The 144,179-nt window shown below is 37.9% G+C and overlaps 1 protein-coding gene, 1 long non-coding RNA gene and 1 pseudogene across 6 annotated transcripts; 1 reads left to right on the top strand and 2 right to left on the bottom strand.

Annotated features, from left to right (window-relative positions):
• Positions 1–22,227: 22,227 nt before the first annotated feature.
• Positions 22,228–22,734, bottom strand: ZCCHC13 (zinc finger CCHC-type containing 13). The gene is given in 3 exon segments (XM_029241521.1): positions 22,228–22,280; positions 22,283–22,328; positions 22,330–22,734. Coding segments are annotated over 3 exon segments (504 nt in total).
• A 5,558-nt stretch (positions 22,735–28,292) lies between these two features.
• Positions 28,293–89,491, top strand: LOC114906198. Of its 5 annotated transcripts, none has more exons than XR_003796396.1 (11): positions 28,293–28,476; positions 38,386–38,526; positions 38,960–39,115; positions 39,552–39,654; positions 66,203–66,297; positions 66,948–67,067; positions 76,925–77,071; positions 79,929–80,057; positions 87,154–87,289; positions 88,237–88,301; positions 88,864–89,491. It is a non-coding gene; the product is annotated as an uncharacterized LOC114906198 (long non-coding RNA). The 5 variants fall into 5 exon arrangements; XR_003796398.1 differs by having other exon boundaries at positions 88,237–88,948; positions 89,233–89,491; XR_003796395.1 differs by having other exon boundaries at positions 76,976–77,071; positions 88,237–89,491.
• Positions 89,492–141,680: 52,189 nt separating this feature from the next.
• Positions 141,681–142,939, bottom strand: LOC114905824 (annotated as a pseudogene).
• Between the last annotated feature and the right edge of the window lie 1,240 nt (positions 142,940–144,179).

The following is a 144,179-nucleotide window of genomic DNA, read 5'->3' as shown; positions in this document are numbered from 1 at the left end:
CCAAACTTTAGTCAGTCTCCTCTGAGCACTCTTCTCAACTAGGTCTCGAACTTTGGACTTCTGTGTCCATCTTTGCATTGCCCTGTTTTAGCAGAAATCCTGCTAAAATGAATTAGCAAGGATCCCCACACTCAATATATGATCATCCTTGATATCTGATTAAATTCTTCATCCCTCACCCTTGGTATCTGTTCACCCAGGCCTGCCTTCAGCAAGAATCCTGTCAAGTCAGAATCCCCCCCCCCCCCGATGTTTCCTCTTAGTAATTTCCTGCCCACTGACTCCCACCCTGCTCCTTGGCAAAAATCCCTACTTGTCCTTGCTGTATTCAGAGTTGAACCCAATCTCTCCCTCCAGCTGCAAACCCCCTTTGCAGTAGTCCCTTGAGTAAAGTCTTCATTACTATTCCTTAACAAGTGTCAGAATAATTTTTCTTTGACAGTAATGTGAAAGACAAAATGCACTGGACATTAAGAAGATGCTTTTATTCATGCTATTGCAATAGGGAGAATGTTAATTTCTGTGGGAGAATGTTTCGGAGAAATGGAAGGGGGCCTAAATTTACAGAGGCAGATAAACAAGGGAGCCATGAGGAAAGGTGAACATCAAATTTTATCTAACTTATGAAGAAGAGTGGAGGGGAATATAGGAGGGCAGGGGTGCCCTTTGTAGTTAGCCATTTCTCAGAACACAAAAAGGTGAGGGGATTTCTCAACCATCTCTGCTCTTCCAAAGCACAAGGCTCAAATATAGTTAAACACTGTTACTAGCTTTCTCCTATCATCTTGATTTAGGAAAATAACTTTCAGGCTGCATTATTGTCTGGAGTTTTTGAGATGATACTATAGAGTACACACATGCTAGCATATTCATAAACATGTTTCTGGAAGAATACACAAGAAACTGTTATTAGTTCCTTTACATTTGAGGAGGAAAACTGGGGAGCACGATGATGAAGGTAAACATTTCTTTTTATACTCTTCTATTTTGTGTGAATTTTCTGGCCTTATGTATACATTCATTGTATTATTAAAAATACTATCATTGGGAGTTTCTCTGGACAGTGAATCATAGGTTTTTTGTTTCTTCTTTATATGTTTCTGCTTTTCAAACCTAATAATCCTTCTTTTTTTTTGCTGTACGCGGGCCTCTCACTGTTGTGGCCTCTCCTGTTGCGGGGCACAGGCTCCGGACGCGCAGGCTCAGCGGCCATGGCTCACAGGCCTAGATGCTCCGCGGCATGTGGTATCTTCCCGGACCGGGGCACAAACCCGAGTCCCCTGCATCGGCAGGCGGACTCTCAACCACTGCGCCACCAGGGAAGCCCAAAACCTAATAATCTTTTAAAGAGTGATATGGGGAAATTTTTACTGCAAGCTTGGTTATTAAAAGCAGCCCCAAGGGGGAAAGAGACTGCCTGGAGAAATTATTTGGATTGTCCTAGGGACTGGTCCCTGGATGTGTTTTTTCCTATTGCCTAAGTGAAAAGGCAAAAAATTAATAAGGTGTGAACGTTCTCAATCTATTCTCTCTCCCCCAAGGAAGTAAAGAGATGCAGTCTTTCCAGTTTAGCAGCCCCAACCAGGAGACCAATTCCCTACCTGGTGAGTTCTTGGACTTTTTGTGATGCAGAAATGGAAAATGAACTGAGGAAAACAATATCTCAAAGGTGAGCTAAGAAAAGGAAGTATGTAAAGAGAGGAAGCTAAACTCATCTACATAATAAAGAAACAAAAGATATTGGGGTGAAAGAGAGGGGAAAAAGAGTATTTGAAGGCATTTTTGCAGATGAGAGGCTCCAAAGATATTAGGGTGGGAGGTGTAAGAAAATTGAAAGATAAGAGAGGATATAAAAAGTATTGCTAAAAGCAGATGAGAAAAATGCAGCCCCTTAAAAAGCATGAAGGTAGTGGAATGGATATTTTTCTTGTTACAAAGAAAAATATTTTATTATAAAATTTTGGAAAATATGAATACGGGTAAGTAAAATTTTAACATGAAAAGCTTAAAACCAAACAAAGAGATAATGGCTGTTAATGCATGGGTGTATGTCTTTCCAAGAGTTTTATAATCTACTCTTTCTATATAGAGTATATTTTCAAAAAAAAAAGTATTGCTGGTGTAAATTGGATTCTATGTCATATTCTGAAAGGGACATAAGATAAAAATGGAAAAATGTATGTATATCTATACCTATGTATCAATATGTACCTAAGACAAATTAATGTGTCAAGTATTTAGCTCAAAAGATAAAAGAACAGAGTAAAAAAATTTTAAAAAAGGAAAACATTTTTTGATTATTTAAGCTGTTCTGAACATATGTCTTTGAATATAACTCCTTGCAGTAATTGGACCATATGGGTCCAGTATTCGTATTGGTTACATTTTGGGGGCTTTTCCATGATAATGGAACTATGAAGTCATGTTCAACTCTATCCAAATCTAAACATGCCCTAGGCCTGAGCCAAGAAATGTCCATTTCTGGCATCCAGATTGTTAGAAAAATCATGCAAAGACATTTAGATAAACTCAGCATAAGCAGTAATGGTGTTTGAAATATTCTCTCAAGTGGAGAGGGATATGAGAGAGAGCTGAATTCTTTCCTTTAGAGTTACTGGGTGAAGTGACCTTCAAGAGGCAGTGCTTCAAGTGGAAATTTGGAACTGTGCTTGCTGAACAGTTTCTAAATAAGATCCCAAAGGAGGTGGGCCACATTGGGCTGTGTGCACACATGTGTTGTCTAACACAATATATTTTACCTTTCGTCTATATTTTGTAAAGCTTGTAAGTTTTCTTGTAAATGTAAATGGTAATGTAATGTAAATACAAAACATTTAAGTTTTCTGTAGAAAAGTTGCAGTAAAAGTACAGGGAGGGCTTTCCTGGTGGCGCAGTGGTTGAGAGTCCGCCTGCCGATGCAGGGGACACGGGTTCGTGCCCCGGTCCGGGAGGATCCCACATGCTGCGGAGCGGCTAGGCCCGTGAGCCATGGCTGCTGAGCCTGCACGTCCAGAGCCTGTGCTCCGAAACGGGAGAGGCCACAACAGTGAGAGGCCCGCATACCGCAAAAAAAAAAAAAGAAAAAGTACGGGGAAATCCTGTATATCTTATCCCATTATTATTGTTGTAGTTGTTATTACTTTATTATTATTACCAAACCATTTGAGAATAAATTATAGATGTCATGGCTGTTGCTTCTTAAATATTTAATTATGATGCAAATTTTTTAAAGAAAGTTAAATTGCTTCTAGAGACGTAAGTCACATATACAAAGCAGTTTAGTAGAGGTAGGAAGACCCTGGCACGCACCAGATCTGCAGGCGGCTCAGGATTTTGCTAATGTGATCAAGTGGGTCCCAGAGGAGGAAGACTGAACTATGGAATAAATATGCTAAGGAAATGTTAGATAAATGGAATGTTTAGATTTCTTTGTTTCCCTTTCCATGAATGGTCTCTGTTTCCTCCAAAGTACTTCCTCTGTTCGTTGATTTTGGTCTCTGTCTTTCATATTATTCATATTTGTATTTCCTCAAATGCATGGTGATCCTTGGTTGTCTATTTGTATTTTAAGATTTGAGTACTAGAAAGCTGAAAGCTCTGTGCCTGTGAGTGGGACTTAAAGATTAATTTACTCCATAGGGTGTTCTGATTGCTCCATTTCTTTGGACAGCTCCCCATATCAGTATCTTTTAGTCTTTTCTGTTGGGGTGTTCAGATTCCCCACAAAAGAGTCTTCCAATCTTTCCCCTGTAGTAAGTCTAAATGGCAGTAATCTCAGAGAGCAGGATGAGGTGGCTGTCAATATTAAGTATGTAAATTTTCATTTAAATGAATTATATTGTTTTAAGTATAGTACTCTTCACTTCAACTGTGCCAGTGTTCCCTGGTCCAGAAATTGTATTAGTCTCTCCAGGGAATGAACCTCCAATTTTTAGTCAAAGAGGAAGAAAGGCAGTTGACTGGTTGTGCTCAGTGTGGTGGGGTCCAGGGATCTAACTGATACAATTTAGGCAATCAACCCTTCAGCTGTTCTCACCATCTTCATTCCCACTTTTAGAAGTACTCAATGCTGCCAGTTCCTTACCGTTTGTGGGGTTTCTCAGGGTGAATTGGATTACTTTTCAGTTTTCTCCATGCTTGAGATTCAGCTTTCTCCTGTGTGCAAAGTCAGTTTCATTGTTTCCTTCCTCCAAAATTAAATTGCTGTTGTCTCCCTTCCTCTAGGTCCTAGAAGATTTATACCTTCATAATATCCCATCAATGTCATTTTTGTGAGTTTTCTGGAGTATTCAGTCCACAATCTTTAACTGAAATCCTCAGATACTATCTATCATTTTTCAATCATTCTATGAATGGCATCTGTCCCCTTCCAAAACATACTAGAATTGGGAGTTTGTGGCATAAGTGCAGATAACTTGGGGTTAAGGTGTAGAAGGGGGTATTTAGGGGAGAACAGGTGTGGCCATTTCTTTAGTGGGCAGCTTAGTCTCCACAGGCTGAACAGGACGTGCTGCATTTACTGGGGACATTTTCAAGCTCATTAGTATTTTGGTTCATTTTGACACCTGCACCTTCAGAGCTATATTTAGTTGCATTCTGTATACTCCATGAACCAATTAGTGCATGAACCAATTAGTGCATTGTTGACACCTGCACCTTCAGAGCTATATTTAGTTGCATTCTGTATACTCCATGAACCAAATCCAGCATGAGGCAGTTTCTAATATGCCCAGTCAGGAAGCTCTTGGAGGAGGGGGTAGGGAAAAGCTGACAAAGAACTGAGTTTAGAAAACTTTGATGTTAGTGATTATTCATCAAACATATGTAAACACAGAGAGAATATCAAGATGAACCCCATTACCTAGCTTTAGCAATTATCAAGTTATGGCCAACCTTCTTTCTTCTATCTCTCTATTCATCCTCCTCATCCCCTCTGCCCCACTCCAATCTTTGGGTTATTTTGAAGCAAATTCAAAAAATTTTATAATTTTATCTGTAAATATTTTGGTATGTATCCATATGTACAGAAAGCAAGGATTCCCCTTTTAAAACATAATCACAATACTATCATCACAAACACACATCTCAAGATCAACAATAAGTGAAATAATTTTAAAAGGTAAGATATGAGCTAGAAGTAAGTTTTGCTCCATCCAGTATCAAATAATATTAGAACAGTATTAAATAATATTACATGATCCTTACCTTTTCAGGAACATTCAACAAGAATTAGTCATTTAAGGGAGCATATTTTTAATGTTTTTATTTAGGGCATTATATTCAAGTCTTCAAGTCCTTATGCATTCTTGATTTAATAACAATGCATAGAAAACTTGGGGAAAGTAGGTTATGAGTGGAATATTATACACTAAACAAATAGCCTAAGGTTGATCAACATACCATTGTTTGTGTTCAGTAAGTAGTAGATTGTCTGGAAGAAAGCCAGGGGTTTTCAGTTTTAGATCTAAGGAGCGAGTGTCATGCATAGCAAAGGAAAATAAGGAGACATCATCTTCTCTAGTAGGATTTTTTTCCAGTTTGAGAATGTACCTCATTTCATCTCTGGGACCCAGCCAACCTTTCAACAATGTGGAAGGGGTTGGCTTCCATCCCCTTGTTACTACTCAGGACAGGCTAGATTATTCTATTGTATCAAATACTTAAGCCCCAATTTTAGTATCTTAGTATAACAAAAGTTTATTTCTTGCTCATGCTCTACCAAAGGAAATGCTCACCAAAGGATTTTGTTCATTATAGACACTCAGTAAACCAGGATGATGAAAGTTTCATCCCTTCATGTGCTTCTGTGATTACCACAGAAATGTGAAAGGGAGGGACAAATTATACACTGGCTCTTGAAGTTTCCTATTGAATGTGACATGCATGTTACTTTTGCCTACATTTCACAGGATAAAGCAAGTCATGTGGCCATGTCTTTCCTCCAAAGGGCAGGGAAGTTCAACCTTGCCTTGTGCCTGAGAAACAGAGAGCAGAAAATATTTGATAAATAGCAATAATGCCTAGCATACTCCCTCATAACACACACAAAAAACTTACAAATTTTATATTGAGGGATACTACTGGGCTGATGTTATTTGTATCCTAAAATGTAAAGTTATAGTTGAGGGGACTCATCTGGTATACAGTAATTTGTGAGTCTTGGTACAACTCATTTGTATCATGGTCATATTAATACCCTTAAATGAGATTCAGGCCTTTCCCTACTATTTCCCTTCATTTTATTTCAGGTGGTTGCTAAATCACTAGAATAGTTACTCAACAGGCATTCCTTCCCTCCATACCTTCTTCTTTGGTAATATAACCCCTATTTTGTACATTTTATCGGTGGCCATAAGCTTCAGGAGAAGTGGGGTCCCTTCTCAGCCATGGGTGTAGTAGTGAGGAGGAATAAATCTTCCTTAGTCTAAACTAATCATGGTAACTCCATTTCCTTGGCCAGTGATTGGCTTAGGAAAGTGCCTTCTGGGTACAATTTCTCTGCCCTTACAAAGACTGAGGAAAAAGACCTTTTTCTACTTTGGGATATTGCCATCTACATGCTGTGCCTATGATGGTAGCAGTCATTATGGGTCATGATGAAAGTCAGTTTTAGAAGACAAACCAACAGAATAAGAATAAAATAGCAGAAACATGGAAATAATTTGGGTCTTTGATAATGTCATAAATCACTCATTTAACCAGTTCTGAAACCATCCTATCTCTGAAGCCCTTGATATGTGAGATAGTAACTTTCCTCATCATGTAAGGCATTTGAGTTGGTCTTCTCCTGTTTTCAGCTGAAAGTATCTTAACTGATACAAAGTGGAGTAGAAATTAATCCATCTCATGCTATAATTTGTTGTCGGTGATGGTGGTGGTACTCACTGGTTGTGGCTAAGGTAACAAGAAAGCTGGAGACACTCAAAGAATTAGAGCCTTTGCATATTTTGAGGAGAAGAAGAGAGAAATGCGTGGTGTGGGGTTTGATGAACAATCAGGAGGGTAAGACTTTTGTTTGAGGTGTCCAGGATTATTAATTACATAAAATAGTTCCCTGGGAAGTTGCTGGTGACAGAGACCTATGAAAGCTGATCTATAAACTCATATAACAGCATTAAATTAAAAATCCTCATTCCTTGAGGGGATGGCCGGATCCTAGTTGGATTCAGCAAATTCAGTTGAGTGTTACTCCTTAGTTTCAGAAAACACCTTAGAAATTCCAAAAAATTATCTTGGACATGAGAACAAATATTGTTGATATTATCCACACCATTATTGAGGGCATTCATTGTCATAGTTGTGATGATTCTCAGTTGAGTACTAACCCAACACCAGGGAAAGATGCCTGCATGGACTTACTTGTAGGAATGTTCTAGAGTGACAGGTATCAGAGGCAGAAAAATTATAAAAATGGTTAGCAAGTTTTAGGGTCAAGGCTGGCTACATAATTTGCAGGGCCCGGTGCAAAAGGAAAATGGGAGGTTCATTGTTCAAAAATTATTAAGAATTTCAGGTGTTAGAGAAAATGGAAAAGTAGGAGGCTTCAAGTGCCTATCACTTCTTGGAATCCCCAAAACGAAAACTGAGCAAAACTGTCTGAATCAACTTTGTCAGAACTCTGGAAAATAGTCAAAGGATTATAGTAACCAACTGAATGATGAATCAGGAAAACGTCCATTTTAACATGATAGGAGAATTTTATAGAGTTTTAACTTAGTCTTGCCCCAAACTCCTCCCAGATGCAGTGGCTGTCTTAATGATGACAGCCTGTGTTCCTGTTGTGGGTACCTGGTTCTGGAAGGAACAGAGCAGACTTTGTTTCTAAGGAATTGTGTTTGTCCCATTTGACCTTTTGGAGGTATTCTGAAGGACTGATGCATGGCATTTGCCTTTATTTCACCTAACTCGGAACACTCTCAGGTTGGAGAAGTGGCTAAATGGAGGTCATTCCTGGAAAATATTGAAAGGTAAATGAACAAGTTGTTGTTATCTGTGGCAAAAGAGTACAGTCACATCAGACAATAGGAATGCTAAAAGCCTGGGAGGAAAAGCTGGGGAGAGAACAACTTTGGGAAATAGGGGCTTTCAAAAGCACCCACATATCATGGGGAAGATGGAAAGTCATACACATGCCCAGGGCTGGTCACATCTCAGAAAAGACCTGAGAAAGCCCTGAGCATTTACTTCCTGCTGAAATTTAGGCTCACTGAAAGGGGGAAGTAAAGAATAAGCCAGAGTTGTAAATGGACTGGCTAAGCATTAAAGGAGGGTCCTAACACAGAAACAATCTGTAAAGACCAGGATAGATTTTTTTCTTTTCTCCTTTTACTTTCTTTCTTTCAACTCCGAGAGTTTAAGGACATCTCTGTCAAATCACTAGCTGACCACAAGCTAACAGAACAGAGACTTCAGAGAGCACACTCAACAAAGAATATACAGGAAGCAGGAAACAAATCCTGAGGAGGGAAGTATTTTGATTTCCAAAGTTACCACATTATAATATTCAAAATATCCAGTATTCAACACCAAAAAAGTTACAAGTCATGGAAAGAAACAATGAAGTAGGTCACATTCACAGGGGGAAAAATAGAAATTAACAGCACTATCACTGAGGAAGTACATACTTTGGACTTACTAGACAAGGATTCTAAATTAATTTATATATGCTCAAGTAGCTAAAGGAAACCATAGACAAAGAACTAGAGAAAGCCAGGGGAATTATGTATCACCAGATAGAGAATATCAATAAAGAGACTGAAATTATAAAAATAAACCAAATAGAGATCTGGAGCTAAAATGTACAATAACTAAAATGAAAAATTCACTAGAAGATTTAAAAGCAGATTTGAGCAGGTGGAAGAAAACTCAGCAAACTTGAAGGTAGGACAACTGAAATTGTAAGTCTGAAAAGCAGAAAGAAAAAAGAATAAACAAAAAATAAATGCAGTCTAAGAGACCAGTGGAACACCATGAAACATAGTAAAATATGTATAATAGGAGTAACAGAAGGAATGGAGAAAGTAAAAGGGGAGAGAGAATATTTGAAGAAAAAATGGCTGTAAACTTGCAAATTAGATGACATCCAAGAATCTCAAAGAAACCCAAATTGGATAAATTCAAAGAGACTCACACTGAGACAAATTATAATCAAACTGTTGAAAGACAAAGACAAAGAGAATACTGAAAACAGCAAAAGAGAAGTGACTCAGCATGTACAAGGGATCCTCAATGAGACTAACAACTGATTTTTCATCAGAAACCATGGAAGCCAGAAGGCAGTGAGAGAACATATTTAAAGTGCTGAAGGAAAAATTGCCCACCAAGGATTCTATATCCAGCAAACTATCCTTCAAAAATGAAAAAGAAAATAGACATTCCTTGATAAACAAAGGCTGAGAGAATTGTCACTAGCACATCTGCACTATGAGAAATGCTAAAGGGAGTCATACAGTCTAAAAAAAAAAAAAGATAGTAACCTAAGACCATACAAAGAGATAAAGAACACTGGTAAAGGTATGATATAAGCAAAAATAAGAGTCAGCATTGTATTTTTGGCTTGAACCTTGTCTTTTTTCCCTATATCCTTTAAAAGACAAATGCATAGGGCAAATTACTTGATTAGACATTCCTCTAAAGAAGATATACTAATGGCCAATAAACAAATGAAAACATATTCAACATCACTAATCATTAGAGAAGAGCAAATCAAAATCACAATAAGATACCACTTCATAACAATTAAGATGGATATTGTTTTATAATAATAAATAAAAACAGAAATGAAAAAGTGTCAGTGAGGAGGTGGAGAAATTGGAATCCTTGTGTATTGCTGGTGGGAATGTAAAGTGGTGCAGGAAAATATAATAGTATGGCAGTTCCTAAGAAAATCGAATATAGAATGACCATATGATCCAGTAGTTCCACTTCTAGGTACAAATCCAAAAAGACTGAAAGCAGAGATTCAGACATTTATACACCAATGTTCATAGCAGCATTATTCACAATAGACAAAAGGTGGAAACAGCTCAAATTTCCATTGACCAATCAATAGATAAACAAAAATGTAGTACGTACATATGATGAAATAATAGTCAGCCTTAAAAAGGAATGAAATTCTTACAGATGGCCAGTAAGCACATGAAAAGATGCTCAACATCACTAATTATTAGAGAAATGCAAATCAAAACTACAATGACATACCACCTCACACCTGTCAGAATGGCCATCATTAAAAAGTCTACAAATAACAAATGCTGGAGAGGGTGTGGAGAAAAGGGAACCCTCCTGCACTGTTGGTGGGAATGTAAATTGATACAGCCACTATAGAAAACAGTATGGAGGTTCCTCAGAAAGCTAAAAATAGAATTACCATATGATCCAGCAATCCCACTCCTGACAATATACCCAGACAAAACTGTAATTCAAAAAGATACATGCACCCCTATGTTCATAGCAGCACTGTTCAAAATAACCAATACATGGAAACAACCTAAATGTCCATCAACAGATGAATGAATAAAGAAGATGTGGTACATATATACAAGGGAATACTACTCAGCCATAAAAAAGAACAAAATAATGCCATTTGAAGCAACTTGGATGCAACTAGAGATTATCATACTAAGTAAGTCAGAAAGAGACAGATACTGTATGATATCACTTATATATGGAATCTAAAATATGGCACAAATGAACATATCTACAAAACAGAAACAGACTCATAGACATAGAAAACTGACTTGTGGTTGCCAAGGGGCAGGGGAAGGGAGAGGGATGGACTGGGAGTTTGGGGTTGGTAGATGCAGACTATTACATTTAGAATGGATAAAGAGCAAGATCTTAATGTATAACACAGGGAACTATATTCACTATCCTGTGATAAACCATAATGGAAAAGAATATTTTAAAAAAGAATGTATAGGACTTCCCTGGTGGCGCAGTAGTTGAGAGTCCGCCTGCTGATGCAGGGGACACAGGTTCGTACCCCGGTCCAGGAAGATCCCACATGCCGTGGAGCGGCTGGGCCCTTGAGCCATGGCCGCTGGGCCTGCGCGTCCGGAGCCTGTGCTCCACAACGGGAGAGGCCACAGCAGTGAGAGGCCCACAGACCGCAACAACAACAACAAAAAGAATGTATGGGGGCTTCCCTGGTGGAGCAGTAGTTAAGAATCCACCTGCCAATGCAGGGGACACAGGTTCGAGCCCTGGTCTGGGAGATCCCACATGCCGCGGAGCAACGAAGGCTGTGAGCCACAACTACTGAGTCCCCATGCTGCAACTACTGAAGCCCACGCGCCTAAAGCCTGTTCTCTGCAACAAGAGAGGCCACTGCAATGAGAAGCCTGCACACCATGATGAAGAGTAGCTTCTGCTCACCGCAACTAGAGAAAGCATGCATACAGCAACGAAGACCCAATGCAGCCAAAAATAACTAAAATAAATAAAATTTAAAAAAGAATGTATGTATGTGTCTGAGTCACTTTTCTGTACAGTAGAGATTTGCACAACATTGTAAATCAACTATACTTCAATAAAAACTTTTCTAAAAAGGAATGAAATTCTGATACACACTGCATGATGGATAAACCTTGACTATATTATGCTAAGTGAAATAATCCAAACACAAAATGACAAATACTGTCTTATTTCACTTATGTGATGTACCTAGAAAAATTAAATTCATAGAGACAGAAAGTAAAATAGTTGTTACCAGGAGCTGAGGAAAGGCGGAATGGGGAGTTATTGTTTAATGGGTAGAGTTTCAGTTTGGGAATATGAAACAAAGTAGGCTTTAAGAAAAAAATTATGAGACAAAACGAGTCATTATATATTGATAAAATAGTCAATTTATTGAGAAGATATAACAATGATAAACATATATACACCAAATAACAAAGCCACCCCCAAAAAACACAAAGCAAAAATTGACAGACTTAAAAGGAGAAATAGACTCTTTTACAAAAATAGTTGGAGAAGTCAATAATTCACTCTTAATAATGGCTAGACCAACTGATAAATTATAAAGATATAGAGGACTTTAACAACACTTTAAACCAACTAGACCTAAAAAAATATACAGAACATTGTTCCCAACAACACCAGAATACACATTCTCCCCAAGTGTACATAGAACATTCTCCAGGATAGACATGTTAGGCCACAAAACAAGTCTTATAAATTTAAAAAGATTGAGATCATTCAAAATATCTTCTCTATCCACAATAGTATGAAACTAGAAATCAATAACAGAAATAAAATTGGAAATTCACAACTATGTGGAAATTAACATCACACTCTTAAACAATCAAGGATTAAAGAAGAAATTAGAAAATACTTTGCTGAATAAAAAAACACAGCAAGGGCTTCCCTGATGGCGCAGTGGTTGAGAGTCCGCCTGCCGATGCAGGGGACGCGGGTTCGTGCCCCGGTCCGGGAAGATCCCACATGCCGTGGAGCGGCTGGGCCCGTGAGCCATGGCCGCTGGGCCTGCGCGTCCAGAGCCTGTGCTCCGCAACGGGAGAGGCCACAGCAGTGAGAGGCCCGTGTACCGCAAAAAAAAAACAAAAACAAAAAAACAGCAAAACTTATGAGATTTAAGTGAAAGTAGTGCTAGGGAAATTTTATAGCTGTGACTGCCTATGTTAAAAAAGAAGAAAGGTCTCAAATTCATTACTTGATTTTAAGGAACTAGAATAAGAATAGAAAACTAAATCCAAAGATAGCAGAAGGAAGGTAATAATAAAGATTAGAGTAGAGATAAATGAAAGAGAATGGAGAAAATCAACAGACATTGAAGTTTGTTTTTTGAAAAAAAATCAATAAAATTGACAAAATATTAGCTAGACTGACTATGAAAAATGAAAGCATACTCAAATTACTAAAACATCAGAAATGAAAGTGGAGGCATTAGTATTGACATTACAGAAATAAAAAGAATTATAAGGGAATACTATGAACAATTGTATGCCAACAAAATAGATAACTTAGATGAGATAGACAAATTCCTAGAAACACACAAACTATAGATACTGACTCAAGAAGCATGGAATATCTGAACAGTCCTATAACAATAAAGAGATAGAATTTGTAATAAAAACCTCCCAACAGAAAAAAGTTCAGGACCAGATGGCTGCACTAGTGAATCCTACCAAACATTTAAAGCAGAATTAACTCCAGTCCTTTTCAAATCCTTCCAAAAATAGAAGAGGAAGGAATATTTTGGAACTCATTCTATGAGGCTAGCATTATCCCAATACCAAAGCCAGACAAAAATATCACAAGAAACAAAAACAACAGATCAACATCCCATACAAATATAGATCCAAAAATCCTCAGCAAAATAACAGCAAACCAATCCAGTAGTGTATTAAAATGATTATACCTATGACCAAGTAGGAAATATCCCAGAAATGCAAGAGTGGTTCAACACACAAAAACAAGTTAATATAATATATATTAAGATAATTAAAGGGGAATAAACCACATGATTATCTCAATTGATGCGTAAAACCATTTGACAAAGTCCAACACCATTTAACGTTAAAAACACTGAGCAAAAATTTCCTCCTAGTTGTTTTTCTTTTTCAGAGATTTTCTGTGTCTTTTTACATGTATATTTTCCCATATGAACTAAGGAATCAGGTTGTCTACTTCAAAAAACAATCAAATAAAGAAACCATGTAGTTATATTTGTTGGGATCCTGTTAAATTTATAAATTAGGGAAAATTGACATCTTTATAAATTATTAGTTTTCTGAAAATTGTTATCATAACATGTTATCATGTTATCATGTTATCATACATACAACATATTTTTAATATGTATAGTTTAAGTAATAATAACAAATCAATATTAACAAATCAATATTAACTCACTACTAGAGATAAAACTAGAATTATTACTTTTATTATTATTATTATTTATTTTTAAGTGTGGTAGTATGCATATAAAATAATATTTACTATCTTAACCATTTTTCCTGGCTTTATTGAGGTATAATGGACAAATAAAATTATATATATTTAAAGTATACAACTTGGTGATTTAATATATACACACATTGTGAAATGATTACCACAATCAAGTTACTAACACATCACCTCACAGTTACCTTTTTTGTGTGTAAGAATGCTTAAGATCTACTCTCTTAGCAAATTCAAGTATACAATGCAATAGTATTAACTATAGTTACCATGCTGTATGTTAGATCCTCAGAACTTACCCATCTTATGATCAAATGTTTGTACACTTTGTCCATCTTCCCCTATCCCCCACCTCCTAGCCCCTGGTAACAGATATTCTACTCTCTATTTCTATTAGCTCAGCTTTTCTTTTCTTTTCTTTAGATTTCACATATGGGTGATACCATCCAGTATTTGTCTTTCTCTATCTGGCTTTTCTCACTTAGCATAATGCCTTCCAGGTTCATCCTTGTTGACCCAAACAGCAGGATTTCCTTCTTTTTCATGGCTGAATAATATTCCATTATATATATAGATATCATAACACTTAGGTTGTTTCCATAAATTGGCTATTGTGAATAATGCTGCAATGGACATGGGGGTGCAGATATCTCTTTAAGATCCTGTTTTTATTTCCCTTGGATATATATCCAGAAGTGGGATTTCTGGATTATATAGTAGTTCTATTTTTAATTTTTTAAGGAAACTCCACAGTGTATCTATAACGGCTGTACCAATTTACATTTCCAACAGTGTACAAGGGTTCCATTCCCTCACCAACACTTGATTTATTTTGTCTTTTTTTTTTTTTTTCTTTTTATGCGGTACGCGGGCCTCTCACTGTTGTGGCCGCTCCCGTTGCGGAGCACAGGCTCCGGACGCGCAGGCTCAGCGGCCATAGCTCACGGGCCCAGCCGCTCCACGGCATGTGGGATCCTCCCAGACAGGGGCATGAACCCGTGTCCCCTGCATCGGCAGGCGGACTCTCAACCACTGTGCCACCAGGAAAGCCCCTCTTTTGTCTTTTTTATATTGGCCATTCTAACAGATGTGAGGTGATATCTCACTGTGGTTTTGATTTGCATTTCTCTGATGATTAGTGATGTTGAGCACCTTTTCATGTACTTGTTAGCCATTTGTATATCTTCTTTGGAAAAATGTCTATTCAAGTCTTTTGCCCATTTTTTAATCAGGTTATTCTTTTTGCTATTGAATTAATTGTATAAGTACCCCTTATCAGATATACAGTTTACAAATATTTTCTCCCATTCTGTAGGTTGCCTTTTCATACTGTGGAATCATACAGTATTTGTCCTTACGTGTCTGGCTTATTTACTGAGCATAATATCTTTAAGGTTCATTCATGTTATAGCATGAGAATTTCCTTCCTTTTTATGGCTGAATAATATTTCATAGCATGTATATGCCACATTTTGTTTATCCATTCATCTGCCAATGGACACTTTGGTTGCTTCTACCTCTTGGCTAATGTGAGTAATCCAGCTATGAATTATATATGCTATGTACAAATATGTCTTCAGGACCCTACTTTCAATTCTTTTAGATATATACACAAAAGTGGAATTGCTGGATCATATGGTAATATTTTTAATTTTTTGAGGAGGTGCCATACGATACTTTTACCTTTATTTTGGCATTGAAAAGTTTTCGTCTTCATCCTAAAAGCCTGGGCAATCACAACCTTTAGAGCACAAAGATTTTTCATCACCAGCATATGCAGAGAACTTTCTTCATCTTAGGCATTCATTGAATTAAAAACTGGGTCATTTCTACCCTTAAATAATACATTATGCTCATCTCTAGTATCAGTGACATTATTATTTCCACAACAGCATACATCATTTACACTGCTCTTCATTACTTCCTGTATAGTTGACCTATTATCTGGTATTGTCTTCCCTCTTCCAGAACGTCTGGTGGCAAAATCTTTCGGTTTTTGTTTGCCTGAAAAGGTCTATTTTTATTTACTATTTCTGTTTTGCCTAATCATTTAATAACTTTTTATTTACCTTTTTATTATGAAAAATTTCACAGAAGAAAGTTGAAAAAAATAGTACAATGTACTCTGTATTTACACCATGTGGATTCAACAAATGTTAACATCTTATCATATTTGATTTAATGTCTGCATCTATGTGTGTGCACATGTGTGCGCACATAAAATCTCTTGAGAATTCACAGAAACAGAAAGTAAAATGGTGGTCACTAGGGACTGAGGGGAGGGGGGAAATGGAAAGTTCTTGTTTAAGGGGTATGGAGTTTCAGTTTTGTTAGATGAAATAGTTCTGAAGATCTGTTGTACAACAAAGTGAATATACTTAACATAACTGAACTATACAGTTAAAATATATCGTTAAAATGGTTAAGATGGTAAATTTTATGTTGTGTTTTTAAAAAAATTTTTATTTATTTTTGGCTGCGTTGGGTCTTTGTTCCTGTGCGCGGGCTTTCTCTAGTTGTGGCGAGTGGGGGCTACACTTCGTTGCAGTGCGTGGGCTTCTCCTTGCAGTGGCTTCTCTTGTGTGGTGCTCGGGCTCTAGGCGCACAGGCTTCAGTAGTTGCAACACACGGGCTCAGTAGTTGCGGCATGCCGGCTCAGTAGCTGTGGCTCGCGGGCTCTAAAGTGCAGGCTCAGTAGTCGTGGCGCACAGGCTTCATTGCTCCGCGGCATGTGGGATCTTCCCGAACCAGGGATCGAACCCGTGTCCCCTGCATTGGCAGGCGGATTCTTAACCACTGCACCACCAGGGAAGTCCCTATGTTGTGTGTTTTTTATTGCAACTTTAAAAAACCCTGAGAAATTTTTTCTATGGATATCTAAGATGCAACATGGTAAATACACGGCTCTATGAATATACAGTCAGGAGCAAAGGTGGGGAAAATGTGTGATACTGGGCCAGTCATCTTAGCAATCACAAAGCTACGTCTTCTAACATAGTTCCAGGTGTTCTAACTTGTACTCTACTATGAACATAGTGACTTGATGCCTTGAGTCATCTGCATTTAAAATGGAACAGTAGTTTAATAGGCTATAATGGAAGGGGATGCTTTAGTTCTGGTTCATTCTCATCCCTGGGGTGCAGCTTTTGGGGTCTGTGCTCTCCTGGCCATGTTTGCCTTCAAAACTTTTCTTCTACCTTCCCTGGCTCCCAGCCTCTTGGAGAAAAGCCTCCATGGTTGGGAGGAAGAAAGAGGCCAGGGCATTTCTCTCTGCTTTTGGCAGCTGCTCTGGCAGTGGCTCCATTTTCTCTGTGGCTCCAACTGGACAGGCCTGCTACAGTTCTAGCTTCCACTAGGTGACCCCTGAGCTCCAGTGACATTGCCTCTTACTTCTGTATCTCCAACCCAGAAAAGATTGTGGCATCTTGCTCTTATTAATCTATGGTATCCCATTTGGATTTCAGATCCTCCATCACCAGTGTGCCAGTTCCCTGCAGTATGTTCCTCCTGTTGTAAATACGTGAAGTGGTTTCTGCCTTCCTGGCAAAACAAATGGGCTATAGTTTACAAGAGTTCTCATCCTCAGTGTGCCCTGAACTCCACTTGTCCCATTTGTCCCCCAACCTCAAAAGGCACAGTCCAGCATCTTAGGTACCTCTTTGCTTTGGCAAATGTAAGCAGAACAGAGGTCAACCTAATTGATAGGTCCACCTCCACTTTTCAGGATTCCTGTCTTTTCCCAGAATTTCATTCCAGCAGTTCCTCACTATCTTGTTAGCTCTGTGATACTTTTACAGTGATGGTGCTTTATATTTTGACCAGCTTTTAAAGTTGTCTATAGTAAGCAGCTTGGTTTGAATTACCTATTCAGCTTTTACTCAATGCAGAAGTATAACTGAGAGTTGGAGCAACAGAAAAACTGATCCTGACAGTTTGAATTTCTGTTTTTAGTCATGCCTGAAGCCTCACCTACCCCTACTTCATTATATGCAACCCTGAATCCCCCTTCTGCTTAAGCCAGGTTTTAGTATTATAGAATTGTATGCCACTTATAACTAAGAAATTTCTAACTTGTACTCTAGTAATTTTATTTAGGATTTTTGTACTAGTATTCATAAATAAGATTAGTCCGCAGAGTTTTTAAAATTTTTCTACTGGCATTTGCTAAAATTTTTTATGCTAGCTTTACAGATATACTAGCTTTATAGAAAATTAGTGTGCTGTCTCTCTTATGCTCTGGAATAGTCAATAATTTGCTGGTAGTTATTTTTTCTTATGAAATAACCCTAAAACCATCTGAGCTATATCATTTTAATAGTGGCAATAATCAACTTAGTAGTAATATTCGCACTATTTGCATAATTTGCCAGTTTTAGTAATGTATATTCATTGATATTAAAGTGCATTAAGAGTAAAATTATAATCACTGTTTTCTTATAATTTTAAAAGCAGTCTGCTACATATAATAGCAGCTTTTGTGTGTTGAAATTTTACCATGTACCAGACGTGCCAAGCATCTGACATATAAAATCTCAAGTAACTCTTAAAATGACCCTTTTAGGTGTTATTTATTTTACAGATAAGAATTAGTCTCACAGGGATTGAGACTTGCCTAAGGTCACAGAGTAGAGCAAGGACTTAATTCAGGTCTGTATAATTCCAAAGTCTACGCTCTTTTACAATTATGATAAACTACCTCTCTGGCTCTGGCTTTTTTTCCCTAAATACCTTTTCACATTCTTAATTTGTATAGTTATGCATTCCTTCCCTTTAAAAAAGTACACGTGCCTCAGGTTTTTCTATTTTAAATATATTTATTTTGTTCAAAGATGCTGATTTTTTTTGTTTATCAATTGTTTTGTCTAATTCACTTGTTTTTTGAACTTTTTGGTTTTAATCTTTTTCTTCATTTCTCTAATTTCTGCAGCTTTGTCTAAGTTTTTAAAAAAATCTTCCTGAATTATAATGTAATAAAATATTTGGCTTCTGAATACTATTTTTTTTTTTTTTTTTTTTTTTTTTTGCGGTACGCAGGCCTCTCACTGTTGTGGCCTCTCCCATTGCGGAGCACAGGCTCCGGACGCGCAGGCTCAGCGGCCATAGCTCACGGGCCCAGCAGCTCCGCAGCATGTGGGATCTTCCCGGACCGGGGCACAAACCCATGTCCCCTGCATCGGCAGGCGGACTCTCAACCACTGCGCCACCAGGGAAGTCCCTGAATACTATTTTTGACTGGAGTCCATAAATTTTGTTTCCATCTTCTAAATTGCTGGCAATTGTAATTGTAATTACCTTTTGGAACCTACAGTTATTTAGTAAGTGATTTATAAATTTTAAAATAGCTAGAGAGTTTAAATTTATTTTTGGTGTTTACTCTTGTTTTAGAAAGTACAATGTGCTCAGAGCTTTTATAATAGGAAGAACTACCTATGTTACACTGTATGTATTATTTGGTAGCCTGATCATTTCTGTGTCGATAAACACTCTGCTATAATATGATTTTTAGTGGCAGCAAAGTATTTTATCTTATACATGTGTCATATTTTAAATTCCCTATGCTTTGAAGATAAATGTTTCTTATGTATCACTGCAATAAATAATGTTGAGGTGAACACTATTTTTACTATATATTTGAGTATATATCCATGATCAGTCTCTTAAATTTCTAGAAGTTTAATTTCTATTTCAAAGGATAAGGACTTTTTAAAGGTTTTTGATCTATAATGCCAAATTGCCTTCCAGAAATGTTATACAAATTTTCTGCTTCCAGTAGTAGTGTATGGGGTTCTCATCTCTCCATATCCTGGCCAACAGGTATAACCATTGAGCCTTTTATTAATACATAATGTCCTTTGACTCTCGTAAACTTTTTTGATTTAAAGTCTATTTTGGCTCATATTAGTATAGCCACCTCTGCTCTCTTTTGGTTACAATTTGCGTGGAATTTTTTTCCCCATCCTTTCACTTTCAATGTATTTGTGTTTTTGGACCTAAAGTGAGTCTCTTATAGACAGTATACAGTTGGATCATGTGTTTTTATCCATTCTTTCAATATCTGTCTTTTCATTGGAGAGTCTAATCCATTTACAATTGAAGTAATTACTGATAAGGAAGGACTTCTGTCATTTGCAATTTGTTTTCTGTATGCCTTATAGCTTTGTCCCTCATTTCCCTGCATTACTGTCTTCTTTTGTGTTTAGTTGATTTTTTTTGTAGTAAAATGTTTAAATTCCTTCCTCATTTTCTTTTAAGTTAAAGAGGGAACTTGTGACTTGTCTGTAGGGAGAAAGTACTACTCACCTCCAGATGAAAGTTTCCACACAGAAATTGGTGCCTATTGCTTCCTGATCTTTTGTTTTATTCCAGAAAGAAGAAAAAGAATTTCCATTGGAAATGTTTCAATTTTTAAATGTTGGCATCTAATTAATGAATGTTGTTAAACAATGTTCAGGTCAAACTAAATATATTGTGGACCTGATTCAGTGAGAGAGCTACCATTTTGTAACTTCTGGCACAGGGTACATGTGAGTCAAAATAAGACTTCCTTTCCTCTAGACTAGAAAAAATGCCTAAAGGGAATGTAAAGAGGACTTCAATGCTGTGTGTGTCCTTAGTAAAGGGACATAGCCTCTTTCCCCCCTCCAACTCTGGGCCAAACTCCTGAGGTCATGGGAAATGAAATGCCAGATGGTTTGGGGGGATTCAAAAGCAGATTCCTGTGGTCCTCCTTTCCTAAATAGAGTTCAGCACTATGATGAGACTCAAGAATTTGTTTGGCTCAGTGTGATATAGGAGTTTCTAGCTGTGTCTTGGCAGACTGGACTGAGATTGCCCTGTTTAGGGGCTGGGAGTGACTGAGTTTATCTTGTTGAGATAGCACAGAGTGACAGAATCAATTTCTAGGAGCCCAAGAGGGTCACAGAAGTTGAAACTCAGCTGAATTGAAAGGGTCTTTCAGATGGGGATGAAGGGTCACACATCAAGTCTTATGGAGGTTCATAAAAGAGTGCGTCTTCAATTATAAAACCAGTTACATTTCTTTTACTGGGTTTGAGTTTATGGATCAAAAACTATACCCTCTACACTGTCTTTTCTGCTATAAATTCTATCACATCCTAGGTTTGATATGTAGTATTGTCATTACTGTTATTTTGTAAATCATTTTTCATTACAACTTCAATTTTTTCTTGACACAACGGTTACCTCTCCCCATCCCAGGTTTTATTTAGAATTTAAATTGCCTTTTCTATTTTACAGAACTTCAATTGTTTTTCAGATCTGATTTTTTTAAATGGGTCGCAGCATATGAAATTGAATGTATTCATATCTGGGAAAACACATTTTTCGGAAATTCCTAAACATAAATATAATTTTCATACCTGTGAAAATGTGTGTTTTTGAAATTACAAAAGCCCCTATCTATGTTTAATCTTAATGTTTTTACCTGTTTTCTTAGATTTTTAAAAATATGTAAGTCCAAACTTTATCACCAATATCTTTATGTCCACAATTTGCTGCTAAGGTTTTTTTGTTTGGTTGTTTTCTCATTGCTCTCTCTCAAAGCTACTTATACACGTTATACATATTTTTCTGTTTTATTTTCATAAACTATACACTCTCTGTAAGACCAGATAGAGATGTCTTTCAATGTTATTTAAGAGGTAATGAGGTCAAATAAATCAAAGCAATCGATATATAATAAAGTTACTTTGGCAAAGTCACAGACATTTCTAGAATCAGCTTTATTTGTGCAATGAATCTCTGAGGAGATGTCGCCTCCTCAGGGTGCCTTGTGTATCTAAGACAGAAACATAGGTCCCCCCCCCACACACATTCTCTATCCTTTTACCTGGTGTTCTTTTTTTTCTCGATAGCAATTTATCTTTATCTGTCACACTATTTTACTTGTTAATAGATTCCAGGCTTGTGTTTGCAAACTTGGTCTGATTTGTTCACAGATATTTCTCCAGCTTTTCTGGCAGTGGCTGGCACACAGTAGCTCTTAATTAAATGTTAAATCAAAATGCCTTCAAAGAATCTAGAAACTGCCTAATGCTCAGGATGTTCAATGACTGGAGTTATCAGTGGTGCAGAAACACATTAATTATAAGACATCTACAAGTGAATAACTTTTTCTGAGATTTTTTTTCCCAGCCCTTTCCTCTTTTACCTTTGTAATTAAAGCTCACTGGCCTAAGAGTAGCCTCAGTCTATCAACCTTTGGTCAGAGAAGAGGTTTCAGAGAAAAGAACACAATTATCACACAGCGAAAGGAGTAGGGGTGGGGAGGAACAAAGGGAAAAGTTAAGCAGTAGCCTCAATGGGGCATTCCCGGCCTGGATGTCCAGGTTCGCCCAGCGGTAGCAGTTGACCTCGCTTCTTTTGCTGCAGTTGATGACAGTTGATGGCCATGTGGCTGGTCTCGCCACAACGGTAGCACTTGACTCGGGCACAGTGTTTCTGAATGTGGCCATATTCGCCACAAGAGTAGCACTTCTGCCCCTCCTGATGGTCACAATCACGGGCCAGATGCCCTGGTCTGCCACAGGTGTAACAGCACTGCTGTCTTTCTCGCTTAGGCTTAACACAGTCTTTGGTGATGTGACCACTTGTCCCACAGTTGTAGCAGATGTCATCGAGAAGGTTACAGTTCTTAGCATGATGACCAGGCTCACTGCAGCGTTAAAAGATGACAGGTAGGGTGGCAGAACTGCACTGAGCACCTCGGCCACCACCTCTAGCTCCGTGCCCTCGAGCTCCTCCTCCTTTAGGGCCAGAGTGTCCACACTTGAAGCATTCCTTACTGTTCATGGCTGCAGTGAGATCTTCAGGTGAGCGGTCCCACTGCTGCCCCGGAAGCCCCAACAAAACTCCCCTTACGGAGGTTTAAACAGAAGTGGCTGTTTTTCTCGAGGGGCCTCAGCGACGTCACACAGGGTTTGCGCACGGCCCCATTCTTGTGTCACAGGCGTTCTAGCAGTCAGCTCCTTCCCGCCTGACTTTCCTGCTGTCCTTGAAGCCCGAAGCCCGTCTCAGGGGCGTTTTCCATTTTTTGTTTGTTTATTTTTGTTTTTGTGTGTTAAATAAACACTTCTTGGGTCGCTAAGTTTGAGTTTGAATTCGTTCTTGTTCAGAAAATGTGCCTTGTAGGATTTCTTATAATTAAGGCTTAGGCCTTCTTTGTGGTCCAGTAGATGACCAGTTTTTATATATGTGCTTTGGACATAGGAAAGATATGTGTTAGATGTATCTAATCCAGTAAATGAAAGAAATTATAACAAATTAGAGTAACCCATTTGGGGGGGGATTAAAAAATAAAATACAAACGTCCATAAAGATATGAGATACATAAGATAGAAAAAAATGTGTAAAATGCTACAGGGAGATTTACTCACAATTTAGCCTGTTTTATTTCAGGAATCTAAGTTTTCAACATAATCACCACCATTTAAGTTGTAAAACAACATAATTGAAGCACTCAGTATAAAGAATATGATGTTCTTTGGAAAATAAATTACAAAATCTTAATTTAAATATTGGACAGGGCTTCCCTGGTGGCGCAGTGGTTGAGAGTCTGCCTGCCAATGCAGGGGACACGGGTTTGTGCCCCAGTCCAGGAAGATCCCACATGCAAAAAAAAAAAAAAGAATAAATATTGGACAGATTTCCTCTCTGTTTTCTCAATTATTTATTATATAACTCTCATAAGGATTTATGGACATGTCCACTTATATAGATATAGAAATATGTATGGAAAACTAGACACCAAAATATCCAACTGTAGCTATTTTGGGGCTATAAGATTGAACAGGACTTTTTTCTCCTTATTTTCCTTCTCTGTATTTTACACTTTTTGAAATGACTTTAGGCTGTGTAATTTAAAAAATCCACAATAAATATTTTTCTTTAAGTTACTAGCTAGCTATATGTTTTGCATATGAATTTTTTTCAGGAAACCAGTACAAATGTATTTGGTAAAACATAGACGTGAGAATAATGAATGTAGCAATTGCCCTTTATTTTCAATATGACTTGATTGGAATGTGCAACTGGTTTCATAAATGCAACCACAAAGAAAACTGTTTTCAAAAATTAATGAAAGTTATAGCCAAAGAGGATGAGCAGTTGCCACATACAGAGTAGTGGAATGAGTTTTATTCCTAAACAATTAAATGATGCAGCATAAATGGTTTCAAATGGCAAAAATTCTCTCTGTGTTTTAAAATTTGATATATGTTTATTAAATTAGCCATATTAACTATCATATTTAAACCCCTGTTTAGATTTATAGTTATATTAAAGTAATTCATGCCCATAGTTTAAAGCATTGATTTTCAAAAAGGTTTAATTGAGACAAGAAGGAAGAAATGCATTTTACATCACAATAGAGGATAGGTGTAAAAAATGCTGGTAGTAACCCATTAAATTAATCTTTCAATTCACTAAATGATTTTTACTCATAGTTTGATTGATAACTATAAACAATACTTATGCTTATGTTATGACTTCTTGATGTTTCAATTTTAGACATTATCTATGCTTTTCCATTTCAGAGAATGAACATTTAGCCCTCTTTTACCTACACCATCTTTTGGTACACTTCATGTGCTTGCATTCCACTCACCCTCCCACCCTTGCACCTTTCTCCTAATATTGATTGGGTCAATAGCCAACATTTACATAATTATAACTATGCAAATGCTACTCATGGCTGAGCCATATTGAATTTTGTCAAATGCTTTTTTTGCATCTCTTGAGTTTGCCTTGTCTTCTTGCATTTGCTAGAACCACCAGTAGATTTTTGAATATAAGTTGTGAAAGTGCACATCCTTGTCTTGTTCCTGATCTTAAGGGGAAAGCTTTCAGTCTCATCATTAAGTATGATGTCAGCTGTGGGCTTTTGGTAGATACCCTTTATCAGGTTGAGGAAGTTCCTTCCTATTCCTAATTTATTAAGCACTTTTTTAAAACATGTAAGTGCATTGGATTTTCTTCTATGGCTATTCTGTGGCTATTCAGATGATCATGTGGTTTTGCCCTTTATTACTATTGGATTTGGTTTGCTAGTACTTTGTTGAGGATTTTTGCAACTACACTGATAAGGAATATTAATCTGTAGAAGTTTTAAAATTTTTATTCTCGTGATATCTCTGTCTGGTTGTCATTTCAAAGTAATACTGACCTCAAAGGATGATTTTGGAGGGTTTCCCATCTATCCTATTTTTTGGAATAATTTGTAAAGAATTTATACTATTTCTCCTTGAAATGTTTGCAAGATTTCACTAGTGAAGCTATTTTAGCCTGGGCTTTTCTTGTGGGAAGTTTTAAAATTACGAATTTAGTCTCTTAACTTGTTATAGGTATATTCAGATTTTCTGTTTCTTCTTGAGGCACTTTGGGCAATTTGTGTCTTTCTGAGAATTTGTTGATTTCATCTAGGTTATTTAATTTATTGGCATACAGTTGTTCATAATATTCCCTTATACTTCTTTTATTTCTGTGAAGTCAATACTGATGAACACTCTTGCATTCCTGATTTTAGAAATTTGATTCTTACCTCTCTTTTTCTTCATCAGTCCAGCTGAAGGGTTTTTTTCAATTTTGCTGATCTTTTCAAAGAACCAACTTTTGGTTTTGTTGACTTTCTCCATTGGTTTTCTATTCTCTATTTCATTTATTTTCACTCTTATTTCCTCAGTTTTATATCCTTGTAATGCTAGCTATTACAGAATTAAGGCCAGTCTTATGTCAGATTTAGTCAATGTACAATTTGGCAAGGCAAAGCTGTATATAAGGGACTGATAGAGTATTCTTGACTATTTTTCATTCCTGTACCCCAACCTCAATTCATGGTGTTCACAGGTTTGAGGAGACCCTCTGTATTTGGATTCTTCACAGGAACAGAACCAACATGATATCTCTATATCTATCTATCTATTGAGAGAGATTATCTATCTATCTATGGATATATGTATATATATCTTTTATATAATATATAAATAAATATTCATTTACTTATTTTAAGGAATTGGTTCACTTCATTATGGAGGCTGGGAAGTCCAAAGTCTGCAGGGTGGGCTAGCAGGCTGAAGACCTAGCGAAGAGCCAGTGTTGTAGTTCAAGTCCAAAGACTGTCCACTGGCAGATTCTCTCTTGCTCAGGGATGGTTAGTCTTTTGTTCTATTCAGACCTTCAACTGATGGATGAGGCCCACCCACATTATGGCAAACAATCTGCTTTACTCAAAGTCCACTGATTTAAATGTTAATCTCATCTAAAAATACCCTCACAGAAATATCCAGAATAATATTTGGCCATGTGTCTGGGCACCATGACCCAGCCAAGCTGGCACATAAAATTAACTATCATATTTTCTAAAGAGGGTCATTCTTCTAAAAAATGTATTGGGTGGGGAATAAAAGGGAATCAGAGCCTCAGAGTGTTATTGTGGAGGTAGTAGAGGTCTCCAGATTTTTTCTTTACCACTCCTGAGGAAATGCAAAGTTCAGACAAATGCATAGGTCCAGGACCCAAAGTATTTTATAGCATTCAAGATTTACAAGCTGTGCCTCTTTCTTGAATTTCTCTTCAGATTGGACATAGTAGATTAGGGAAGTTTTGTCAAAGGGAAGAGAAGTGGAAAGAGCAAGTAACTGCATCTGCAATTATTATTATGTGCTGACCTCAATTTTAGAATACTTTAAAAAATGGAATGTTGTCCATTTGTTAAAATGATAAAGATGATATTTAGGACCATGTCAAAATATTTAAAACAACACTATATTAAAATGTCGATGTTAAAACATTACATATTTAAGCAAAAATTGAAAGAACACAAAGATATGATAATGGACATAAGGTTTCATTTGGGGGTGATGAAAAATTCTAAAATTGTGGTGATGGCCATACAGCTGTGAATATACTAAAATCCATTGCACTGTACACGTTAAGCTGGTGAATTGTATGACATGTGAATTATATCTCAACAGAACTGTTATAACAAAAAAAAGTACACAAAGAAATAAAAGCATTTGTTATAGTGCTGTAGAATTGTGGGCAAAATTCCCTTTTATTATTATTATTATTTGGCCACGCTGTGGCAGCTTGTGGGATCTTAGTTCCCCAACCAGGGACAAAAACCATGCCCCCCGCAGTGGAAGTGCAGAGTCCTAACCACTGGACTGTCAGGGAATTCCCAAAATTCCCTTTTAACTTTTGTGCAATAATAAATGATTCTTTTAATTTAGGAGTGAGGTTTTTTATACTACTATAACTTCAAGCATTTCTATTTTTCTCTTTTTTTCTTTCTGCATATTGCACATTGTTGTATATAACCTTTTTGTGCATATTAGGCAAAAAATAATCTTCCATTATGTCTCCAAATAATGTTAATATGACATTCCTAACAATTAGAGAGGATGATGATGTACACATTTTATGGGTCTCAGAATTTATAGAATTGTGGGTTCTTAGTTTTTGGTATTTCCAAACTGGCTTTCTTAGAAAGCAAGAACCAGCCACCAAAGTAAAACATCATAATGAGAAACAAAATGTTATTTTGTATTCTTTCCTCCTCACATCCGAAAAGGAATCTATTTCAGAGCCTGTTGAATAAATGATGCCACTTCTCTTAAGATTAATTTGTGAATTTCTCACAGGAGACAGGAACAAGGCTTGCATCTAGCACCAAAGTACACTGAACAGTATTTTTAATGTTCAGACAATACCAGGGTTGTGAAGAGAAAGAAAAAGGTGTTGCATACTCCTTCTTCCCCCCAAACTGATGGAACACCCTTTCCCTTTTTGCTCTGTGCATAGGGTCTTTTGGTCCCCTGCCTCTGGGTTTCCTCTGTGGGTTCATCACTAACCAGGCGTTGTTTGCCCAACATTAGCTAGTTGGGCTCAGCTTGAGAGCTTCTTTGGAGAAGATTGTGTGGATACAGTATCTTTTAAACAGCATTTTTTGCCGTATCTTTTACAACTTGCAACATCAGACACACAAGGGGAGGAGTAAGAGGCCCAATAGGGCTGCAGACCAGGCAAGGCCAAGAATACACGGGTAAGGCCACTAAGGATAACAGAGCGAATAAAGGCAGCCAACTGGCAATGAAATGGTGGGCTAAGAACAGAAGAGGGACTGACGAAGGAAGATGGGCTGAGGGAAGGATTGTGGTGAAAACGGGTGTAACCAAGAGGAAGAAAGGTTGAAGAAGCAGGATGGGCCAGGGACCTGGGCGAGGGGGAACACCGGAGGGTCAGCCTCAGGGAAAGCTGGGGCTGGGTGGAGGGGTGGGGAGAAGAGGGCGGGCTCAGCGCATGCGCCTGAAGCACACTGCGGCGATCCTGGAGAGGCGGCGCTGTCTGGGCATCGGCGCTGTCTGGGCATCTGCGCTGCGGCTGGAGGTACGGCTGGTCCTCTGCCTGCTGTCCACTGCCACCTTGGCCTGCTCTTGCCACCCTGGCGCCGCGAACTCTGTGCCGCCTCTCCCTTCACCCTGTCTTGGGACGGCCGGCGCTAAGAATTCATGCTATGACCTTCGATGCAGCCAGGAGGTAAAGGAACGACATAGGGGAAGAACATGGAGGGCGGCGGAGGGAACTCGGCCCAGGGGGATCCTTAATTTGTGTGTTCTCCCGGTTCACGAGAGGAAAAAATGGGGGACAGTACGCGCCTCAGATCTACAAAAGGATGTTGAGCATTTACTTCCCATTGTGAAAGTAATACAGACTTCTTTCCATTAATCAGGGTTGAGGCACCTGGGCGTCGGCATTTTCCATAACGTTCCTTGCTTTAAAATTTTTTGTAGTTCCTCATATGCAGTAGAAGGTGTATTTAAAGGTCGAGGTTGTAGGACTAGGAGATTATGATAGCTTTCTTTGCCTTTGTTCAGTGTGGTGGCTCTTATTACGGAATCCGAGGGTACTCTAAGCCCCTCCCTGAGGGTCGGGACGGATTCTATCTGGATCTGGCATCTGCTCTGCAAGCAATGACGTCTTTCCCGTATTCCACTTCCTAGTTTATCACACCTACCCCCATTAGGGAAGGCTGGTAATGGCTCTCCTTGATTGAGCACTGGGGCACAACTATAGCAAGAAACACATCCATATATCATCAGGCACTTTTATATAAAAAACTGGGGTGGGAGGACAGACGCGGTGCGCACGTGTATTTGAGAATGTGGGGATGCGCGGCGCGGTAGCGTGCAGGTATGCAGTCGTCGTTTGGTAACCGCGGAGGATTGGTTGCAGGACCCCCGCGGATACCAAAATCCGCGGATGCTCAAGTCGCCTATGTAGAACGGCATAGTATAGTCAGTCCTCCGTATCCGCGGAGGGTCCACTGTATTTGAGGTCTGATGTCTGTGGGGGTGTGGTGGGGGGGCGACCATTGGGGAGAGCGGGAGGTACGCACGCGCAAGGCTTGGGGCAGGGGGGTGGGTCGAATGCGTATTTAGGAAAGCAAAGTTGCCGGTAGTTGATAGACGCGGAAGGGAAGAGTGAAGGTGCGCATGCGCATTCGAGACGACTTTGTGACGGCTTTAACGGGAGGAGGGGAGAGGCGCGCATGCGTATTTCAAACGGAATGACGGGGAGGGGAGGTGCGTAGCGTACGTGTAATTAAGATTGCAAAATGGCGAGGGGGGAGGTAAGTTGTCTTTTTGCTTGGCCATCTTGGGCTAGGAGGGCCTGCAGAGGAGCAGATCGACCTTTCTAGTTGGGTGAGGGGGTTTAGCCTGAGTTGGAGTTGTCTTAGGCTGTGGCCAGATCCACCAGATAGTAACCCAGAATCTTAGCCCCTCTCTGGCCTATAGATAATGTGGGTTTAAAAATGCGGAGGCGATGATGACTTTACAAAAGGTTACGGCAGCAGGCTGTGTGTAGGAAATGCGTAAAACGGGAGCACTTGGAGACAAGGCCACATTTGGGCAGTACGCCTCTGGAGGGCTCTGTCGGACTTGCAGATCGTGGGCCGGTGTCCTTGGCTCTGGACACATTCTCTCATTCCATCAGAGTAGCAGAACCCAGCGGTTGCAATATTGTGAGAACCTACTGATGGTCAGAAGCCCTTGGTTTTCTCCCCTTGAGGTTGTAGGGGTGAGGATTTGGCTGTTTCCAAGTGCTTGTTCCACTTTGCTTTAAACCTAGGATTTAGGCAAATGATAATGGTGGTATGAAGGTGACCTCGGTTCACACCCTTTCTTCTAAATTATTTTTTTCTGTAGAACTTTGAGCACGGTTTCGTCTAGGGGGACTATTTTTTTTTTAGGCAGCAGCACTGTCATGGCTCTTAGAGGGCTGTCAGTAAGGATCTACTGTTAATTGCTAAAACTAGTAATTTAGCAGTTAGATATATAGAAGAAAGGGCACAGGATTCAAAATTGAGACAGGTCTTTTCAGTAATCCTAGCTGTGATCTCATACGGTCATTTTCCTTCTTTGGGCCTGTTTCCCTATCTATAATAATAATTATGCTTAAACGTCTTTGGAGCTTAAACTGTGTGCCAAGTACTGGGTCTACATGCTTTTACACATGCCTTAACTAATTTAGTACTCTGGACAGTCTTATGAAATAGCAGTACCGTTATTCATCTTTTACAAATGAGAAATTTGAGGGACACAGGTAAAGTAAATCCAAGACTTTATATCCGTTTGAATGACGGAGACTGGATTTTTATCCAGGTACTGTGGCTTCGGAATCCTATGCTCTTAAACATTATATTTATCCACCAAAATCATGGGGCAAATTTAAAGGACCCTTCTTTTATGGTTTCAAATTTTATTTGTAACTTATCTATGATGTATAAGAAAGGAGACCTGTTTCCTGATTTTTATTCAGTGCATTGTACAGGGTTACATATGTTGAAGACAAAAAGTAAAGAATTGGTTTGGAGCCTAGTGGGGTGGCCATCCTTACCTACCCTTGTCTTCTGTGCTTTTTGTTCTGCAGAGGGTTTAAAATGGCCGACTGCGGCAGGCTGGACACACCCTTCTTGTTTTGCCTGATTTGAGATCTGGTCTGACGCTTTGAGACAACCAGTCATTTACCGCAGTAGAGATTTTTTCCTTACCCATTATTAATATTTTGGTATTAATACCAAGGTTAAATAGTAAAGGAGAGGGTACTGCTTTTCTTTCTTATAATAAAAGAGAATACATGGATTTCTTTTATTATTTGGTTGGGGTAGATTCATTGAAGCGGAATTACTGTGTCAAAGGGTATGAACATTTTTAACACTTAATATGTATTGCCAAGTTTCTTCCTGAAAAGGTTGTACCAATTTTTACCCACACAAGCATTGAGTAGTATTTATTAAAAACATTATTTTAATGGATTAAAAAAACAGTATTTAATTTTGCATTTCTTTGGTTGTAAGTTTGGATTCTGTTTTCCTCTATATGTTTCTTAGCAGTTTTATTTTCTTCCATGTGATGTTAGTTCATGTCTTATACTGATTTATCTGTTGGAGTTTTTAGTTTAGCGTTTACTATTGTTATCTATTTGAATGTGTTTTGTAAATAAAGGCTCTTACTCAGATTTCTGTAATGTTAGAAATATGTACTACAGGTTATTGTTTGCCTTTTAATTTTTGTTTCTAAATTTTTGGTTAGTAGAAATTTGAAATTGTGGTCAAATCACTCTATCTTCTGTTTTGTGATTTTTCTTCCATTAAGTTTGAATAGTTCCCTCAATGTAGAAATTTGGTAAATACCCATTGTAGCTTTATCTGAAGATAACCATCAAGTATGAGGGAAAAAGATCCATAATTTCACCACCCAGAGATAACCAGTGTTAATAAATGTGTTCACTTTTTTTCATTCTTTCTGAATTTTTCTACAGTGATCACATATTTGTACTATTTTATATGGTGTTTTGTGTTTATAATGTGCATTTTTCCATGTTAAACATTTCTGTGATTGTCATTGAATGGTTTCATGATATTTTGTTGTATGGAAGTAGCTTAAGATTTTCAGTATTTTAAATTATGTAATGTCTTTTCATTTAGTTTTTATTGTTTATCTATTTTGAGTTATTTCTTTATAGAACAGAGTTCAGAATTAGCATTATTCATCAAATAGTTTGAACATTGTAAAGACCTGCCAAATAGCATTCCAAACGTTGTCAATTTTTGTACCCAGTCATTTAGGTACATAAAATTTTTTTTACTTACTTTATATGTAAAAGAATGGTATCTTTGATTTATGGTACATTTCTCTGATTATTGCCGAGGCTGGACTCTTAAATGTTAATTGATAGCTCCTATTTCCTTTTATGAACTATTCGACTTGGGTCTGAATGTTATCTATTTGTAAGAGCTCTATATTATGTGTTCTGTGTGAGAATCTATTACCCCTTGTCATTTGTTGCAAATGACAAACCTCATTTGTTGCACATACACTCCTGGTATATGTTTGTTGCCATTGAGTATGAAGAAATGTTTGTGATTCCAAAGAAAACTGCTGCATGGAATACATGTCAAATTCTTGGTAGCCATTTTGAAATAACATTTATTTGTTCTTTAAATAGATAACCATTTCTTTTCATCTAAAAGGAAAGCACTGTTTGCTGTACAGCAGTGATGCTCCCTTGTTATGGGTGTGGGGAGAAGACATGGCAACATTTTGTCCTTAATAAGACATGGCAACCAAGTAGACAAGACACAAAACAGTAGTCCCCCTCCCCCCATCCATTCGGGGACTGGTGTTCTTTTGAATATTTATGAGTGATCTGGGGGAGGATATGGACATAGTGGAATGTTCACATCTGTAGATAACACGGAATTCTTTGGAGATGTAAAATGGTAATAGGAACAAACCACAACACCTGAGAAGACATTGTGCTTGTGGGCTGACAATTGGCAGAATGGAACAGGGTAGATAAGAGCAGTGTAATGACTTTAGGGGAAAATAGTATGTTAAGCATACAAAATAGTGGCCTCAGAGACATTGGGTCCCAAGACAGGGATCTCAGTGTAAGCAGAAACAATTTATTGATGTCATCAGCGCAATTTGCGGTTGCAGAGACAGAAGACCCATTAAAAACTTAGGCCTGGAGCTTCCCTGGTGGCGCAGTGGTTGAGAGTCTGCCTGCCGATGCAGGGGGCGCGGGTTCGTGCCCCGGTCCGGGAAGATCCCACATGCCACGGAGCGGCTGGGCCCGTGAGCCATGGCCACTGAGCCTGCGCGTCCGGAGCCTGTGCTCCACAACGGGAGAGGCCACAACAGTGAGAGGCCCGCGTACAGCAAAAAACAAACAAACAAACAAACAAACAAAACTTAGGCCTTATTAAGAAACAGTATGTGACACACAAAAATTCCATCCTATCTTTGTATAAAATGATCTGAACCAAATGACCAGTTAACACTAGTAATTTCTCCTCAAGGAGTCTCTTACTACCTCTCACTGAATTTTGAGAAGGTGGTGGGAAGAGTGTGTTATCTCTCTGTTTCATTTTTCTTATTTATAATATGGAGGTGATTTAGATTATATATTCTCAAAGGTTTTTTGTGGGGATAAGGTATCTTATTTTGGTTTCCTGAAACTGAGTCTGTTATTTGTGGTTCAAAGGATCTGTTTAATTATATTTATTAGTTAAGCCTTTCTAAATTATTATTCCCACTCCATGAGCTATATACTATCTCTTTTATATTTAGTAACATTCTAATTTTATTTTGTCAGTGAAAGGGGGATTTTTGGATTTAGAGGTGTCAAGTGAGCTGTTACTTGCTTTTTGTTACCCAGTTATGCTGGGTTAATTCAGTTAGTTGTAAGCTCCCATGTTTCAGCATTTTGCTAGTTGCAGATGTTAAACTAGGCTTATGCGTGTGGTGGGGAGGTTGACAGATGTATAATAAGCAAAATGAAACAAAACAAAATGAAACAAAGCAACAACAACAGAACTTGTGTTGTAGAGGAAGTGATTGGGAAGGTCCTTTACTGGAGGTCTGTGCCTATCTTAAGGATGGGAGTCCCGTTTTACGTCATGCCAGTGTCTAGTTCCCAAATCCATTTATGATCAGGAGTTAGGGAGAGCCTGGATATTAGAAATAGCCTGAAAGCATTTAACCTTTGGTTTCTACAATTTGTTCCTCCCCTCTCTTGATGTTACAGCCAGCAGCAGCCTGGAGCAGCACCCCCTGGAAAGAAATTTTACATCGGCCATTATAATACAACCTGATAAGTGTTACAGCACTTATCAGGTTGTATTGTAATTGTCTGTGTATATGCCTGTCTCCCTTCCTATGTTATATCAGTTAGACTGTGAGCTCCTTGAGGGCAGGGACAGTGTCTTCATCTCCAGAGCCCAGCCTGGCACATTAGTAGGCCTCAGTAAATGTTTATTGGATGAATAAATGAATGACTCATCAACAAACATTTATTGTGTGCCTGCTAACGTGATCTCCACAGGCTCTGGACTGTCAACTGTTTTCTTCAAAATGCGTGTGGTCAGAAACTTGCTGTTTCTTTCTAGTTATGTATATATCTTCTCAAGAGTTTCTCATGAGATAATGCTATTTTTGTGTTTGCATTTCAGTCCTTGGTATTTACAGATGTTGCTACTATTGCTACTGCTGACAGTCTCTTCCTTGGTGGAACCTGGGTGAAAGCTGCCAGATCAGGAGCTTCATCCTCACTGTCTAGTGTTTGCTAAATGGTTTCTATTTGTAGACTCATCCACTTTTCACTCCTCCTCAGGTCATCCTCCAAATGGTATTCCCATGTGGGCCCCATATTCTAGATCAGGGGTGGGCAAATACAGCCCACGGGCTGCCTGGTTTTGCAAATAAAGTTCTGTTGGAAAACAGCCATGCTCATTTGTTGATGTGTTGTCTGTGGCCTCTTTGACCTACAACAGCAGAGTTGAGTAGCCACATCAGAGACATGGTGACCCACAAAGGCTGGCCCTAGAAAAAGATTGCCTACCCTTTTTGGAATATCACTCAACAGTCATGGTTTCATTCCCCTCTCCATTCACCGGAGATAACTTTTAGCATCTCAGAAACTCATTTATTTACTTCATTCGTTATTACTTATGACGAGTCTTTTTCCTGTTTTACAGATGGGCCAGCCAGGACACACTTCAAACTAGGAGACTGATTATAAGGCCTCCCCCAGGGTCCTGCAGTCAGTCAGTTATACGGTGTCCTTCAGCATCAAGTTTCGAGCTTCAACCCTAGAAATTAAAATTCCTTTTGTTATATCCTAACTTGAAGCATATGGACATTTCATGCTTTGGTACCTTATGCCTTGCCCCCCTCCTTCCTACACAGCTCTTTGCAATGAAAATATGGGAAATAAGGAATTAATATGAGATAAAGCAGAAAAGTAGGCTGAGGCAAATGTTTAGAGGGTCTGAATGCTAATTTTTAAACTGAGAAATGGGATTTCTGAAACATTCACTTATTCAGACTTATACAGGTAGTAAGCTTGCGCTTCCAAGAGCTTAGGGCCCTTCCCTCAACCCTCTCTAACCCACCGCATGTTGTCTTGGTAACGTGTCTGTGAGTATATTGTCATTCATTTCACTTCATTAAAAAGTTGGAGAGCTCCAAGTCTGATGCAAGAAATGTAGATCTAAAAAAGCAAAAGGGAGAGAATATCAGATAGTCTCATTCTAGGAGTAAAATGGAGGGAAAGGCCTTACAGTGTTATTTTCAAGCCGCTTGCTGGATTTTTCCCAGGACTTTATTATGAAAATTTTCATACAGAAAAATTGAAAGAATTGTACAGTGAAAACCCATATACTCACCCCCTAGATGGTACAATTAACATTTTGCTGTATCTGCTTTATTGCATATTCGTCCATCTTTGTTGGGTGGGTTTTTAAAGTACTTGTGTTGTCATTCATTTTGATTTCATCTGTATCTGACCCATTATGGTACAGAAAAATAATCTCTTTTGATTCTTATCTGTATTTTCCAAGATGGTATGGAAACTGCAGCCTAACTACGTACAAGCAGATCTTCCTGGGAATAAGAGTCCTAGGGAGAGAAGACATTTTGTTTCTGAAAGAAAATGGCTGCAGCTCACTGTTGTTTACTGGAAATAATAGGCGAAGGAAAAATGGAAGTCCAGATCCAGTGTCAGTAAATCCTTCCAATAATATACTGCCCTGCACCTCATTCACTTCACTGGCTTTGGGGGGTGGGGGGCAGCTGGTTTTCTCAGCTGCTTCTGCTTTTTCTTTCCTTTAAGAATTGATGAAGGAGAAACAACAAAGTGATATCGAAGTGCCACTGATGTGATAGTCAGCATTAACACAACTACTTGGAATTTTAGTAAATGGATTTTTAATTTGGACGACTGTCTAATATTCTTTTGGCCCTTTTCTGTTAGCAATAGCCGCAGAGTCAAAGGAAGCACCATGAACTGAAATCTTATTTATCTTTATCATGAATATGATAATGGTACATGTTACCTGTTTGTGTCTATCTCCCTTCATTTAAGTTCAAGGGCAGAGGCCATATCTTACTCATCTTTGTAATTCTCCTAGTAAAAAATGTCTGTATTCATAAAAAATGCAATATTACATTTAACACCTATCACATGGGCAAAGATTAAAAAATGTTATACTAGTGTTGGTGGGATATGTCCAATTTTAGTGTAATCCTTTGTAGGAGCAATTTGGCAATATATATTAGTGGGCAGAATAAATATTGCATTAAAAATGAAAATAGTCTTGTAGATGAGTATATGGCTTGGAAAGATGTACCCAGTATATTAATTGAAAGGCTATGGTTTCATCTAATTTTTGTTAAATAAAAATTCATGTTTGTACACATACATAAAAGTAATTGGAAGCATATACCCCAAGTGTTAAACTTTCTGGGATTTTGTGATTTTTACTTTCTATGTATTCTTAATGTATTTCTGGAATTTTTTTTCACAGCGTGTGTTTATGACTTTGAAAGTTAAGACAAACATTGAAATGGTTTCCATTTTGAAATATGCTGACCTGAACAGAAGTGGAATAAATGGGTTGGTTGAGGGGGCTGGAAACTGGAGCAGTTTAGTTTGGAAAAGAGCTGGGCCGGGTGGGAGTAGGGCATGGTGGAAATAAGATCTCTGTCTTTAGAGAAAGGCACTAGCTTAACTACTAACTGTTCTTGGCTCCTTAGTGCAGGCATTTCACGCATCAGGCTTTACACTTACTGTTTATTTCCCAATTAGACCCTGTACACATTCCTTTCCTACCCATGTCCCTCTGGGCTTTCATAAGCTAAATAATTGCTGGTGGCAGCAGCTGCTTATGGGTGTGCAGATCTTGCTCTAGTAACGGCTGCTTTACTTTATCCAATAAAGAGAAGGCTCAAACCCATCAAGGCTGCCTCCTCACCTCCCCCCCCCCCCGCCCCCAACACATACCACTTGGCATTATGAATCTTCCCCACCTATGGTGGGAGAGCTTTCTCCTGGGTCTCATGATCACTAGTAGATTATAAGACACTATTATATTTCACTGTGGGTGAAACAGTTAAAAATGAGCCCTGAGAAACTGCTCCTTGGGTTTTCCTGGGGTTTGAGGGCTGCCTGCATCTCACTGCAATAGCAGGAAACCTAGTTGCACTAGTTGGTGCTGCCAGTATCTAATGATAATAATTAATAGCCTGGGCTTTGGGCCATCACTGAATTGCTAGATTTCTGGGTTGCTTTTCATGCTAAACAGCTAGGGACTGGGAAACTTAGAGGCAGAAGGCTGCTTCCTTAGGGAAGAAAGGACCATTTGGGGGTCTTTGGCTTGTCCTGTGTGGGTCTTAGGTTTCAGAGCCCCATTCCTCATGGTTGAGTTTTGGAGGTAGGGGACTAGCCGCGGGCCTACCTAGCTCCTTGTGATCCTTTTGGTAACCCACACAGCTGATAAGGGACAAGATATGTTCTATTACTTTTCAGGTATGGGAAAAGTGAGTCCTGGTGGGAGTTGAGATTGTAAATGACAGGCCTTGGTCCAGAGCCCAGGGTTTTGTTACCTTTCCTCATCAGTGTGAACTAAATGCCATATGATGAGTAGATGGAGATTTAGTTCACTTTTAGGGGGGCCTTTTAGTCAGGAGTATGGAATAAAGGGTCATAATTGCCAGGCATAGAAGGGCCCCTAAGATACCAAGTTTACCTCCATTCAAAGATAGGATATTGATTGAGGTCTAAAGAGGGTAGGTAGCTAGGAGGATCAGCATTAGTTCAGATCTGAGTTCTAACACTTTGGTATAGTTACTTGGTGCCTCTGTACCCAAGTTACCTCATTTAAAATGGAGGCAAGAATCCTTATTAAATAATAATTGTTTGCGTTGCAACAGTCTTTGCCAGATAAAGATAATTGTGATGCTAATAATAGTGCTTAGCAAGAGTGTAATCTGAGGTCCATGGTGTGGACTGGATGACTTGACTATGGTAAAGTAAAATTAAAGCTAGATCTCATACCTTGACTGTTACATTTGTTTCTTCTTCCTTCTCCCTATCCTACAGGTGACACCAAACTCGATCAGAAACCATGCCACTGGTGAAGAGGTATATTGAGCCCTGCCTGGCCCAGTGAGGTTACTAGAGAATTGGAAGAGACTCAAATCAGCATCCTGCACATGGTTATCAAACCATTGTGAAGTCTTAGTAAGTGGTCAGTGGCTCTGGTGGGCTTGCCCAGTTAGTGGGAAGGGCCAGGAAAGGTAGTCTTACTAGGCCTTTCCCATTATGATATGAAAAAAGGTCTTAAAATATTCAGAGTACACTAGAGAGTACTGAGCCTAACCTCTTCTTTTCCCATTCTCCCATTTCTGCAGATGATATCTTGCCCAAGATCATAGCTAGTTGGTATAGAAAATGGATTTGAATCCAAGCCCAATACTGTGTCTTCCACCCAGTGCTTCCTCTAGATTCCATCTAAGTCCAAGGAGGCCATGTGAGACAGAAACATTATTATTCCATACTGTGAAAGATTTTTATAATAGCCTCTGAGATTGTGCTCCTCTGATGAAGGAAATGTCCATGGTGTGATTTTTTTTATTATGCATAAAATCACCTGGGATGCTTGTTAAAAATGCAGATTCCTGGGCAGCCTGAAACCTTGTCATTGGGTCAAGAGCAACACTAAGACCTACCTGTCACTTATCCTGAGGCTTCCTGCCCAGTGGGTTCACCAGCAAGCCAGAATGAAGCATCATTGCCCTGGATGTCCTTGTGAAGCCGTTAGGAAGTCTTGGTAAGTTGGTGGTGGTTTCGGTGGGGTTCCCCAGTTGGTGGTAGAGAAGAGATGGTTGTGACGTGGCACTTCCCCCCTTCCTTCAACAGACAGTTATTAGGTGCTTACTAAGTGCCAGAGACTGTTCTAGATATTAACAGAGTCCTGCCATCATGGACTTTTATTCCTATGAGACTAGACAAAAGAATAAATAACCAATAAATAAGTAAATATATATCATAAATGTTATATCAGAAGTTTCTCCATTTTGGTGTGAAAATGGCATTAAAAAATGGTTGGGTTGGACTAAGCAATACTGTGTGTTTTTCTCCCCCCTTCCCATTCTCCCTTTTCATACATTCCACTGTCTATCAGTGCAGTGGAGGCTGACAAGCTGAGTATGGGAAGGTCATAGATAATGAAAGCAATCTTTTTCCTTTTTGTAACCCCTCACTAGGCTGAATTTTGAAGGATATCTTTGAAAAGTGTTTTAGAGAGTCTACCAGATTTTCCATGTGAGTGCATGTGCAGCAGAAGAGGGGGTCTTCTCAGTGATTAAGGTAACACAGTGATTAAGGTAAGTGGGGGGGAGGAAAGACTGACATTGCCTTGACTCCTGTCAGGGAGGCTCTTAGAAATGTCATTTCCAGGGGCCAGTACTTTTAAAGCCTGCAGTTTATTCTGTGATATATCCTTCTCAAAACAATTGGGGTGGATTATATGCTTACCCAGTCTGAGAACACCCCTGCAGAGGGTCACGAGAACTGAAATCGTTCCCAAGTAAACTCGGTGGCATAAGCTGCATGCCATAATGTCAACATGACACTGATTACACTCCCCTTAGGGGAGAGTCTAATCTTTCAAACCAGACTTGTTGAGAGTTTTTCTTTATCAGACTATGGAGCTACATACATCTTGTCAAAAGCCAGCTCATTAGCAGAAGCTTGTTGTTTCAGCAGCCGCCAAGTATATGGCACTTTGGATTAGTAATTTCAGAGGCAGCAGCATCTTCTTGTGCACTCCATTTAAACCAATTGGACCAGCATTCATTTTTGGCTCCTCAGGGATCAGCCCCCTAATAGGCTTTAAGGAATAATGAAATGGTTCATAATTAAACTGGACAGCATCTATAAAATGGCCATTCTTGGGAGATCTCTGCAGAAGCCACCCCTATCTTAAGCTAGTAGCTCCTCCATCCAGAGTTAATACCCGAGGGCCATATCATTCCTTGGTATCTGCCATTTTTTATGGAAGCAATAAAAGTCACCTTTTCTCATAAGGATGGTCTTGAGATGGTGCCTTCATAACATAATGTTCTTGGTATAGTTTCTGGTGTGTTTGGATAATTCCTGCTGGCAGAATTAGGTAGATTAGCCTGCACTGGGAACCTGAATGATAGAAACATGGTCTTTTCCCTACAGAGAAGTCTGGAATAGTCGTTGATACAAAGAGAGTCCCTGCATTCTGTATCCTTCGCCAGAACTTATTTTAAAATGACATTGTTCATGTATAAGGATATGAATGTTAGCATGCAGTTAAAAAAGTCTTCTGTCACTTTCTCTATCTGGGCCAAAGTGGGATGTATAAATTTGGCTTTTGCTGTCTGAATGCCATTTCTTGCCCTAGGACTTCCCTAGCCTTGTTATCCATCCTCCTTTCCTTTTGTGACAGCAGGTCTGTTGTTTTTTCTTTTTCTTTTCTCTTTAGGCTAGTCATCTAGCACCCACATACAACATTTGAAAATTTCCTTTCTAAAGTCATGTAATATTAATAATAGTGCTTATTAGTTATAAGTGGCTTTTATGTTCTAGGTGAGTGCTTTACACCTATTTGCTATCTCATTTTAAATTAACATTACCTCTGGGAAGTAGGATTTGTTCCTCCTTTACAGATAATAAAACTGAGGATCAGAGAAGTGTTCTCACCCATGTAACACAGGGAGCCAGTGGTGGAGTTGTGTGAGTCACACTCCAAATATCTCAGCTACCTTACTTGAAGCACTAGAATGTTTTGAGCACGTTCTTAGTTGTTGGGACTTCCTGACTCCTTGTGGGCTCTTCATCACTGTCGTCTTCTGGGATATAGGGGCACATGTGAGTGGTTCATTCTTGAAGGGAGATACAGATGCACAAGAGAGATGGTGCAAGGGTTGTGTAGGCCCCTCTAACTTTTAGAGATGACCACTTTGGATGGATTAGCATTTATTTCTTTCCCACACCACCATTCACTATTTCTTATTGTCTTCTCACCTTTTATTATTACCCCCATCCTCCAGCATGATGTTTATGTTGTATAGTTTCTATGAGGTTATACTTCCTTTTACACAAACAAAAAGGAATCACAAAAGTCAGAGTTACAACTGAAAATCCCATCGCTTGCAGAATGTTAACTCAGGTGTAGGTGTATCAGGGGTTGGAGCAGCCTGCTGTGTAGATCAGCATGTCCAAGCGCGAATTCCACATAAACATTGCCTTCCCTTAGCAGACAATGCTGATAAAATTATTTTCTGTTCATATCAAGTGGAAAACAACAAGAATACCTAACAATTAATACTTTCATAAATTTTATTGCTGGTAAGGTGACAGTGTCCAGATAGTTAACATAAACTATAGGGCTTGGTAAGCTATGGCCCACATGCCAGCTGCCCGTTTTTGTAAATAAAGTTTTGTTGGAATACAGTCATGCTCATTCACTATTGTCCATGGCTGCTTTTCACACTACAGTAGAGTTGAGTAGTTGCAACGGAGACCATATGATCCACAGAGACTGAAGCATTACCATCTGGCCCTTCACAGAAAGTTTGCAAACTACTGGCATAGGTTAAATGTACTATGACTACAGATATTCCCCTCCCAACCCATTTTCTTTTCTGTGGGGCTTAGATTTACAGCTTATCCTAGAAAGTATGGAATCTTATAGTAGTCAGTTTGCCTCTGAATTTCTTCCCACTCAAATTAAGCTCACCAAGAAAGCACATTCACAAATTTGCTATGTATACAGAAAGAACTATGTTTTATATGCCTCACTGTAGCTATTCGTTTATCCTATATGGTTCCCTTATTTTTTCTTTTTTCTTTTCAGGGATGACTTAAATTTTAGCCATTCTCAAGTATCAATGAAGTACTACTCATGTTTCCTAATTATGAGTTTATCCTAATTTTTCATACATCTTTCCCCTCCCTGTAGCATGAAAGCAGCCATAGACAGTATGGAAACAAGTGGGCAGGACTGTGATCCAATAAAACTTCATTTACAAAAACAGGTGACAGCCCGGATTCAGCCCATGGGCCATAGCATGCTATCCTTGTTCTATACTGTATATACACGAAGACTTTAAAATAAGACTTGAGGTGATACGTTAAAGCAAATATTCAGGGTGATCTTTATTCAAAATACTTGTAATACAATGACAGTAACACAGCTCTACTTGAATTAGCACTGGAAAGTGTCTCATGATCTGTGTATTATGTGCATGACTTAATAGTCACCTAGATATTGGCCTGAGTTCTTGGTAGAGTGATAGAATCCTCATGGGCCACGTTATTATCATCCCTTAGAGGATCTTCTTCCTTGCCACAGGTCTTTTCTTTGGATGGCTTAGAAGTGACTTTGTCTTTATGTCTGTTATTTGTTCTTATTCTTACCTTATCAGCTCTAGTGTTTACCTTCTTCACCAGCATGTCTTCTACCCTATGTAGGTCCAAAAGTGAATCTGATACAGAGGTTACTTTGGATATAATCACTCTCCTAGCAGTCAATGTAGGGGGCTGTGGTTTTGGTAATTTGCTATATCAAACCCTAAATGGCTTTCAGGATTAGGAGGAATTAATCCTTCCATTGACGTCTCAAAATGTGATCTGAACAAAGTAACAGGGATCTCAGTCTAGTAAGTGTTGAACATGGAAGTAAGTCTTTTTATTTGCCCTTTTTGTTGTATTTGTTATATTTAATAGCTTTCCTTATAATGAACCTACCTTGTATTTCCAGAAGAAAATTTCCTAGTTTTCAAGAGTATTGAATTAGGTCTGCTAAATTCGCTATTTTTAAATTTTATTTTCTATTTTATTTTTTTACTACCTTGTTTCTGTGTTCAAAAGTGAATTTTTGGTTGGAGTGACAGTCTTTGTCAGTTGTTGACGTTAGGGTCATTAATGAAACCTTGTTGCCTGAGCTTTTAAATTCAGCAGATCTCAAACTGTCCCATGCCATCTGAAACATGTTTAATAAAAAAAAAAATTAATAATAAAAAATTAAACATCTGTTTTAATTGGCATTATAATATAAAAAATAATTTGTATCTGATATTTGGGCCCTCGTTCAATTGCTGCCCTTCTAAGTTTGTGTAAATAATGCTTAATGTGAACATCCCTGTAAATAAGTTTTTGCACATCTCCATGTTTGTTTCCTAAGGTTGAATTAAATGTACAATTCCATCTAGTGTATGAGAATGCCTGTTTTTTCATATCCTCAGTAATATACTATATTGTGGTTTTAAAAAATCTGCCAGTTGCAAAGGTGAAAAGTGGTCTCCCTTGATGTTTTAATTTATTTGATTCCTAATGAGATGGAACAGTTAAAAATCTTTCTTGGGTCTTATTTTTAAGTTTCTTTTTCACACTGATTTTTGATCTACCATATATGTCACAGATGTTTCCCTCAATTTGACATAGAAGTTCATTTTTTTTTTTTTTTTTTTGTGTTCGCAGGGCTTCCCACTGCTGTGGCCTCTCCCGTTGCGGAGCACAGGCTCTGGATGTGTAGGCTCAGCGGCCATGGCTCACGGGCCCAGCTGGTCCGCGGCATGTGGGATCTTCCCGGACCGGGGCACGAACCCGCGTCCCCTGCCTCGGCAGGCAGACTCTCAACCACTGCGCCACCAGGGAAGCCCAGAAGTTCATTTTTATGTAGCTCAAATATCTTTTTTCTTTATGGTTTATTCTTCCCTTGCATTTCACAGTGAAGATATAGTTTATCTTCACTTTATAGTTTCATATAGTTCATGCTTTATTTATTTACTTTTAAATATAAATCTTTTTCCTTTGGGGATCCTCTCTTTGTGTGGTATATAACTAATTTTTCTGAATGTCCAGCACATTCAGGGTTCAGGGGGTGATAGGGTACTAGTGGGGATCTCAGCAGAAGGAGTTTTAGAATTTTTTCTCCAGTTTTCTGCTTTTATAACATGACTTAAATATTCTGTCTGCCCCTGTTTCTTTTGTGTGGCTTCTCAGTTTTGCTTCCACTGGCCTATTCTGTCCTCTATGATGGGTTGGCAAACTTTTTCTGTAAAGGGCCTGATAGTAAATATTTTAGGCTTTGTGGACCATATGGTTTTTGCCACTGTGGCATGAAAGCAGCCAGAGGCAGTACATAAACAGACAAATGTGGCTGTGTTCCAACAAAACCATATTTATTTAAAAAAAAAAGATGGTGCTGGACTTGGCCTGTGGGCTGTGGTTTGCCAACATCTGCTCTGTGATATTTTGCTTTATAACTTTTGCTCTCATAGTTTCTACTTAGTCATGGTGGACTTCCTCATGTTCATGCCTCTCATCTCCCCTCATAACCTCTTAGAGCACTTTTTCACCTCCAGTCTCTGCTACTGATTACCTGTTTCTGTACATATTTCACAATTCTGAGTTTCTGAGAGCACAGGTGGTAGCCAGACTGGGTGCTTTGTATGTCATTAGTATTATGTTCTGGGATGTAAAAGTGATTTGCTTGGCTGTCTACCTTGCTGCTTCAATATAACCAATTCCATATTTATTACATTCCTTTTCAGGGTCTATTCCTTGCAATCCAAATTTTATTGCAAGAAATGGGCTCATTTGGATCAGTTTAAGAAGTTTACAGAACTTGACTCCACTGTGGCATTATTAATGTGATTCAGTTTATTTCTCTGGTTTTCTGCATGTCATCTTGCTTCTACTTCCAACTGGTTTCCTCATACTCTGTCTTCCTCTACCTCCTAGCTACTGAATACTTATGTTTTTATGTTTTTTTCTCATTCATAACTTGAGCTTGTGCAGCCTCTGAAGGCGTGGCCTCCATTCTACCTCATCTTTCTCTCTGCAAACTATCTTTTTCCACTCTTGTTCTCCATGCTGCCCAGTTGTCATTAAATTGAGACTCTGATTGCCTGTGGGTTAAGTTTCCTGAGACTGTGGAGGTAGCAGTTGTTATTTGGCAGGTCTAGGACATTTCCCCCTATTGATTGCTATGTGGAAATGTTTTTCTTTCCCTTTTTATAATCCCAAAGTACTTTAGACTAACACAACTCATCTATCATAGGTATATCCAGAGTCATTTAATTGCTCTAAAACTAGAAGGCATCCCAGTCATGGGACATCCGAAAGATGCCATAGCTAACCATCTTTGGAAGCGACAGTTTCACAAATGACTACACGACCCTACTTTCTCTATATCCTTGAGTCCTGCTGCTGTTTGGTTTCCTTATCCTCTGTTCTTTATTCTATTGCTAATGGAGTTTTTGCTTATTTTTAGCTTCTGATTTCTGTGCTTACAGTTGATATTACTTAAATCCTTCATGATTCTTACATAGGCTGTGGTATGTTCTTTCATCGCATATCCATTCATTTCAGCTGCAGAGGTTTTGTCCCTCTTTTTCCTCAGTTGTAAGTTGAATCTAATTTTCTTACCTCATCCTTGTTTGGGGACAGCTTTCATGTCACAGCAAGTCATAGGCTGTTGACCGGCTTGTGGATATCTGTCCTTGGATCTGATCCTTACTTCCCCTTGATCTGAATAGCCATGGATTCAGAGGAGGGATTCTTGGTCACAAGAATGCTTTCTTGGCTAGACTTGTTTGCAGTACAGTTTCCTTTAGAAGAATTTTGGGCATGGGTGACACTATGACATGTCTACTTTATTCTCTCTGGTTTAGCTGCCTAACACTGCTTATTTGCAGCATCTAGCAAGTCTCTCAAAGTCTCACCTTCTAAAGTGGGTATAAAATGTAAATTCCATGTCACAAGCTGGTTTGCACAGCATCTTTAAAACAAGGGATTTTCTGGAAGATCATAGCCAATTCCCTAAATTGCATTCCTCTTGAGGGGCTATTCTGCTTCTTACTATTGGTTAGGTACTTCTGATTGCTAGAAACAAATTCACCAGTGAGCTAATGACAGGTTATTGGCTGGTGACTTGTGGGGAAATAATGGTGACTGGGATCACATGAAATGCCAATTATAGGGGGACCTTAATATGGTTATGCCCATTAGGGATGGGATCTGGGTCCAAAGAAGCTTTGGGAAACTCAGCAGCAGGAGTTTGCAGATCTTCATGTTAGGATTGTGCCATTTATGTAACTGAGCTACTCTGTCTTCTTAAGTTTTGTGTCTTATTTCTCCCATTGCCTATTGGCTTACATATTCACTTTGTTTTAGTTTTTTTCTCTGCCTCATATTTTTAGCTTATTCATAGGTTCTGCTTACTTAGGGCTTCACCTTTTTTTCCCCCCACTGAATTGTATACTTTTATTTATTTTTTAAATTGGAGTATAGTTGATTGACAGTGTTCTGAGGGCTTCACCTTTATCATAAGTTTTGCTTGTTTGTGGCCCTCGTGGCCTCACCTCTCTGCATTGTGTTGGCTTGCTGTCTATCCTTTCAGCTTCAGTTCACTTTGCTAACTATGATTCCTACTTTTGATAGCCCAATTCTAATTCCTGAGAATACAAATGTACTAGGCCTGACTTATCCCAGTTTAGTTAGATATTTATATACCAACAGCAGCAGTTTGTGGGTCGTTTTTTTTTTAAGATTTTGTGCAAGTTGATAAAAAATCTACGATCTACAATACTTCTGGGTAGATATGGAATTCTATGAACACATATAATAGCTCTCATACTGTAATTGATGGATGTTTCCTTATGCCTAAGAATACTATTCCTTACTCTGAATATCTCTTAAATCCTAGAACAAAGAGGGTTCAGTCTTTTTTTTCTCGTGTTTCCCTCTCACTTGAAAAATCGTCAACAGCTCTCCGCTCTCACCAGACTCCACTTTAGTCATTCATTACGACGACATCGTAGAAGCCACCCTGGGTGTCTCCCAAAAGATAAAATCCTAACCCCGGGTACCTGAGAACGCGACTTTATTTGGAAATATGTTTGTGGGTCTTTACTTTTGTGTTCTGCAGTTAATATGATTATTATACTTAGTCTCTGTTTCTTTTACTTTGCTTCGTTTCTTCTAGCTTCCAATGCATCCATTAACAACTGGCTTCTCCATCCTTTATTTCAGGGGTTGCAACTGCAGATGCATGCAGGGTCCAGATGGGGTAAATGTGTAAGATGGTTCTGATACTTATTTTCTTATTTATTTCTTGAAACACTGCTTTGTTTTTGTTTTGCTTTTTTGGCTTTTCTTTTGTTGCTCTACTTTTGATACAGACATTGGAAAAGAGAATTCTCTTAAAATAAAATAAAGATTTCAAATGCAATGGTAAAGAGCAGTTGATGCTTCTAAGAGGGAGTGTTTAGGTTTGTGGTCCAGTGGAACATGAACCTTTCATCCAAAGGAGAAGGCTATTACTCCTTGGCTCCTGTTGATTGTTGTCCAGTAAAAATGCTGCCCAACATTGACAGGATTTCCAGCTCTCTGCAAGGAGCCTGAGTTTGAGCTGTTAGCTTAAATTTGTTTAAATGCTGCAGGCCAACACAGTGTGTTTATTTTATTTTTTAAAATATTTATTTATTTGTTTATTTTGGCTGCCCTGGGTGTTAGTTGCGGCACGCGGGATCTTCGTTGCAGCATGTGGGCTTCTTAGTTGCGGCATGCATGTGGGATCTAGTTCCCCAACCAGGGATTGAACCCGGGCCCCCTGCATTGGGAGCACGGAGTCTTACCCACTGGACCACCAGGGAAGTCCCGAACGCAGTGTGTTTATAAATGCTCTTATAACCCCATAGCTTCTGCTTCTTTATATTTTTGACTTGTTTGTAGTGTTACCTTTTTCCCATGTGGTATGAAACATGAGTGTGTAGTACTACCCGTTCAGCTTGGCCTGGGGTTGGCAGTTTTCCTTGGGTAGTGTTTAAAGCTAGGTCGCAGTTTTGAATGGAATGGTATAGATTCGAATAGATTAGGAAAGAACAGATGAAGATAGAATATTTAAAAATGAGAAGATACTAGCCTCCATCTGGCAAAGGGTAAGTACTTTGTGAAATTTTTGTTCCAGCTATATGTTTGTATGTATGTGTATCTTTGTTCTAATGTAATTGTTTCTTACTGTGGATTAAGCAACTTTATAAGGCACCAAGTGAAATAGTGTGAGTAAGCTGGCATCCTGTGGGCTAAATCCCTCCTGTATACAGGTCTCCTTTGGCTCACACAGTGTTTCTTAAAAATCTGGTGATTGCCAGGGGCTTGAGGGGAGGGGGAGAATGAGTTGTTGTTTACTGGGTATAGAGTTTGAATTTTGCAAGATGAAAAATTTCTGGAGATTGGTTGCTCAGCAATATGAATATGATTAATGCTACTGAACTGTGCACTTAAAAATGGTTAAGACGGTTTAAAAAAAAGAACAGGAGTAACCCATTAAACAGAAAGTTTACACAGTCATCAGAATATCCTTGAGTATCTCAAATATAATCAAGTTAAAAAATACTTGCATGACCATCTTTGATAAAACCTTCCATTTCTATATATCAAGCTATGGCCCACGGGGCAAACGTGGCCCACTGCTTATATATATATATATATACACAGCCTATGAGTGGAGAATGGTGTTTACATTTTTTAATGGTTGAAAAAAATCAAAAGGAGAATAATATGTTATAACCTGTGAAAATTATACAAAAATCAGATTTCAGTTTTATTAGAACACAGCCACACATTCATTTATGTATTGTCTATGGCTGCTTTTATGCTACAGTGGCAAAGTAGTTGTGACACAGACCATATGGCCTGCAAAACCTAAAATATTTACTACCTGGCCATTAAAGAAAAACTTGGAAAGTTACTCTATTGCAACAGTTGCCAAATCCCTCACAGCATCATCTTTGATGGCTTTAAATGCCTAATTAACAGCTCTGTCATGGCCTCCTAGTGGCTATTATCATTCTATTCTAATATGTGGGGGGATTCTCACTTCCTTATCCCCTACTGTGACACCCTAACCAAATCGAGCAAACTCACATTCTTGGTGAGCTTCAGTTATGCCTGGAATTCTGTTAGCAATTTCTGGTATTGTAGGTTCTTTTATTTTCAAGAAATGGACCTCTCTTGGGTCAGCCAGGCAATTTGGACCACCCATGGCTATGCATGGCCAGCCTCTAAGGTAGACAAAGGTTTCATAAGAGTCCAAATAAAGAAAATCCAGTATTTGAATAAGACAATTAAAAAATAAAGAAAATGAAATTCAGTTTCCTCTCTGAGGAAAATGGTTTGAGGATTGGAAACGGTTCCAAGATAGATGCAAGCAACAGGGGTTTGTATCATTCATCTAGTATGCTACCTTTAACATTTTTTTTTAAAATAAAAATTCTATATATTTAAGGTATACAACTTGATGATTTGATATACGTAGTGAAATGATTACTATAGTCAACCATCAAACTAATTAACTTTCTTCTCACCTAGTTACCTATTTTTTTGTGATGAGAGTACCTGCAATCTATTCTCTTAGCAAATTTTCAGTATTCACTGTAGTATTATTAACTGACCTTATGCCATATATCACGTCTTCATTCCTCCTTTTCTCTGCTTTTTTGCCTTCCTCATTATCTACTCAAGATTTAGTTTACTTCCTAGTTTTGTTTATATTCTGCTTCCTCATAAATTTTCAGTTATTCATCACTAAACCTTGCTTATTGCTCCAGTGTCCTTGGCTGCATCTCATGCTTCCCAGCGCTGTCATTTAATATTCAGCTCCCTCTGCTATGGGCCTCACTCTTTTTGTATTTCACAAACTTTATTCCTCAATGCAAGGATTTAAATGGCTTAGCTCACCCCCTGCTTGGGTAGTCAGTTTCTGAGTCGTGCAATGACACAGCACTTAGGTAGTGTGTCCCACACCTGGTACATTCAGCTTTGGGTGACAGGACAGGTCATATTCTAAAATTCATTGCTCTCTCAGACTGCCTCATCTCCAGAACTATGAGTGGGACAGTTTACCTTAGATGAGACTGTGAGTGTAGCCACCACTTGATTCAGGTGTGTTTGTATTGCATTTCTACATCTTGACCACTAATCACCTATGCCCCTCATCTCATTTTCTCATTTCTAAAGATGCTTCTGTTTATACTTTTCCAGCTCTTACTTAAGCAGAAATGTTGGAGAGTAACTAAGTCACGTCCAGATGCTATAGTCTGATGTCATGAGGCCACTTTAGAAATTTCCCTGCCAATTTTAGAAGCATCCACCTGTCTGATCTTCTTGGCCACTTCAATTTTCTCTCTTGCGATTCTACCACAAGTTACCTTCATTGGATGTGTGGTCCTGTGACAATAACTTGGCCGCAGTTCCTGTAGGCCCTTAACCTTCTAGCCTGGGTTGTGGTGGGGTGTGTGTCTGTTCTCTGCCCCACCACCAAGTCATAATCAGGTCTAAATATTTTACTTCCTGCCGAAGTTCTGTTTATGTAGCCCAACTCTACATTATTTTCTAAATTACATAAGATTTCTGGTTTCAAGAAATAAGATGCAGGATTAGCTCAAGAAATAGACATTTATCAAACAGATACACATAGTAAGATACACACAGTAAGGAAGATAGTATTTCATAGGAATCTTAAGAGCAGTGTGGTATGGAATTATATCTGTGGTGGCTCTAAGAGCTTAAGCACATGGAGTTTGTAGACCTTTTCCATTGTGCTGTTGACTTGAATTAAATCAGTTATTTGTTCAGCTATTCTCTCCCCCTCTCTACTTTTTTTTTTCTTCCTCATGACTGACTTTGCCACTACTTCAATGAGGCTTTCAGCTTCAGCTTTTACTGGTAATTACCTAGTTTTCATTGTTTCTACTCAAATTCCAAAGAGTGAAAATCTAATTGGCTTAGTTTATCTTTACTTGTGCAGTGCTTTTTCATGCTTAGACATGCTGGCAATATATGGATTGGTCCCGACAATCGTGCTCATTGGAGAGGATGTAGTACTAGATAATGTGAAACAAAAGCTGGTCATTAAGGGCTGTGCTACAGCTGTGACAATAGATAGGGTGGTGATCTTTAGAAGGATGCGGGCGTATATTTGTAGGAACCTGAACACTGGACACATTTAGTCCAGTGGTTCTCAAGCTTGGGAACCTATGGTCTGATCCATGTTATTCCGTGCCTGTTGGAATGGTAACTGAGCACCATGTCTAGCTATAAGAGAGATAAAATCATGCTTTCCAGGGTCAGCACCTCATGGTTATGTTGGAATTTGCACATCATTGTCAGAAGAGAAATAACTGCCAAACCCTGCTCTGCTTATTTTTTTGTTGTTGCTATAATACAACCACTACCAGTAGCCTCAGTGCTTCACCTTAAGTGGCTGTATGTATCAGTCACAAAGGCAATTGTGTAATTAGTGGCTTTGCCACAACATAACCTGGACTTGTAAAAAAACACTTTGCATCCTGGTATCCGGAGGGGATTGTGTATGATTTTCTACCCTACAGTCATACCCTAATGTTTTATATTTCTCCTGGGGGTCTGTTTTCATGCAACTGTATTTCTGATACAAATTTCTATACAAAATTGGCTCTTTTGGTCTCAAGAAATGAAGAATCACTCAGCCTGTCTCATTAATAGGGGTTTATTTTATATAAATACGTTGAACAATGTGGAAAATGGGGCTATAATGGGAATCTAAATATAGAAACAATATTGAGTATGGGAACTGGATTCGAGCAGCTCTGGGCACCTTAACAGCAGGTATTTTTGGTTCATTACTCTTGTGCTACACCACTGACATCACTCAGCCACTGTGCGTTTGCTGTTCCTTCTAGCTCAGTGGCTCTCTATCAGAGCTGTACATTAGAATCAACTGAGGAACTTTAAAAATAAACCAGGGTCAGATATTGTGATTTAATCACCACAGGCATCAGTATTTTTAAAGTTCCTTCATGCTTCTTTTGCTTTTATTTTTTTAATTTTTAAAAAGTTTTTTGGTTGCACTGTATGTGGGATCTTAGTTCCCCGACGAGGGATCGAACCTGTGCCCCCTGCAGTGGAAGTGCAGACTCTTAACCACTGGACTGCCAGGGAAGTCCTCACTGGCTTCCCCAACCTTTATTTCTCTACCTGCCAGCTTCTGCTTACTTGTGATATTCATGGATTGTATTACCTCATAAATTTGCCTTCTCTTGGTCTTAATGAGCTCCCTTAGAGAAGAGCCTATGGCATGACAGCAAAATTAAAGTGTCTATTGCAAGGGTTGGCAAACATTTTCTGTAAAATTCCAGATAGAAAATATATGAGGCTTGTAGGCCACAGAGTCTCTGTTGCAACTATTCACTCAGGGAGTCAACCAGAAACAGTGAATGCAAGATCTGTCTGCAGCCAGACTTGACCCATTGGCTGAAGTTTGCTGACCCCTGGTCTGTTCCTTCCTTGTTCATAGTAAACTTTCTTGTTTATTCTTTCTCAATATCTTCTTAGCTACTGTTCTCCAATTCATCATTAACCTGAATATAAGAATTACTTTGGGGACTTCCCTGGTGGCGCAGTGGTTAAGAATCCGCCTGCCAATGCAGGGGACACAGGTTCAAGGCCTAGTCAGGGAAGATCCCACATACTGCGGAGCAGCTAAGCCCGTGCGCCATAACTACTGAGCCTGCGCTCTAGAGCCCGCGAGCCCCAACTACTGAGTCCGTGTGTTACAACTACTGAAGCCGCGCGCCTAGAGCCCGTGTGCCACAGCAAGAAAAGCCACCGCGATGAGAAGCCCGCACACTGCAACAAAGAGTAGCCCCCGCTCAGCGCAACTAGAGAAAGCCCACATGCAGCAACGAAGACCCAGTGCAGCCAAAAAAAAAATAAATTAATTACAAAATTTAAAAAAATTACTTTGTAAAATTCTACTTCATCTAAAAAAATTCATTTAGGGATATTTATCCTGGTAGCATTTGATTTATAAATTCATTTGGTCAGAATTAACGTGCTTGAAACATTTCTTCTTCTCTACTAGAGACATTTAGTCAAGTCTTTTTATGTCCTAATAATCATAATTTTCATCATGTAGATCCCCCCAGTATTTCTTATGTTACTCCTTAGGTATTTTATGCCATATGTAGCCACAATTTTCTCTTAATTTTAATAACTTTATTTTTCCTAGCTTATTTCAAAATGGAAGTGCTATTTTTCCTGGTTATAAAGAGGTACTTATAATAAGCAATTCAAATAATACAAGGATATAAAGAGTGCAGGCAAGATAAGCTATAATCCCATCATTCATCTAAAACCACTGTTAATGGTGTATAGACTTCAGTGTTGGGCTGTCTTTGTCATTGAGCATTTATTTTATCTAATTATGCCACCTGTTCAGATTCTGTGCTGATTAAGCAATTTCATGATCACAATTTGGCTACAAGAAAAGCATATGGTCCTCATGTGGAAACGAGTATTCTGGTTACATAGATGGGTATGTTTCTTGTAGTAAGTTAAATTGGCATGTTGAAGATTATTTACCTCTCATTATATGTCAGCTATGATGAATGCCCTTGTAATTTATCTTTGCACAGTTGACTCATCATTTCCTTAACAACCATAATTTTTAGTCACAGAAGGTGCAGTGAATTCTCTCAGGGCCCTTAGGCCTGGTTTGTTTCCATGGAAAAGAGCCTGACAAAAGACTGATAGTGTCGACATGTTCCTGGCAGCAGGCATGAGCATAAGTATGCATTTGAAGAAGTATTAGAGAATATGATAAAAATCAGTGGTTACAGTTTGTTAGGAGAAACTCCCTCATTTTCTAATTTACCTAGAGAATTACTTTAGTCAGTTCAGAGATAGCAGCACGTATATGTTTTGTCTTATTCCTGAGGCACAGTTGTTGGAAGTTGGCTACAATGGGCCACCAAAGGATTTTTACACTCCTTGAATACATCCAACTAGAGAGAATTGCATGAAGTATTTGTAATTGAAAAGTGTGCGTGCCTGCTTTTAGTAGCCTGGAACTTGATAAAAATGTCATTAACTAAAGGTAGGATATAAAATATTTTAACTCAGAGTAACAGCTTAATATCTAAAAAGAACTTCTGCATCACTAAGAAGAAAAATGTCTTGCTGGGAACAAGTTTGGGAAACAAATGTACTTTTTTTTCTTTTTGGGGGGAGTAAAGTGCCCTCTCAAAAAAAAAAAAACAAACCTTGCCTAGTTCAGAAAATGCATTGTTCTGCTTAAAAACCAGCTTAACATTTTGTTCTAAGTCAGAAGTAGTTCCTAAGTTGTAAGTTTTATGATAGTTGTAACCTCATTTATTGACAGTTCTAATCCAGTGATTTTAAAAATGTGACAGTAAGGATAATTATAACCAAAACATCTAATCGTTATAATGTAAATATATATTATATTTAATTGTGGTTGTAAAAATGCATTTTGAAACTTCAAGGAAAACAAGGGTGGCCTATATGATTTGGCTACTTAATATCAAAAATGGATGATATGTGGGGGTGTCACTGGATCACAGGACTCAGCATATAGTTTTACTCAGGGCTAACATAGTAAGGATACATAGCCTTTCTAAAGTTAGCATAAAGAAAAAGACACACGTGGAGTCTGGAGGAGTCCCTGTGCAGCTTTCCATCTGCTTTCTCTTTCCCATGAGCAGTCACACAGAGCATCCCCTTGCAATAAAAATATAGCAGCACGTGTGCAATGTTTCTGCCAGGGAAGCCTGTTAAGAGACTCAGCAACCAAGGTTTTTATTGTGGACTGGTCACATAGGCACTTTCTGCTTAGCACATACCAAGACATCAGACTTCCAGAAGGAAAGTAGGTATTCAACATGATCCACATTATTTATATAAGCAATTTAGGCACAGTGAGCCACCCTTATCAGTTAGGGAAAGTTTTCTATCAGTGCAGGGAACTGTTTACCAGTAAAGTTTCCTGATGCCAGCCAAGGGCCAACCTTGCAAGCAGGTCTTTCTGAGGATAGTAGTCTTAGGCCTGCTATGTTAACTCTTTCCTGTGTACATGGGTTGAATGTATAATAATAGATCAAAATTATAGCATTCTATGATTGATCACATTCAGGTACTGCTTAAGGTGATAAGAGTGAGTTCAAATATATGATTTCCGTTCTGTTTGGGGCATGTAAAAAAATTTTGGGAAGCCTTTTAGGTTATGTCAAAGAGTGACTTAAGCTTAACTTGTAAAGTATTTTTAACAAAATCTTTGATATACTGGCTATTTTTTCCTTTTTTCCTCCTTACACTGTTGGAAATAGTTAACTGAGAGAAGTGTGTTAATTTAAAATTTTGGGTGTCATCCCTTCCCCACACATTAATTAGGAAATTCACCTTCAAGGAACCATTCTTTAAGAAAGAAGTCCAAGGGAATATTAAAGTTTTGTTCTATGGTTTCACATGAATTTAATTAAAAAACTGAAAGTTAGTTTAAAGTAACAGGCCTCTCCATTTGAGAAGATTTAAAAGCAGATTGATTGTGCTATCTGGGCATAATTTGATTCAGGTAATACTATTTTTCTCCCTTATCAGGAACTGAAGAAATTGCTGTAACCCCTTTGATGTATTTTCCTGCATCAAAAGTAAAAATATGGAAGTCTATTAAGACACCAAAATGTTCACATTGGTTATCTTTTGAGACAGGTTTACATAAGTAATTATTATTTCTTATGGGGTGTTTTGGTTTGATTTTTTTTCTTAATGAAAATATGCTATGTTGGAAATAATAAAAAGTTGGTAGGTTGACAGTGAGAGATTGATACTGTTATGACACCAGGTCTCTGACACCACCTGGCTTCAATTCATTTCTGATGCTAACTACCCCAAGTTAATACCAGATCCCACAAGTTAAGGGCAACATCTTCCTGAAGACTGCCTTCCCTTTAGTAAATCTTAGGGCAACCTATACTGACCAATCAGCTAAATTCAGGGATTCCTGTGACCACCTTGGGTTTGTTAATTTGCTAGAATAATTTCTAGAACTCCCTGAAAGTGCTATACTTACAATTACAGTTTTATTATAAAGGATACAACTCAGGAGCAGCCAAATGAAAAAGATACATAGGACAAAGTCTAGGAGGACCCTGGATAAGGAGCTTCCATTCTCTCACCCCTTGGACTCAGGATATGTCACCTTCCTGGCACATCAAAGTGTTCACCAACCAGGAAGCTCCTTGAGCTCTGGGTTTCTAGAGTTTTATTGGGGTCTCATCATTGGTCAGTTGGTTAAGTTCAGTCTCCAGCCCCTCTCCTCTCTGAAGGTCTAGAGGATAGGGCTGAAAGTTCCAATCTTCTACTAATATGCTTGGTCTTTCTGGCAACTAAGCCCATCTTGAGTCACCTCGTTAGCATAAATTCAGGTGTGCTCAAAATGAACTTCTTGTAAATAACAAAAGAACACTCCATCACTCACGCATTTTAGAGATCTGTGCTTCCAACAGAGGACAAAGACCAAATTTATATTATACATTTTTATATTTTATCTCTAGTTTTGTAAAGTTTTTTGTTATGAGGAGCGCAAATGATAGATCCAATGAGGGGATGATAATTTGCAAGGTTACAAGGGATCGTGAGCAGTAAGGGAGGTAAGAATTTTACTGGAAACCCACCAAAGGAACAGGTGAGTGGCTGTGCCTCTCTGGCATGGTAACTAGAAGGCCACCAGGAAATGGAGGCATCAGGAGAAACCCTTTATGGGTTTGTTTCTATTTATGGGCCATGTTCTGCTCTTTTTTTTTTTTTGGTGGCTTGTGGGATCTTAGTTCCCCAACTAGGGATCAAACCCAGGCCCTCGGCAGTGAAAGCGTGGAGTCCTGACCACTGGACCACCAGGGATTTCCCCTGTTCTGCATTTCTGCTCTATCATTACCTTACCTCTGATTGTTTTGCTCTTTCTTTTGACCTTTTATATCCTTCTCTACACTTCTGCTTACTCATAGTTTATGCTTTTCCATGAATCCTTAGAGATCCAGTTCTATCTCTCACTTCGTTATGCATATTTAAAACTTGAGTGCGTGTAAATTGTCAGCCTGTCATCCTGACTGGCTCTTTCCTAGGCTAGGTTGGGAATTAACAGTAGTAGACTCAGAAGACTACTACTGCAGAGAAGTTGCACTTAGGAGCCAAGGGAAGAGAGGCTTATTACAATGGAAAGCACTTCTAAAACGACATTAAAATGTTTCTTTTTAAAGAGTGCTTAAAACATTAAGGATATCAGTGCTTTTCCTAATACCAAAAGCAAAATTCTTAATATGGAAGATTGATAAATGTCATGATATAAAATTTAATTGAGTTTAATGTATTAAAAAATGTTTGGATTTACTTTTAGAAAGGAATTCTAAATCTCAAGGCTAAATCAGTATATTTGTTTATGTATTTTTTCTTATTCTGTCAAAATCTTGCAATCCTTAATTAATCATTTTTTTTAAGTGGAAAGGATTTACTTTTTTCTCTCTCCCAATTGTTTGGTTATTCTATTTGTTAGTTAATCCATTCTTTGCTCACTGATTTGTAAACACATCTTTATCTTTCTGTGTCTTCAAACATAGAAGCCATAAAATGATTCATAAGCGCAGCTAACATAATAAAATACTTCATGTCAAAAACACTAAATGAAGTCAAAAGAAAATGAGAAATTGGAAAATACATGCAACATGTATTACTTAGTGCTAATCTCCATTAATGTATAGAAAGATTCTAAATAAAATCAAAAGACCACAGTTTAAAATGAGCAGTGGGCGTGAACAGAGACAGTTCACAGAAAAACAACACTTAAACCTATGAAAGAATGCTCAAGCTCATAAGAGAAATGCAAAACAAAACTACAGAGAAAGTTAATACTTGAGAACTTTGCTGGAAGGACTATGGGAAAACTGGCATTTATAGAATGTTTGTTAGAGTACAAAATAGTATAATACTTATGGAGGGCACTTTGGAGATATTTATCAAAACTATAATTGCCTTTATTCTTTGATCCAGTGATCCTGTGTATCTGCACATGTGAAACAAATTGCATATGTAACATTGCAGACAGTTTTATAATAGTAAAAGGTTGGAAACAACCCAGGAGCCCATGAGTGTGGAATACTAGGTTGCTGTAAAAACACATGAGGAAGCAGTCTCTGCAGTGATATATTGTTAAGTGAAAAAGTGAAATGGACAATGTTCACTTATGTTAAAAAAAATAACAGATTATATAAAAGTGGTTACCTGTAGGTGTTGGGAGAATGGGAAAGGTGTATCCAGGGATTAGAACAAGAATTTTCTATATATAATTTTTTATATAGAGAGGGGGAAGGTAGCAGAATTGATAGGTTTGGAAGGTTCTGGTGACAAGATACACCTTTAATTTTTACTGTAATGTTTTATATATTGTGTATATTTCTAAGGTATATTGTGTTCGCTGATCTGTTGATTTCTTTTACACGCTAGTCTTTAAACTATGTGTTTTTTTTTGTTTTTTAATCTTTTTTTACATCTTTATTGGAGTATAATTGCTTTACAATGGTGTGTTAGTTTCTGCTTTATAACAAAGTGAATCAGCTATACATATACATATGTTCCCATATCTCTTCCCTCTTGCGTCTCCCTCCATCCCACCCTCCCTATCCCACACCTCTAGGTGGTCAGAAAGCACCGAGCTGATCTCCCTGTGCTATGCGGCTGCTTCCCACTAGCTATCTTACGCTTGGAAGTGTATATATGTCCATGCCACTCTCTCTGTCACAGCTTACCCTTCCCCCTCTGTCATACAGAGTGAAGTAAGTCAGAAAGAGAAAGACAAATACCGTATGCTACACATATATATGGAATCTAAGAAAAAAAAAAAGGTCATGAAGAACCTAGGGGCAAGACGGGAATAAAGACACAGACCTACTAGAGAATGGACTTGAGGATAAACTATGTTTTAATAAGAGGTTTTCTTTTTCTAAAAAAAAGCTATGTTCACTCATTTTTCCTCTTGATAAGCTTTTTATTCAACTTGTATACATTAAATGCCTCCTGTACCATGCATGGGTACTGTACATAATTTATACATACAGTAGGTTCTAGGTTTTCTCTGGGAGATCAGTAAGCTAGGGGAAGTATAATAGAGTTAAGTACGAGGTACGTAGGAAGGAAGGTTGCCTAACAGTAGAGGTGATAGGAGGGGAGAGGAGGAGGACTTTGCAACATTGGACTTCAGGGGAATTTTATCACCAAAGCTGTACCCTAAGGCAGAACCCATATTTGGGGCCAAGTAACCAAGCTAACATTGGTAGATCTTGTTCTCTGAAGGACTTTTGGTATTTTTACAGTGGACTTAGCCACCATATATATCAATATATTGCCACCAAGGGGCTTAAATTCCAATTATTAGAGGTTCCAAGGGACCTACTTTTGTCCATTAGGTGTTCTTGCTAAAATTTTTGTAATTCTGGGTCAAGAATCATGTCAGTCATAAATGCAGCCTTTTTCATGATGTCTCTAGATAAATTTTGTCATTTTTTAATTTCACGTTGTTGATCATCACCCATTCCTTTCTCTTGGAATCATGATACCTTGGTACCCTGGCATAATTTACAGTGTTTTTTCACTTTGTGGAAACTTAATCTGTTGGAGTAGTGTTAAGCGTCTGGCTTAAGTTCTGCTTGGGGGGTTCCTTTGACCCAGAATGTTCCCTCTGATGTTAGACCAAATATTGTGATCAAGCCCAAGGGGTCAGTATATCTTATAGTAACTTTAGTGACTGATCTATAATTGGTAGTTTGATACTTTCAGCTCTATTATTTTCTAGTTGAGAGATTACATGATGTCTGTCAGTACCTGGGATTGAATAGTTGGCATATCATATTATACAAGCATTGCACCCTGGGTCTGAAATTACATTGTAATGTAGGGTGTAGACATATCTACTTCCAACAGGTTGTATGAACATCTTTAAAACTAATGAATTTCTACCGAAGTCACGGAACTCAAAGGCATATTGTAGAATTTATAGGAGTCTGCTGAGCATTAACACTTTCAACTCAGGTTAGGTTGAATATCATAAGGTGGCCTGCCGTCTTGCATTGGTGTATTTCCCTATAACCCTTGATTGATTGGCAGCCTAGTGGCGATTTGGTTGTTGCTGCTGATACGTAAGCTCTTTGCTGATATATACAGGGTTTGTGTCTTTGTAGACCAAGCATTTTTATCCTTTTAGAATGCTGTGATTCCATCTCTTAAAACTGCCTGGCACTTAGTAGGTGCTCATTAAATGTTGAATAAACATTGGTATGAATATAATACCAATATGTCTACAATACCATATGTGTCATCCCCTAAATGCAAACAGTGTGTTACATGTCATTTATATTTTTCTGTATCTTGTACACTTGTTCTGAGGTACTTGCACTAGTAATTTTGTATGATTTGAGTAAAGAGAATATGCACATTTAATAACTTGATTCATTAGGTTGCTAGATTGCCCTTTGAAAATGTTCCAGTTTTACTGTCACTCACATATTATAATAGTTTTTTTCAAAAAACAAGGATACATGCAAATAGTAAATAGTTCAGTTTGTACTAAAGTGGATATAGTTAAAAGTTGCCTTTCCACCCCTGGTTTCTAATCCTCAATCTTCCTTCTTCCCAGATATAAGTACTGTTACTAATTTCATGTGTAATTTTTCAGAGATAGTCTCTGTATATATAAGTTGATACTCTTGTTATAAAGTCAGCATATTGTAGAAACAATAGCCTGATAAAAATAGATCTGTGGACCAGTCTCTGACAGTGATATACAGTTGATCCTTGAACAACAGGGGTTTGAACTGCCAGGGCCCACTTAAAAAACGAGTATTCAGTTTTTCAATAAATACGTTCTATACTACACCATCCCGAGTTGGTTGAATCCTTGGATGTGGAACCCCAGGTATGGAGGGCTGACTGTAAAGTTGTGTGCGGAGTTTTGACTGCGTGGGGGGGTCAGCACCCCTAACCCTAGCGGTGTTCAAGGGTCAACTGTATAAGCAAATAACCTAAATATAAACTTGGTGAGAAGGATCCAGAAGCAAATTCATGACTAGTATATAAGCAAGTAGTGTTCATGCCAGCCATGCAAGGATGATTCAATTTTAGGAAATCTGTGAATATAAGTACCACATGGTTAGGCCAGAGGGAAAAAACATCACATGAGCAGCCCTACAGGTTGAACTTTTTAGTATTTTTATAACTTAATCAAAATCATTGTTCCATTTAGATCTTATTTTGATGTCAGTAGTCATATAATGATCTCACATTCTATTTTAAAAGGCTAGCCAATTGCCCAGTACTATTTATTGAAAATTCATCTTTTCCTCACTCATTTAAAATTACATCTTGTCAAATACTAAATTTCATAATTTATTTGGGTCTGCTTCTGGACTCATTGGTGTGTGAGTCCATTAACTGTCTTTTCTGTGACAGTATGGAATTATTTTGATTGTGTAAGATGTTACTATTTGCTGTGCCCACTTGTTGCCTGTCCATACTTAGATTCATTAATTTGACACCATTCCATATACTCTAAATTTCTTGGTTCTACATAATATTTGTATCAATGACTGTTCATCATGGCTCTTGACTTTCCCGCTTTAACAATTTACTAGAGTAGTCTCCATCTGAATTTTTTTCATTATTCTATTTTGTGTCAGTTCTACACAGGGTTTTTGTTTTTCCCAGCTGCTTTTATACTTTTTTTTCCTGCCAGGTGTACCGTAAAGATGTATGGTGTATATATATATACATGGGCTTTATAACAGGAAATTTTACATGTTAAAATTAATATACAGGGTGATTTTAATCAGCATACACATAGCATAATAGAAGAGCTAAAGCAGAAAAAGTACTATAATATTTCATGATCTGTGCTTCCTTGCATGCCTATTTGCTGCACATTGCTTGTGTTCTTGGTTGAGATAGTCTTATCAAAGTAATATTTATGGGATGTTTCATGACTCCCATATTCAGAGTCCTCTGTCTCGCCTTGTGTCTTTGCATGCCTTAAACAGGACCCCTTGTCATACACAAGTCATTCAATTTTATGTTGTAAAAATTATCAATTTTGGCACTTAACATGTGACTCTGGACTATACATCAGAATATTTGGCTGTCAGTTTGAAATTAAAATTTATGCATAATATAATTTATTTAACAGATTACTTTAAAGCCTTTTGTTCCTTTCACAAATAATGGTGAAGTGAAAACATGATCCATATTTCCTTGTGTGAGTATTTTTATATGATTTCTATATGATGGTATCTTTGCAAAAGTTGGAAAAATATGAACAATTTTTATTAAAGTTCTTCTCAGTTGCCCATCTAGAAATGTTTTACTTAACCATTTTTATAGTTGCTTAATTAATTTTCTTCAAAATACAAGGCTGTGGATTGTTTAACCTGTATTTTAGCACAATATCACAAAACAGGTTATCCCCAAATTTTCCTTGCACATCAGGGGCCTCAACAAGGTTGTTATAAACTTGATTCAATTTCCTTTATTGAATTTGTGATAAGTCTAATTTTTAGTACATGGAAAGATCAAAATGTGTGGTGACCTATTGATAGAGTAAAATTTGGGGGGATGTGGATGTCATCATTCTGGTTATTTTTTTTTTAAATAAACTTTTTGTTTTTAGAACAGTTTTTGGTGTACACAAAGTTACAAAGAGTTCTCATATATGCCCCACTCAGGGTCCCCTATATTAACATTTTATGTCAGTTACTATGGTACATTTGTCACATTCCCTCTCTCCTTAACCCCTGGTAACCTCTAAATATAATTTTGGTCTCTGTGAATTTTCCTATTATGGGTACCTCATATAATTGGAACAGTATAATATTTGTCCTTTTGTGTGTGGTTTATTTTACTTAGCATATTTTCAAGGTTTATCAGTGTTGCATGTACCAGCACTTCATTGCTTTTTTTTATGGCCAAATGATATTTCATTGTGTGTGTATGCATATATCACACTTTATTTATGTATTCAGTTTGTTTATATGACACATTTTGTTTTTATACAACATATATTAGTATATATTTGTTTATATATACACTTTGTTTATAAAACACATTTTGTTTATTGTCTAGTGGATAGCCCTGCTCTACAACATGCATGTAATGTTTTTGGTTAATTGTTTCTACATTTTATTAAGCTAATTAAATTGCTCATAGTAAACTGTACAGTAGAGAATTATTTAACTCTTGCAATAAAAATCTTGAAATTGGCTCTGTAGTATTAAGATAAAACTTTGGTCTGCTGAAATTATGAGGCATCTATACTAATATCAGCACAGGCTATCCAAAAATTAACAAAATATTTTCCTATTTTAGTTGAGATACCTTTGGCATCAATGTCTATTTTCCTTGATTAAAATTGAACAGTAATACTAATTGGGTAAATAGTTTTATGTGATTTAAAATATATTTTTCTTTTAGCTATAATTTTTAATATAGGTCAGTATTTTGTGTAGAATTGGTGTCTATTTCCTGAACATTTGCTCTTTACTTTCCTTTTCTCCTTATTCTCTTCATATTTTCTGAGGACGTTTAGTCAATTTCTTTAGGAAGGAATAAGTTCAAATCTATGTATCTATCACTCAGAATCATTTTCTTTCCCCCATTATACAATGTATTAAAAAATTATAAAAGGCATAGGTATTCATTGTAAAAAATTGAAGTAAAAAAGCATAGCACAATTAAAAGAAGAATATTCAGAACCACTCAGATTTTTGGTACATTTCTTTTTAGTATATGTATGTATACTGATAACATTTTTAGATGGCTCTTAAATTAACGAAAACATTTTCCTGTCTTTAAATATGAATACACACTAATCTCATTTGGACCGTGATTTTTTTGGTATAACATCTCCCTCTTTTTTAGACATTAGAATTATTTTAAGTTTTTTTAAAAATAAAATTTGAACATATCAGTACAGTTAACATACTTACAGAAACATCTTTGTGTACGTATCTCCCTGATAATTTCTTATATTATAAACTTGTTAGAGACGCGATTATTTTTTGTTTGTTTTGCACCTCTTGATTAGCTGATGTGAAGACAGTTAAGTGTAAAGTAATTAGACCCACATTCAATAAGCAAATGTTGTCCATACATCCCTACATCCCTTCACACTTAATTTATTGTCTCACCTCTGACAGACATACTCATTCTGTGCCCTGCTGTCATCCACCATCCTTTACCTTCCTCTTTCAGTCCTATGTTATGAGATGCCTCTGTTCCTTTCACTTTCACTAGTTGATAACACTTTTAATGGTTGAAATATTATTTTAACCTTTTAATCTGTTTTCCTAGCACTTTCTACCAAATACAACTATTCCTTCTCATTTAAATACCTCTTAATCATATCTATTTGTTCTATTACAGACAGCAGTCGGTTTTATACAATATCCTTTTTCTTTTATAATAGTCTTTTGATAAAAATAGTTCACATTAACTGAGCACATAGTGTTACACACTGTTCTTTCACTTTTTTTTTTTTTTTTTTGCAGTACGCTGGCCTCTCACTGTTGTGGCCTCTCCCGTTGCGGAGCACAGGCTCCGGACGCGCAGGCTCAGCGGCCATGGCTTACGGGCCTAGCCACTCCACGGCATGTGGTATCTTCCCGGACCGGGGCACGAACCCATGTCCCCTGTATCGGCAGGCGGACTCTCAACCACTGCGCCACCAGGGAAGCCCTACACACTGTTCTATGTGTGCTTTGACTCAGTTTTAATGGTCAGGAAGTAAATTCTAATATTATCCCTTGTTTTTTTCAGCTGCCGTAATTGAGGTCAGCTAAACTCAGTAACCTTGCTCCCGAAATGTCACAGAGCAATTCAAGCAGTTCATCCCCAGAGTCTCTGCTCTGTAGGTTCTCTCTCATTATCTTTTTATCAATGATGCTCTAGTTGGAGGTAAATTGAGGTCCTTTTCAATGTCCAGGGGTAACTGTGCTCCTAGGAAGATCAGGAACTCTTTAAGATTTGCCCTTTTTTTTTAAGTTTAAATGCTGGACCAGCAAAGTAGAGGCAATCATTAGAGTATATAGGATAGGTGTGTTAGGATTAACTGGGGTACCTTTCTAATAGAACACCTGGATATGACCCTTATCTCCACATCTGGTTTTCAAACACACAATTGAACCATACAGAAAAGACCTTTTAATAAAGGCCATTTCCTCCCAAGGTTGGTTCATTTTAGAGATAGCCAAACCTAGAATTGTTCTAATTGCTTCTACTTGATGTAATAATCTCACCATCTCTGGTGTTAGTATCATTTTTATTACATTTCAAAGACAGGTTATCAAACCAAGAGAAGTTCAAAACTCATCCAAGCATGGCCAGACAGTAAATTGTAGACTCCCTTTTTGAACCCATGTCTTATGATGGAAGAGCCTAAGCTCTTAATTGCCCCAGGATACTACAGTGTCATCTTTGGACTTCCTTAATTACCCTTGACCTCTCTGGTATTTCCTCTTGTGATGTCTCCATCCTAACAACCTTTATTATACACATGTTTTCGTAATTTAACCACACTCCATGGAAGAAGCATTTTTTAAAAAATTTTTATTGGAGTATAGTTGATTTACAATGTTGTGTTAGTTTCAGGTGTACAGCAAAGTGAATCAATTATACATATGCATATATCCACTCTTTTTTAGATTCTTTTTCCGTATAGGCCATTACAAGAGTATTGAGTAGAGTTCCCTGTGCTGTACAGTAGGTCCTTATTAGTTCTCTATTTTATATATAGTAGCGTGTATATGTCAATCCCAATCTCCCAATTTATCCCTCCCCCGCCACCCTGGAGAAGCACTTTAGAATGAGACTTGTTCCAAATTACTCAGTTGATTTCCCAAGTAGAGATCTGCCTTTTGGTTCCTTTATCTGGCTACCAGAATAGAGAGATTCCTGGGAGCCAACCTGCTATCAAGTCAACTGTTTTACCCCAGATGTTTCTGTCCAGGTTCAACCTTGGAAATTCAGGCTCCTCAATCTTCAGGTCTTCATCCTCCATTTGACTTTCCATCTCGTCCGCGGAGGATTGCTGAGTTAAGTCAGGTGAGCGATCATTCCATCTCATTATCTTTCATGTTGTTGGGACAAGGGCTGTCTTTCTGTCAGAGGGGGAAAGTTTTATTCCTTTAAACTACAGAATAATTTATAAACTATAATGCATAGTCCAATTGGTTGGTTTTAAAGAAAATCCATTAAAAACAGAGCTTTGCTGTGCCTAAACTGAATATCTGTCTGTGTTCCTATTGATTATTACCTACCATGGGCCTTGCAGATGTGCTCTTCCCCACATCCTCGGATAAGTAAATTATAATTGGTGTACATATCATGTACATTGTACAGATAATCAGAGTGTGAATTGGAGAGAAAATAATTTTAACAAGATCAGAATGCTTTTTAAGTTACAGTTTGAATTTGAAGGCTCTGCTGTTTGTGGCATTTTACATTCCAAGGAAAGCTTTGAATTGTTTGGGATTCAGTTAACTCACATTTCTCAAAGGAAGAGAAGCATGGCTAACCTTCACACCTGTGAAAATTTCCCCATATTTGCTTGGGAACAGATGACCCGTATGCACTTATATATTTGTCTAAGGGATACATGTGGTTTCTCAGCAGTTAAACCTTCAATTCAACTGAAGTGCAGTTAGCCTTCCCCAACAGGGCGGTCTTTCTCAATAAGTTTTCTTTTTTAATAGGAAAGAAAACGGCCGTGCACAGAGGGAGAATTGATCACCGTCTGTTCTTCAAAGACACTTCTGTGGCAGTTGTTGGGGCTACTAGTGCTCACTGCCCTGACAGAGACCTGCTTCGACAGGGTAGGAGGAGGGTGGGCTTTGGGTGTCAGACCTGCATCTCCACTGTTAACTACAGCCCTTTTGAAAGTCAGGCTTTACTCCTTTTCCAGGGACTCCTTTGGGATTGAGAAGCTTTCTTTCTATTTATTGGCCTTCAGCCTTGACTTGGCCTTGAAGTTTCTGAATTTCTAGCTCACAAGTTTTTTCAGGTTGAAGTTAAATATACTTAATTCACATACGTGTGAGTCACTTCAGTTGTAATGTGCGCAAGTCCTTAGACCAGGCACAGTTTCTTACCTGGCCACATGGCCCTAGTGAGAATAGCATCCCTGTGTCAGGGCTGAAACAGCGAAGCAAAGTGACTGATAGACCCAGATTGCTGGAGCCCAGATTCAGAAGCAACTAACATTTATTGGGTAATTCCTGTGTGTTAGACACTGTTCATGTATTAAATCATTTAATACAGTAACCCTTTCCTTTAGGTTCTGTGAGTAGTCTTATCCAGATTTTACAGATGGGGTAATTACAGCTTACACAGTCTAGATGACCTGTCAAGGGTCACACAGCAAGTCATTTGCAAAGCAGGGATTTGTACCCAGGTGATCATACTGCAGGGTCTACACTCTTAGCCCCTACATCAAGGCCCCTCATCGATTGCTGTTTCACTCTCCTTCCCCTGGCATGTGCAGTTATTCCTTCTTGCCCCCTTTCATTTATCTGAGTCTAATACTTTCTCTTTTTTTTTTTTTAAATCATACTTCTCACCTCCACCTTCTCCAACCCTTCATATTCAGAGTTTAACCACCTGGCTGGGAAAGCTGGCAGGCTTATACAATAAATAAATCCTCATAAAATTCTCAGCAAAGCAGATGGGGGTGAGTGTGGGGTCATTTATCCTTCTTTTGGAATATAAATGGGGTATGGGGTGTAGGGATCATGGTCTCTTGGCATCATTGTCTCCTGGGAGCTCGGGAGCATCAGTGGTTCAGCTAGAGTGGTGTGCTGGCTTTTTGGGGTCCATGTTGAGCCAGACAAGTGAGGGGCTTTGTGGAGTCACTGAAGAATGAGTTATGTGCCCCTTGGTGCCTCTTGGTGTCTTTCATTTGTCTCATTTTAAGACTTCTCCTTTTACCTTTAAAATGGTGGTTGTGTGTGGTGGGCTTACTTGTTGAAGGCTTCTGTTTTTAGACTCTAGCTTATTCTCTGTGCCTTACCTCCCTGCTTCTGCCTTTGAGGCTTTAACCCCAGGTGACTGAGCTAGTTTGGTAGCAGCTTGATTGTTAAGTAAATGAGTGTTCACAACAGGAGGAATTTTGAACTGACCTACTAAGAGGGTGGGCAGGGCAATTTAGGGAGTCCTTTGTAGGTTTCCCCCCATTAATCGTTAGCCTTGTACCATATCACTAGTGAGCTCTCATTTCACAGTGCCTATGAGTTCGTCTGTCTAGGAGGTCACTTATTTTACCCTGGCCCCTAAGGAATGCCAAATATCAGGAACTGTAATCACTTACACTTAACCCTGCTGTTGGATGCCTAATGTCCCCTCACACCAAACTGTAACACAGCTTGAGGCAGAATCTGGGAAGTGCCTTTAGGTCCAAGGAGCAGGGTGGTAGGATGAAGACTCACTTGGCATTATTAGACTTTGCCATGGTTGACAACCTGCATCAGAAGAATTGGTGCATCTCAGAAGATGTTTGAGATTGAGTTCTTTGGGGCCACTGCTAACACCAGAGCTGTCCTGGGGTGGACAGTGCCGCTCCCGAGCCTCAAGGAAAGGGGTGTGTGGTTAAGAGAGAGAATACAAATCCATATTCTATAGAGTATTAGAGCTGAATAGACTAATTGCCTGATTAGGCCCTATGAGTTTCTGTGTGTGAACACTGAGATCCATGGGTTGGGTGTGGGTGGCTTGTCTGGCCCAGGATAGATTGAAAACTCAAGGAAACTGCATGAGCCCTTCTAGTACTTTTGCTTTTGGTATTTAAGGGATTTTAGAGTCTTGGCTTCCCATCCATTAAGAAACAATTAAGAGGGAAGTAGGGAGTAAGGTGTGGGATAGTCAGCATTTCCTGTCATACAGGTTGATGCTATTCGGAGTTCTGTTTGAGAGTTATTAGGTAAGGGAGATAGGTAGGGGTGAGGGCCTGAGGGCTTGGGGCAAGAAGGGAAGAAGGGAAGGGATGGAAGATCCATCTGGAATCGGTTTCAAAGAAGAAAGACTGCATAGTGCTTTGAAGAAATCAAACATCAGTCCAAGAAGACATGTGATCTCAGCAGCTATCTTCACATCACCCCATCTCCTTGGCAGGGCTCAGCCTAACCTCTGCCCCCTTAATGCCCATCCTGGTTCTGTGTGTTTTGGAGCCCAGCGATTGTTTATGCTCTGGGTAAGCTCAAGCACTGGGAGAGGGACCACTTGTGGCTGTCACTTAGGCCACGAAAGCAGCAGGGAAGGGATGGTTTCCTGTGGAATGGGGATGTGGTGTCAAGCTGATGAGCAGCAGAGGAGGTATTTGGGGCAGCATGGAGGGAAGGATGCATATCCTGTAGGAATCAGGGGACACAGGTTTTTGTCACCTATCAAGTGCCTCAGTCGGGGATGGCTGCAGCTCTATTACACAACCCTATCAAGCAGGCACTGTAGTTATTAGCAGTGACTTTGAAAAAAATTATTCTTTTGCCTCTTCTCTTTTTCACTCCCAAGCTGCTCAATATGTTGAAAATGGAGTCCAGGGACCATCGTCTTTATATAGAAAGTTCCAACTTGAGATGCCTTTATTATTACATCCAAGAATCCTCTCCACTCTTTCCCTGGCTTCTCATCCCTGTGGGATTGATGGGCCAGCCTGTGTCCTACCAGTGTTTCCTGAGTATTTATCACTGTTCAATTTGGGGGTTAATGGGAGAAGGATGGCGGAACTACGATGGATAATCAAGTGTGTTAAGATCTTAAAGATTTTCTGTGGATTTCGACATGACTCAAAGAACCTTCCTGTCCGGTAAGTACAGGATAGTTGAGCAACATACATAACTACAGACATTAGATTGTAGGCCATCTGATTGAGTAATTTGACTTGAAGCACTTCCTAGTTTGCATGTTTTACACTTGAGGATAAGGTTAAGAGAAGTTAACCTATTGAAAAGTTTTAGTTGCTACTGGAACTATGTTCACTTAATACAGGATGCCAGTATTCTTCAAAGATGAGAGTTCCTCTATAGGACAATAGGAAGAACACGCAACATTTGTTCCCCAAGGAATAGTACACCATGGTAGACAAGGTTCTGGGTCCCCTGAGGGGTCTCCAATCATAGTATTGCTGAAATTCCAGCTGTCCTTTGGGATGGGATGTCTTTGGCTTAGCTGTACTTTTTACTGGCTTCTGCTTATCAGGACCAGAAGGCTGTCCAGACAGATGCTGCTATGATGAACTCTTGGTGTTCATCTCAGGAACTCACTGCCCTTACAGCCTTTTAACTAAGTGCAGTAGTTCAGCATGTGCTCTACAGTTAGGAGGTCTTAGATGAGACTCCAAAATAAAAGATTTAAGAAATCCCATACCTTATGTTAGGACCAGAGCACGTGTTCAAGGATGTAGTGAGATGGTTTTTTGTTTATTTTTAACATCTTTATCGGAGTATAATTGCTTTACAATGGTGTGTTAGTTTCTGCTTTATAACGAAGTGAATCAGCTATACATATACGTATGTTCCCATATCTCTTCCCTCTTGCGTCTCCCTCCCTCCCACCCTCCCTATCCCACTTCTCTAGGTGGTCACAAAGCACCAAGCTGATCTTCCCGTGCTATGCGGCTGCTTCCCACTTAGCTATCTATTTTACGTTTGGTAGTGTAAATATGTCCATGCCACTCTTACTGAGATGGTTTTTAACCAGAAGGATGGTTGCAGGTATTGACCTCAAGAATAATCTGGAACAGGTTTGCGATGAAGAGAACAAAGATTACCCCTGCTTTCATCGGGAGGAGGAATGAGCCTGATGCCTTTTGTTTGTGGTATACTTGGCCCATAGAGCTTTGTGATGCCTACATTGATAAAGGCAATCTTTGATCACTGCCAGAATGGCCAGTGCACTTTGCATTTATTACCCTGTATTGAGTTACCCATCCTTTGGATGAGTTGCTTTCTGTGCTTAGTTTCTGAGCTTCCTTTGCACTTCCTGGTTCACATCTCAAACGCATATTAAGAGCAGTCAAGAAAGGAAAGATTTTGTTTATTTCAACCTTTAAAAGTGACATACTGGCAGAGATGGGAATAAAATCAGCTTCTGAATCATCAGTTTCAGATTCCAGCACAAAAAAATTGGCATTTTTAAGTGAAAAGCATATGGTTTTATACATGTGGGAACTACAAACTGGGCATGCTTTCCACAAGAAGGGGGGAATAAATACTTTTTAATGTGTCCTTGGAGTATGGGTGGGACTCATGAATATACTTCCCTGCTTGGCTGTTTTATTGATTTGAAGGAGTCCCATGCAGCGGCACAAAAGATCTCTCATCGTTGGAAGTTAAGGTTAGTTCACCTTTGCTGCTCCCTCTCTACGTTGCACTGGAGCGTGTGAAGTAGAAATGTAGGTCTCCTTATAGTTTGTCCTAGACCCCATCCATACAAAGGCCCTTTTCTAGAACCTCTTAGCATATTGTGAAGTGCCTCGCATCATGCACCCCCAGTACTAAGAAGAAATCAGAATTGCCTAATGACAGCATTGGTCAAAGTGTCCCTGAAAGTGAACTAGGAAGCAAAACTTCAGATGGGAGTTTGCCATCGCTGTCAGCAAATATGCAACAATCTTTTAGGTGGTGAAATTCTTTAATGCCTAGTTAGTAATAGTGCCTATCTTCAACAAACTTGCTATCTGAAAATATTCTAATATAATTTTGTCACCCATAGTGCCCCCCTGCTCTTTGGGAATCATGTTTGCAATACATTCTCCACTCATTGGCTTTAAGGGCAGTTTTCCTGTAAGTGGACAAGAAGCTGTTGTATACTGCTAGCACTTTTTGTCCTAGCCACCTGGGGTTCTGGGACTTTGTGGTCCTCAAATATCCCCTGATGGGCTGGGTTGTATTTTCCCAGATAATCTCTGTTAATACTATTAGTAGACATTACTATTCCTTTCAAGCATTCTACTGCCTAGGACATGTTACTTGAATTTTCATTAAGGTTATTCGGACAATTCCCTACATTGGTAGTGCAGGTGAGCTTTCTTAGTTTTTCAAGAAATGCCTTTAAAATATTTGTTTCTTTGAAAGCATATAAGTGCCTAACTCCTCTTCTAGTTGTCTGTCTCCTAAGTATGCTCCTGTAGATGCTTTGTTGCATTGTAGACAGCCACTGCTGGAGAATTGGCTGTCCTGAGACAGGATAAACGTGTTAGACATGGTGCTACTCTATGTTTCTAGTTTAATTGATTCTTCAGATGGAATGTAACACCCAATTGGCAGCTTAAGCTCAGCAAATCTTCCTATGATATGGTTGTAATGAACTTCCAATTTTGGTTTCTCTATGGACAAATTAGCAAGAACGTCAAATGTAATTGCATGACTTATCCTTTGGAAATCTCTGGTGCAGAGCACTGTGTTCCAAAGTTTAGACTTAGTAAAAATTTTAGTAAAATTTTGCTGCTTATTGAAAAACTCATTGTATCTTAAGGTCCTTTATTTCTAGTAACTGTATATTCATGCTTACGTGTGTGATAAACCAGTCACTGTTTTTTAGGTGCAATATTAATTTACCTGGGCTGCTTCCATCTTTTGCAAACAGGCAATGCAATCAAGTTGTCCAATAAAGTCACAGGTTTGGCATCCGTCTTTGAAATATTGAGCCACTAATTGGAATTTGTAGTGCAATAATGTAGCCATTTGCTATTGGGTCAGTTTTCTATGGGAAGTTTAGTCTTGTCATCACTTTATGGCAGATAATACTGCAAACCTGGATAGCTATACTTTTCCATATTTGTGTCTTTACATTAAGTAGCGTTACTACTGTCATATACCTATAACGTCAGTCACCTACTTTTTATTTGTTGACGCTGCCAGAGGCTTGCAATGGAGTTCCCCAATTGTCCACTCTGCTTTGCCTCTGCAGAGGTGACATTACAAGTCAACGTCTCAGGGTCTCTTCCAGTTGCATTTCGTTAGGATCCCTTGATTCTATACCAATACAATAAGGCTTTTTAAAAAAGAAAGTTTGCTAGGTATCCTTAGGTGCCTATTTACTTTTTTAGGGAGTCAATTTTGTCTGAATATTTGGCAATGTTAAGTAGGATCCCACTGCCAATCATATCTTTCACGAGCCTTGACGAATTTGGTGCTGTGTTTTTGTGTTTTGGACAAAAGACCCATTACCATGGATCTTACGTATATTTCATTTGTCTTTACAGTGTTGTCTTTTATAAGCTATTAGATGAATTTTAAGAAAATTACTCTTAGTAATGCACTTCTTGCGTTGGAAACAAGCAAGTCAATAATAAAGGCATTTGGTGGCGAAACATTTTAAATTAAATTGTATGTCTGCTCTTGATCCTTTATGCTGAACGTTTCATGAACGTATTTGATTTATCACCATTATCATTTGCAAATAATTTTACAATACCACTCTCCAACGCACTGATAGCATGTGATTATCCGGGCATATTTCTAAATGTTAGATTTGGTACTGTCTCAGAGTTAGGTGATGCTCTGTACTAAATTTACCCACACTGCTATTTAACAGGTGACGAGCTTGCATTCTAAGTTTGGTTCTTGACAGGCCAAAAAGTATATGTAGGTAAATTTAGTCGTAAATGTATGCGTCATTCTCTGGGCTCCAATATCCTACAGCCATTGTTTCATTATTAATTCCACTGCCTATTTTTTCACCCGGTACGCGGGCCTCTCACTGTTCTGGCCTCTCCCGTTGCGGAGCACAGGCTCCGGACACGCAGATCCAGCGGCCATAGCTCACGGGCCCAGCCGCTCCGCGGCATGTGGGATCCTCCCGGACGGGGGCACGAACCCGTGTCCTCTGCATCAGCAGGCGGACTCTTAACCACTGTGCCACCAGGGAAGCCTCATTCCACTGCCTGTTAAATCTGCAGTAATAGTGTGGCGTTTTCATAGGTTGTAATGGGTGTTTTCACATTTGTAACTGAACTGTAGAGAAGTTGGAGCTAATTCGAACATGTATCCAATTGGTACATGCATCATTACCCTTTGGGAATTTAGACGGTTTGATGTTCATGTGAATGTAGGAAATTAGTGTCATCAGCAGTGCAGTTTAATACCTCTGCTACATAATCAAATATTGAGATTGGTAGGAATTTGGCGCCATCTTGTGGATACAAGATAACCACTATGTTAGCTTTTATGTTGTACCTCATTTGTCCACAGGGCAGCACCTTTTGTGAAATCACTACAGATCAGAAATGCCTCCCCAATTTTCCAGTAACATTACAATCTGGTTCCTCCATTTTGAGTCACTAATATATTTCAGGGTTGTTGTTGAGTGTCTTTTATTGTTAGACATTTAAATACTTTTAAAGAGTAATAGGGTTTTAAGGCCCAATAATGGTGTTTTTTGGTTGTTAAAGGTATTAATAAGGCTGTTTACTGGTACATTTAGTGTCTTATTCAACCATTTACAGTATACCTCCAAAGTTTGTGCATTTCTGAGAACAATTAGCAATGATTGTGGAAATTTTCCACAGCTTGTATTAGTGGTATTGGTTGCATATTTCCCTTCAGGGATTATTACTCTAAATGTAAATGCTCCAGTGATGGTAAGACAACAATAATGTTGTAAGGTTTTTGAGGACATTGAGATTGTCAACTATTGTAGGTTATATATCACATGTATATCATCTATAGTGTGATTTTCTTGTTTATAGGTCACTTTGATCATGCCATATGTAAAGTAGTAGTCTTGCCAATTACTGTAGATCCTCCATAACATGATAGGAATGAGGTTTTCACTCATAAAAACTCCAAGAAAAGTTCATCCAGATTTTGCATAGTTTAGTGGACAAAGAGGAAACATAACGGAAACTGTGTTACTCAATTTACCCATAATATGATGCCTTTTGGATATGTTAGGTTCATCATTCTCACAGAAATTTGGTCTCTTCAGTCTCTTCCAGAAATGGAAGTTTGTGAATGAAAACTTCATTAACATCACAGTCTAATAGTACTAAAGAGCAAAAAATATTTTAGTGTTGATAAAAGCTGTTTATTTGCTTGTAATATTAACTTTATCTCCACATTCACTGAGGTGTGTGACCTTTTTAAAGTAGGTCAGTGTAATTATTACGTATATAACAGTGGCTGTTTTTCTTTAATTTTAGGTGTCTTGCCTCCAAATTTATGGAGGGTTTTGTGCCCCTTGTCAGGAGATATTTCAAGGTTTGTTGCCACCTTGTGGACACAAAGTTTTTTTCCCCCCAAGACTCTAGTACCGCATTAGTCCACAACGTGTCGCCCTTTTGAGTGATATTGCATTGCTTGCATCACAAGTATGGTTCTGATTGAGAGTACAGTAAACTGATGACTGTGCAGTGAGCCAAAAATATATTTAAGGAATTTCAAGGGTGTTTGTTTCATTTCTTGATTTTGCCCAGTTACAGGCTCTGGCTTATAAAATTTGACGTTGGTGTTTGTGTGCAGTATAGTGTAGTGCTGATGTATAATTGGTTTAATTCGATATTCCTACTTATTAGCTTTGTCCTGGTTTATCACTAGCAATTTAAAAATTTCACTAGCAAATTAAAAACACATGGATGATGTCTTTATATCAGATAACAAGGACCGTGTTTCTCCTAAAACCAGTTGACCTCACTGGAGTACATTACTCCATATATGAAAAAATGCCTGAGGGAGTGTATTGTTAAAGACTTAATGTGCTATTCCGAAATTTCCAAGTGTTGTTATTTGATATACTTTTATTGTACTATTGTTGCAGTAACTTCAGCTGACTTTTGTCAAACATAACGTTGCCCTAGTAAGCACATGCTCTGTGATAATCTGATATGGATACCAAAAAGCATAGTATGTGTTAATGTATTATTGGTTATAATTGTGCTCTGTTTTCCAAATTATTTTAAAAATTATCTAGCATGCATATGTATAATGCAGTGATGAGTGGTGGTTTAATTTTGCTGGTGTTCTCTAGTAACCACTATTGTTTGTTAAACAGTACTTTGAGCTGCGTCTCACTTGGTTTCAAAAATTTTTGCTTTTTTTGTCATGGCAAAACTTGTTTAGGTGGTGTGCTTTAGTATTGTCACCTAGGTTGCTCAGTACGTTATAGTGCTTTACATGGAGAACTTTTCATTGTTTACTTTTAGTTCAGTGTTGCTATTTAGATTGGGGTATTCTAATATTGTTAACCATTTAGCCTTTCTTTGCTCCTCCAGTTGACTGCCTGTAATTTTGTTAATTAGCAAAACGTTAGGTATTAGGATCTGCCAACCATGGACTGAGTGGTTCTGGAGGGCCTGTTACTTGCTGTATTATGAAACCATAGATCCGTGATTTGTTATACTGCCAATGTTAATTTAATCATGTGATCAACAAATGTGTCCCAAAATTTTATCATGGTGAATGGTCATTGTTTCTGTCTGCTGTCGTTACTCGTTGAATAGCATTAATCTAAACCATAGTCACCAAGGTGATTGAAATATATTTGGTAGGTCTTAGGCTTTTTCCACCATTAAGAAAATTTTGTCTTTTTTACTGCCTTGTATTGGTACTGAATTGTCATATTTTCCTATCTGTTACTAAAAATAAATGTCTAGTTGTTGGCTCAGCAATCCCTTTGTATTATAGATGTGGTCCTGCTAAGATTTTTCACCACCTGTGGTCAAATGTACTTTTCTGTTTTGGAGGTTCTTCAGTGACTGTTCTTTACAGTCTTGCCTCTGCTGCTTCTCTGCTAGATCATTATTTAGCCCAGCTGTATTACGGGATCATCTTTTGACTTCATGGTGTCACTGGAAAGCTTACATGTCCTAACGGATGAAAATATTTCAATGGTAAGACTAATCTCTATGTGGTATTTTATTTTATCTCTAATTTTTGCTTATATGTTTATGGGTTATGCCTACACAGATTGGGCAGTTTGATGCTGGCATAATGTTGAAGGACATTTCAGGTTTTGTGTGGACATATTTTCATTTCCTTAGGTATCTACTTAGCATTGCAGTTGCTTTGTAATATGGCAACTCTACATTTAATGTTTTGAGTAATTGACAAACTGCTAAAGTAACTGCAGCATTTTACGTTCTCACCAAGAAATTTATGAGGATGTTAATTTAACTCCATTCTCACTTATTTTCTATCTTTTATAATAGCCATCCCAGTAGATGTTAAGTACAGTTGACTCTTGAACAACACAGGGGGTTGGGGGTGCTCATCCTCCTCACAGTGGAAAATCCACATGTAACTTATAGTCAGCCTTCCATACATGCAGTTCCTCCTATCCGAGGTTCCGCATATGCACAGATTGTGTAGTACTGCAGTTTTTACTATTGAAAAAAAATCCACCTGTAAGTGGACCCACACAGTTCCAGCCCATGTTGTTCAAGGGTCATTTGTTTCTTGTATCTCGTGTTTTTGCCTAGTGTATCTGTGTTGAACAACTTTTCATATGCTGATTGACCATTTGTATTTCTTTGGAGAAATGTCTATTCAAATCCTATGTTCACTGGAATTGAGTTATATATCATTTTATATGTTGTTTAGATTTTCATTCAAAATAAATTCTAATTCTTTTTGTGATTTCTTCTTTGACCCATTGGTTATTTAGGAGTTTGTTGTTTAATATGCACATATTTGTGAATTTCCCAAATTTCATTCTGTTATTTATAATTTCATCATGGGAGAACATACTTTATATGATTTCAATTCTCTTAAGTTTGTTGAGACTTGTTTCATTTCTTAGCATCTAGTCTATTCTGGAGAATGTTCCATGTGCATTTGAGAATAATGTGTATTCTGCAGTTGTGTGGATGTTTTGTAGATGTTTAATAGATCAAGTGGTTATTTATAGAGTTGTTCAGGTCTTCTCTTTTCTTGTAGATCTTCTACCTAGTTGTTCTGTTACTGAAACTTATTGCTGAATTATCTATTTCTTTTTCTGTTTCTACCATTTTCTCCTTATTTTTGGTGCTATGTTGTTAGGTACATATATGTTTATAATTATACTTTCCTGATGGATTGATCCTTTGATTGTAATAAAATATCCTTATTCATGTCTAGTAATAATCTTTTCTTTATTGTGTGTTTTATTATTAGTAGAGCTAACTCCAGCTCTCTTTTGGTTAGTGTTTTTGCCTGGTACGTCTTTTTCTATCCTTTTACTTGTAAACTTTTTGTGTCTTTGAATTTAAACTGTGTCTTGTAGATAAGATATAGGTAGATTATATTTTTTAAATCTGTTTTTCCAAGCTCTGTCTTTTGATTGCATTACTTAAAAATTTTTTTATCTTTAATGTAATTACTGACAAGGTAGGATTGATGTCTGTTTTGCTACTTGTTTTCCATGAGTCTTATGTCTTTTTGTTCCTCTGTTCCTGTATTACTACCTTCTTTTCTTTTTGTTAAATATTATAAGCATTTTCTTGTACCATTTAAATTCCCTTTTTTCTTTTATTATATTTATTGAGTTGTTTTTCTCATGGTTGCTCTGATCTTTCAGTTAACAACTTACCTTAAAAGAATTGATTTCAGATTAATACCAACTTAATTTCAATTGTGTATACAATTTGTTCTGCTATGTCTTTGTTCCCTCTCTTTTCCTTTGTGATGTTATTATTATGTAAATGACATCTGTACATGATGTAAGCATATCAACACAATTTTCTAGTTATTCCTTTATGCTATTGTCTTTAAGTCAGAAATGGGAAGAAAAGTGTTACAAATAAATACAGATTTTTTTTTGTCTGTTTATTTATGGAGTTATCTTATTGGTGCTCTTTATTTTTCATGTGCATGTGAGTTACTGTCTAATGTCTTTTCATTTCTGCCTGAAGGACTTGATTTTGTATCTCTTGTAGATGGCATGTCTGCTAGCACTGAATTATTTTAATTTTTGTTTATCTGGTAATGCTATAATTCTTAATTTATCAAGGATAGTTTTGCTGAACATAGAATTCACAGTTTACATTCTTTTTCCTTCAGCAGTTTGAATATATCACCCACTGTTTTTTGGTCTCCATGGTTTATGATGAGAAGTCAGCTATAACTTACTGAGGAGCCATTGTACGTGATGAGTTGTTTTTCTCTTGCTGCATTCAAGAATCTGAAGTTAGTCATGAGTCTAGATTTGAGTGTCTTTGACTTTATTCTTTTGGGCATACATTGATCTTGCATGTATAGATTAATATTTTTTTCATCAAATTTGGCAAGTTTTAGGCTATTATTTATTCACATATTCTTTCTGTCCCCTATTCCTCTCCTTTGTTTGACTCTCATTTTGTTTGTTATCTTTACTGAAAGTAATTCTTTTTCATTACCTTATAATAAGAGAACATAAGGCTATGTATAGTATTGGCTTTATGATATAGTGTTCCTTTTTTACTTGCTAAATTGGCTTGATTATAATTTACATTTCTTTTTTGACCCAATTGTTATTTACTGTGATGCTTCATGTTGAGGTTTTCTGGTTTGAGCACATATTTCATATATATATGAAGTATATAATATATGTTGAAATATATACATATAATGAAATGTATACATGTATATATGGTTTTATTGCATTGTGATTAGACAATGTGACTGCTGTATGTTCCTACATGTCTAGTTTTAAATAACAACTTTATCTAGTAGGGAAAGACCCTCATTCGTTTTTTAAAAAATTTCTTTATTTTCATATACTTGTTCTTCCAGGAGCCCATTAGAAAGAGCATGTCAAGTTCTCACCACAAATACCATTGGAGTGACAGTTGGAATGGCATTGAATTATAGAATAAGTTTTGGAGAGCTGTCATCTTTATAATTTTCTCATACATGAATGTGGTATGTTTCTCCTTTTATTCAGGTCCTCATTATTGTGTGCTTGTCTTTTCCACTTATTATTTTCAATATTTTTTTCCTAGTTTCTGGAAGAAGTAGGCAGATGTCTTAGGAACTGAGATTCTGGTGGGAAAAGTACAGAAGGTGTCATCTGCATAGACTAGACTCTATTAGTATAAAAGGTCATATAAAATGTATTTTTGAATATGACGTTACCATTTCTTCTACAAGGCCCTAGGAGTCTGTATTATTTATAATGTTCCATATCCCTGTTCTGCATAAGTATAGAGGTAGTTGCTAATATTAGGGGAAATTATGTAGTAAGCCATTTGTTTTTAATACTGTCAGCATCCCTTTGACCCTCCCCTTTCCCTTTTCGAAGTGCTTCTTCCATCCTGCAAGCTTTTGGGGACTCTGCTTATTGTTTATAGCATATGTACCCATTGAAGACCTTCAAACCCTCCAATATAGAGTTAACTGGTTGTGTTTTCACTACAAAAGTTTACAGTTTCGGAGAGGTAAGAGTCCTGTTCCACTTGATGGTTTTGTTTCAATTTTAAGAGCAACTCTCTGAGAGGGAGCTAAAGGAGAACATCCAGGATACAGAGAGATATTTGAACTTAGATCCTATGAGAAGCATTATAGGAATTAGAGCTGTTTAGATTGTGGGAGACAACTCCAAAATGGAGAGCTTGCTGGTCTGAAGTCAGGGATAGTTGGTTTTGTTGTGTAAAGGCAGTTCTAGTTAATGGAGTAACAGATTCAAGAATGTCCAAAGATGAAAATACTCTTGGAAATAATAACCTAGTGGAATTTGAGAATCTCCCTGCATGGAGTGAAAGTTGGATTACATGCACTTTAAGGGCACATTTATAACTGAGATTCTGTCTCAGTTAGGGCAGATGAAACTGATTTTTATTGTGTGCCTACTTCACATGTTCCCATTTAATCATCACAACCCTCTGAGGCATCCCAGAGAGGTAGAATAAGTTTGCTCAGGTAACTAATCTCATTAATGGCAGAGCATACTTCTTTTACCTCTCCCCTCCTATATATCTTAATTTGCAATAGTAATTCCTTACATTTGTATCGCAGTTTATCATTTAGAAGCCTTTCAGAAACATGGTTTTATTTGACCCTTATAAAAATCTGGTGAAGTTGGAAGAACCGATTCCACTTGTCTGTTTTATAGGTGAGGAACATATATTTCTATGGGGTAAAAGGGATCTGAGAGACTATTCAATACAATGTCCATATTTTGCAGTTGAAGAAACAGTACCAGAATTAAAAATCAGGATATTTTGTAGGCATTCTTTGATTTGTGTTGGATGGAGGGGAAGGTGAGACTAGATGATTTCATGAGGTACAGAAGGTTGTATTGTTTTTATCCATCCTATAGTATACACTTGATTGGTGCGAGCTCGCCATATTAGATTAAGTGGCATTTTAACAAACTGATCAAAGGCACTAAAGGTTTAAGGAAGAAACGTAAGGCTTCACGTAGCAGGTTGTGGAAGATATTTGGGGTCATGAGGTTCTACTTGGTGGCCTTCAAAGCATTTAAAGTATTTCCTGCTCCAGGTTCAAGGGTCACCAAGGAATCAGGCCACCGGAAAATGAATTATGTTGTACAATCAGTCTGCTAATGGACAGGAATGAGATGAAGCCTCAACAGTTGTCCACAACTCTGGGAGCCACCATTCACTGTGACATGGGCTCAGAGTGGTGGCTCTTTTGATTATAGCATAGGTTATAGATTTAGAACCTCAAGGATAGAAGGACCTTAAAAAAAAAATCTCATATCTAAAACAGCTTATTTTAATTTGACCCTAATTCAAGTCCTTTTATAATATACCCAACAAATGGTCTTTTTGCCTCCAAGTAAGTGTACTTAGTGATAGGGAACTCCTCCCTGAGTTAACTTATCTCTTCTTTCAAGAGCTCTATGCAATACTGAGCTGAAATATATTTTTCTATAGCTTCAACTCATTCATCATATTTGTATTATGCCTCAGTTCAAGAATATTGCTTTATTGGGCTTCCCTGGTGGCGCAGTGGTTGGGAGTCTGCCTGCCGATGCAGTGGACATGGGTTCGTGCCTCGGTCCGGGAAGATCCCACATGCCGTGGATCGGCTGGGCCCATGAGACATGGCTGCTGAGCCTGCGCGTCCGGAGCCTGTGCTCCGCGACGGGAGAGGCCACGGCAGCGAGAGGCCCGCGTACCGCAAAAAAAAAAAATTAAAAAAAAAGAATATTGCTTTATTGTTCTCTCTCCTGCATCTTCAGCTTCTCTCTGCTGCCTTTTGTGCTGCCAGGCACTGTGCTTGGTGATGGGGATATGGAGATGAATTAGACACAATTCCTGCCCTCAAGGAGTTCTCAGTCTAGTGAGAGAGTTCGACATGTACACAGATACTTACAACAGTATGGTATGCTCTACAATGGAGGTATGTACAAGATACTATGGGGTTCAGAAGAGAAATCATTTGACTGAGTCTGGAGATGCAGAGGTTGGAGGAACTGATGCTTCAGTTGATTCTTTAAAAAAGTAAAGGTTGACTAGGCAGAAAACAGAGGGAAGTACCTTCTAAGCAAAGGTATGGGGATTAGAAATAGAATGATGAATTGGGAAACTACAAGTAGTTCATGAAATTAGACTGGAAATGTGCCATGAAATTTGGATTTCATTTTGAGTGTTTTAAGGAGATGCTTTTGATGGTCACTCTGGTAGTATGGAAGATTTTCAAATCTGGACAGGGAGATCAGTTAGAAGGATACTGTAGTAGTTAAGATGATAAGTGATCTAAGGCTAGAAGGAGTGGGAGTGAAGAAGAGGGGATAACCTCTCAAATAAGGGTTTATACAAAATACAGATGTAATTAGAACATGGGAAAATTTAGGCTTTCAGGCTTCGGCAAGTGTGTATCCCCCATCCCCACCCCGGCCTTCATGAAAGATCCTCACGTGTTCTTTAGATGGGTGAACATCTAAAGTTGTTCCTTCTAGACTAGGGCTTTGCTGCACAGATTTTGCAAGTTTCTTTGGTTTGGGGGGCAGCCACATATGAAATTTTGACTCTTCAGAAGACATCTGAACAGCTGCAGACTTCTCATAGTATTACTAAGTTCCTGGTCCTTCTCATCAATAGCAGGGCTAATCTCACTGTCATATATCTCTCAAAATATTTTTTACCAAAAATGGAGGCTTTTATATTTAAAACCCACTCAGGGAAGAAATGACCTTAGTTATTGTCTCAATTGCTTTATTTTGCTTAGGGATTTTTAAATGTTTATGGTTATATCTCTTGGTAAAAAAATACATTCAATAATTAAAAATCTAAATATATCCAGTGTTTATTTTCTCTTTTCTCAAAGCAATATAAACAGAATATTTGGGAAATTCTCCCCTTAAGGCTCAGAGTGGTGACCCTGGGGATTCAGAGAATGGCTTTCTGTGACTGGAATGATTAATAGGAGATTATGTTTAAGTAGACCGTATGTATTTTCAGTGGACCTTATGTCACTAGCCATCCTGGAGGGCAGTAGGGGGAAGAAGGTTTGGGACAGGAAGCCCTGAGCAGGACAGCAAAGCAGTACAGTGACAGTTTGGGACTTACCAATGTGGTTTTGAGCATGGTTTTTCACCTCTCTGGTACTTCTTATGTAAAATAGAATTAATAATATCTTTTTGCAATGATGAGTGAGGGTGGGAATGTAAGTATTTAATGGGATTATTTCTGTAAACTGCTTGGAACTGGTGTGGAATATGCTAAATGCTTTATGAACTGTAGTTGCTGCAGATAATGATGTTGACCTTGACGAGGATTAAAAGAAGATAGTTAACTAGAGGTACTTATATTTTATATTGTCAATAAGGATGTTGGGGTTTGCAAAAGAAAGTAAAACTAACTGACCTCAAGGTTTTCAATGGCATGCTAGTGTGAAGTCACTTCTCTGCCTTTTTTTTTCCCTCTGCCAAATAGGTTGGGAAAACAGATGACTTTTGTCCATGCCCTGATCACTAATCTATTGCATTTGCTCTTATTTCCAAATATAAAGTTGTTGAAAATTTGTACAGTACCCAAACTGAATAAAAGTATCCTAAAAAATGTAGTAAAATGCTTTGGAATTGGTCAAAACTGGATTTGAAACCTGGCTCAACTACTTAGTAACTGTGTGATCTAAGGCATGTTACTAAACCTCATTGAACCTCAATTTCTTCATCTATTATAATAATTAATTTGCAGGGTTTTCATGAGGATATTGTAAAGTGTATGTTATAAGCACGCTATAAATTGCAGGTATCATTGTTAGTTCTTGGGACATTCACCGCGTGACAGAAACAACAGCAGGCCCTGGTGGCTGGGAGGACTTCATGGATCCAACAGCAACCTGAAGAAATCCTACTCGGATGGATATAATACAACCTGCTAAGTGTCCTAGCACTTATCAGGTTGTATTATCATTGTCCGTGTCTATGGCTCTCGTCTACCAGACTCTAAATTCCTAACGGGCAAGGACAGTGCCTTATTCATCTTTGTATTCGCAGTGCCTAATCCGGTGCACATTGTAGGCCTCATTAAATGTTTGTTGAATGAAAAAATGAATCATCAACAGACATTAATTGGGCGCCTGCTCTGTGATCTCCATGGGCTCAGCTTGTCCCCGCCAGTTGCCTACAACGTCCAAGCTGTCTTCAGTATGCTTTCTCCTGAAGCTTACTCCTATCTTCTAATTCTTTTGCCAAGGACTTTTCTGTGTAGTGCAAAAATAGCAAATATACTTCATCTCAAGTACCATCTCCAATTGATTGATAGTACCTGTCTTGATTATGTTTTATAAAAAGGATTCTGAAGCCAGATCTCAGCTCAGTATGAAAGAGGATTATAACTAATTAGTGATGTTTGCTGGGGGTGGGGGAAGGGGAGTAGCAGCACAAGTGCCACATATATGTCATATTTAATATTGTATTTTCCATGAAATACTCTGTTTCTATGCCTGTATTTTAGTCTTGGCTACTTGCAGATGTTGCATTGTTGCTGCTGCCACTACTACAATTGCTGCCAGTTGCTCCTTGGGTAGGACCAGAGTGGTCATTGATCAGAAACTTCATCCTCACAGTCTGGGTTTGCTCCTGTGGCTGGTATTCACAGTTTTCCCCTTTCAACTATACCTCAGCTATCCCCTTACCTACATTAACAGGTAGGCCTCCAGATTATCTTCACCACTCAACAGGCTCATACTTCCTTTTTCTTATTTAGTGTGATAAATCATTATTGCTTCATGAGAAGGCTTCTTTCTGTTAGAAGATGTGACAACTAGAATACAAGTTAACCAATTCCATCAGGGCCCTACAGTGAGTCATAAAAGCTCCCTTTTAATGTAGGAGAAAATTGAGCATGTTCATAGACTACAGGGCAGGGAAAAGGGAGGCATTGTACATGTGGGAGAGAGATGATAACTTTTGGCTCTTAGAACACAGGTGGAGGGTTAGCCTTAGATGAAAGGAGCTACCTCTTCACTGGGGCATAGTGATAAGAATAAGAGTTAGGAAGAGTACCTGATAAGGGTGTTGAAGATTTGTAATTGGAGAGGTGGATGATAGAGAGGAAGCTGACCAGGGACAGGATTATGGAGACAAGAGTCTAAGGAATATCCAGGCCAAAAGGCTGGATTGGAGAGCTTATGACATATCAAAGTGAACAACTAGTTTGAAACTTGATAATAGACTAAGGAAAATATAAAGTGGTCTTGGGCCATTGTTACAAGTAACATTTGGTTGCCTGGAACTGATCTTGATTGATTGAGGGATGGACAGCTAGCAAGAGAGGAGTTACACAGAAATGGATTTGAGGATCCAGACTGTATATGGAAGGAAGCTCAGAGTCTGTAAAGAAAAAGAGGCCTTAGTGCAATCAAGATGGGTGCTGAGTAGTTGGAAAACTAGAATGATAGGACCTGTATCAGAGGCTGAACTTTGGAATGTTAAAATTTTAAAATTGGAGTGATCAAGATACCTGTGATGGTAGGATGTCAGATGGTTGTTTACCTGGATACTGAAGTGACCCAGGATTATAGCAAAAGCTGGGCTAGGAATGAACACTGTAGGCTAGATAAAATAGGCTTCAGTGACTGAGGAATGATCTGGAGGTTGGCGCATGACAGTTGTGCAGATGCAAGAGAAGAGAGGTTGTAGTGGGATGGTAGTATGAGCCTCAGAAGAGTGGTGGGGATTACTAGAAGATGCAAAAACTGTGGTTTGCCCATTGCACTGAGGTTTTGGCTGGCAGAATGCACATCTAAAATGATCCCCTCCTTTATTAAGTGCTTGTTCTATATCTGACACTTTGCTGTGTGCCATCTGTTTATCCCTTTTGGATCTGTCAACATTTCATGTGTGAAAATGAGCAGTAATCCCAGGCAAGGATAGCTAGGCTGCTGGCCCTTAACACTGGTGGAATCCTGTGGCCATCTCCTAACTCTTTGAAAGAGCAGCACGGCTGGTCATCTGGAAGTATGATAGAAAGATTTGTTTAGGATTAAAATTTTCCCTTGACCTTGATGTAACTTCATTACATGGTACAGGCTTTTGCTGGCTGTGTTCCATAATTTGCTTTGGCTTCTGAGCCTCTGAGTTGAGGAGTGAACTAGAACTGCCCTTTGAAAAAGACAGGCACAGTACTTGAAAAACACTCGTGTTGATTAGAACAAGACACAGTCCTATTATCTAATTGAGCTTTTAAGATAAAGAGTAGACAAAAGAAAGCCCACATCAGTGGATGAATAACAAAACCACTTTGTAAAAGCCATTTAGCTTCAGGATACATCCAGTCTGGTGGCCATATTGTAGATGTTCCCTGTGCTTTTGGGAAGGATGGCTGGAAATTGATGCAAAGACCATCCCTTAGGACTTGGAAGGTAAAGTTTAGGAAGAGAGTCTCTGTGAACCCTCTGAAATTGCATGCAGTCATTTTTCTTTTGTTATAGTCTTCAAATGAGCCAATATTCCAATAAAGGTTTAGAGCCACTGTGTTAGAGTGACCAGGCCCTCAGACAGCCCATCCCCTCCCGTGGGGGCTGCTCTATATTTATTCCTCAGGAGGAGCTGGTAGAAGACTTCATGAAGGAGAAGAAAAGGAAAAGATCAGAGGATGACTACAGCATCTCTTCATCCCAGCTTTGCAAAGCATGACTCAATAGATAGATCACTCTTTTGAAGACTCTCCAGACCACAGGTTGCTCTTTTCAATTGCATGCTTAGCCCTCTTGGCTCCTTTCAGAAGTTGTACTCTATGTATATATATGAACTATCACTTCCCATAAAGAGGACACCATGTAGTCAAAAATTGCCAGATCCCCAATGTTGGAATATAGGCCACCAGAGATGAGTTTGAGTTTCAGCAACATAAGACCCCAACTTCATGGAAGGAAGGTAGTCAATTGACTTGAAAATAACCCCAATCCCTGCATTCATGTTTTTTTTCCTTCAGTCCTATGACTAAGATATCACTGATTAAAGCAAACAAAAGCCATGACTTTCTCCTTCCACTGGCACTTCTCTATCCCACGTATATGCCACTGTGAGTCACTGTCTTTCATTAACACTTCTTTCCATCTCTTAAAACCCAAGGAGGTATGAATACTAAGGTTGGGGTTGAATTTGTCATAATTACTCTGCAGTTGGAGAATACTCAATGTTAATCACCCTGAAACCAACTCCCACCTTATCTCCTGGGGCAGCCACAGGAGACACTGTAGCCATGGCCAGCAACTGGACCCCAGCCCCAGGGATTACTCCTGATGTCTCAACTGATTATGAAATACCAGTAGGAGGGCTTGTTTCCCTTCCTAACTTGGTCATCAGAGATTAGGATTTGCATACATATGGTATATAAGGACACACATCTTATGGGTCAATAGTAAACAGTGTCAGGTTACTTTTTGTCTCTTGGGGGTGGGCAAGGTAGGGTATGGGGGAAGTGGAAAGTCTTGAACCTTTCAAATATTCCCAGTGATTGTTCAGGACACCCCTAGTCACATTTTCTGGTGCCTTATCCTGTGCCTTGCCTCTCCTTTCATCATAATCCTTCTAGTGCACTCCTTGCTCTCTCTAGCCACCTTTCATCTCCTGCCCCACCCTGATGGGTTTCAGCAGGTGTTTATTTTCTTTTCCTTCCCCCAGGCCATCTGTCTGTAACAGGCCCCAGATGGGAAGAGCCTTACTGTGAATGAGTGAATGAAGATTCAGTGAGTGTTGGTAGTGACACCATGTTTCTCTCTGGATTTAAGGAGAGAAGGAGTGCGGTGCAGAGGGGAAGGAGAGGGAAGCTATGAAATCCCATTATGGAGTAACAAATGCTTGACATTTTAGTGGGTACTAGACCTAGAAGCCTACATGATTGAAGGAAGCAAACCTGAGATTTCTGATATTTGTGAGTGAAGATAGGTGTTAACTCCTTATTGCCATTAAGAATGAAGGGAGGAGAGAAAAGTAAAGGTCATAAAATCCTTTACCTCAGTGGAGAAGGCACCGAGACTCGCTTCATGAACCTGTTATTTTTAGAGGTAGAGTGAAGGTAAGTTGTGCTGCACTTTCGTTACTCGTGAGAGTCACTGTCAGCCACTTTTCTTAGGTAGGTCTGCCCTTGTGGAGGTTTCTGTTGACCTGTATAAAAAAAACAACCCAGAAAAAAGTTTGCAACTTAGAAGAACTCTCCAGTTCAATAACAGGGTGTTAAAGGGGTTGAGGACAGAGGAAATAGCACAAGTAGTACCAAATAGCTCAGTTTTTTGTTTTTCTTTTTAATAGGATGAATGGGCCAGAGATAGTGGGCAGAATGGCTTCATGCAACCCCAAACAGCAGATAGGACATAAGGAAACAGTACAATGAAAGGTCAATACTTGGACGTTTGTCATTCCCCAGAGAATGATGGAATATCTAAAATAAAATTAGCTGCTTTGGAGAAGGGTTTTAAAAGATTATTTCATAGAAGAAAAGATTTGGAAGAGGGGAAACTTCCAGTTATATAAGATGGGCATTATAGCTTTTAAAGACATCTGTTCCCTGTATAGGTCATAGAGATGGATACCAGTATCAGCCTGTGGCTGATCAGGCCAGTTTAAGCAGTTTCATGTTCCTGGAGAGATGCTGCCACTCTCTGTCTCTCACTTTGGCAGGTATTCATTCATATGCAATGAGTCCAGTACCTGAAGGAGCAAGACAACAACAAGCATCCAGGGGGACAACAGTGTGGCCTTCTGAGTGAAGATAGCAACTGAAAAGATCATGGGATTGGCTGCATTAGGCTGGGCTTGTTTCTTTTTTGAAAATAAAAAATGTTCTCTTTTTGATGACAGAAGTAACAAGTGGTCATTGTTAAAAAATAAAGTGAAAGGTATAAATTAAAAAGTAAATAATACCTATAATCTTATAACCCAGAAAATAATTCATAACATTTGCATGTATTTCCTTTTACTCTTTAAAATAAGTGTATATAACAGAGTTTAAAAATAAAATTGACATTGTATATGTTATTCTCTAACTTTTCTCATTTGAGAATTAACAAGCATTCTCCTATATCATTAGCATTATTTAAAAATACAGTACTGTCACATAATATTTCATATGGTTCTAACAAAATTCATTTACAGTAAGTCCCCCTACATATGAACCTTCAAGTTGCAAACTTTCAAAGATGCGAACGTGTGTTCACACGTCCAGTCATGTAAGTTCACGTGTCTGGCGTACATTGTCACGTGCATGCATCCTCTACAAGTGGTTGTGCTTTTGTGTACTTTATTGTACCGTACTGTATAGAGCATAGTAGTACAGTATCTTTATTTCAGGCCCAGAATGTGAGTGAAACTGAAGCTTACCCAGCCGCCTAGCACAGGGAGATCAGCTCGGTGCTTTGTGACCACCTAGAGGGGTGGGATAGGGAGGATGGGAGGGAGATGCAAGAGGGAGGAGATATGGGGATATATGTATATGTATAGCTGATTCACTTTGTTATAAAGCAGAAACTAACAAACCATTGTAAAGCAATTATACTCCAATAAAGATGTTAAATAAAAAAGTATTTTTAAATTAAGGTTAAAAAAAAAATTGAAGCTTACCTATTGCTGATGATCCTTCAGCTCTACCGTCTCCCACCTCCTTTCCCTCCAGTCAGTAACTCTTGCCTGTTCACTCGATGCCAGCCCCTGTATGCCAGCTGTTATACTGTACTACTGTACTTTTCAAGGTACTGTACTTTAAGATTAAAAATGTTTTCTTTATTTTTCGTGTTGTTTTTTATGTATTATTTGTGTAAAAAGTATTATAAACCTATTATAGTACAGTACTATATAGCCTATTGTGTTAGTTGGGTACCTAGGCTAACTTTGTTGGACTTACGAACAAATTGGACTTATGAACACGCTCTTGAAATGGAACTTGTTTGTATATAGGGGACTTACTGTGGATGATCCCATGATGCAGACATTTTGGATATTATCAATTTTGCCTATAAAATTAAAATATAATGAACATAATTGTACATTAACCTTTATGTGCATCTCTATTTCTTTAGAATAAATTTCTAGAATTGGAATTACTGAGTTTGATGAGAGCATTTTTAGGGCACCTGAAAGGTGTTGTTGAATTGTCCTCAATATTGTACAAATAACATTCCCATCAGTGGTGCATAAATGTGCATCAAAATATGCCCTTTCCTTTTATAAATCTCTCATCATTTAACAGGCAAAAATATCCATTTGTTTGAGATTTTTATTTCTAATTTGCATACACTAAAATTCATTCCTATCATGTATAGTTCTATAGTTTTGACAAGTATAGAGTCATGTATCCTTCCACTCCAGTACCATACAGAATTGTTTTAGCGTTAATAATTTCTCTTGATTGCTCTTTTTGTTGTAAACCCTTTCCCTCAATCCCTGGAAACCACCTATTTGTTCTCCATCCCTATGGTTTTGCCTTTTCCAGAAGGTCATATGAATGGAGTCATGCAATATGTAGACCTTTTGATCTGGCTTCTTTCACTTAGCAAAATGCATTTAAGTATCATCTATATTGTTATGTAAATCAATATTCATTATTTTTATTGTTGTACTTCACTGTATGGATGTACCAGCTTTTAATCCATTCACTAATTGATGGACATGAGAGATATTTCCAGTTTAGGCCATTATGAAAAAAGTTGCTATAAACTCTCAGGTACCAGTTTTGTGTAAATATAAATGTTCACTTCTATAGGGTAAATGCCTAGGAGTGAGAGTGAGTTAAACTTTTCCAAAGTTTCTGTATCACTTTACATTCCTACCACAAATATGAGTTCCAATTGCTCCACTTCTTCCACATCTTAACCAGCACTTGGCATTATCATGTTTTAAAAAATTTTACCCATTGGGTGTGTGGTGATCTCTAATTGTGGTTTTAATTTGCAGTGCCCTAATGGCATATGAGTTTGAACATCTTTTCATATGCTTATTTGCCATTTGAATATCTTCTTTGGTGCAGTCTCTGTTCAAATCTTTTGCCCTCCCCCTTATTAGGTTGTTCTTTTTCTTACTGTTGAGTGTTTAGACTTCCTTATATATTCTTGATACAAGTCCTTTGTCAGATAGATTATTTGGAATTGGATTCTCCAAGTCTGTGGCTTGTCTTTCTATTAGCAGTGCCTTCTTCAGAGTAAAAGTGTTTAACTTGACAAAGTCCACTTTGTCAAATACATGACAATGTAATTTGGGGTGGGTATAAATGAAATTAAAATGTTCAAAGCCACTTAAATTATCCAGGTAGTGTTTAATACTACAAATATTTATTGTTGAAGTGAGACTCTAAGGATAAATCTAAAAGATCTGTCCTAGTCCTTAACACTGTGTAATCTCCTCGCCTTCAATGTGGGCAGGATCTGTTTCTTGCTTCTAACCAACAGGATATGGCGGTCATCATTTTCATAAAAATGTTACATAATATTACATTTCCACGTGAAAATAGCCTCAAAATATACAGAGCATTAATTAATAGAAGTCCACAGAGAAATTGAAAAATCCACCAAACAACTGAGAGAATTAAACAGCTCTTTTTCAATTGTTGAGAAATCCCATATACAAATCAACAGCATACAGAAAATTTAAACAACACAAATTACAAGCCTTACCAAATGGGAGTGGAAATACAAACACTTCTGCCTTGAAGGGTTACAGAAAACATAATTCATTTGAAGCACACTTGGAACAGTTACAAGAATTGATTCTGGGAGAGAGAGCAAGATGGCAGAGTAGCATGACGTGAAGCTCACCCTCTCCCACAAATACAGCAAAAATACATCTACATGTGGAGTGATTCTCACAGAATATCTACTAAACGCTGGCAGAAGACCTCAGACTTCTGAAAAGGCAAGTAAATCTCAACGTAACTGGGTAGGAAAAAAGAAAAAAAAAGCGAGCAAGGAATCAGGATGAGACCTGCGCCCCTGGGAGGGAGCTGTAAAAGGGGAACCGTTCCTGCGCCCTGGGAAGCCCCCTTACCGGCAGGGAGATTGGCCAAGACAGAAGGGGAGCTTCAGAGCCTCAGAGGAGAATGCAGCAACCAGTTTGCTGCAGCCAGAGCAGAGGGAGAACTGCACAGGTGGTCAGTGCTGCTGACCAGCACTCCACAGCCTGACATGCACGTCCACCAGTGCTGGTGGGGGCTGGTTGCTGGAACTCAGGCTTCAGAGATCAGAACCAGGAGAGGACTGGGGTTGGCTGTGTGTAGACAGACTGGGGGGGGGGCGCTGGAATCCAGTGCGACTGGCTGGGTGTGTAAGCAGAGGAAGCCTGGGCCACCTTAGAGGCCAGTTGCCATTGTTTGCAGGGTGCATGTGGGGAGGGGTGGGACCAGATTGTAGACTTCTTCCTCTGTGTACACTCTCAGAGGGCAGGACACTGCCTGAATGGGCTCCAGAGGCAGTGGCAAGCTTCCACTGCTGCCTTCCCAGACGCTAGGAGCAGTTGTGGGACCCCACCACCTCCCACTCAGACACCAGGAGTGGTTGTGGGCCCCTGCTGACTCCCTCCCAGACCCTGGGAGTGGTCATGAACCCACCCAAATTCCAGTCGTTGTTACAAGCTGCCTTCACTCCCATCACATGTCCCAAGTGCACGCCTGAGCTGCCTGCCTGAGCTGAGAACCCTAAGACTGGGCATGAGCCACTGCATCTGCACACCCCCTATCAAGGGGGAAACAACCAGCACACTCTGGGGAAAGAGGCAACAGTCATCCATACTAAAAACAAACAGCCCTCACACCAAAAATATTAAACCCACACAAGCTACACAGGGACAACCCCACATATAAATAGCCGTCCAAGACCACAGTAGGTAACTTTCTCCTAAACTCACAGAGTAAGAGAAATATAAGTAAAATTAAGGAACAGAGGAACAACTCCCAGTTAAAATATCAAGAGCATTCCCCTGGAAGAATTAACAATGAAACAGGTCTCTGACACTGAGTTCAAAAATGAGATAATGAAAATAATGAAGGAATTAAGGAAGGCTATCAAAAGAAATGCAGAGCACTGTAAAAAGGAACTAGAAACTATAAAGAGGAACCAAGAAAAATTAGAAAACTCATTTACAGAGATGAAAGCTGAGCTAAAGGCAATGAATAGCAGAATGAATAATGCAGAAGAATGAATAAGTGACCTGGAAGACAGAATAATGGAAATCACCCAATCAGGACAGCAGACAGAAAGTCAAATAAAAAAAAAGAAAAAGAAAATAGTATGAGACAGATGGGATAATATAAAGTGTGCGAACCCACACATAATAGGGATTCCAGGAAAAGAAACAGAAAAGGAGACCAAAAATATATTTGAAGAAATTATGTCTGAAAACTTCCCAAACCTAAAGAAGGAAACAGATATCTAGGTGCAGGAAGCACAGAGGGTCCCAAGCAGGAGAAACACGAACAGACCTACACCAAGACATATTATAATAAAAATGGCAAAAGTTAAAGAGGGAATTCTAAAGGCAGCAAGAGAAAAACAAAGAGTGAATTACAAGGGAAACCCCATTAGGCTATCAACTGATTTCTCTACAGAAACGTTGCAGGCCAGAAGGGAGTGGCAAGATATATTTGAAGTCCTGAAAGGGAAAAATCTGCAAACTAGGATACTCTACCCAGCAAGATTATCATTTAGAATAGAAGGAGAGATAAAGAATCTCTCATAGCAACACTAAACCTATCCTAAAGGAAATATTGAAAGGTCTTCTCTAAATAGAAAAGAAGTAAGAATCCATAGGGAAGACAAAATCACAATTGGAAAATAAATCACTTAAATAAGCCAGCACACAGATTAAAAACAAAAAAATTTCTGTGAAAGTGATGATAACCACAATGAACAGCACAAGAATGAACATGAAGATGTAAAAGAGGACATTGAAATCATAAGACATGGGGGAGGAGAGTAAGAAAACGTAGATATTTTCCCCCAGAAAGTGTTTGAGCCTATATGACTACTAGTTTAAGGCAAGTAGATACGGGAAGGGGTTAACATACTTGAAAAACAGGGTAACCACAAATCAAAAACATACAGTAGATTCACAAAAACCAAAAAGAAGAGAACACAAGTACAATACAAAAGAAAATCATCAAGTCACAAAAGGAAAAAGTAAAAGAAAGGAAGAAGAAATACAGAATCAATGGGAAAACAAGGCTCAAAATGGCAATAAATACATATCTATCAATGATTACCTTAAATGTCAGTGGACTAAATGCTCCAATCAAAAGACAAGAGTGGCAGATTGGATTAAAAAAAAAAACAGGAGCCTATGATATGCTGCCTACAGGAGACCCACTCTGGGGCAAAGGACACGCATAGATTGAAAGTGAGGGGATGGAAAAAGATATTTCATGCAAACGGAAATGACAACAAAGCAGAGGCCTCAGTACTCATATCAGAAAAAATAGACTTTAAAACAAAGGCCATAAAGAAAGATAAAGAAGGACACTATATAATGACAAAAAAGATCAACATAAGAAGAGGATTTTACACTCGTCAACATATATACACCTAATATAGGAGCACCCACATAGATAAAACAAATACTAACAGACATAAAGGGAGAAACTGACAGGAATACAATAATAGTAGGAGACTTTAACACCCCACTCACATCAATGGACAGATCTTCCAGACAGAGAATCAATAAGGCAACAGAGATGCAAAGTGATACAATAGAGCAGTTAGACTTAATTGATATTTTCAGGACATTACACTAAAAAAAACCTAGAATACATATTATTTTCAAGTGCACATGCAACATTCTCTAGGACTGACAACATACTAGGGCACAAAACAAGCCTCCACAAATGTAAGAGTATAGAAGTTATCTCAAGCACCTTTCCTGACCACAATGGCATGAAACTAGAAATTAACCACAGAAAAAGAAATGAGAATAAAAAGATTACATGGAGACTAAACAACATGCTACTACAAAACCAATGGGTGAATGATGTAATCAAAGAGGAAATTAAAAAATACTTTGATACAAATGACAATGAAAATATAACCATACAGAATCTATGGGATGCAGCAAAAGCAGTTATTAGAGGGAAGTTCACAGTGATACAGGCCTTCCTCAAAAAATAAGAAAAATCTCAAACAACCTAACTTATCACTTAAAAGAATTAGAAAAAGAAGAACAAACAAAACCTAAAGACAGCAGAAGGAAGGAGATAATAAAGATCAGAGAGGAAATGAACAAAATAGAGAACTAAAAAACAATAAAAAAAAGTCAATAAAACCAAGAGCTGGTTCTTTGAAAAGATAAACAAAATTGACAAACCTCTGCCCAGGCTCACCAAGAACCAAAGCGAGAACGTAAATAAACAAAATAAGAAATGAAAAAGGAGGCATAACAACTGATACTGCAGAAATACAAAAAAAAATAAGGGAATACTATGAATAATTATTAGCCAACAAATTCAACAACCTAGAAGAAGTGGACAAGTTTCTAGAAACATACAGCCCACCAAAATTGAATCAAGAAGAAATAGATAATTTGAATAGACTGATCACTAGAACTGAAATAGAATCTGTAATTTAAAAACTCCCTACAAACAGAAGTGCAGGACCAGATGGTTCCAGAGGCAAATTCTACCAAACATACAGAGAATTTATACCAATCCTTCTCAAACTCTTCCAGAAAACTGAACAAGAGGGAACACTCCCAAGGACATTCTATGAAGCCACCATCACCCTGATACCAAAACCAGAGAAAGACACCACCAAAAAAGAAACTTACAGGCCAATATCTTTGATGAATGTAGATGCAAAAATTCTCAACAATATATTAGTAAACTGAATCCAACAGCACATAAAAAAGATCATACACCACAACCAAGTGGGATTCATCCCAGGTTTACAAGGATGTTTCAACATATGCAAATCAATCAACGTGATACATCACATCAATGAAAGAAAAGACAAAAAATGCATGATCATCTTAATAGATGCAGAAAAAGCATTTGACAAAATTCAACATCCATTCATGATAAAAACTCTTACCAAAGTGGGTATAGAGGGAACATATCTCAAAATAATAAAAGCTATTTATGAGAAACCCACAGCCAATATAATACTCAATGTTGAAAAGTTGAAAGCCTTCCCACTAAAATCTGGAACAAGACAAAGATGCCCATTCTCACCACTTCTCTTCAACATAGTGTTGGAAATCCTAGCCACAGAAATCAGACAAGGAAAAGAAATAAAAAGTAGCGAAGTTGGAAGGGAACAGGTGAAATTTTCATTATATGCAGATGATATGATACTATATATAGAAAACCTTAAAGATTCCACACAAAAGCTACTAGAATTGATCAGTGAATTTAGCAAGGCAGCAGAATACAAGATTAACATACAGAAAAAAGATTGCATTTCTTTACACCAAAAATGAAATATCAGAAAGGGAAGGTAAAAACAAATACCTTTTTAAATTGCAGCTCCAAAAATAAAATACTGAGGAATAAATTTGACCAAGGAGGTGAAAGACTTATACACTGAGAACTATAAAACATTAATAAAGGAAACTGAAGATGATTCAACGAAGTAGGAAGATATCCCATGCTCTTCAACTGGAAGAATTAATATTGTTAAAATGACCATACTACCCAAAGCAATCTACAGATTTAATGTGATCCTTATTAAATTACGCATGACATTTTTCACAGAAATAGAACAAATAATCCTAAAACTCATATGGAACCATAAAAGACACAGAATTGCTAAAGCAATCCTGAAGAAAGGGAACAAAGCAGGAGGCATAACCATCCAAGACTTCAAACAATACTACAAAGCTACAGAAATCAAACAGCATGGTAATGGCACAAAAACAAACATATGGATCAATGGAAGGGAATAGAGAGCTCAGAAATAAACCTACACACCTATGTTCAATTAGCCTTCAACAAAGGAGGCAAGAATATACAGTGGGAGAAGACGGTCTCTACAAGTGTCGGTGGGAAAGCTGGATAGCCACATGTAAGTCAATGAAATTAGAACCTACCCTCTTGCCATACACAAAAATAAACTCAGAGGGCTTATAGACTTAAACATGACATGACACCATAAAACGCCTAGAAGAGAGCATAGGCAAAACATTCTCTGACATATATCGTACAAATGTTTTCTTAGGTCAGTCTCCAAGGCAATAGAAATAAGAATAAGCATATGGGACCTAATCAAACTTACAAGCTTTTGCACAGCAAAGGAAACCATAAACAAAACAAAAAGACAGCCTAGAGAATTGGAGAAAATATTTGCAAATAATGAAACTGACAAGGGCTTAATTTCCAAAACATACAAACACCTCATACAACTCAACCACAAAAATACAAACAACCCAATTGGAAAGAGGGCAAAAGACCTAAAGAGACATTTCTTCAAAGAAGAAATACAGATGGCCAATAGGCACATGAAAAGATGCTCAACATTGTTAATTATTAGAGAATTGCAAATCAAAACTACAATGAGCTACCACCTCACGCCAGTCAGAATGGCCATCATTAAAATGTTGACAAATAATAAATGCTGGAGAAGGTGTAGAGAAAAGGGAACCCCCCTACAGTGTTGATGGGACTGTAAGTTGGGGCAGCCACTATGGAAAACAGTATGGAGGTTCCTCAGAAAACTAAAAGTAGAATTACCATATGATCCAGCAATCCCACTCCTGGGCATATATCCAGACAAAACTATAAATCAAAAGGATACATGAGGGACTTCCCTGGTGGCACAGTGGTTAAGAATTCACCTGCCAATGCAGGGGACACAGGTTCGAGCCCTGGCCCAGGAAGATCCCACATGGTGTGGAGCAACTAAGCCTGTGTGCCACAACTACTGAGCCTGTGCTCTAGAGCCCACGAGCCACAACTACTGAACCCTCATGCCACAACTACTGAAGCCCATGCGCTTAGAGCCTATGCTCTGCAACAAGAGAAGCCATGGCAATGAGAAGCCCGCACACCACAACGAAGAGTAGCCCCCACTTGCCACAACTAGAGAAAGCCCGCACACAGCAATGAAGACCCAACACAGCCAAAAATAAGTATAAATTTATATATAAAAAAGATACATGCACTGCTGTGTTCATAGCAGCACTATTCACAATAGCAAAGACATGGAAACAACAAAAATGCCCATTGACAGGTGAGTGGATAAAGAAGATGTACATATATACAATGGAATATTACTCAGCCATAAAAAAGAACGATACAATGCCATTTGCAGCAACATGCATGCAACTAGAGATTATCATACTAAGTGAAGTAAGAAAGAGAAAGACAAATACCATATGATATTACTTATATGTGGAATCTAAAATATGACACAAATGAACCTATCTATGAAACAAAAACTGAATCAGGGACATAAAGAATAGACTGGTGGTTGCCAAGGGGGAGACGGGTGGGAGAGGGTTGGATTGGGAGTTTGGGATTAGCAGATGAAAACTGATATATATAGAATGCATAAATAGGGGACTTCCCTGGTGCTCCAGTGGTTAAGAATCCACCTTCTAATGCAGGGGACATGGGTTTGATCCCTGGTCAGGGAACTAAGATTCTACATGCCACAGGGCAACTAACCCCGTGCACCACAATTACAGGGCCCATGCGCTCTAGAGCCCTGTGCCACAACTAGAGAGAAGCTCACATACCACAATGAAGAGCACATGTGCCACAATGAAGAGCCCACATGCTGCAACAAAATATCCCACATGCTGCAATGAATATCCCAGGTACTGCAGCTAAGACCCAATGCAGCCAAAAATAAAATATTTTTTAAAAAAGAGAAAAGTTACTTAAAAAACAAAGAATGGATAAATAACAAGGTCCTACTACATAGCACAAGGAACTATATTCAATATCCTGTGATAAACCATAATGGAAAAGAATATGAAAAAGAATGTGTATATATGTATAACTGAGTCACTTTGCTGTACAGCAGTAAATAGAGAACACTAATTCAACTATAATTCAATAAAAAATAAAATTTAAAAAAATGTCAGTTCTGCCTCAATGTCCAGAGAAGCTTATTTTGATTCATAATATACTAGACAGTGTTCCAGTGGGATAAATGGCACAGTTTCATTAGAATGATTTAAGAAAGTTTTAATAAAGGGACTGTTTTCAAAGATATGTGTGAGGAATTAGAAAACCATTAGGGGTTAAAAAAGAGTTTAGGAACACTAAGAGTGAAGATGAAATTATTTTTAATTCCAGAAATGACAAGGAGAGGGAGTGGCTACAAGAACTTGAGAACTGTGGGCAGAGACACTCTTAGTGGAGTCGTGCACTGTATTTGACGAATACAGTCAGCCCAAGTTCCTCACATGGAGAGAACCATGGAAATATAAAACAAAACATCATCCCTTTCTGATTTCTTACTCTGGTTCTCCACTGACTAATCCAACTGGAAGCCAAAAAACAATTATACAGCCTATTGTCTTATCATGAAAAAAAAACTACTAGAGAAAATACCAGTTACTAGAGAAATACCAATTGAGGGGCATTTTACAAAATACCCGAATAATACTTTCCCAAAACATCAAGGCCATCAAAAATAAGGTACAAAAGTGTCACAACCAAGAAGAGACTAAGAAGACATGATCACTAAATGTAATGTATTCTAGATGGGATCGTAGAACAGAAAAAAAAAGGGTATTAGGTAAAAACTGAGCAAATCTGCATGAAGTATGGGCTTTGGTTAATAATAAAGTATCAGTTTTAGTTTACTAATTCTAAAATATGTACTATAACAATGAAAGATGTTAAACACGGGGGAACTAGATGTGAATATATGGAAAATTTCTGTACCATCTTTGCAATTTTCTGTAAATCAAGAATTGTTCTAAAAAATAGTTTATTAAAAAATAAAATTCAAAAAAAGAATTGATTCTCCATAACTTATTTACTAATTTTAAAGAACTGGTATCGGGCTTCCCTCGTGGCGCAGTGGTTGAGAGTCCGCCTGCCGATGCAGGGGATGCAGGTTCATGCCCTGGTCTGGGAGGGTCCTGCATGCCATGGAGCGGCTGGGCCTGGGAGCCATGGTCGCTGAGCCTGCGCGTCCGGAGCCTATGCTCCACAACGGGAGAGGCCACAACAGTGAGAGGCCCGCGTACTGCAAAAAAAAAAAAAAAAAAAAAGAACTGGTATCATAGCAACCATGTTATCTTACCACACTGCAATTAAGTTATATATGAATAAAGAAGGTAAATAAAACATCTACATATATTGTATAATTTAAAACACACTTCTAAATATATGAATCAAAGAAGATATCATGAGGGACATCTTAAAATACTTAATGTTTAAAAATAATACATATAAAAACCTATGAGATATGATGAAAGCATGTTTTAAGGGAAGTTTATAACCTTAAATATTTATATTAGATGAGGGGGTGAAAATTAAACAGCTAGGTATCCAATCTAAGAATATAGTAAGAAAAAATGGGAAGGGGGAGTAGAAGGAAGAAGGTATTAAAGGCAAACCATAAATTCATAAAATAGAAAACAAAGACACAATAAAGGTCAATAAAACCCCATATTTGTTTGTTTTACAAAGCTAATAAAATAGACAAACATTTGGGAGATTCATCAAGATGATATACAATGAAATAATATAAAAGGGAAATCATAACAAAGGAAAAAAGATTAAGAAGAGCAAGGAACAGTTTTAACAATTTATGTCAATAGGATTGAAAATTTAGAGGAAATAGATGAATTCCTAGAAAAATGTGGCTTAACAAAACCAACTCAAGAAATAATAGGAAAGCTGTATAGTCCCATAAAATATTTAGTTATTAAAATGAGACCCAACTATATGCTTTCTACCAGGAACACATTTCAAATAAAAGTACATAGATAATATTATATTATGCAAACACAAATCAAAAGGAAGTTGGAATGGCTATATTAACATTAAAAAGTAGACTTCAGAAGAAGAAATATCCCTAGGATAAATAGTGACATTACACAATGATAAAGATTGCACTATACCAAGAAGACATAACAATACCTGAACCAAGAACTGACAGAACTGAAAGGAGATAGACAAACCCACAATTATATCTGGAGATTTCAATATTTTACTCTTGAGAATTAATAGCGAGGCATCACACTCCTTAATCTAAACTATACTACAAAGCTATAGTAATCAAAACATTATGGTGTTGGCACAAAAGCAGACATAGATCGATGGAACAGGATAGAAAGCCCAGAAATAAACCCACACACTTATAGTCAATTAATCTATGACAAAGGAGGCAAGAATATACATGGAGAAAAGACAGTATCTTCAGAAATTGGTGCTGGGAAAGTTGGACAGTTGCATATAAAAAGAATGAAATTAGAACATTCTTTAACACCATATACAAAAATAAACTCAAAGTAGTTTAAAGACCGAATTGTAAGATCAGAAACCATAATCCTACTAGGGGAAAACATAGAACATTTTGACATAAATCATAGCAATATTTCTTGGATATGTCTCCCCAGGCAAGGGAAGCAAAAGCAACAATAAACAAATGGGACTACATCAAACTAAAATGCTTCTGCACAGCGAAGGAAACCATTAACAAAATGAAATTGAAACCTACTAAATATAGGGAGGAGATATTTACAAATCATATATCTAACAAGGGGTTAATACCCAAAATATATAAATAACTCATACAACTGAATAACAAATAAAAAACAATTCAATTTAAAATATGGGCAGGTAATTTGAATAGACTATACAAACAACACACACACACACACACACACACACACACACAATGGAGTACAACTCAGCCATAAAGAAGAATGAAATATTTCCATATGCGACATGGGTGGATGTTGTGTGTATTATGCTAAGCAAGATAAGCCAGACAGTGAAGACAAATACCATATGATTTCACTTATATTTGGAATCTAAAAACAAAACAAATTGAACAAACAAAAGAAAAAGAAAGAACCTCTGACTTCCCTGGTGGCACACTGGTTAAGAATCCACCTGCCAATGCAGGGGACATGGGTTCTATCCCTGGTTCAGGAAGATCCCACACACCACGGAGCAACTAAGCCCATACACCACAACTACTGAGCCTGTGCTATAGAGCCCACGACTCACAACTACTGAGTTCATGTGCCACAACTACTGAAGCCTGCACACCCCAACTACTGAAGCTTGTGTACTCTAGGGTCCGTGTGCTGCAACTACTGAGCCCGCATGCTGCAGCTACTGAAGCCCACACCACCTAGAGCCTGTGCTTTGCAACAAGAGAAGCCACTGCAGTGAGAAGCCTGCACACCACAATGAAGAGTAGCCCATACACGCCACAACTAGAGAAAGACCGCACGCAGCAATGAAGACCCAACACAGTCAAAAATTTTTAAAATGTTCTATATATTTTAAAAAAAAAACCTCATAGATACAGAGAACAGATTGGTTGTTGTTAGAGAGGAGGGGTTTAGAGGGTGGGCAAAATGGGTGAAGGGAATAAGGAAGTACAAATTTCCAGTCATAAAATAAATAAGGCTTTGATTTGCCCAAGGACTACCTTTACTATGGGCATTTTCCATTCAGTAGGCTTCAGTATATCTTTTCTCCTGGTCCATTCTTTCATTCATATTGTCATTATTGCATTCATTTTACTGCTATAAAACGGTATGTTTTCATGAATGTCTTCTCTATATTAGATGATAGGCTTCTTTACAGTATTTTGTAACACTAGTACCTTGTGCATAGTAGGCTTCTGATAATGTGCTGTGTGGCTGATTAGTGTATCGATAAATGAACACATCTAAGTCTGTCTTTCAGCCTAATGTCTTTTTCTTGTAATACATCCAGTCTCCTGACACTTAAATGTCAACATCTGTGAGGAAGGACTTATAGTGTTAATGTATAAATGACAACGCTTTCCCCCTCTTCCTATATGAAAGAAATAAACAGGGGTTAAAAACACATTGAAAGACTGCCTGTTGGGAGAGTGTGTGCTCTAGAGCTTGAACTCACACCTCTCCATTCTTCAGTCTGAGAATAGGGTTTCCTCTGCTTCTGAACCAAACTTGGTCTCCTTTGGGCACAAGCCACACCAGTCAGAAGGACCTGTGTTGAAAGCCATGTGGCTGACAGGGTCTTGGTCCTCCAGCTGGGTGTCAGGCCTGAGCCTCTGAGGTGGGAGAGCTGATTTCAGGACATGGGACCACCAGAGACCTGCTGGTCCTATGTAATATCAATCTGCGAGAGCCCTCCGAGATCTCCGTCTCAATGCTAAAACCCAGCTCCACTAAACGACCAGCAAGCTCCAGTGCTGGACACCCCATGCCAAACAACCAGCAAGACAGGAACAAAACCCCACCCATTAGCAGAGAAGCTGCCTAAAATCATATTAAGTTCACAGACACCCAAAAACACACCACCGGACACGGTCCTGCCCACCAGAAATACAAGATCCAGCCTCTTCCACCAGAACACAGGCACCAGTCCCCTCTACCAGGAAGCCTACAAAACCCACTGAACCAACTTTACCCAATGGTGACAGACACCAAAAACAACGGGAACTATGAACCTGCAGCCTGTGAAAAGGAGACCCCAAACACAGTAAGCTAAGCAAAATGAGAAGACAGAGAAATACGCAGCAGATGAAGGAGGAAGGTAAAAACCCACCAGACCAAACAAATGAAGAGGAAATATGTAGTCTACCTGAAAAAGAATTCAGAGGAATGATAGTAAAGATGACACAAAATCTTGGTAATAGAATGGAGAAAATATGACAAATGTTTAACAAAGACCTAGAAGAACTAAAGAACAAACAAACAATGGTGAACAATACAATACATGAAATTAAAAATTCTCTAGAAGGAATCAATAGAATAACTGAGGCAGAAGAACAGATAAGTGACCTGGAAGATAAAATAGTGGAAATAACTAACACAGAGCAGAACAAAGACAAAAGAATGAAAAGAATTGAGGGCAGTCTCAGAGACTTCTGGGACAACATTAAATGCACCAACATTAGGATTATAGGGGTCCCAGAAGAAGAAGAGAAAAGAAAGGGACTGAGAAAATACTTGAAGAGATTATAGTTGAAAACTTCCCTAATATGGGACAGGAAATAGTCAATCAAGTCCAGGAAGCACAGAGTCCCATACAGGATAAATCCAAGGAGAAACACATCATGACAAATATTAATCAAACTATCAAAAACTAAATGCAAAGAAAAAATATTAAAAGCAGCAAGGGAAAAGCAACAAATAACATACAAGGGAATCCCCATAAGGTTAACAGCTGACCTTTCAGCAGAAACTCTACAAGCCAGGAGGGAGTGGCAGGATATAGTTAAAGTGACAGAAGGGAAAAAGCTACAACCAATATTACTCTACCCAGCAAGGATCTTATTCAGATTCGACGGAGAAATGAAAACCTACACAGACAAGCAAAAGATAAGAGAATTCAGCACCACCAAACCAGCTTTACAACAAATGCTAAAGGAACTTCTCTAGGCAGGAAACACAAGAGAAGGAAAAGACCTACAATAACAAACCCAAAACAATTAAGAAAATGGTAATAGGAACATACATATCGATAACTATCTTAAATGTAAATGGATTAAATGTACCCACCGAGAGACATAGACTGGAATGGATACAAAAACAAGACCCGAATATATGCTGTCTACAAAGACCCATTTCAGACCTAGGGACACATGCAGATTGAAAGTGAGGGGATGGAAAAAGATATTCCATGCAAAACGAAATCAAAAGAAAGCTGGAGAAGCAATTCTCATATCAGAAAGAGGAGCACATCAATACATAAGGCAAATGCTAACAGCCATAAAAGGGGAAATCAACAGTAACACAATAATAGCAGGGGGAATGTAACACCCCACTTTCACCAAAGGACAGATCAACAAAAATGAAAATAAATAAGGAAATAAGAGCTTTAAATGATACATTAAACATGATGGACTTAACTGATATTTATAGGACATTCCATCCAAAAACAACAGAATACACTTTCTTCTCAAGTGCTCATGGAACATTCTCCAGGATAGAACGTGTCTTGGGTCAGAAATAAAGCCTTGGTAAATTAAAAAAAATAGAAATCGTATCAAGTATCTCTTCCGACCAAAACACTATGACACTACATAACAATTACAGGAAAAAAACTGTAAAAATATAGAAACACATGGAGGCTAAACAATATGCTACTAAATAACCAAGAAATCACTAAAGAAATCAAAGAGGAATAAAAAAATACACAGAAACAAATGACAATGAAAGCACGACAACCCAAAACCTATGGGGTGCAGGAAAAGGGGATGCAGTTCTAACAGGGAAGTTTATAGCAATACAATTCTACCTCAAGAAACAAGAAACATCTCAGATAAACTACCTAATCTTACACCTAAAGCAATTAGAGAAAGACCAAAAATTCCCCAAAGTTAGGAGAAGGAAAAATCATAAAGATCAGATCAGAAATAAATGAAAGAGAAATGAAGAAAACAAGAGCAAAGATCAATAAAACTAAAAGCTGGTTCTTTGAGAAGATAAACAAAAATGATAAACCATTATGCAGACTCATCAACAAAAAAGGGAGAAGACTCAAATCAACAGAATTAGAAATGAAAAAGGAGAAGTTACAACTGACCCTGCAGAAATACAAAGCATCATGAGATAATTCTACAAGAAACTATATGCCAATAAAATGGACAACATGGAAGAAATGGACAAATTCTTAGAAAAGCACAACCTACCGAGACTGAACCAGGAAGAAATAGAAAATAGAAACTGCCAATCACAAGCACTGAAATTGAAACTGTGATTTAAAATCTTCCAACAAACAAAAGCCCAGGACCAGATGGCTTCACAGGTGAATTCTATCAAACATTTAAAGAAGAGCTAACACCTATCCTTCTCAAAATCTTCCAAAATATAACAGAGAGAAGAACACTCCCAAACTCATTGTAGGGAGGCACCATCACCCTGATACCAAAACCAGACAAAGATGTCACAAAAAAAAACTACAGGCCAATATCACTGATGAACATAGATGCAAAAATCCTCAACAAAATACTAGCAAACAGAATCCAGTAGCACATTAAAAGGATCATACACCATGATCAAGTAGGGTTTGCCCCAGGAATGAAAGGATTCTTCAATATACACAAATCAATCAATGTGATACAGCATATTAACAAGATGAAGGATAAAAATCATACGATAATCTCAATAGATGCAGAAAAAGCTTTCAAAAATATTCAATACCCATTTATGATAAAAACTCTCCAAAAAGTGGGCATAGAAGGAAACTACCTCAACATAATAAAGGCCATATATGACAAACCCACAGCCAGCATCATTCTGAATGGTGAAAAACTGAAACCATTTTCACTAAGATCAGGAACAAGACAAGGTTGACAACTCTCACTTTTCAACATAGTTTTGGAAGTTATAGCCACAGCAATCAGAGAAGAAAAAGAAACAAAAGGAATCCAAATCGGAAAAGAAAAAGTAAAGCTGTCACTGTTTGCAGATGACATGATACTATACATAGAGAATCCTAAAGATGCTACCAGAAAACTACTAGAGCTAATCAATGAATTTGGTAAAGTAGCAGGATACAAAATTAATGCACAGAAATCTCTGGCATTCCTATACACTAATGATGAAAAATCTGAAAGTGAAATCAAGAAAACACTCCCATTTACCACTGCAACAAAAAGAATAAAATATCTAGGAATAAACCTACCTAGGGAGATAAAAGACCTGTATGCAGAAAAATATAAGACACTGATGAAAGAAATTAAAGATGATACAAACAGATGGAGAGATACACCATGTTCTTGGATTGGAAGAATCAACATTGTGAAAATGACTATACTACCCAAAGCAATCTACAGATTCAATGCAATCCCTATGAAACTACCAGTGGCATTTTTCACAGAACTAGAACAAAAAATTTCACAATTTTTATGGAAACACAAAAGACCCCGAATAACCAAAGCAATCTTGAGAATGAAAAACGGAGCTGGAGGAATCAGGCTCCCTGACTTCAGAGTATACTACAAAGCTACAGTAATCAAGACAGTATGGTACTGGCACAAAAACAGAAATATAGATCAATGGAACAGGATAGAAAGCCTAGAGATAAACCCACACACTTATGGTCACCGTATCTTTGACAACAGAGGCAAGAATATACAATGGAGAAAAGAGAGTCTCTTCAGTAAGTTGTGCTGGGAAAACTGGACATCTACATATAAAAGAATGAAATTACAACACTCCCTAACACCATACACAAAAATAAACTCAAAATGGATTTAAGACCTAAATGTAAGGCCAGACACTATCAAATTCTTAGAGGAAAACATAGGCAGAACACTCTATGACATAAATCACAGCAAGATCCTTTTTGACCCACCTCCCAGAGAAATGGAAATAAAAACAAAAATAAACAAATGGGACCTAATGAACCTTAAAAGCCTTTGCAAAGCAAAGGAAACCATAAACAAGACGAAGAGACAACCCTCAGAATGGGAGAAAATATTTGCAAATGAAGCAATTGACAAAGGATTAATCACTAAAATATACACGCAGCTCATGAAGCTCAATATCAAAAAAACAAACAACCCAATCCAAAAATGGGCAGAAGACCTAAATAGACATTTTTCCAAAGAAGATATACAGATTGCCAAGAAACACATGAAAGGATGCTCAACATCACTAATCATTAGAGAAATGCAAATCAAACTGCAATGAGATATCACCTCAAGCCTGTCAGAATGGCCATCATCAAAAAATCTACAGGGCTTCCCTGGTGGCACAGTGGTTAAGAGTCTGCCTGCCGATGCAGGGGACACGGGTTCATGCCCCTGTCTGGGAAGATCCCTCATGCCATGGAGTGGCTGGGCCCATGAACCATGGCCGCTGAGCCTGCGTGTCCGGAGCCTGTGCTCCGCAACGGGAGAGGCCACAACAATGAGAGGCCCGCATACTGCAAAAAAACAAAAACAAAAACAAAAAATCTACAAAAACTAAATGCTAGAGAGAGTGTGGAGAAAAGGTAACCCTCTTGCACTGTTGGTGGGAATGTAAATTGATACAGCCACTATGGAGAACAGTATGGAGGTTCCTTAAAGAACTACAAATAGAACTACCATATGACCCAGCAATCCCACTACTGGGCATATACCCTGATATAACCATAATTCGAAAAGTATCATGTACCACAATGTTCATTGCAATGCTATTTACAATAGCCAGGACATGGAAGCAACCTAAGTGTCCATCAACAGATGAACGGATAAAGATGCGGCACAGGGCTTCCCTGGTGGCGCAGTGGTTGAGAGTCTGCCTGCCGATGCAAAGGACACAGGTTTGTGCCCCAGTCCGGGAAGATCCCACATGCCGCGGAGCAGCTAGGCCCGTGAGCCATGGCTGCTGAGCCTGCGCATCCAGAGCCTGTGCTCCTCAACAGGAGAGGCCACAACAGTGAGAGGCCTGCGTACTGCAAAAAAAAAAATATATATATATATATATGGCACATATATAGAATGGAATATTACTCAGCTATAAAAAGAAATGAAACTGAGTTAGTTGTAGTGAGGTGGTTGTACCTAGAGTCTGTCATACTGAATGAAGTAAGTCAGAAAGAGAAAAAGAAATACCGTATGCTAGCACATATATATGGAATCTAAAAAAAAAGTTTCTGAAGAACCTAGGGGCAGGACAGGAATAAAGATGCAGACGTAGAGAATGGACTTGAGGACATGTGGAGGGGGAAGTGTAAGTTGAGATGAAGTGAGAGAGTGCCATGGACATATATACACTACCAAATATAAAATAGATAGCTAGTGGGAAGTAGCCACATAGCACAGGGAGATCAACTAGGTGCTTTGTGACCACCTAGAGGGGTGGGATAGGGAGGGTGGGAGGGAGAGAGATGCAAGAGGGTGCGGTTATGGGTATATATGTATACGTATAGCTGATTCACTTTGTTATACAGCAGCAACTAACACAACAATATAAAGCAACTATACTCCAATAAAGATGTTAAATAAAAACACATTGAAAAAATTGATGATCTTGTACAAATCTAAATTTTATTCTACAGAAGAATGCAAATAAAAATGCCTGATTTAAAGCGTGTTCAATAAACACTGGTTCCTTGAGTGTTTTAAATAAATAAATAAATAAATAAACAGGCTTTGGAATGTAATGTACAGCATGGTGACAATAGTCAATAATACTTGAATGATAGCAGTGTGTTAAATCTCCTATTATGATGGTGAATTTGTCTATTTTTTCCTTGTAGCTCTGTTGCTCTATATAATTTGATGTTAAGTGCATACAAATTTAAAACTTCCTGGTAAATTGGACCTGTTGATATGAAGTGCCCTTGTTTATTTCTAGTAATGCTTTTGCTTTCAAGTCTACTGTATCTGTTATTATATAATTTCCTTTTGGTTTACATTTGCACAGTAAAAAAAAAAAGAATAGTGGGCTTTTTGTATAAGTCAGACAGCATGTAGCAGTTTGTATTTCTCTGTACAATAAAATATTCTTATAAAAGTAAAAAAAATAGTCAATAATACTGTATTGCATAGTTTGTAACTATGGTGACTGAGGGTATCTAGAATTATTGTGGTGATCATTTCACAGTGTATACAAATATTTATTCATTATGTTGTACACCTGAAACTAATGTTATTTGTCAATTAAACCTAAATGAAAAAAAAGAATTAATAGAACAATTAGCTAGAAAGTTAATAAAAGTAGATATAAACAACACTAGAATCATTTTGTCTTAACTTACACTTGTAGAGTACTATACCCAAGAACAGTCAAATTCATATTCCTTGCAATTGTACATGGAATGTTCACCAAGATAAACTATATCCTAATTCATAAAAAAACTAACAGACTGGTTTGTTTTACTTACCAAACTGAATTTACATTTTCTCCATGTCTCTTCTCCATGTCTCTTATTTTTTTATTTGCTATGTGGAATAAAGACTGGGGGAAGGGAGACACAAAAGTTAGAGACACAGTTAAAAGGGTATTGTATTATAAGGGTACAAAATTCTCCATGTCTCTTGATAGCTCATTTCTTTTTATCCCTGAATAATATTTCATTTTATAGATGAACCACAGTTTATCCATTTATCTATTAAATAACATCTTGGTTGCTTCCAATTTTTGGCCATTATGAATGAAGCTGATATATACATTCATGTGTAGGTTTTTGTGCAGTCATAACTTTTCATTCATTTGGATAAATGTTTAGAAGTGTGATTGCTGGATGTCATGGTAAATCTATGTTTAGTTTTGTAAGAAACTGTTAAATTGTCTTCCAAAATAACTGTACCATTTTGCATTCCCATTGGCAATGAATGAGAGTTCCTCTTGCTCCACATCCTTGACAGCATATGTTATAGTCAGTATTTAGAATTTTAGCCATTCTAACTGGTGTGTAGTGATATTGTTGTTTTAATTTGCAATTCCTTAATGACATACGTTGTTGAGCACCTTTTCATAAACTTATTATTCATATGTATATCTTCTATGGTGAGATATCTGTTCAGATTTTTGCCCATTTGAAAATCAGGTTGTTTATTTTCTTCTTATTAAATTATTTTAAGAGTCTCTTGTATATTTTGAAGAACAGTTCTTTATCAGGTATATCTTTTGCAAATATTTTCTCCTAGTCTATGGCTCATTTTCTCATTCTCTTGAGAGTATCTTTTGCAGAGCAGAAAATTTTCATTTTAATCATGTCCAATTTATCACTTCTTTCTTTGATGAATCATGCCTTTGATATTGTATCTAAAAAAGTCATTGTTAAGCGCAAGATCATTTAGATTTTATTCTACGTTATCTTCTAGAAGTTTTATAGTTTTGCATGTTATATTTAGGTCTATGATCCATTTTAAGTAAATTTTTTGTGAAGCATGTAAGGTCTGTGTCTAGCTCCCATCAAGGCTTACCATATGAAACCTTGAGTGGCAGGCTGCCAGCATATTCTGTACCCTACAATTCAAAGTTGAAAAGAATAAATTCCTAGTGAGTGCAGCCAAGAGTTTGAGGACTCCTTTCATTTACCCAGTTCCAATTGATAGGATGGAGATTCTACTCCAGGTGTGGCAGACCTAGAATACTGGAACCCTGACTTTTCCCCCGTCCCAGCTTTTTTATAGGTCAGAGGTCTCACCCAGGGAAATAATAAACCTATAAGTCAACAGACTACCACTCCACCCAATACCCATAGTAGGTTTTCAGAGAGTTTTCTCAGGGGTAGAGGCAGTCCACAAGAAAGGGAGCACCAAATTTCTATCCAAAGCAAATGACTATTTGAAACAGTGTGGGAAGTTCAAGTCTAAGAATATTCTTGAAATAATTAGTGCCTCTCAATTAAGAGCAAGAGGATATACCATAGGCCAGTTAGTTCACCAGAGAGAACCAGAGAAAGATATAGCAAAGAAGAGGCCTCCTTGGAGTAGAACAAACCCCAAAGACAGCCTTCAAAAACTATCACTTCATGAATTTAATTTGATTAGACTAATGGGCAATTTATTCCTCAGAACATTGAAAACATTAACGCAGTCATCTGGGAATTAGTGGAGCCTAATAGGTGATGTATAATAATATATAAAGCAGTTTAAAAGAGAGGTCAGAGAAAGAGATAGTCAAGGAGAGCACTGCTAAAATCTCTGTGATCCCAAGGTGACTATACATATACTTGAAACTTTACCCTCTGAAGAGAAACATCAAAAGCTTCACACTACAAGGAAATAGACTTCCTTAAAATAGCCCAGTCACAAAACAAACAACTAAAACATCAAAAACCAAGAAAACAACAATAAAAACCAAAAAAAAGTCTTGGAGAGGGTTACATGTTAGGATCCAATGACTGACATATTATTTAAAATGTCTAGTTTTTGACAAAGAATTATGAGACATCCAAAGAAACAAGACCATGTGACCCATAAACAGGAAATAAAGTAGATAACAAAAGTTGCCCATGAGCAGGACCAGATGTCATATTTAACATCAAAGACTTCAAAGCAACCATTGCTTCAAAGAAATGTTGTTCAAAGAACTAAAGGAAATGGGGAAGAGCAAGATGGCAGCATAGGAAGACTCTGAGATCACCTCCTTCTATGAAACAGCAAATCTACATCTACATACAGAACAATTTCTCCTGAAGAAGCCCTAATGGCTGATTAAACAGCTATTTCACTTAGAAGGACCACACAGGAATGGGTAGGAAACAGAGAGACTTGGTATCCATGAGAATCCTACCCTCTTCATGATGAACTACAGTAGGGAGGGATATAGCTGAGGGGCTTGAGCACACACCTGCATTAGGACACATGAAGCAAAAACAAAAAACTCCCAGAAGGTTATAGGGAACCTAGATTATACAGGAAAAAAAATCCATGTGCTAATTTTAGAGCTCCTGCCAAACAAGTAGGGAAATACTGGAGCCCTCTCTGGGGTCAGAGGCACTCCTGAGTGCCATTGTTGAGTCCCCCTGAACTACTCCCGGCCCACAGTGGCTCCAGCTCCAGCCCCAGCTATACAGCCAAGGTGACCTCTGGTCCAGTGCTCCCTAGGGACTGACTCCAGCCAGGGTTGCTCCAGCTGCAGCTGACCTGCCAAAGCCACCAGACATAAGCAGTCTATACAGGGGACACTCAAATGCAAGGCCACTTCTTCAAAACCAGGAGAGTCAGATATTTCACATAATTCAAAGAAGCAAAAACCAAAAATCAAACAAAATGAGGAGACAGAAGAATATGTTGCAAATGAAAGAACAGGATAAACTCCAGAAGAAAACCCAAAGAAATGGTGATAAGTAATTTAACTGATATAGAGTTAAAAGAAATGATTATAAGGATAGTCACCAAACTTGGGAAAGAATGGAGGAACTCAGTGAGAAATACAACAAATACTTAGAAAATATAGAAAAGAACCAATCAGAAATGAAGAAGGCAATAAATGATATAAAAATACACTGGATGGAATAAAAAGAAGATTAGGTGATGCAGAAGAATGGAGTAGTGATCTGGAAAGTAGAATAGTGAAACTGACACAATCAGAACAGCAAAAAGAAGAATTTTTTGAAATGAGTAGAGTTTAAGGAGCCACTTGGACAACATCAGGCATACCAATATGCACATTATAGTGGTCCTAGAAGAAGAGAGAAAGGGACAGAAAACCTATTTGAAGAAATAATGGCTGAAAACTTCCCTAACCTGGGGAAAGAAACAGACATCCAGGTACAGGAAGCATAGAGAGTCCCAAACAAGATGAACCCAAAGAGATTCACAACAAGACATGTTATAATTAAAATGGCAAAAGTTAAAGGGAAAATCTTAAAGGCAGCAAGAGAAAAACAATTAATCCCATACAAGGGAAACTCTATAAGATTATCAGCTGATTTCTCAGCAGAAACTTTACAGTCCATAAGGGGGTAGCAGGATATAGAGTGATGAAAGGAATAAAACTTACAACCTAGAATACTCTATCCTGCAAAGTTATCATTCAGAATTGAAGGATAGATAGTTTCTCAGACAAGCAAAAGCTAAAGGAGTTCATCACCAGTAAACTGGCCTTTAAAAACTGTTAAAGCGTCATCTTAAGCAGAAAAAAAGGCCACAACTAGAAATAAGAAAGTATATGAAAGAAAAATCTCACTGTAAAGGCAAATATATAATCAGATATTTAAATATCTGATTATTTACTTAACAATAAGTAGTTAAGAGACACGCAAAATAAAAAGGAGTAAATTATGACACCAGGAAAATGAAAAGTGTGCATGTGGGTGGTGTTAAAGAGGATTGCTTTTAGAATGCTTTTGAACTTAAGTGACTATCAGCTTAAAATACACAGGCATATATAAAGGTCAATATATATGAACCTCATGGTAACCACAAACTAAAAACTTACAATGGATAATACAAAATATAATGAGAAAAGAATCCAAACATAACACTAAAGGAATCCATCAAACCAGAAGGAAGAAACCAAGAGAAGACAATAAAAGAGAACAACTACAAAAAACCCGAAAAGAATGAACAAAATGGCAATAAGTAATAACCTATCAATAATCACTTTAAATTCAATGGACTAAATGTCCCAATCAAAACACATAAGGTGGCTGACTGGAAAAAAAAAAAAAAAGGACCCATCTACCTATTTATATGCAGCCTACAAGAGGCTCATAATAGATCTAAAATATAAAGACACACATAGATTGAAAGTGAAGGGATGGAAAAAGATGTTCTATGTAAATGGAAAATAAAAGAAAGCTGGGGTAGCAACAATTTATATCTGAAAAAATAGACTTTAAGACAAAGACGAATAAAATACAAGGAAGGACATTGCATAATGATAAAAGGGTCAATCCAACAAGAGGACACAACATTTGTAAACATTTATGCACCTAACATAGGATCACATAAATAAATAAATATTAACAGAAATAAAGCAAGAAATAGATGGCTATACAATAATAGTAGGGGATGTTAATGCCCCACTTACATCAATGGATAGGTCATCCAGGCAGAAAATCAGTAAGGAAACACTGGCCTTAAGAAACACTTTAGATTATATGCACTTAATAGATATGTATAGCAAACTCCATCCAAAAGAAGCAAAACACACTTTTGAAGTGCACGTGGAACGTTCTCCAGGATAGATCACATGTTAGGCCAAAAAACAAGTCTCAATAAATATAAAAATTTTGCAATCAAGTCAAGCATCTTTTCTAACCACAATGGCATGAAGCTAGAAATCAATTGCAAGAAGAAATCTAGAAAAAGCAGAAACATGCAGAGACTAAATAACATGCTACTAAACAATCATTGAGTCAATGAAGAAATCAAAGAGCAAATAAAAGATAACGTTGAGACAAATGAATATGGAAACATAACTTTCCAAAATCCATGGGATGAGGCAAAAGCAGTTCTATGAGGGAAGATCATAGTGATATAGGCCCACCTCAAGAAACAAGAAAATTCTCAAGCAAAAACTCTAAATGTATATTTAAAGAAACTAGAAAAAAAAACAAGCAAAGCCCAAAGTTAGTGGAAGAAAGAAAATAATAAAGATCAGAGCAGAAATAAATGAAATGGAGACAAAAAAATCCCCACAACACAATAGAATAGATAAATGAAATTAAAAGTTAGTTCTTCAAAAAGATGAAATTGACAAAATATTAGCCAGACTCACCAGGAAAAAAATAGAGAGAGCCCACATAAATAAAATCAGAAATGAAAGAGGAGAAATTATAACATACACAACAGAAGAACAAAGGATGGGAGAATACTATGAACAATTATATATCAACAAATTAGACAACCTAGAAGAAACAGATGATTTCCTAGAAACATATAGTCTTTCAATACTGAATCATGAAGAAATAGAAAATCTGAATAAACCAATTACTAGTAATGAAATTGAATCAGTAGTTTAAAAAATGCCCCAAAACCAAAAGTCCAGGTCCAGATGGCTTCACAGGTGGATTCTACCAACCTTCTTTTTTGAGGAATAGTTGATAGTACAATATTATATAAGTTGCAGTTCTATAACATAGTGTTTCACAATTTTTAAATGTTATACTACATTTATGGTTATTATAAAATATTGGCTATATTCCCTGTGTTGTACAATATATACCTGCAGCTTATTTTTTATATACTTAGTAGTCTTTACCTCTTAATTCCTTAGCCCTATTTTGCCCCTCCTCCCTTCCATCTCCCCACTGATTACTACTTTGTTCTCTATATCTGTGAATCTGTTTCCTTTATGTTATGTTCACTATTTGTTGTATTTTTTAGATTCCACATATGATATCATACAGTAGTTGACTTTCTCTGTCTGATTCATTTCACTTAGTATAATACCCTCCAAGTCCATCCATGTTGTTGTAAATGGCAAATATTTTATGGCTGAGAGTAGTATCCCAGTGTGTGTGTGTGTGTGTGTGTGTGTGTGTGTGTGTGTGTCTATGACAACTTCTTTACCAATTCATCTCTTGATGGAAACTTACCTTGCTTCCATATCTTGGCAAGGGTAAATAATTCTGCTATGAATGTGGTGTGCATGTACTGGTTGTATCAGTTGTAACATCTCCTCTTTCATTTCTTTTTTAAAAAAATTTTTATTGGAGAATAGTTGCTTTACAATATTGTGTTAGTTTATACTGTACAGCAAAGTGGATCAGCTATATGTATAAATATATCCCCTCATTTTTGGATTTCCTTCTCATTTAGGTCGCCACAGAGCACTGAGTAGAGTTCCCTGTGCTATACAGTAGGTTCTCATTAGTTATCTATTTTATACATGGTATCAATAGTGTATAAATGTCAATCCCAATCTCCCAATTCATTCCACCTCCCCTCCTTTCCCCCTTGGTATTCATACGTTTGTTCTCTACATCTGTGTCTCTATTTCTGCTTTGTAAATAAGATTGTCTATACCAATTTTTTCAGATTCCACATATATGTGTTAATATACGATATTAGTTTTTCTCTTTCTGACTTCACTCTGTTTGAAAGTCTCTAGGTCCATCCATGTCTCTACAAATGACCCATTTTCATTCCTTTTTATGGCTGAGTAATATTCCATTGTATATATGTACCAGGTCTTCTTTATCCATTCCTCTGTTGATGGACATTTAGGTTGCTTCCATGTCCTGGCTATTGTAAATAGTGCTGCAGTGAGCACTGGGGTGCATGTGTCTTTTTGAATTACGGTTTTCTTTGGGTATATGCCCAGTAGTGGGATTGCTGGGTCATATGGTAGTTCTATTTTTAGTTTTTTAAGGAACCTCCATACTGTTCTCCATAGTGGCTGTATCAATTTACATTCCCACCAACAATGCATGAGGGTTCCCTTTTCTCCACACCCTCTCCAGCATTTAATGTTTGTAGATTTTTTGATAATGTCCATTCTGACTGGTATGAGTGATACCTCATAGTCATCTTGATTTGCATTTTTCTATTAACTAATGATGTTGAGCATCCTTTCATGTGTCTGTTGGCCATCTGTATGTCTTCTTTGGAGAAATGTCTATTTAGGCCTTCTGCCCATTTACTGATTAGGTTGTTTATTTTTCTGATATGGAGCTGCATGAACTGTTTGTGTATTTTGGAGATTAATCCCTTGTCAATTGCTTCATTTGTAAATATTTTCTCCCATTCTGAGAGTTGTCTTTTCATCTTGTTTATGTTTTCCTTTGCTGTGCAAAAGATTTTAAGTTTAATTAGGTCCCATTTGCTTATTTTTGTTTTTATTTCCATTCCTCTAGGAGATAGGTCAAAAAAGATCTTGCTGCTATTTTTGGTAAAGAACGTTCTATGTTTTCGTCTAAGAGTTTGATAGTTTCTGGCCTTACATTTAGGTCTCTAATCCATTTTGAGTTTTTTTTGTGTGTATGGTGTTAGGGAGTGTTCTAATTTCATTCTTTTACATGTAGCTGTCCAGTTTTCCCAGCACCAGTTATTGAAGAGATTATCTTTACTTGATTGTATATTCTGGCCTCCATTGTCATAGATTAGGCGACCATAAGTGCCTGGGTTTATCTCTGGGCTTTCTATCCTTTTCCATTAATCTATATTTCTGTTTTTGTGCCAGTACCATACTGTCTTGATCACTGTAGCTTTGTAGTATAGTCCAAAGTGAGGGAGCCTTATTTCTCCAGCTCCATTTTTCTTTCTGAAGATTGCTTTGGCTATTCGAGGTCTTTTGTGTTTCCATACAAATTGTAAAATTTTTAGTTCTAGCTCAGTGAAAAATGCCATTGGTAATTTGATAGGGATTGCATTGAATCTGTAGATTGTTGTGGGTAGTATAGTCATTTTCACAATATTGATTCTTCCAATCCAAGAACATGGTATATCTCTCCATCTGTTTGTGTCATCTTTGATTTCTTTCATTAGTATCTTATAGTGTTCTGCATACAGGTCTTTTGTGTCCTTAGGTAGGGTTATTCCTTAGGTAGGTTTATTCGTTTTGTTGCAGTGGTGAATGGGATTGTTTCCTTAATTTATCTTTCTGATCTTTCAATGTTAGTGTATAGGAATGCAAGAGATTTCTGTCTATTAATTTTGTATCTTGTGACTTTACTAAATTCATTGATTAGCTCTAGTAGTTCTGGTAGCATCATTAGGATTTTCTATGTATAGTATCATGACATCTGCAAACAGTGACAGTTTTACTTCTTTGCCAATTTGTATTCCTTTTATTTCTTTTTCTTCTCTGATAGCCTTGTCTAGGACTTCCAAAACTATGTTGAATAAAAGTGGTGTGAGTGGACATCCTTGTCTTGTTACTGATTTTAGAGGAAATGATTTCAGTTTTTCACCATTGAGAATAATGTTTGCTGTGGGTCTGTCATATATAGCCTTTATTATGTTGAGGTAGGTTCCCTTTATGCCCACTTTCATAAATCAGTGTTGAATTTTGCCAAAAGCTTTTTCTGCATCTATTGAGATGATCATATGGTTTTTCTCCTTCAATTTGTTAATATGGTGTATCATACTGATTGATTTGTGTATATTGAAGAATCCTTGCATCCCTGGAATAAATCTCACTTGATCGTGGTATATGAATTTTTTAATGTGTGGTTTGATTTGGTTTGCTAGTATTTTGCTGAGGTTATTTGTGTCTATGTTCATCAGCGATATTTGCATGTAGTTTTCTTTTTTTGTGATATTTTTGTCTGGTTTTGGTATCAGGGTGATGGTGGCCTCGTACAATGAGCTTAGGAGTGTTCCTCCCTCTGTAAATTTTTGGAAGAGTTTGAGAAGGATAGCTGTTAGCTCTTCTCTAAATGTTTGAGAGAATTCGGCTGTGAAGCCATCTGGTCCTGGACTTTTGTTTGTTGGAAGATTTTTAACCACAGTTTCACTTTCATTACTTGTGATTAGTCTGTTCATATTCTTTCTTTCTTCCTGGTTCAGTCTTTGAAGGTTGCACTTTTCTAAGAATTTGTCCATTTCTTCCAGGTTGTCCATTTTATTGGCACACAGTTGCTTTTAGTAGTCTCTTATGATCCTTCGTATTTCTGCAGTGTCAGTTGTAATTTCTCCTTTTTCATTTCAAATTTTATTGATTTGAGTGTTCTCTCTTTTTTCTTGATGAGTCCAGCTAAAGGTTTATGAATTTTCTTTATATTCTCAAAGAACCAGCTTTTAGTTTTATTGCTCTTTGCTACTGTTTATCTATTATTGTTTATCTATTACATTTATTTCTGCTCTGATCTTTATGATTTCTTTCCTTCTACTAATTTTGGGTTTTTGTTCTTCTTTCTCTAGTTCCTTTAGGTGTAAGGTTATGTAGTTTGTTTGAGATTTTTCTTGTTTCTTGAGGTAGGATTATATTGCTATAAACTTCTCTCTTAGAACTGCTTTTGCTGCATCCCATAAGTTTTGGGTCATCATGTTTTCATTGTCATTTGTTTCTAGGTATTTTTTAATTTCCTTTTTGATTTCTTCAGTGTTCTCTTGGTTATTCAGTAGCATATTGTTTAGCCTCCATGTGTTTGTGTTATTTAAAGTTTTTTTCCTGTAATTGATTTCTAGTCTCATAGCGTTGTTGTCAGAAAAGATGTTTGATACGATTTCAATTTTCTTAAATTTACCAAGGCTTGATTTGTGGCCCAAGATGTGATCTATCCTGGAGAATTTTCCATGTCAGTTGAGAAGAAAGTGTATTCTCTTATTTTGGATGGACTGTCCTATAAATATCAATTAACTCTATCTGGTCTAATGTGTCATTTAAGGCTTGTGTGTCCTTATTAATTTTCTGTCTTGATGATCTATCCATTGGTGTAAGTGGAGTGTTAAAGTTCCCCACTATTATTGTGCTACTGTCAATTTCCCCTTTTATGGCTGCTAGCATTTGCCTTATGTATTGTGGTGCTCCTTTGTTGGGTGCATAAATATTTACAATTTTTATATCTTCTTCTTGGATTGATCCCTTGACCATTATGTAGCGTCTTTCCTTGTCTCTTGTGACAGACTTTATTTTAAAGTCTGTTTTATCTGATATGTGTATTGCTACTCCAGCTTTGTTTTGATTTCCATTTGTATGGTATATCTTTTTCCATCCCCTCGCTTTCAGTCTGTATGTGTCCCTGGGTCTGAAGTGGGTCTCCTGTAGACAACACATATATGGGTCTTCCTTTTGTATCCATTCAGCCAGTCTGTGTCTTTTGGTTGGAGCATTTATTCCATTTACATTTAAGATAATTGTTGATATATATGTTCCTATTACCATTTTCTTAATTATTTTGGGTCTGATTTTATATGTCTTTTTCTTTTCTTGTGTTTCCTGCCTAGAGAAGTTCTTTTAGCATTTGTTGTATATCTGGTCTGATGGTTCTGAATTCTCTTAGTTTTTGCTTGTCTGTAAAGCTTTTGATTTCTCCATCCAATCTGAATGAGAGCCTTGCTGTACCCAGTAAGATATACCCAAGTAATCTTGGTTGTAGGTTTTTCCCTTTCATCACTTTAAATTTATCCTGCCACTCCCTTCTGGTCTGCAGAGTTTCTGCTGAAAGATCAGTTGATAACCTTGTGGGGATTCCCTTGTATGTTATTTGTTGCTTTTCTCTTGCTGCTTTTAATAATTTTCTTTGTATTTAATTTTTGTCAGTTTGATTAATATGTGTTTTGGTGAGTTTCTCCATGGGTTTATCCTGTACGCGACTCTCTGCACTTTCTGGACTTGATTGACTATTTCCTTTCCTATGTTAGGGAAGTTTTCGACTATAATCTCTTCAAATATTTTCTCAGCCCGTTTCTCTTTCTCTTTTTTTTTTCTGGGACCCCTATAATTTGAATGTTGGTGCATTTAATGTTGTCCTAGAGGTCTCTGAGACTGTCCTGAATTCTTTTTTTTTTTTTTTTTTTGGCTGTACATGGGCCTCTCACTGTTGTGGCCTCTCCCGTTGTGGAGCACCGGCTCAGCGGCCATGGTTCACGGGCCCAGCTGCTCCGCGGCATATGGGTTCTTCCCAGACCGGAGCACGAACCCGTGTCCCCTGCATCAGCAGGTGGACTGTCAACCACTGCACCACCAGGGAAGCCCCCATCCTGTATTCTTTATATTCTTTTTTCTTTATTCTACTCCATTGCAGTTATTTCCACCCTTCTGTCTTCCCACTTACTTATCCAATCTTCTTTCTCAGTTATTCTGTTATTGATTCCTTCTAGTGTATTTGTAATTTCAGTTATTGCATTGTTCATCACTGTTCGTTTGTTTTCTAGGTCCTTGTTAAAACTTTGTCATATTTTCTCCATTCTATTTCTGAGATTTTGGATCATCTTTACTATCATTACTCTGAATTCTTTTTTAGGTAAACTGCCTATTTACTCTTCATTTATTTGGTCTTATGGGTTTTTATCTTGTTCCTTCATCTGCAACATATTTCTCTGTCTTCTCAATTTGTCTGACTTACTGTGTTTGCGGTCTCCTTTCTGCAGGCTGCAGGGTTGTAGTTCCTCTTGCTTCTGGTGTCTTTCCCCAGTGGGCGAGGTTGGTCCAGTGGCTTGTGTAGGCTTCCTGGTGGGAGGGACTGTTGCCTGAGTTCTGGTGGGTGGACCTGGATCTTGTCCCTCTGATGGGAAGGGCCGCATCAAGTCGTGTGTTTTGGGGGGGCTGTGGGCTTAGTACAACTTTAGGCAGTCTGTCTTCTGATGGGTGGTGGGTTTGTGTTACTGTCTGGCTTGTTGTTTGGTGTAGGGCATTCAGCACTGGAGCCTGCATGCAGATGTGTGGAGCTGGGTCTTTGAGTTGAGATAGAGACCTCCAGGAGAGCTCTCTCTATTTAATATTCCCTGGGACATTGAATTCTCTGGCGTTCCAGTGTCTTGGACTTGATGCTCCCACCCCAGAGGCTCAGGCCCGACCCCCGGCCTGGGAACCAAGACCCACAAGCCATATGGCTTGGCAATAAAAGGGGGAAAAAAGGGGTGGGGAGAAAACAAATGAAAACAAACAGACAAAAAACCCAAGACAAATAACAAAGACAAAAACAAGCAAACAGCTACAACAACAATTAAGAACAAACAAACAAATGAACAGACAGAAAAATACCCAGACAGATGTAAGAGCAGAATCAAACAAAAACACACACACACACACACATACAAAACAAGAAACAAAAACAAAAACAGTGAAAACAAAAACCAAGACAACAACCAGACAAACAAAAGAATCCCAACATGAAATCAAACAAATAAAAACATTACTGTCGAAAAATAAAAAACAAAACAAAAGCATAATGCACAATGAAAGAAAAACCAAGAATAACAAAACAAACCCACAAAAATGATTTTTAAAATGTAAGAAAGATAAGAACAAATAGCACAAAGGAAAAACAATAAAGACAAAATAGAACAAAGGTAAGAAAAAAGCAAGGAAAAAACACAGAACAACAAAAAAAGTAATGTAGAAATAGAAATACAAAAATTTTAAATATATTAAAAAATTTTAAAACTAAATGAAAATAAAAACAAATAATAATAAAAAACAACAGAACAAAATAAAACATTAAAAAATAGTAATAATTATATTTTCCTGGGCTCTCAGCTGTCAGTGTCCTTGCCCCCACTGTGAGTCACAGCCAACCTCTGCCTCTCCAGGAGGCCCTCCAAAACCTCTAGGTAGGTTTCTGGTCCCCCTGTGGGCACTGGGCGGGCAACTCAGACTCTGTCCTGGCCCACCTTCCATGTATACTAGTCCCAAAAGTCCACAGCTTCTAAAGCTAGACCAGTTTCATTTGTGGGAACACTCATTGTCCATTCACATATCCCATAGATGCAGTGTTTACCAAGCTGGTCATGGGGATTCAATCTGTGGATTGTACAGCTGCATGGGAAGACTTTTGTTCCTGTTCCTTAGTTGCCCTGCCCCTGGTCTCAGCTGTGGTTTTAGCCTCACCTCTGCATGTGGGCCATCCACAGGAGTCTGCTCCCAAGGCTGCCCTGGAGCACTTGGTTCTGCCACAGTGAGGAGAGGGAACAGAGATGGCACAACTGCCTGGGTTGCCCTGTTGGCAACAGGTGTGTGGGAAAGCCAGAGGCCATGGGCACGATAGATCCGTCCCTAGTGCCAGGCAGCCAGCGTGAGGTCAGCCCTGCTGTGGGCTTTTCTTAGCACCTGGCAGGGCAGGGGGTTGGCGTATGGATAGAGAGGCTGCAGTGGTGGCTCCACCCCTGTGTGTCACTCAACAGTGGTGCCTTGCTTCTATGGCAGTCTGGATTTCCTCCACAAGCATTCCTGGTTATGAATTTCCTCCCTACCATCCCCTCAGTCTGTCTCCTCACAGCCAAAAGCAGTCCTCCACCCGGGTTTGCTCTCCAATCCCCACTTTCCACCTCTGAGCCCCCGTGTGCACCAGCAGACACACTTCCCAGTCTGAGGCACACAGGATTGTGGCATGGACCATCTGTGTACATCTCACTCTGTCCTGTCTGCCACAGACCGGCCATTTCACCCTCCTCCCACAGCCTCAGAAGCTCCCCTTCTGTCCCAACTGATTTCCCCATCAGTGAGGGGGCTTCCCTGGATGTAGGAGCCTCTCCTCTGCTTCAGCTCCCCCCCAAGCAGTGCAGATCCCATCCCATTTCCTCTTCTCTTCTTTTTCCCCTTCTTTCTTTCATCCTACCTGGTTATGCAGGGATCTTTCTTATCCTTTCCGGTGTCCAAGGTCTTCTGCTTTCAGCCAGTGTTCTGTGAGAACTGTTCCATCCATAGATGTATCCTTGATGCACTTGTGAAGAGAGATGAACTCCATGTCCTCCTATTCCTCTGCCATCTTGGTCCTCCTCCTTTTTCATTTCTGATTTTATTTGATTCCTCTCTCTTTTCTTCTTGGTGAGTCTACCTAAGTTTTGTCAATTTTGTTTATCTTTTCATGTAACCAGCTCTTACTTTCATTGATCCTTTCTATTATCTTTTTAGTCTCTATTCCATTTATTTCTTCTCTAATCTTTATTTCCTTCCTTCTACTAACTTTGGGCTTCATTGGACATTCTTCTCCTAGTTTCCTGAGGTGAAAGGTTTTGCTGTTTGAGCCTTTTCTCATTTTTTGAAGCAGGCATTTATTGCTATGAACTTCCCTCTTACATCTAGTTTTGCCGCATCCCATAAATTTTGGTATGTTACACTTCCATTTTCATTTATCTTGGGTACTTTTTATTTCTCTTTTAACTTCTTCTTTGACCCATTGGTTATTCAGTAGCATGTTGTTTAATACCCACATATTTGTGAATTTTCCAGTTTTCTTCATGTAATTAATTTCTAGTTTCATACAACTGTGGTCAGAAAAGATTTTTGACATGATTTCAATATTCTTAAATGTATAATGACTTGTTTTATGCCCTAACATATGATCTATCTTGGTAAATGTTCCATGTGCACTTGAGAAGAATGTGCATTCTGTTGCTTTTAGATGGAATGTTTTGTAAATATCTTTTAAGTCCATCATGTCTGAAATATCACTTAAGGCCAGTGTTTCCTGATTGATTCTCAGGAATCTCTGGATGATCTACATATTGATGTAAGTGGGGCATTAACGTCTCCTACTATAATCGTATTGCAGTCTATTTCTCTCTTTAGGTCTGTTAACATTTGCTTTATATATTTAGGTGCTCCTATGTTAGGTGCATAAATGTTTACAAATGCTGTGTCCTCTTGTTGGATTGACCCCTTTATCATTATGTAGTGTCCTTCTTTGTCTCTTATTGCAGTCTTTGTTTTAAAGTCTCTTTTGTCTGATATAGAGTATTGCTACCCCAGCTTTCTTTTCTTTCCCATTTACATGGAATATCTTTTTCCATCCCTTTACTCTCAGTCTTTTTGTGTCCTTTTATCTAAAGTGTGTCTCTTGTAGGAAGCATATAGATGGGTCTTTTTCTTAATCTATCCAATCACTCTATGTCCTTTGATTGGAGAATTTAGTCCATTTGCATTTAAAGTAATTATTCATGAGTATGTGTTTATTGCCATTTTGTTCATTGTTTCCTATCTATAAGAGTCTAAGTTGATAACAACTTAAGTTTAATTCCATTCTAAAGCTCAACATTTTTACTCTCTTCCCCACATTTTATGTTGTTGATGTCACATTTTACATCTTTTTATCTTATGTATCCTTTAACTAACTATAGTATAGTTATCTTTACTACTTTTGTCTTTTAGCTTTAAGCCTAGCTTTATAAGTGATTAATACACTACACTTACTATATCTTTACCTTTACCAGTGAGATTTATACTTTCATATGTTTTCTTGTTATTAGTTAGCACTCTTTCTTTTTGACTTAAAGAAGTCCATTTAATATTTCTTGTAAGTCTGGTTTAGTGGTAATGAATCCCTTAATTTTTGCTTGTCTGGAAAACTCTATCTCTTCTTCAATTCTGAATGATAACTTTGTTGGATAGAAGATTCCTGGTTGGGAATTTTTTCTTTCAGCACTTTGAATATATTGTGTCATTCCCTTCTTGCCTGCAAAGTTTGTGCTGTAAAACCTGCTGATAGCCTTACGGAGGTTCCCTTGTATGTAACAGGTTGTATTTTTCTTGCTGCTTTAAATATTCTATCCTTGTCTTTAAATTTTTTTAAAAAATAAATTTATTTATTTATTTATTTTTAGCTGTGTTGGGTCTTCATTGCTGCGCAACGGCTTTCTCTAGTTGTGGCAAGTGGGGGCTAAATTTATTTATTTATTTATTTTTAGCTGTGTTGGGTCTTCATTGCTGCGCAACGGCTTTCTCTAGTTGTGGCAAGTGGGGGCTACTCTTGGTTGCGCTGCACGGGCTTCTCATTGCAGTGGCTTCTCTTGTTGCAGAGCACAGGGTCTAGGTGCATGGGCTTCAGTGGTTGTGGTGTGTGGGCTCAGTAGTTGTGGATTGTGGGCTCTAGAGCACAGCCTCAGTAGTTGTGGCACACAGGCTTAGCTGCTCCGCGGCATGCGAGATCTTCCCGGACCAGGGCTCGAACCTGTGTCCCCCATATTGGGAGGTGGATTCTTAACCACTGTGCCACCAGGGAAGTCCCTCCTTGTCTTTAACTTTTGTCATTTTAAATATAATGTGTCTTCATGTGGGTCTCTTTGGGTTCATTTTACTTGTAATTTTCTGGGCTTCCTGGATATGGATTTCTGTTTCCTTCCCCAATTTAGGGAAGTTTTTAGCTGTTATTTCTTCAAATAAGATTTCTGCCTCTTTCCCTCTCTTTTGCTTCTCCTTCTGGGGGCCCTATAATGTGAATGTTTGTCTGCTTTATGTTGTTCTTTAAGTCCCTTAAGCTGTCTTCACATTAAAAAATTTTTTAAAAAATTTTCTTGCTACTCTGATTGGATGAGTTCCCTTGCCTTGTCTTTGAGTAGACTGATGCTTCTGCTTCATCTAGTCTTCTCTTGGACCTCTCTAGTGTATTTTTCATTTCAGTTGTATTCTTCAGCTCTGTGACTTTTATTTGGTACTTTCTTAAATTTTGCACCTCTTTGTTGAAGTTCTCACTGTGTTCATCCATTCTTCTACCCAGTCCAGTATTTTTTATGACCATTACTTTGAACTCTTTATCAGGTAAATTTTATATCTGTTTCATTAAGTTATTTTTTTCTGAGGTTTCCTTTTGTGCATGCATTTGGAATGTATTTTTTTGTTTCTTCATTTTGCTTGACTCTCTGTGTTGGTTGCTCTACAGTAGATGAAACAACCACTTCTCCCATTCTTGACGGAGTGGCTTCATGTAGGAAATGAAACTTTTCATTCATTCCTGCCCCAGCCTTTTTTCATCTCTCAACCATCTGTACTTATCCAATCAGCCTATTATATTTGTAACAGCTCCCAGTAGTTGAGGATGTGTCAATACTTGTTAGTGTCACAAAGGGGAGGATCTCAGAATCTGGATTCAGGGTGACTGGAAGACAGACCCTCAGGCAGTAGCTTTTAAAAGTATATCTGTATCTATATCTTTATCTATATCTATATCTACAGTCACGAGGGGCTGCAAGCATTAGCCTCACTGGCTACCCAAACCAGGCAATCTAGAGGTGTCTCCTGCGCAGCAGTCACAAAATCTGTGGCTCCAGATGAGTGGATAAGCTGCTTTCTGGGAGATATCAGTGAACTGGAATAAGGCAAAGGGAGAGTTCCAAGATGGCATCCACAATCTACGTTCCTTGAGAGCAGTTCTGTAGGCCACTAAGTGTGGCCAAACCTGAAGCCTAATCCTCAGTCTGGAGCTCTAGGACAAATAAAGTGGCCTCCTTCACAGAAAGACAGGGGGAGTATGTGTGTCTAATTCTGCTGTCTGTGCAATGCCCTGGGGTGGTGGCCTGCTGAGAACTGTCCCTCTGATTGCTGCAGTCCTGTGGGACTCAGGAATGCAAACCATTCTGGCCACCAGTGCCAAGCAATCAGGGGTTATCCTCTGGGCATCAACCATAAGATCCAGGAACCCGACACATGTAAAGCTCCCCTCCAAGAGACACCAGTGCTCTGGAGCATGGCAGAGGGTGAGTGTGAAGATAGTGCCTGCCCTCCAAGGTCTCTGGAAAGGACTACAGTCAGCCTCTAGATGCATGTTTAATTAGAACCCTGTCCCTCAGGTCACAGTTATGATGATTAGCTAATAGGCCTCTTTCACAGAAAGACCAAGCTCTTGGGTTTACTGTCTCTTGCTATGCCCTGGAGGTGGTAGTTGTTTATGAACTCTTTTTCCATTGGTTACAGTACAGTGGGACCCAGGAGCATAAGCCCCACTGGCCACCAGAGCCAGGCAATAATCACAAAAGCTGGGGTGCTAAATAAGAATATGAGCTTCTTTGTGGGTGACACAAATTATTACAGTCTCATGGTACCAGAAAAGGTAACTCCCCTGGCCTCCAGAGCCAGGCAATGAAGAGACATTCCCTGGGTGTCAGCTGCCAAAACTTGGGACATGAGATGCATGTGAAGTCTGAAACATGGTAAAGGGAGAGCACAAAGATGTCACCCACCAATCTAAATCCCAGGAGAGTTTTCCAGCAGGCTCCTAGATGTGTGTGTTAAATTAAATGCCTGCCCCTCAGGCCGAGGTTTCAATATGAGTAGGTGAGCCTCTTTCAATTTAAGTCTAGGCACTATCAGCTGCCTCTGAGTTGGGCCGTGGGGCAGATGAGTGAGTGCGAGTCCTTTAAGATGTGTTTCTCAGATTGCTACTGTCTTGTGGGCCTCAGTATGTGAGCCCTGTTGGTTTTCAAATTTAGAAGATTGGGGGGCTTTTTTCTTAGGTGCACATCTTAAAATTTGTGGTGTCTAATGTGGGGTCTGAACCCTCTGGTCTTCAGAGAGAAGCTCTGGGATTTCAGTTCCCTTCCAGTTGTGGATTGCAATGCCAGGGGAGGGATTTATGGCAAGATTGTATCCCAGCCTATACTACCTGTTTTTTTTTTTTTAAACATCTTTACTGGAGTATAATTGCTTTACAATGGTGTGTTAGTTTCTGCTTTATAACAAAGTGAATCAGTTATACATATACATATGTTCCCATATCTCTTCCCTCTTGCATCTCCCTCCCTCCCACCCTCCCTATCCCACCCCTCTAGGTGGTCACAAAGCACCGAGCTGATCTCCCTATGCTATGCGGTGGCTTCCCACTAGCTACTATTTTACGTTTGGTAGTGTATATATGTCCATGCCACTCTCTCACTTTGTCACAGCTTACAATTCCTCCTCCCCATATCCTCAAGTCCATTCTCTAGTAGATCTGTGTCTTTCTTCCTGTCTTACCCCTAGGTTTTTCATGATATTTTTTTCCTTAAATTCCATATATATGTGTTAGCATACGGTATTTGTCTTGCTCTTTCTGACTTACTTCACTCTGTATGACAGACTCTAGGTCCATCCACCTCACTACAAATAACTCAATTTCATTTCTTTTTATGGCTGAGTAATATTCCATTGTATATTTGTGCCACATCTTCTTTATCCATTCATCCGATGATGGACACTTAGGTTGTTTCCATCTCCTGGCTATTGTAAATAGAGCTGCGATAAACATTGTGGTACATGACTCTTTCTGAATTATGGTTTTCTCAGGGTATATGCCCAGTAGTGGGATTGCTGGGTCATATGGTAGTTCTATTTGTAGTTTTTTAACGAACGTCCATACTGTGCTCCACAGTGGCTGTATCAATTTACATTCCCACCAATAGTGCAAGAGGGTTCCCTTTTCTCCACACCCTCTCCAGCATTTATTGTTTCTAGAATTTTTGATGATGGCCATTCGGACTGGTGTGAGATGATATCTCATTGTAGTTTTGATTTGCATTTCTCTAATGATTAGTGATGTTGAGCAATCTTTCAAGGGTTTGTTGGCAATATGTATATTTTCTTTGGGGAAATGTCTATTTACGTTTTCTGCCCATTTTTGGATTGGGTTGTTTGTTTTTTGTTATTGAGCTGCATGAGCTGCTTGTAAATTTTGGATATTAATCCTTTATCAGTTGTCTCACTGGCCAATATTTTCTCCCATTCTGAGGGTTGTCTTTTGGTCTTGTTTATGGTTTCCTTTCCTGTGCAAAAGCTATAAAGTTTCATTAGGTCCCATTTGTTCATTTTTGTTTTTATTTCCATTGCTCTAGGAGGTGGGTCAAAAAGGATTTTGCTGTGATTTATGCCATAGAGTGTTCTGCCTATGTTTTCCTCTAAGAGTGTGATAGTTTCTGGCCTTATATTAGGTCTTTAATCCATATTGAGCTTATTTTTGTGTATGGTATTAGGGAGAGTTCTAATCTCATACTTTTACATGTACTTGTCAAGTTTTCCCAGCAGCACTTACTGAAGAGGCTGTCCTTACTCCACAGTACATTGCTGCCTCCTCTATCAAAGATAAGGTGACCATATGTGCATGGGTTTATCTCTGGGTTTTCTATCCTGTTCCATTGATCTATATTTCTGTTTTTGTGCCAGTACCATACTCTCTTGATTACTGTAGCTTTGTAGTATAGTCTGAAGTCAGGGAGCATGACTCCTCCAGCTCCGATTTTCATTCTCAAGATTGCTTTGGCTATTTGGGGTCTTTTGTGTTTCCATAAAAATTGTGAAATTTTTTGTTCTAGTTCTATGAAAAATGCCAGTGGTAGTTTGATAGGGATTGCATTGAATCTGTAGATTGCTTTGGGTAGTAGAGTCATTTTCAAAATGTTGATTCTTCCAATCCAAGAACATGGTATATCTCTCCATCTATTTGTATCATCTTTAATTACTTTCATCAGTGTCTTATAATTTTCTGCATACAGGTCTTTTGTCTCCCTCGGTAGGTTTATTCCTAGATATTTTATTCTTTTTGTTGCAGTGGTAAATGGGAGTGTTTTCTTGATTTCACTTTCAGATTTTTCATCATTAGTGTATAGGAATGCCAGAGATTTCTGTGCATTACTTTTCTATCCTGCTACTTGACCAAATTCATTGATTAGCTCTAGTAGTTTTCTGGTAGCGTCTGTAGGATTCTCTAGGTATAGTATTATGTCATCTGCAAACAGTGACAGCATTATTTCCACTTTTCCAGTTTGGATTCCTTTTATTTCCTTTTCTTCTCTGACTGCTGTGGCTAAAACTTCCAAAACTATGTTGAATAAGAGTGGTGAGAGTGGGCAACCTTGACTTCTTCCTGATCTTAGTGGAAATGCTTTCAGTTTTTCACCATTGAGGATGATGTTGGCTGTGCGTTTGTCATACATGGCCTTTATTATGTTGAGGAAAGTTCCCTCTATGCCTACTTTCTGGAGGGTTTTTATCATAAATGGGTGTTGAATTTTGTCAAAAGCTTTCTCTGCATCTATTGAGATGACCATATGGTTTTTCTCCTTCAATTTTTTAATATGGTGTATCACATTGATTGATTTGCGTATATTGAAGAATCCTTGCATTCCTGGAATAAACCCCACTTGATCATGGTGTATGATCCTTTTAATGTGCTGTTGGATTCCGTTTGCTAGTATTTTGTTGAGGATTTTTGCATCTATGTTCATCAGTGATATTGGCCTGTAGTTTTCTTCCTTTGTGACATCCATGTCTGGTTTAGGTATAAGGGTGATGGTGGCCTCGTAGAATGAGTTTGGGAGTGTTCCTCCCTCTGCTATATTTTGGAAGAGTTTAAGAAGGATAGGTGTTACCTCTTCTCTAAATGTTTGATAGAATTCGGCTGTGAAGCCATCTGATCCTGGGCTTTTCTTTGTTGGAAGATTTTAAATCACAGTTTCAATTTCAGTGCTTTTGATGGGTCTGTTCATATTTTCTATTTCTTCCTGATTCAGTCTTGGCAGGTTGTGCATTCCTAAAAATTTGTCCATTTCTTCCAGGTTGTCCACTTTATTGGCATAGAGTTGCTTGTAGAAATCTCTCATGATCTTTTGTTTTTCTGCAGTGTCAGGTGTAACTTCTCCTTTTTCATTTCTAATTATATTGATTTGAGTCTTATCCCTTCTTTTCTTGATGAGTTTGGCTAATGGCTTATCAATTTTGTTTATCTTCTCAAACAACCAGCATTTAGTTTTATTGATCTTTGCTATCGTTTCCTTCATTTCTTTTTCATTTATTTCTGATCTGATCTTTATCATTTCTTTCTTTCTGCTAACTTTGGGGTTTTTTTGTTCTTATTTCTCTAATTGCTTTAGGTGCAAGGTTATGTTGTTTATTCGAGATGTTTCCTGTTTATTAAAGTAGGATTGTATTGCTATAAACTTCCCTCTTAGAACTGCTTTTGCTGCATCCCATAGATTTTGGGTCGTCGTGTCTCCATTTTCGTTTGTTTCTAGGTATTTTTTTATTTCCTCTTTGATTTCTTCAGTGATCACTTCGCTATTAAGTAGTGTATTGTTTAGCCTCCATGTGTTTGCATTTTTTACAGATCTTTTCCTGTATTGATATCTAGTCTCATAGTGTTGTGGTCGGAAAAGATACTTGATACAATTTCAATTTTCTTAAATTTACCAAGGCTTCATTTGTGACCTAAGGTATGATCTATCCTGGAGAACGTTCCATGACCACTTGAGAAAAATATGTATTTTGTTGTTTTTGAATGGAATGTCCTGTACATATTAAGTCCATCTTGCTTAATATATCATTTAAAGCTTGTGTTTCCTTATTTATTTTCATTTTGGATGATCTGTCCATTGGTGGAAGCGGGGTGTTAAAGTCCCCTACTATGAATGTGTTACTGTCGATTTCCCCTTTTATGGCTGTTAGTATTTGCCTTATGTATTGAGGTGCTCCTATGTTGGGTGCACAAATATTTGCAATTGTTATATCTTTTTCTTGGATCGATCCCTTGATCATTATGTAGTGTCCTTCTTTGAGTCTTCGAATAGTCTTTATTTTAAAGTCTATTTTCTTTGATATGAGAATTGCTACTCCAGCTTTCTTTTGGTTTCCATTTGTATGGAATATCTTTTTCCATCCCCTTACTTTCAGTCTGTATGTGTCTCTAGGTCTGAAGTGGGTCTCTTGTAGACAACATATATATGGGTCTCATTTTTGTATCCATTCAGCCAATCTGTGTCTTTTGGTGGGAGCACTTAGTCCATTTACATTTAAGGTAATTATCAACATGTATGTTCCTATTCCCATTTTCCTAATTATTTTGAGTTCGTTATTTTATGTCTTTTCCTTCTCTTGTGTTTCTTGCCTAGAGAAGTTCCTTTAGCATTTGTCATAAAGCTGGTTTGGTGGTGCTGAACTCTCTCAGCTTTTGGTTGTCTGTAAAGGTTTTAATTTCTCCATCAAATCTGAATGAGATCCTTGCTGGGCAGAGTAATCTTGGTTGTAGTATTTTCTGCTTCATCACTTTAAATATGTCCTGCCAGTCCCTTTTGGCTTGCAGAGTTTCTGCTGAAAGATCAGCTGTTAACCTTCTGGGGATTCCCTTGTGTGTTATTTGTTGTTTCTCCCTTGCTGCTTTTAGTATGTTTTCTTTGTATTTAATTTTTGACAGTTTGATTAATATATTTCTTGGCTTGATTCTCCTTGGATTTATCCTATATGGGACTCTCTGTGCTTCCTGGACTTGATTAAATATTTCCTTTCCCATATTAGGGAAGTTTTCAGCTATAATCTCTTCAAATATTTTCTCAGTCTCTTTCTTTCTCTCTTCTTCTTCTGGAACCCCTATAATTCGAATGTTGGTGCATTTAATGTTGTCCCAGAAGTTTCTGAGACTGTCCTCAGTTCTTTTCATTCTTTTCTCTTTATTCTGCTCTGCAGTAGTTATTTCCACTATTTTATCTCCCAGGTCACTTATCCGTTCTTCTGCCTCAGTTATTCTGCTATTGATCCCATCTAGAGTATTTTTAATTTCATTTATTGTGTTGTTCATCATTGCCTGTTTCATCTTTAGTTCTTCTAGGTCCTTCTTAAATGTTTCTTGCGTTTTGTCTATTCTATTTCCAAGATTTTGGATCATCTTTACTATCATTATTCTGAATCATTTTTCAGGTAGACTGCCTACTTCCACTTCATGTGTTAGGTCTGGTGGGTTTTTATCTTGCTCCTTCATCTGCTGTGTGGTTTTCTGTCTTCTCATTTTACTTATCTTACTGTGTTTGGGGTCTCCTTTTTGCAGGCTGCAGGTTCATAATTCCCATTGTTTTTTGTGTCTGTCCCCAGTGGCTAAAGTTGGTTCAGCGGGTTGTGTAGGCTTCCTGGTGGAGGGGACTAGTGCCTGTGTTCTGGTGGATGAGGCTGGATCTTGTCTTTCTGGTGGGCAGGTCCATGTCTGGTGGTGTGTTTTGGGATGTCTGTGGACGTATTATGATTTTAGGCAGCCTCTCTGCTAATGGGTGGGGTTGTAGTCCTGTCTTGCTAGTTGTTTGGCATAGGGTGTCCAGCACTGTAGCTTGCTGGTCGTTGAGTGAAGCTGGGTGTTGGTGTTGCGATGGAGATCTCTGGGAGATTTTTGCCATTTGGTATTATGTGGAGCTGGTAGGTCTCTTGTGGACCAGTGTCCTGACGTTGGCTCTCCCACCTCAGAGGAACAGCAATGACTCCTGGCTGCAGCACCAAGAGCCTTTCATCCACACGGCTCAGACTGCTTGTGTTTGAGGGTCTCCTGCAGAGGCGCGGGTGGCTGTGGCTCACCACAGGGACAAGAACACTCCTCCTACCTGTTTTGATATGGTTTTCTTTTCTTTTGCCCAATGTGTAGTCATCACTCAGCCAGACTTTGTCTTTTTAGGAAGAAATTGTTCCATATGTAGCTTTAGACTCAGTGTGTGAGTGAGAAGGGAGTTTCAGGATCTTCCTATGGTGCCATCTTGAACTAGCTAAACTTAAATTCTTGCCATAAATTCCATTTGGCCATAATGAATTATGATTTTTATATATTATTGGATACAATTTACTAAATTGTTATTGGAATTTTGCATCTCTGGTCATCATGAATATTGTTATGTAGTTCTATAATCTTGTGATGTGGTATCAGAGTAATACCTCATGAAATGGGTTGGTAAGTGTTACCATCCCCCCACTTTCTAATATTTGTGTAGGATTGTTAATATTTCTTATTTAAATATTTGATATAATCCACCACTGAAGTCATCTGGGCCTGGACTTTCCTTTGTGGGAAGAATATTTTTACCAATTTAAATTTGTTCATTGATATAAGTTGTATTTCTTTCCTATTTCTACTCTAACAAATTACCACAAAACTAGTGTCTTAAAAGTATACAAATTTATTATCCATTAATATTTAATGGTGTTATTTATATGGTTGGACATCTTCTTACAATCTTATTATTTCTTTTCTACATGTCTCCTCTGTTTGTTCCCTCTGTTCCTCCTTCCCTTCCTTTATTTAGATTATTTGAATATTTTCTAGCGTCACTTAATTTACCTTTGATTTTTAATTTTAAATATCCAAAGGTTTCTCTATGCATTATAATATACATTCTAAACATTTTACAATACACTTATGGCTAGTGTTATATCATTTAATGTAAAAAAAAGGAAACCCTGCAACTGTATAAGTTCATATGCTTGACATCTCCCCTCATTGATATTACAATTGTTATATTTATTACTTATAAATAGATAATAAATCCCACAAGTCAACATTATAATTTTTGCTATAATTAGTGTGTGACTCATAAAAAAAGGTAAATAGCAAAGAAAAAAATTATCTTTTCTATTTATCCAGAGACATAATTTTCAATAATCTTCATTCTATTCTGAGTGTCTCTGTTTCAACCTGGTGTCATTTTCCTTCAGTCTGAAGAACATATTTTAGCATTTCTTGAAGTGCAGGTCTTCTAGTAACAAATTCTCATAGTTTTCCTTTTTCCCTTTTCTTTTATTCCTTTCTAACCACTTTATTAAAGTATGATTGACATACAAATAGCTATACTTAATGTACACAATTTCATGTGTTTGGAGATACATCTGTGAAACAATCATCACAATCTATGTCAATAAACATATCCATCACCTACAAAAGTTTCATCTTACCTTCTTTACCTACTACTATTACTACCACCACCACCACCACAACCATTATTGTTGTTATTATTTTGAAACACCTAAAATAAAATCTACCACTTAGCCAATTTTTAAGTATACAATACAGTATTAACTCTAGGCACCACGTTGTAGAGTAGATCTCTAAGAATCATTCATTTTGCATAACTGAAGCTTTATACACTTTGACTAACATCTCCCCATTTCCATCTTCCCACGAGACCCTGGAAACCAGCATTCTACTCTCTGCTTCCATAAGTTTGACTAGTTTAGATCCTTCATGTAAGTGGTATTATATAGTATTTGTACTTCTGTGTCTAGCTTATTTCACTTAGGATAATGTCCTCCAGGTTCATCCATGGTGTGGCAAATGGCAGGATTTCCTGCTTTTTTTTTAAGGCTGAATAATATTCTATTTATGTATATATTATACTACATTTTCTTTTTTAAAATTGAAGTATAGTTGATTTACAATGTTGTGTTTCTGGTGTACAGCAAAAGTGATTTATATATATATATATTCTTTTTCATTTTATTTTCCATTATAGGTTATTGCAAGATATTGAACATAGTTCCCTGTGTTATACAATAGGACTTTGTTGTTTATCTGTTTTATATATGGTAGTTTGTATCTCCTAATCACAAACTCCCCACCCTTTCCCCTTTGGTAACCATAATTTTGTTTTCTTTGTCTGTGAGTCTGTTTCTATTTTGTAAATAAGTTCATTTGTATCATATTTTAGATTGTCAATTTTTAATATTCTCTATTTCTTATTTATTTCTAATCTTTATTATTTTCTTCCTTCTGCTAACTTTGGGCTTTGTTCTTTTTTTCTAGTTCCTTGAGGGTAAATTTAGGTTGTTTATTTGAAATCTTCTTCTTTGTAAATGTAGGTGGTTATCTCTATAAACTTTCTTCTTAGTGCTTTTATTACTTTCAAATCACACATTTAAGTCTTTAATCCATTTTGAGTTGGTTTTTTGTGTATGGTATAAGAAAGGGCCCAGTTTCAGTCTTTTGCATGTGGATATACAGTTTTCTCAATACCATTCATTGAAGAGATTATCCTTTCTCCATTGTGTGTTCTGGGCAACTTTGTCAAAAATTAATTGAGCATATGTACTTGGGTTTATTTCTGGACTCTCTATTCTGTTCCATTGGTCTACATGCCTGTTTTTATGCCAGTACCACACTGTTTTGATTACTATAGCTTTGTAATATAATTTGAGATCAGAAAGTGTGATGTCTTCAACTTCGTTTTCCTTTCTCAAGATTGCTTTTGTTATTCAGGGCCTTTTGTGGTTCTATACCAATTTTTAAATTGTTTTTTTCTATTTCTGTGAAAACACCTTTGGAATTTTGTTAGGGATTACAATGAGTCTCTAGGTCTTTTTGGATAGTATGGACATTTTAACAATATTAACTCTTTCACTTCATGAACACAGGATATTTTTCCATTTATTTGTGTCTGGTTCAATTTCTTTCATTAATGTTTTATAGTTTTCAGTGTACAGATCTTTCACTTCCTCAGGTAATTTTATTCCTAGGTGTTTTATTCTTTTTGATGCTATTGTATATGGGATTGTTTTCTTTATTTCCTTTTCAGATTAGTCATTGTTGGCATGAAGAAATACAACTGATTTTATATGTTGATTTTTGTATCCTGCAATTTTACTGAATTCATTTATTTCTTGTAACAGTTTTTGTTTATGTACTCTTTAGGTTTTTCCACATATAGGATCATGTCATCTACAAAGAAAGATAATTTTATTTCTTCCTTTCTGATTTGAAGGCCTTTTATTTCTTTTTCTTGTCTAGTTCTTACTAGTACTTCAGTACTATTTAAATAGAAATGGCAAAGTGGAGATTCTTGCCCTGTACTCAATCTTAGAGGAAAAGATTTTCAGTTTTTCTCCATTGATTAGGATGCTAGCTGTGGGCTTTTCTAAATGGCTTTCATTTTGGTAATGAAAGTTCCCTCTATTCTTATTTTGTTTAGAATTTTTATTGTGAATGTATGTTGAACAAACTATTTTCTGCTTCTATTGAGATAATTGTGTGATTTTTATCCTTTATTCGGATAATATGGTATATCATATTGATTGATTTTCATATGTTAAACCAACATTTCATCTCAGGAATAAACCTCACCTGGTCATGGTGTGTAATCTACTTGATGAGTTGAATTCAGTTTGGTAGTATTGTATTGAGGATTTTTGCATCTATATTCATCAGAGATGTTGGCTTATAGTTTTCTGTTCTTGTCATATCTTTGGCTTTAGTGTCAGGGCAATGCTGACCTCATAAAATAAATTTGGAAGTATTCCTTTTACTTTTATTTTTTGGAAGAATTTAAGAACAATTAGCATTAAGTCTTCTTTGAATATTTGATAGAATTCAGCAGTGAAGCCAATTGGGCCTGGGCTTTTCTTTTTTGGGAAGCTTTTGATTACTACTTCAATCTCCTTATATTTTTATTGGTCTGTTCAGGCTTTCTATTTCTTCTTGACTCATTCTTGTTAGGTTGTACATTTTTAGGAATTTATCAATTTATTGTAGTTTATCCAATTTGTTGGCATATAATTGTTCATAATAGTTCCTTATGATCTTTTTAAATTTGGAGGTATCCATTGTAATGTCTCTTTTGTCATTTCCAATTGATTTTGAGTCTTTTCTCTTTTTCTAATTTAATCTAGCTAAGGGTTTGTCATCATTGTTCATTTTTTTCTAAAATCCATCTCTTCCAAAATTTTTTTTTCAGGGGCCTTACCTCTTTTAATAGTGTAATAGTTATTATAGGAGTATCAGTTGATGTTTATTCCATTTTCAAGAAATAGGTCTTATTTGTGACTCATTAATAATTTGCAATTCATTTTCATCTAACTGTCCAATGAATATCAATACTCAGAGAATCAAAGTTTTGTTGACTTTTTCTATTGTTTTTCTAGTTTAAAAAATTCTGCTAAATCTTTATTATTTCCTTCCTTTTTTTAACTTTGGGTTTATTTTGATCTTTTTATAATTCCTTAAGGTATAAAGTTAGATTATTTGAGATCTTTTTTAATGTAGGCCTTTATTACTATAGAAGTCCCTTTTGGTACTGCTTCTGCTGCATCCTGTAGGTTTTGGTAAGTTGTGTTTTCATTTTCTTTTGTCTTCAGATATTTTTTAAAATTCCCTTTTGATTTCCTCTTTTACCCAGTGGTTGTTAAATAGTGTGTTATTTAGTTTCCACATATTTGTGAATTTTCCCATTTTCTTGCCGCTATTGATTTCTAGTTTTATTCCATTGTGGTAGGAAATGATCAATGGTATGATTTTAATCTTCTTAAATTTGTTAAGATTTATTTTGTGATCTAATGTGTGACCTATCCTAGTGTATGTTCCATGTGCACTTTAAATGTATTCTTCTGCTGTTGTATGATAAGTTCTGTATATGTCCATTAGGTCCATTTGGTATGCAGCATTGCTCTGTTCTGCTCTTTATTGACTTTCTGTCTGAATGTTCTATTTATTATTGAAAGTGGGTTTACTGACATCTCCTATTATTTTATTTCAATTTCTCCTTTCAGTTTGTCAGTGTACTTACGCACTCAACATCAGAGCACGTATGTATTTGGAATTGTCATATCTTCCAGTTGAATTGACCCTTTTATTATATAATGTCTTTATCTCTAGAAACAGTTTTTGACTTAAAGTCTGTGTCTCATAATAAAAAGAAAACAAAGCAGGAGTGGCTAATATCTTTTTCTATTCCTTCATTTTCAGCCTATGTGTATCCTTAAATCTAAAGTGAGTTTCTTACAGATGGCATAAAGTTGGATCTTTCTTATTTAATCCGTTCAGTAACTCTCCTTATTGGGGAATTTAGTTCATTTACATCTAATGTAATTATTAATAGGAAAGGATTTACTATTGCCATTTTGTTAGCTCTTTTCTGTTTGTCTTGTGATTCTTTTGCCTCTCTTTTTCTCTCTTTCTATCTTCCTTTGTCTTCCCATTGGGTTTTTATTTTTTGGTATTGATAGATTTTGATTTTCTTTTTTTTATTTTGTGTAACTTCTATAGGTATTCTCTTTGTGGTCACATAGGAGCTTACCTAAAATATCTTAGAGCTATAATAGTCTACTTTAAGCTGATAATAACTTAAAGTAAGTTGATAACAACTTCACTTGCATACAAAAAGTCTCAGCTTTAGCTCTTCTCCTCACTCATTACACACTATTGATATGTATCATTAACATAATTTATAATTGTTTTTAATACTTTTATCTTTAATAGTAGAATTAAAAGTTACTGTTACTGAGTGCAAGCTCATACTGCTTGCTTCACAACAGGCCAGTAAATCAAGAGATGTGTTTTTGGAGCAAGGAATAATGACTTTATTTAGAAAGCCAGCAGACCAAGAAGATAGTGGACTCACGTCCCAAAAATACATCTTGCCTGAGTTAGAATTCAGGCTTCTTCTGAAAGGGGATGGAATCAAGTAAAATATTTCCTGATTCTGATCAGCCTCCAGAGGGAATGTGTTCCTGCAGTCATTCACAGGTGGGCCTGGTCAGGATATTTCCTGTGAGCTAAACAAAAGTAGCTTAGCTTAATGCTCATTACCTGGGAGGCAGGGTTCCAGAGATGGGCCATTATGTATATTTAAGCTTACATGCAACATCCCTTTAGTGATTAACTTGTAATAGAATACAAAGATTTTTCCCTGTTACAATTCTGCACTGTCAATGTCCATTCCACAGTCTTGTGGGAAAAGGGACAAAGACCACTCTGGCTACTTCCTGCTGAATGGAGGTGACAAATATTCCTTATAATCTTTAGTCAGTCTTTTTTTAGCTACAACTATTTGAACCTGATGAAACCCCTTAGCGCTCTGTCTAATTTGTAATTGAACTTGGGGTGTTGGTTCCAATTCCTAATATGAACACTAAATTCCTGTTGTAACTATTTGGACAAAGTTAAACAAATTGATTAACCCTTCTCCAGCTGCACTGAAATTACCATCTACTTCAGTTGGATATGCAGACTTGTTGGAGGCAAACTCATGAACAGAGGTTAGTATAGTGCCCAAAGTTTTAATGTATTTGGCAACTGCTAGTTCTTTTAGAGCACTTATAGATTCTCTCACCTGGGCAGACACCTGGAATGGCCTACCATGCAATATTTCAAAAGGGCTTAATTTAAGCTTGCTTCTTAGAAGGAGACACTGATCAATATCAGAGCAACTGGCAAGGCCTTATCCCAAGTTAAGTTACTATTCATTTCCTTGGTTTTTTCTGTTGACTGTGGGCTCCAGGATGAATGTAGTTCCAATGGCTTAATCCAAATCAGGGGATAATTTCCTTAAGGAGGGCTTTAACCAATTAGGTACTGATTTTAAAAACTAATAACTTTGCCACACACAAAACAAATGGTCCCCAAAACATTCTCCTTTCCTTCTGAAGATTTTATGATGCATTGTTATCATTAACCAGTCTTTTACTATTAAACTTAAATGACCAATTAAAACAAACAGTTCTGAGACCATTCTTCCACCACTGATTAAGACTGGGATGGCAAGTATTGGGGATAATATTCATTTAGACTTCTGAGATTTCTGGGAAGACTTGGTGACCTTGCCAGCTTCAGCTGCCTTCTTGTCCACTGCTTTCACACCCACAGCAACTGTCTGGCTCATGTCACGAACTGCAAAAATGGCCCAGAGGACAGTCAGTCTCAACACACATGGGCTTGCCAGGAACCATATCAACAATGGCAGCATCACCAGTTTTCGAGAATTTGGGGCCATCTTCCAGCTTTTCCCCATAACAATCAATCTTCTTCAGCTCAGCAAACTTGCAAGCAATGTGAGCTGTGTGACAACCCAGCACAGGTGCATATCCAGCACTGATTTGGCCTGGATCGTTCAAGTAATCTCTTGAGCTGTGCAGCCAGCTGCTTCCATCAGTGGTCATTTTTACTGTCACCAGCCACATTGCCACAACGAATATCTTTGACAGATATGTCCTTGACATTGAAGCCCACATTGTCCCCAGGAAGGGCTTTACTCAAAGGTTCATGGTACATTTCAACAGACTTTAGTTCAGTTGTAATATTGACTGGAGCAAAGGTGATCACCATGCCAGGTTTGAGAATACCAGTCTCCACTCAACCCACAGGGACAGTACCAATACCACCAATTTTGTAGACGTCCTGGAGGGGCAGACACAAGGAATACACTGGCTAGGAATACACTGGCTGGTAGTGACAAGTCAATCTGTGGGAGAAGTGTTCCTCTTGCCTCAGATGATGTTGTTTTAGATTAGGTGTCCCAGCATCCCTTTTTAATGGGATTACTATTGGCCATGTGTTTTTGGCCTTCCCTGGGCTGCTGTTAATACACACTTCTGGTCTTACCCTTTTGTAGACCTTGAGGGTGGGGGAGAGCTCTGTTTCCTTTCCTGGAGTTTTCATGAACACCATCAGTAGGCTTAAAGTGTGTTCTGGTGGGACTCTGTCAAGCTGTTCTGGTGAAAAACTTTAGGGTGAAGTCTATCAAAAAGTTAATCAGCTCATTCTCCACTGTCAATTTTACTGGGGGCTCCTGTGGGGAATTAGTTGCCTCAAGTCCAAGGGAGCCCCTGGGCCTCTTCATTCTTCAGAATCTTCCTCTTTCTACCATATGAGAGGTTCTTGTCTTTTATTTTCTTCTTATGTTTCAGCCTAGGGCAATCTGTTCTCCAATGTTCTTCCTCCTTACAGAAGCACATTGTTCCTTCCCCAATAGTGGCTTACCTCTCTTCGGTTACTCAGCGTCCAGGAATCCAATACCACTGCCAAAATGTGGTGTTTCATTTTGCATCTTCTTTCTTCTGTTGTTGCTCCCTGTTGAACACTTTAAAAGCAACATCTACCAATTGATAAGGATTTATTCCAAGTGCACCGTCTAATTTTTGCAACTTTCACCTGATATCTGAGGCACTTTGCCCAAAATAAAGGTCAAATTTACCATTCTAATATTTTAGGGGGCTTCAGAATCTGCATTAAGATGCTGTCTGTAGGCCTGATAAGACCTCTCTGAATTTTTGGAAAGGATTTTTATTTTGAGTCTCTTGAATTTTGTTCAAACTCTTTTGCTTTGGTTCCCCTTTTCAAAGCCCTGCCAAGATGCACTAATAAGTAGTGCTCTAATAAGGGCATTCTTCCCTCATTGGGATCCTAATTTTGTTCAGCTGGGTACTGCCAAGTGGGCTTCAGGTGTAGAGGATCCTCCCTATAAAGGAGGGTTGCAATCTTTCCAATTAAAATGCCTGAGAAACCCATCTGGCTGATTATTTGCATTTAGCCCCCTATGTGAGATAACGGCAATGGAAATTACCTTGCCCTGGGAGTGGCTCCTGGCCCAAATTGGGTGCCCTGTCGGGTCTCAAATTATGATACCAGACCAATTCCCTGTGACCCAGAAACTAACACAGGATTTTCTAATTGAGCCCTAGAAGGAGGGAAAGTCCCGAGCTCAGCCGGAGGAGTTAAGATTTGAAGAAACATACCCTCAGTCTCATTACATTTTCTTATTTTCCCTGATGTAATAGCACACATGCTGGCACACAAAGGATTTCATCGTTCTTCCCCACTTCTTCACAACTAGTTATAGAGTTATTCAAAAGCCACTGTAAAACCATGAATACCAATTGATCATCTCTAACCATTAAAAGGAAGCCTTTTTGCTTTGGCATCAACCAACCAGGATTGCAATGCAATTGAAAAGAAACTTGGTTACTGCTGTGACATAAAACATTTTAAGATAATTACTAAAATTATGACTGATCATTTACCAGGATACATCAGCATTTTAGGAGTTCCATATAGTCTTTTAAAATAAATTTTAATTAATTTATTTTATTTTTGGCTGTGTTGGGTCTTTGCTGCATGCAGGCTTTCTTTAGTTGTGGCAAGCGGGGGCTACCCTTCGTTGTAGTGTATGGGCTTCTGATTGCCATGGCTTCTCTTGTTGCAGAGCACAGGCTCTAGGCGTGCGGGTTCAGTAGCTGTGGTTCTCAGGCTATAGAGCACAGGCTCAGTAGTTGTGGCCCAT

The sequence above is a fragment of the Monodon monoceros genome, unplaced genomic scaffold, assembly GCF_005190385.1.
Source record: "Monodon monoceros isolate NGI ecotype Baffin Bay Population unplaced genomic scaffold, NGI_Narwhal_1 Super_Scaffold_22, whole genome shotgun sequence".
Taxonomy (NCBI): domain Eukaryota; kingdom Metazoa; phylum Chordata; class Mammalia; order Artiodactyla; family Monodontidae; genus Monodon; species Monodon monoceros.
The sequence above is the reverse complement of the archived record's forward strand: the minus strand, read 5'-3'. Positions and strand labels throughout refer to the sequence as shown.